A 143,450-nucleotide genomic window follows, 5' to 3' on the forward strand; every position below is an offset into this window, starting at 1 on the left:
ATATCTCCATTCATGATCTTGACAGGGTGATGGTGAGACGGATTTTAAGACTGCCGAAGACGAATACAGATAAGGAGAGCAAAATCCAGCAAGGATTTGAAAAACAACAGCCGCGGTTCTGTTGTTTGAAAATCTGGGATTAGAAGCAACTGATAAACACGCTTATTAAAAACCTCAGCTATAAAAAGTTGATTATAGTGACAAGCCAAGGCCTGAAGATGGCCAAAACTATGTGGACACCCCTTCTGCTTGAGCTGCCCCAATTAACTGTAAGAGCTGTTATAGTGAATTGGAAATGTCTAGGAGCAACAATAACTCAGCCGACCAAGCGGTAGCCCACACAAGCTCACAGAACAGGATCGCCAAGGGCTGAAGCACGTAGCGCGTAAAAATAGTCTGTCCTCGGTTGCAACTGAGTTCCAGGCTGCCTCTGGAAGCAATGTCAGCACAAGAACTGTTCATCAGGAGCTTCATGAAAGGGGTTTCCAGCCACACACAAACTTAAGATCACCATGCGCAATGCCAAGTGTCAGTGGTGCAAAGCACAACGCCATTGGACTCTGGAGCAGTGGAAATGTGTTTCCTGGAGTGATGAATCACGCCTCAGGCCTTATCGCCAAACATCAGTGCCTGGCCTCACTAATGCTCTTGTGGCTGACTAATTCCTGCAGCCATGTTCCAAAATCTAGTGGAAAGCCTTCTCAGAAGAGTGCAGGCTATTACAGCAGCAAAGGTGGTGCCAACTCCATATTAATGCCCATGGATTTAGAATGAGATGTTCAACAAGCACATATGGGTGTGATGTTTGGGTGTCCACATACTTTTGGCCATGTACAGTACATCTGAGATAAAGGGTTTGCTGGGTGGTGTGCCGTGCTAAAGCGTGAGTACTTGATGCAGAGATGTCGTGCTACAGCCAACTCTGCAGTCCCATGAAGTGGCTCACAACCTTCAGCGGCATTGCCCAGGGAGTGGTTCATTTACCAGGGCATCCCCCACCTCATTGCACAAGCTAATGACTTCTCTGGTGAATCAGGCACCTGCAGGGCAACAGCTGAGCAGCTCAGAAAAAACTTTTTTTTTAAACTTGGCAGCATGTCTTTTAAATGATGTATGTGGTAATCTGAGCTCTCTGGATTTGATAAAGGATGTGGCCGCAATGGTGCAGGACAGGCTTACAAATACAACTGGGTTTGCCGGCTACCAGTGATTTATGATTTTTGCTTTGATCTAGCTTGATGGTAAAGTTGAAATTTATTATATCAATCAGTAACCAATGATACGCTCTGTAATCTGGAAAATCTTGTAAACAGAAAACCCTGGAACTTTTGCTCCTTTGGCCAGTTTCCTAGTTAGTACTGCAGACTCTGTCTGCTCATTCAGTCCTAACAATGTCTCTCCTGGTTTGGCTCACCAAATCTGTAAGACTTTTTCCTGCCTACAGAAGCTTAAAACTTTTCAAAAGATTCACCCACAAAACAATTTATTAAAACTGATTAAGTAGTCAGCAAATGTAAGCTAACAATGGCAAGACAACTTGAGAGAAACTGCATTTATGTTGATTACATACAGAATAATACCCCACAATTTACACATGCCATCTTTGCATGAACCTAATGAATCAATATGGTATCACATAGCATTATTATTATTTAGGCCAAATGAGTCTTAGCTGACCATGAGAGCGGCACTCGCAGTCCATGCCAATACCCCAAACGTTATACTGTAATCTACATAAAGGTCAGGTCAGACTACACATTGACCTAAGGATGAGGTGTTTTCTTTAGCTTGCAGAGAGAAGCCAGTAGGTCTGGCTTTAAGTACAACAATGAAAAGACAAACTAATAACATTAAGATACTCTTTGGCCTGATAGAATAACATCAAACAAGTGGACCTTGAAGCAGCCCTGAGACTGCCCAGAAAGCACACCATGAAACTATCAATAAATGTCCTGCCAGAGCTGAACACTCAGTGTGTTCAAAAACCCAGAAATATTTCCAGACCCAGTATATTTATCCACAATCTAATATCTGACAGTAATAATATCCAAATAAAATATTTTATTTGATTAACTCAAATTCTTACATGAATAAGTTTTAAAACATGGCATGGTTGAGTGTTTGTTTTTGAGCAGAAATTGTTTTCATTTCCTTATCAGATGAAGGTTTTTGACCAAAAGCTTAGCTCTCGAATGAGCTCTTGTGAAATTTACAATGGAGAAAATGTTCAGATGTTCTTCTTTTTGAATTGTGCAGTGTACATAAAACAGAGTTCTACTCTGGGTTTTAAGTAAGAATAACTTACTTTAGGATCCAGAGTAAAAAAACTGTAACACCTGCACTACAACAGCCCATGAGTTGTAAAATATGTAGTAATTCCACTTATAAATTTCAGAGATACTGAAATTCAGTGATTGCTGTATTGAATTACGCATACTAATCTAGCACGAGGCATAGGAAATGCAGACTAATGTTACCAGTAATGTGAAAACGTTGAACTGTCTTGTGAAAAGTAACATGCTGGCACTCTTTCCTACTGTATGTTTTAGGGTGAAAGGCCCCAGAAAGCCTCTGTCCAACTCCCCCCGTCCTCTGCTGACATTTGTGGTTCTCCCAGGGCACCTTCTCTCCTTCTCTCTCTCCCAATGTGGAATCCAGGCCTAGAAGGTTCTTTCCTGGCTCTTTTTTGCCCTAGCAGTTTGGAGGTTTCTCCTCACTACCTTGAATATTGTCCTTATCCCAGGGTAGACTAAATCCCTCTCAAGCATGTCCTCAACAGTTAATTGACCTTAGGAATAAGAAATATTGATAAATGAATAGATGTTAAGCAACATTAACAACAATTACTAGCTGCATTTGAACATTTTTTTTTTTTAAATTGTCCTGCAACAGTATTGATCAGAAAGAATGAACACTCCATTAACTCACACTGAAAGAATCGGGGACCTCCGAGAAATATCGTTCCTCCCGTCCAAACATCAGAAAGAATGATTAATACTTTGTGTATGAATGCTCTTTTTAAAATATATTTACATTCTAGGGTTTACATTTTAGGGGACTGAGAGAGAGGGAGAGACATGTGACAAGGGTTGCATGGCCAGATTCAAGCTGCTGATCTCTCAGCTTGTAATGAGCATGTAGACAGTGCTCAACAGGCTATGCCATGACATTCCCTTTTGTATGAAAGTTAAACAGCATCAAGATATGTGTTCCAGATCTCAGGTTTTTCTTCACATAGTTTTGCACGAGCCCTCAGGAAACAGTACAATATGGAGTAAAGTATATTTAAAACAATTGATATGAAAAAACAATCAATACATTTCTGCATATAACATGTAAGAAAATATATTGCATATTGATGAGGCTGACACTGTCAGTTGATAGTGCAGTTTTCTCCAGCAGACCATTTGTGTGGGTGGTATGGCACGCAGAGGCTCCTTTTGATTCCAAAAAAGTCACAAATGCAAAGTTTTAAATAAAAAAAAGGTCAAATATCTGTCAGTTTACACAAAGAAGCGACGAAAAAACATTTTTCTCAAAAGACAAACTGCTAACAATTAATCTTACACTTAGTCAATTCAAGTTTCACAAGTGGAAATGGGTAGTAAAACCTTTAATCCCACAGCTGAACATCTAGACGAGCACTCAAGTGTTTTCTTCATTCTCTGTGTGAGGATTATGAATGCAACTGTGAAATGAAAAACACTTCGAGGCTCAATTGTAGGCAGGAGAGTAAAGCACAATTTCTCTGTAAACTCATCCAATTATATGAAATAAAAACTGGCATTGAAATAAAAACATTCTAGTGCTCTGCTCAAGTAAGTTCTTCTTTAAGTAAGGTAACTTATTTTATTCCATTTACTTAAATAAATTCAGCTGTTCAGCAGAGGACGAGTACATTTATATGCATCAATTATTGCTATAATTATTATTAGTAGTCTGCATCAGGTGCAAAGTTCAGAGTTTAAATACTAAATATATATGAAAATTAGATCTAGCTTTGAAAGTCAAATCACCACTAATGACAGATTCAAGCACAATTTGAAATATAACTGCAAACAACAATACCAGAGTCAAGTCAGCCAGTGCAATGTTCAATTTCTGTTACACGGATATTGTAGAATTACAGTGGAACATGCACTGATGTCTTAAACCTCAGAACAGCTACCTGCAGCCCAATTTCACTATTATTCTTTAATATGAAGAACCGAAGAAATCCAGTGGCCATTTTTTTCATCCAATTACAAACTTTTGCCATTCTTCTGTTTGAAGGTAGTCTTAACGTATCATTTCAAATGTGTTCCTACCCATATCATCATATCAAAATATATACGTGTCTACACAAAAAGGACTGCTGTAATGGTGCTGGTTATAACCTACTAAAAATGCACAACACATTTTTTTGTATTTATCTTAACAGCATGAAAGCGAAAAATGCCCAAAGATCGAGCTCATGCCTTTGCCCGGGACATAATACATTGTCTTTATTTTCAGGGTTTATTAAGGTGTGGTGGCACACACAAGTGTCAGCATGCATTACAGTAGGGGGCACCCAAAGCTCAATCAACAATTTCCTTTACATGATGACATCTTTCATTTATCTTTGATATTTCAACAGTGATACATATCAGCAATTCATATTCAATTGATTTTAATACTAACACTAGCAGTAATACACAAGTGATTCGAATTACCCCACATCCTCATGATCTATGATCTCATTGGCCAATACACCCTCAAATTAACCAAATATCCACCATAAAAATAAAAACAATAAAAACAAAAACAGCAATACAAAATTTAATTTAAATTAAAATGAGTAGAAAATACAAAACTTGTAATGTTTTGTAATGGTTGAGGATCAGACATACATATACTGTGTATATACGAGTATGGATTTTTTTTAGATTGGGTTTGCCTCCAACTTCACATGTGCATAATCTTACAACCTAAATTAAAGGGACAGTTCACTTTCTGGAGTTTTTTGCTATTACTTCAGTTATAGTGTATTTTTGACGGGCCCCAATGTTTTTTTTGTGTTGGGTGAAGGATATTTTAGATACTTACAGAAGTCCCTAATGGCCTGCCAACTTTACAATAGCAAGTACGAGGGCATTTGGTGGTCCGTGGTCTAAAGCAAGAATGTACAATGTACTTTGAGAAGCTCCTAAACAGCTGTACAAGCTACTTTGGATGACTTGTTTCTTGCTTTCCACCACCAGGTATGTACCAAATTTCAAGACCCCTCAATACTGAGATGGTCCGCTTCAAAAAGAGAGACTTTGAAGCCAGGGTGCCTGAAATCCAACAGCACTGCTCCACTGTGTTCAACAAAGGCATCTCACTTTTTAAATATAGGTGACACAAGTATGCAATTTTGAAACAGGATCTACGTAAGGTATTCTTCATTTACCGTTCTCTGCATTCTTATTTTGTTTGTCCCCAGTGCAGGTTCCCTTAAAATATCATCAGACTGTGTTTTATGCACTCAGGGGTGCTCAGAGAGAAAATACAGTATAACAGAATGAAGAAATGCTCCCACATAGTTTCTTCCCAATTGTACTGCTTTCGACGTTTCGGTCCATGACCTTCAGCTGAGCAGACTTGTGCCGTATTTTTGAAATATTCCCAGTTGCTTCAAAATGGCATAGAATAAAAATGTGATGGATATAAGGAGTACAGCCAGGCATGGAACCTGAAGGTTGCAGGTTTGACTCTCATTTAGCATTCAGCCGTTGTACCCTGGACCAAGGTACTCAACCTGAATTTCTTCAGTATATACCAAGCTATATTAAATGGATACTGAGACAAAATGCCAAAGCTGTGTAAATCGCTCTGGATAATAGCATTCGCTAAAAGCCAGTAATATAGAAGCTTGTGAATACACAGAAGAGACATTTGTGAATTTCCTGCATGAGAAACGTTGATCAATGTTGCCTTTCAAGGGATTTCTAAGAGAGATTAAACCCATCAACATTCACATTAGCCATTCTACCTTCCCAGACATTTACAACAGGTCAGATGAAAATTTTGCCCAGTGGACAAATTCAATCAGAGCTGGGTATAGACAGCAGTCTCTGTTTCCAATGATATCTTTGGTTGGAATGGAGGAGAACCTCTGTTATCTGAAATAAATGAAAAAAAGACAAATTGAGAAACAGTGGAGGGGGGTGCCAGGCAACACAAACTTCCTGATGTCAAGCAGGGTTACTACTGCCACATACGTTTACTCTGTTATGCTTCTCTGTGCTGGTTTTAGGAAGATTCCAAGGCCCCTGACTAACAGGTCCCCTTAAACCTCACAAATTGTGCTGTAATTGTGCAGGGATGGGGTGGCCTGGGTTTGTGAAACCCAAAAACTCTGGGTGGGGTCCCTGACCCCCAATCTTAGCAATACCACCAGTTTGACTGAAGTATGCGTCCCAGTTTAAACCAACGTCAATTTTAATGAGGTCTACCCTAAATCTTAACAATACTAGCTTGACTGAGGTCTACACCCCAGCATTACCTGTGTCAGCATGAATGAGGTCTAAGCCTGGTCTTACCTGTGTCATCTTAACTGAGGTCTAAGCCTGGTTTTACCCATGTCAGCTTAAGTGAGGTCTAAGCCCTGGTCTTACCCGGGTCAGCTTAAGTGAGGCCTAAGCCTTGGTCTTACCCATGTCAGCTTAAGTGAGGTCTAAACCCTGGTCTTACCCGGGTCAGCTTAAGTGAGGTCTAAGCCTTGGTCTTACCCATGTCAGCTTAAGTGAGGTCTAAGCCCAGGTCTTACCTGTGGCGGCTTAACTGAGGCCTAAGCCTGGTCTTACCTGTTTCAGCTTAACTGAGTTCTAAGCCTGGTCTTAACCGTGTCAGCTTAAGTGAGGTCTAAGCCCTGGTCTTACCCGGGTCAGTCTGTGCTCGCCCAGCCGGGCTCCTGTGCTGGCCCTCAATGTGGGCGGTCATCTCCTGCCGAGTGGGGGTGGAGTGGCCACACTGTAGGCAGCTGTAGCGCCCTCTGGTGTGCTCCCAGAGAATGCGGCTGCTGAAAGATTGCCCTGAGCAGGGGGGGGAAGGGGAGAACAGACTCAAGAAAGCTTTTTCAGCCCATCAAACCTGAAAGGGTACTCAGTGCAAAAACATTTCCAACCTGGATCATTATATCAAATGAATGCGTCTAATTCACAAAGGAGAAAACATTATGACAACCAAAGCAATGACAAGTTGATTTCATTTACTTGCTCTTTATTGATCTATTATATTAAATTGTTATGAGAGCAGGAAACATCTCTTGCCTGGACGGAGACATAGTAAAGTGATGTTCAGGGATAAACAGGAGATTCATGAAAGCAAAAATTAATTAAGACATAATTATGAAACATCCTTCAACAGCCTTAGAAAGCCTCACATTAAAAGGGTTAGTCTTTGTGAAACAATACTGTTAATACTAACTGCAGCAGCCGGTATTTTCATTAGGAAACGTTTAATCTGTGAAGCAAGCAATGTAAGCAGTCAGATTTCATTACAGGCTGCAATGATGCCTGCAAGACATCCTGCACAAAATCACATCCACACATACAGCCACTCACACAGCACCTTTCACATCCACACACACAACCACTCACACTGCACCTCTCACAAGCACATCCACACACTGCACCTCACATCCACATAAACACACTGCCACACACATACGACCACTCACACAGCACCTCTCACATCCACACATACTGCACCTCTCACATCCATACACACTGCCACACACATACTGCACCTCTCACATCCACACACACTGCCACACACAGCACCTTTCACATCCACACACACAGCACCTCACACATCCACACACACTGCCACACTCACACGCTGCCACACACATAGTGCACCTCTCACATCCACAGTCCTCTCTCTCTCTCTGTCTCTCTTTCTCTCTCACACATGCACACACACGCACATGCACGCACGCACTGCACTGCTCACAGCCAGACAGCCACCGGGGCCAGGGAGGACAGCAGAGGCAGGGGGATGGTGGGACTGCGTGTAGGAAAAGGGAGTTGCTGCTGTTAACACGGGGCAGGAGGAAGCTGTGCAGGACGGCCGGGGGTCAGCATGTACACCGAGCGAGCCAAACAGACCCGTCCCCAGTGAGCAGCTGGCTGGAAGGCAAGCGTAAAGCGCAGCTACAATTAGAGAGTACAGTCAAGGCAGGACAGGGCGAGAGCCACACCCAGGAGGCGGACAGAGAGAAAGCACCAATCAGGTGGCGGGGGTGGGTGGGGTTTCTGTAGCTGTCCCCTGAATGTTAAGCACCATTGGCCAGCCGCCCCCTTGTCTGTGCGTGTGCGGACCGCAGTCTCCGTGCCTCACCTGGACTTCACCTGCACTTATACTCTGACTGCTGGGATGACTGTTCCTTCTGAGCAATAGGGGCCCGGGCGCGTCTGGCAGGACAGTGCACACGACAAAACACACAGTTCACTCAACACCGGAACGGCCCAGGCGCACGCCGTCAAGCTGACTGGCGCCAGCCCCATCTCAACACACTTGTCTCAGAAACAGATAATATCAGAACAAGAATCATCTCCTGACTCTCTGACTCTCCAAAATTTACTGTGGAAAACAGAGTTGATTAAGGCTTGTGGAATTGCGATTTTTGGCCAACACAGAAGAAAGGAACGCGTGAAACTCATTCACCTTGGTTCTTCTTCCAGACAGCGTTCGAGCCCGGCGGGGTGGGTGGAGCTGGGGAGGCGGGGGCGACGGGTCGGCCCGGGCGCTGCCCGGGGGCGGCTGGGGTGGGAGGAGAGGAGGACGCAAGGGGAGAGTAAGGCAGGGGGGAGGGGGGCGTGGCGGAAGGGATGATGGAGCCGGGGGGCGGTCCGGGCTGCAGGGGCTCCGCGGTGAACGCCGCGGTCTCCATGAGAGAGAAGGGGCCGGGGGGCAGGGCAGGAGGTGTGGCAGGGGCCGGGGGGGAGGTAGGGGAGACGGGGGTGGGCGGAGCTAGCGGGGCTTCCTGGGGAAGCCTGTTGACGGTAGCCTGGAGGCTTGCGAGGGGCGGAGCACGGTTGGAAATGCCGGACTCGGCGGCTGTGGGGGCGGGCTCTAACTCCATGGGCTCTTCCTTCATGGGGGTCTGGATGCTGGCGGAAGTACCGGCAGGAGCCGCGGCTTCGTACGCGAGAGCGGTCTCGGCCGTTTCCGTCATCGTCATGGCGCCGGGAGATGTAATTTCCTCCCGGGCAGCCTTGCTCTTGGCCACCTTGGCGCAAGTGTGGAGGTGTTTGAAGAGAGCGCGGTAAGACCGCAGCTTGGCTCTGCAGCTCTCGCACCTGCATCAACAAGGAAACAGCAAGGTGCGTAAGAAGACCACAACAAGACCACAGCTTGGCTATACACATGCAACAAGCTAACAACAAACTCTCATGGCCATACCATGCTTCAACGCACAGCTAACTTTGAACAAAAAAATCATTGCATTTACTTCAGTTTGCAGCTGATCCCATATACCTAGACAATGTGTACAAAAAACTGAAAGTGACTAACAGACCCCGCCTGGAGTACTCCATCTACCTAAAATCATCGCACACTCACAGGAAATAATGGTTAGGCTTGTAGTGGTGCCTCATGTGCTCCATCAGGTGTTGCATGCTGGGAAAAGTACCACTGCAGCCCAGGGCTGAGCAACGAAATGCCTTCCCTTAAAAAATGAGACACAGACAGCAATCCATAAAACAAGGTTTGTAATACATATTACATGGAGTTAAAACTACTTAAAGTTGCCTGAGATAAATCCTACAGTGGATACTATTTTTTTAATGGATTTTTATTCCTCTTTATATTGTCCAGCTAGATACATTACCCACAATCTTAATTTCGCCAGAAAGTGTGGCATTTTAGAATCATGATTCTCAATATCACAGAGAACACTCTCATCCAAAATGGCCACGACTCCCAAAGCTCAGTGCTATGACAATGTACTGGTCATCTTCCTGAATGCTTTCTAAATAGTATATAGATAAGGCAGTCCATCAAAATCTCTAATTAGGGTCTCTTCAGCTGCAGTCCAATTCCTTGACTACCTGCCATGTATGCATGAGCAGATTGTGCTAACCCAAAACCCACTGTTACATTCAGTAACCAACCAAAATATTATCATCTTATGACAAATGTGTACCATCATACTCTTTATGCTCTATTCAGTTGTGGGAAGTAGAAATAGATTTTGGCAGCAATGTTGTGCACCGTGGGACCAGGCCAAAGTGTCCTGACTGTCCTCACCTGGAAGGGACTGCTTGGGGATCTTGTGGCTCTCCACGTGGCTGGACAGCTGCTGCATGTTTGAGAAGGTCTGCTTGCAGCCACGGAATGAACAGGGCAAAATGGTTCCTGTGGGAAAAGAGCAAAAATCTAAACATGTCCTTAAGGAGCAAATATTTGTTAAAAGGCTCTGAACAACATTAGCATTAATGCAAATACCCGAAAAGACAAATCGCGATATACGAACGAATATCCGAATTGTTGCTGCTGTACACGTACCTTGCGTGTTGGTAGATGCTAGCGGTTGTGGGGTCGGATTACATTCGGCGATTCCGGCAGACATCCCTGCCACACTGCTGTCAACAGGCAGGGGAGATCCGGTGGACAGCAGTCTCTGTAGTTCAGACTATCTGGAACACATTGATCATTTTAGCGAAATGATAGAGGGTCGCAACGAGCAAGTATGACAATCGATTTAACTGATTTGACTGAGAAAGCGAAAAAAACCACCGTTTCGTTTTCTGTTCAGTTGTGAATCTATAAGTGTATTGACATTAGTTGGCTAATGTTCTGCATGACATGTTGTGAGGTAACAAAATTTCAAAACATGTGTTGGTCGTAAATGTGAGTGCACTCTATTTTTTCCTTCTTTTTGGACAATACAGGTTTTTTGGACATGTAAACACGAAAAAGCTGTTGGACTGCCACCTAATAGTCGATCTAGTGTGTCTTTATCTGTATAGATATAGGCCTAATGTATCGATAGCTGCAACATTTTATATCAAGCAAGCTAATATTATATTCAAATGCAAGGATCAGCATTTTCCAGAATCACTCACCATAGACTATTTACAACGAGCCTTCACGAAAGATTGGTATATAATTGTACATTAACCAATAAAATATATTGTTTGAAGACAACGAGGAAAGTAGCGTTTGAGACACTGGCACTTCACGAGTTCACCATTTTGGATCTGTATTATCGCGAGAAGAGGACCAAAAAAGGCGTGCTTGTAATGCGGCAAGAAACCAGAAAAGCGCTGTTGTTCTAGTCTTCTAATTTATTAGAAGTTTACATATTACATTTTATATAGTTTAAATATAATATACGTTTCTGGCGTATATTTCATAACGTCTTCACAGCATTTTTGTGCAGTTTTATGAGCGACCGATATTGTACACTGTAAATGCTAGCAATGACGCATCCAAGTGTTCTCCAGAACACATTTATACAGAATAATAATCTGTATTTGCTTGCTGTATTGAGATCTTGAACCTCAGCAGTGTATGACGATAGGTTAGAAACATAACTAAATTAAATTAAGGACTAAATGAAGAGCTGTCTGTACCAGGAATGTCATATAACAATAACAATAATAATAATAATAATAATAATAATAATAATAATAATAATAATAATAATAATAATAATATGTGTGTGTGCAGCTTTTCTGATCTAGCTCAGTACCAAGACAATAGGTCTCAAACTCATTCTGAACATCGCAACTGCACCTGCATGTTGCTTCATTATTCATGTAAATGTCCATATATTAACATTGCCTGGTCTCATTGCATGGTCTGTAAGTTTCCTGATGGCGTACAGTCAGACTACAACTTGCAAATGACATTCTCATTTGACTGTTGCTACATTTCCATCTTCTTCTGCCATCCTTGGTGGCACAATTGTAGCAGAATAACTGTTCATGGAAAATATCCATTTAACCTTGAAATATGTCCATGGTAAACATCCTGAATAAAATAGTAATTAATTAATTTTATTAGTAATTACCTTGTTAACATTATGCTGTCCAATTTCTTTATATAGTTCTGTGGGTACTATCCACATAGGCAGGCGAAAGTTTTAATTGTCAGGTTCAAGGTAAAACCTGATTGCGCTGATGAAAAATTGCACTGTTTTTGTTTGCTGTGTGTAGAATAGTCTTCGATCAAACAACCATAAAATCTTTTAAATTTTATTGTTTACTGATATGAGAAGAGTTACTGAATACCAATAATTGCTTTTAACTCTGGTTTAATGGAGCAATAACATTTTAAAAGCGCAGTGCTGTTTTTGTCAAGTGGTTGCACACTTGCTATTTGTGAATGTGTTATGTTGTGTGTGCATTTTGTGCACGTTTTAATTTAGCATTTAGTTAAAACCATGTAATGTTGTTTTTAATTGCAACAATGTATGTTGCTTTGCCTCTAGCAAATAAACAAGCAAATAAATCAGTCACAAAGGTTCAGCCACACTAATCGCTAACAGGCACAGAAAACCAAGCACACAGCCATGCAATCTCCATAGAAGAAAGTTGGCAGTAGAATGGGTTGTACTGAAGAGCTCAGTGACTTTCAATGTGGCACTGTTATAGGATGCCACCTTTCCAAAATGTCAGTTTGGCAAATTTCTGCCCTGCTAGTGCTGCCCGGGTCAACTGTAAAGTGCTCTTATTGTGAAGTGGAAATGTCTTGGAGCAATAACAGCTCAGCTGTGAAGCGGTAGGCTGCACAAGCTCAGCGAACAGGACCGCCGAGTGCTGAAGCACAGAGCGCAAAAAACGCCTGACCTCCATTGCAACATTCACTACTGAGGTCCTCTTGCTTGGTCAAGCTAAACTATTTTGAAGAGTCACTAAGAATCCATGCCACAAAGGGTTGAGTGTGACATTGTAGCCATATTTAAAGTTTTAGTAAGTGGCAGAACAAAACCAAGCACCATAAGTTTGTGTGAGACATGATCTGGGTGGTGTGTGGGGTCACTCTGTACAAATGATGGACCATGGAGCTTCATAAAAAAGTGCTGGAACACTGTCATTATGAGCTAATAAAAATGTACTCTCCTCTTATTGGTCCAGTTTGGCGCTGTTGACCTGCCATCAGTCTGTCTCTGTGAATCTGTCTCTAGGACATTCTCTTCCTGAATGGTTCCCTCAGTTTATAGGCAGCATTCTGGGGGATGTAGGAGATTTTAAATGTAGCTGTGGGCAGTCATTGGTCAGTAAATTTACACAGGCATGAGTAAGACAATATAAGTGCAGTTAGCTGGTGTGACCCAGATTGATGGAGAGCTCTATGGCTCTGGTTCTGGTTCTGAAATGACCCCAGTTCACTGCTGGGCACTTCCATTTTGACTCTCTGTACCAGCTTTGAGATGGGTGCCATTTGTGAACAGAGTTGAGAAGCCCTGTGTGTGAGTAAGATGTTGCTGTTTCTGGGGGCGACCAACTCCAGGCACTTGCAGTGTTATGACACCTGCCTGAAGCTGTCGATGCCTAGGGTAGGTTGTCCCTGGCAACAGCAGCAACTTACTCACACACAAGGCCATTGTTTCCAGGAGCAACCAACCCTAGGCAACCTGTGGGCACATTTTTGCAGTTTACTGCAGGGACATTAATGTGGTTTATTGTGGGCACATTAATGCGGTTTACTGTGTGCAAATAAAAACGGTTAACTGTGGGCAAGTAAACACGGTTTATTGTGGGCACATTAATGCGGTTTACTGCAGGGACATTAATGTGGTTTATTGTGGGCACATTAATGCGGTTTACTGTGTGCAAATAAAAACGGTTAACTGTGGGCAAGTAAACACGGTTTATTGTGGGCACATTAATGCGGTTTACTGCAGGGACATTAATGTGGTTTATTGTGGGCACATTAATGCGGTTTACTGTGTGCAAATAAAAACGGTTAACTGTGGGCAAGTAAACACGGTTTATTGTGGGCACATTAATGCGGTTTACTGCAGGGACATTGACGTAGTTTACTGTGGTCACATTAATGTGGTTTACTGTGGGCACATTAATATGCTTTAATGTGGATATATTTATGCATTTTACCATGGGCACATTAATGTGGTTTACTGTGGATGTATGAATGCAGTTTACTGGGGGCACATAAATACGGTTTAATGTGGAAACATTAATGTGATTTACTGTGGACATATTAATGTAGTTTACTGGGGGCACATTAATGTAATTTACTGCAGGCACATTAATGCAGTTTACAGCAGGGACATTGATGTAGTTTACTGTGGGCACATTAATGTGGTTTACTGTAGGCACATTAATATGCTTTAATGTGGATATATTTATGCAGTTTACCATGGGCACATTACTTTGGTTTACTGTATGAATGCAGTTTACCTTAGGCACATTAATGCAGTTTACTGCAGGGACATTGAGGTAGTTTACTGTGGGCACATTAATGTAGTTTACTGTGGGCATATTAATGTAGTTTACTAGGGGCACATTAATGTAATTTACTGCAGGCACATTAATGCAGTTTACAGCAGGGACATTGAGGTGGTCTACTGTGGGCACATTAATGTGGTTTACTGTGGGCAAATGAGTATGGTTCACTGTGGGCAAATTAATGTAGTTTACTGTGGATATACTAATGCAGTTTACCGTAGGGATGTTAATGTGGTTTACGATGGGCAAATAGACACATTTCATAAAACTCAGTATAGTTTTTTATGCTGAAAGTTGTTCGGGCATTTTGAACTGCTGCCAGATTGGCTGTGTTAATATTTTTCACTTTTAAACCTGAATGTTAGACCTCAGGTGTGGCAAAAAAAAGTGTTTCATTTATCACAGCTAATTAGAGATCATACTTCATTGGCTGTGTTAAGTATTATACATAATTGGCATGTTAATGCAAACAAACTATGTTACCTACCCCAAAGTAAGCCATGAGCCAGTAAGTATGTCATGAACTCACCAAGCATTAGGAGTAAAACAAAATATATGATTATGTGAATGCTATCAATATTCAAGTACCTGTCAATCAACAAAGAAAAATCCAAACCTCTGAGTTCTCACATTGATGAAGGAGAGGAAAGGATGGGTAAGATGATACGTTGGGAAATTATATTTTTAAACCAAGTATGAATGTGTAATGCACAATAAGATTTGTGAGTAGAACAGCAAAACCAGCCAAATGTTTATTTGTCCACTATCTATATCCAAGCAGATATTCAGGCTGTCCCAATATGCGCACTTGATCACACGTGCACACTTAGGCACTAGGCTTGCGCATTCATGTGCTTAGCATAAATGTGGCAAAATAAGTGGCAGTGGAGTGTGCTTGATGTGCATTTTATCCAGACTTACACTAAGGCCCACAATGTAAGTTTGTGACGTTTCTTGTCACAAAGTTGCCGGCATGTACGTTTACTGGAGGAAAATAGCATCAAAGAAATATCAATTTAAGCAAGATGGTTGCAAAAATGCAAATGTTGTAACTTTACATTTTTTATTCATATGGTAGCATCATGATGGCATTGTTAATGTCAATATAAGGTTAGCAGGCTTGGTTAATTTGTCTGTAGTTAGCAAGCCCACATCAAGCTTTTGCACAGCTATTACTAGCAATTAATAGCAGAATGACTACAACAAATTATTTGGAATAGGTCCCACGGAACAAAAAGTGTGTACCAATGATTTAGAAAATCCCACACACTTGGCCACTTAACACATACTTACACAATTTATGTTCCACATCACAATACGTCACTAAAGTGCATAAGTACCCAAGTGCACTTAGTCAAGTGTGGAAAATTGGACAGCCCAATTGCCATTGTCTTCACCTCTTTGTCTTGAACAGAAAATGAGGGTACAGCCAATTCTTCCCTCTTCTTGACTGATTGACAGCATTGTTGTCCATACACTGTCAATCGATAGCAACAACTTCAGCCTTGGAGTTTACCCTTTTATTGTCATGAAACTTAAAATGTTTCTTTTATGTTTGTAATACAGCTGATTGTGATCTGTCCTTTATGTAAGCATGTACTTATTTGTAGTTTATTTTTGTATTTTTATCTTGTGCAATACTGTATGTTGGCCATCTGTTTTGGGATTACCAATGAAAAGTGGGGCAATTGCATAACATGCCGAGTTCCCAATAAGAAACTACATAAGTTAATCAGCATGATATTTACCTATGTTTGGCCTATTTTTAATCTGCCTGCTGTCTCACTGCATCACCCTCTTACCCAGAATGCATCTGTCACTTTTGTGCATGGTACTTTTTTGTGCATTGTTCTCCAAACAGAGAAGACGCCTAGTAATTATACTCACATTTGCATTTAATTAAAGCCCATTAAGTCGGCGCTGACCTTTGCAAAAATTTCTTTGTGACAAGTGTAAGAGGCTCCAAATTAAATAAGTTATGACGGATATTCAAAGGCAGTTATAATTGCCTTTAATCAGTTCTCTGCATCAAAATTTGCAAACGCTTCTGAGCCTGTGGCATTGTGAGAGGCTAATTTGTTGAGGTGAGCTGTCATAGAGGCTTATTTTAAATGTGTCTCGTCCAACAATTGTAAAGCAGCTGGCAGAAGATAATACGTGTCTGACAACCAGCATTGGTTATAATTGGTATGAAGTTGAATGGAAATGCTTTTGAATGGCTGTCTTTGTAAGTTTAACCATCTAGTGTCATTACTATACCCATAATTTCTGACCACCAATCAGCTGACACTGATCTTACATTTCTGGAGACATGGCTACTGAATGATTTCTTTACTTATTTCAAAGGGTACTGATGCCTGTAATATTATAGTAAAATAACTGCAATCATTCTTTCTGTGCCCCAGTCAGAATTGTTGTTGAGATTCCTCCCAGGCCCACCCCCTTCAGCTGTAGAGAATGTTGTACTTTGAATTTTGACTTGACATTTTTGAGACTTTGCACATCCACCATATGTTTTATTAAACACATTTTAGAAATTTATCCTAAGAGTTTTTTCATCACTAGCCTCCCTTTTAAAGGGGAAGTTCACAGTTTTATTATAATATATGTTTTAGCGCATGTTTTCGACTGACCCAGACAGGTGTGTGAATCACAGGACATTTTAGATATCGGCTCTTCAATGGCTGGAACTGGGGCTTTCAGAGGTTCGTGGTATAAAGCAAGAAAATATGCTTCAAGTGACTCCAAATCAGCTTGTGCGGTGATGTTATGCTTCCAGGGGATGTACTCGGGCATATTACCTGATTCTGTGGGAAAAGTGTTGAATCGACCGTACAAAATAAAACTTGATATCAAAAATAATGCGTTGTATGTGCAGCTTCCGGAAACATAACCTCGCTTTAGAAGCTGCTTTGAAGTTACATGAAGTGTGTTGTCTTGCTTTAGACCACACAAGCCAAAATGCTCCCATCCCATCAAGCTTGTCTCGAAACACTTAGGCAAATATGTAAAATGTCGTTCATTATACATATAATTGAATAAATAAATAACTAACTAAATAAATACATTATTAAATCCCTTTAACGCACACTATTGACGGCAAATAGCTGACCAGCAGATGGCGCTACGCCAGCACGCTCTAATTGATTTAATGTTGACGCATAAATTCGCATGTTACTACAAACGTCTGACATTTGTCTTTTTATAACTGACCTTTAGACAGACGAGAATACCGTAAATAACTGGGGATCATAGTACAAACTTTTAAACCTCAGAGATTGGTAAATTAACCCCCAAGTTCGTACTTTGTCGGGTGTTAATGTCATATAAATTTTGGCCAGATCAAGATACTTAGTCACCGACATGCACCGGTCATCAGTTTTAGAAAAGGTTGTTTGCCCTGAATTTGCTGAACGCCGCATTGCAACTGTCACTTTTTGATAATGTGCCAAATTTAATGATGGAATGGCGGGCCTGACAAACCTGATGTAATGTGGTGCCACAGTTACACAGTATTGCATTGCAATAGTGGTTGTTTAATTTGGCATGTGGCCATGTGTTTTGCTTAAAATTATTTTGAGTGTGCATTTACAGAACTAGGCTATTAGTAATGTTTTGAATATGTGAGTTGTCGGTGTTTTTCAGTTGAAACCGGTTTCTTTGAGTTTTTAATAGAATGATGAAATTTAGCGCCACAGTTGCAGGATACAATACCGAGTCAGAAGATTCCAAAGTTGCGTGTCACACTCAACTCATGACCACAGAAGGAAGCTGTAGACATGTGGCACGGATTAACGTTAAATCGGATGTTCTGCCAAGAGTCTAGCCGCCCCGCCCCTTCCCGCTCCCTGCTGTTTTCGCGTAGTAGCTACGTGTCCAAAGAAGCGTTTTCTACCCAAAACGAAAGTGTTCGCGAACATTCCAGATAAAATACTTGATGTACCGTACAGGTGGACAAAAATGCGTGAAAACGACCTGTTTAGTCCAATAGACGTGTAAAAAAAGCGATGGTTAAAGGCAGGGGCCGAAGAATTTTCCATCTTTTGAGGTGTAATATGAGCACAATTTGTTTAGATTTTTGTGCTGGGAAATACAAATACGCTATGCGTCCTGAGAAAAGTGGCAGCACACACGAAAAGCATAACTTCTCACTTTACATTAATATAGCCTACATTTCGCCTACATGCCGTTTAAATCAAATTTACATTGAAGACCAGAATATATAGCCTACTGCAACACCTCATAAATGAACATAAACCATTTATTGTGTTTTCAGAAATTGTAAAAAAAAAAAAAAAAAATACATTGCTGCGAAGTATAAGCTGTCATTTTTATTTTTTTATTTTTAGCAGCAATAACTTACAATGCGTTCCGTTTCCGTTCTGGTTGTTTCACCTTCATACGTTTCTTTACGGGAAGGATATGATTCTGGAATGCAAAATGATCATTTTGGTAGTCAAACTGTTTTCGCGTCTGGAAATCTAGTGGATTTCCCTTCTTTGTAGCTTCTTTCTACGGTGAATCGGTTGCATATAGTAAAGCAACATTGGATCGTTAATCGACAAGACAAGAATGAAGCCTTTATAGGCTTTGACGGAATCCTCTTTTAATGCTCGAAAGAATTTCATTCTTTATTGTAGGAGAGTTCAGGACACGGCACAGGTACAGTTATGTAACATGCTAAATCAAAACAATATCCGTTTTATGGCGTATAAGAACCCTCCTATAGGCTACACAGTATAACGAGTCTAGACATTAGACCTTAACTATTACTGTCAAGGCGCCACTTAAGTGGGTGCTTTCAATATCAGTCTTTTTTTCTCAGAAGAGGCCTATCAACCAGTTATCCCATTTAATCGTTAAATAACATTTCCATATCGCTCATTTAGATTTTTTTTAAAATCTAGATGATCTCACACGTGACAAAGCACAAAAAAGCAGAATGTGGTCAATGCAGACCTCTTCATTCACTCACTTTAATTTTAAGCCTTTCACATTTTGGATCGTATTAAGTCTTGATCATGCCTGAGGTGGAATAGCTGGTAGCCACACAGTGCGACGCATAATCGGTCATAGTGTTACCCAGGGAAGGAAGGTTTTGCTTGGCAGAGCATCCTATCCTCATTTAGCAAAAGTGTGTCTCAGTTGGTTGGGCACCTGCAGTCTACCTGTGCCAGCTGTGCAACTGGTGCGGTCCTCCAGGGCAATGACTGCGCTGCACAGCCAATGAACTGCACAGTGAAAAGAGGCAGTAGCTGACTGCAGGCATTTCAAAAGTGCTCCTGTTTTTCCCATAAATCAGCAGAGGTTCTCCAAGACTCTGAGAAACAAAATAGAAAATAGGAAAAATAAAGCTCTAAACAAAACCTTTGTAATGGTATTTGTAATGCTTTGGTATGTAGTTATTTCATCAGTTCACTGTTTAGCAGCTGTTATGTTGATCTGTCATTGTCTTTCAGGTTTTCTGTATTTTAATACTCCTATGCTTGTGCATGTTTCTTTGTTATGATTGTTGAAACATGCTTGAATTATTCACAATAAACAATAAAGTTTGTGAGCCAGGTAATGCTGTTTTTTAAAAGTTGTTTCTTTGGCAGTTGGTAAAAGAGAGGTAAGGGGCGGGGTTGAGGGGCACACCTAACTACATTTATTCTGTTTGCTTATCACATGTTTGTCACGAGTGAATAGCTTTGGCAGTCAGAGTCAGCACTGTGTGTCTTGTGCAGATAAACTGACTGAAACCCTGCTACACACTACAAAAACTGTGATATTCCACCAAGGACAGAGATAAGGTGGGCTTTGAAAAGAGGTGTGTTTCCCTTTAAAAAGAGGTGACTCCCTCCCCTGCTCTCTGCTCCCAGGTCTCAGTTCTAGGAAAGCCTGAAGCGGCAGAAACGTTTGCATAAATCACCATGTGTCCTTGTGAGATGACACTAAGCCTCAGTCATTGCTGCATGCTTACATGCACACTCCTGCACAAAGCCTCACTGTTATAACATCCTAAAGTCCGGGGATGCCTCTGAGATTCTTACGTGCAGCAACATGTAAACAAGCGGAGTCACCTCTTGTGGCCCTATAATATTTCTCTGTCACCGTGCGCTTTGGTGACCAGCTATTTAACTCTGCTACTAAAACCAGAGATGAAAACACAGCTTTCAGTGCATTTTAAGTTATCACAGCTTGCACACACATTTGTATGCTTTTGAGTAACCAGAACTCAAGGTGATTTCCAATAGACACATTTCCTTTAAACTGCTGCTCATAGATTTGTCTCCGCCTGATTCTAGTCTGAGAAGCACTTAAAAATAAAAATGGCTGTATTGTTCAAGTGAATATACTGCTGTGTATCTGAATTTTAAAACTGATTTTCTGCAAGAGGTTGCTACAGTCAATCTTTGTTTACCTATATTGCCCATAAAATCACCCAGTTGTGGCAGCTTGACTGGGCATTATTTTTACTTCAATGCAGGAACTGGATCATGTGATGTGGTCTGTAGGCCAATGGTTGTGTAATCTTTGCTGCTGGTTTAAAAGTTCTGTGTATCTGCCAATATACACAAGGGAGGAAAAAAGGAAATCACAAGATGTTCTCCTCTTTGAATTATCATTTATTAAATCATACCACGACTGCTGGCCTGTGAAATTTGGGTCAGGGAAGGGATGCATGTAAAATGCCCAATTTCTTAAAATGGCACCCAGAGATCACCAGTCAAACATAATGGTTTAATCGATATTTAAATGCGCATCAATGTCAGTTCGCTCAGAAGTTTTTCTGTTTTTTAGTGAGTGTGCTTAATGTATTACTGCAAGTAAATAATATCGATGACAAATACAAATGTAATTCATTGGACCCACCGAATGCAGTCCCTTAAAAGTGCAATGTAGGACTCAGTTCAAGAATATAAATGTAGAATATAAATGTTGCATGAACGGTTTTTAATGGTTCCCACTGTAATCACTTCGGCATAAGAAAACATTCACGATAACATTCATTTTCATTGTATAGGCCTAAATACTATAACGTGCAATTATTAGTTCTTGAGATTTTGAATAGGCTACGTGTCACTAAACGATATACAACGTTCCAATGCATGGCAAATTGTGGTCACTCACGCAATCACGGGCGACCTTTGAGGGACGTTTTGTGGGACTCATGCGCAGGTGGTGCTTCGTTTAGTAGGACGCATGTGCAGGTGGTGCCAGCTAAAAAGTGAGTTGCGCCGTGGGTCTGGACGGTTCCGTGCTTCTTTCAACAAGAACGTAACAAACAAACTAAGGGGAATGGGTTTCCTCTATTCTAAATTTGGTACCGTACTGTATTTTGGGATGCACGGTGTTTCTCCATGTCAAATTGTGTCGTAGCCAATAATTTAAGTTGCACATAGGCACACTTTGCAGCCCTTTTCCCGAATAAGGTTAAACGAAGGCATCGTCATGTTTGTGTTTTTCCTGGGAACAAAGCGGTCCGCGTTCAACACGTCATTCCCGTTTCGTCATTCAGCGCTACGTGCTCTGCTACAGTGTTTTGGGGCTGTGTTTACTGGCAAGGGGGCTGGGTTAACTGCAGAGAAGTGGGTGGGAAATGTGACGAGAGATTATATAAAAGCTTTTCAGCTTGGTTGCGGCGCTTCCATAACATTGAATCGTGTTCGTAATCTTCACCATCTGCGGATTCTAAGCAGTGGGTTGAACAAACGGCGTTAAGGCTGGAGCAACAAGGGTAGCGGCGGGGTGAGAAAACAATATTTTCCTTATAGTCGGTAAACGTAGGTAGCTGGCCGATTTAGGCTTTTGTTGCTGATGATGTGGGTTAGGCATATGAAGCAGGGAAACTAACTAGGCTATGGTAGCTAGTTTACCAAGCTGCTAGAATGTTCGACAGTCAGTGCGACAGAGAATGGGACGAAGTACAATAGCTAATTGGCTAACGTTAGCCAGTGTTTACTGGTCGAAGTTAGCACTTATCAGGCTAGCTGACTAACTAGCAAGATAACGAGTGCCATGTCAGGCAACAAAGAAAGCCGCGATAAAGAAGACACTTGTCAATCAACTTTCTTCAGCGATAAAACAGTGTACTTATCGTTAGCTTTTTTTAACGAAGCATTTCGAAGTTTCTGGCTTGCTAGCTAGCTAGCTGACGCATAGCTGACTAGTTAGTCCTGGCTAAATACGCAAATACAGTGGGTATTGCATCAAACCTAGGAGTGGACTAGATAGCACTGTTACACATGTTTTGACAGTAGTCCTTTGCATGATTATTTAGCTTACCGAATAGCTAGTTAAGTTGTTTAGACAGGTATTTGGTTGAAATGGCTGGCTAATGACTTGGGGTAACTTGATTTTATTTGAATGTCTACAGGAATCCCGTTAAACCATCCCAAATATTTATCGTCCAGACGTCGCTGGGAACATTTCTGCAGTCCCTCTGAAATATTTATTTTCGGAGCAAGTGCAGGTTTTGTCACCCACGCTGCAGCTGCCGCCATAAAGAGACCCTGATCTCAATATACAAAATGGTTCAGAATAGAATTACCGAAATCACTGGATTTCACCGCTCCTTTAAGGTGAGTTCTCCCTATGCTTGTTTGTTTGCTATTTGAATTATGCAATGCCTTTCAGTGTACTTCCTTTATTGTACTGGTTAAATGGGTAGGTGATGGATGTTTCTAGATTCGCAAGTGTGTGTTACTCTTCTGGCTCACATACCCTAATTTATTATAGCAGTAACGTTACTCGGGTGTAACTATAGCTAGGATATGTCAAGAGGTGATTGAGAGAAGTGATTTTATCTTGGAAACTTTTGGGCTTAATTTTCTAAGGTGAATCAGGACCCCCAAAGTAATTATTTGTAGGTTTCTTGTGCAGTCAAAAGTGAAATTGCAATCAAAAGTTCTCTGTAGTACCAGTTGTGATATTCTGTGTTCATTGTGCAAGGAGTGATAGCTTTAAAGAGAGTTTTCTTTTTACTTTCTTTTTCTTTAGGGTCAAAACCCTTTCGAGTCTGAGTTCTCCAAAACCGGGTCCCATCTCCTTGAGTCAGCCTTCAATTTTGATTGCCCCACAAGACCTGGTTAGTGTTTCTCTCTGCTTTAGAAGCTGTGTTTTATACATCAGCAACAGCTGAGAAGGTGATCCTACATGTGGCTGAGGCTGGTGCATGTGTCAGGTTTTAAATGTCATGGTTCAAACAGAGTTGAGCATGATCTTCCATTTTTTTAATCATGTGTTTCATAAGAGCATGTAGTGAACAGGTCATGGGCCATTGTTAGGGGCTTTTTAGACCCACTTTGTTTAAACAAACCAACCCAACTCAGGAATTCCACTTAAGACTGCCAGCCAGTGACATTGTGTGTGAGGCATTTGCTTTTTCTTTAAAAATAAACTTTACCCTCCTCTAAGCTTTCTGTCAACATCTCATCCATTGTCTTTTTTTTTTTTTTTTTTTTTTTTTTTTTGCAAAGACATGCCATCCAGCCAGCCTATTGACATCCCAGACGCCAAGAAGAGAAACAAGAAGAAGAAGAGGTGCAGGGCCACCGACAGCTTCTCTGGACGATTCGAAGGCAAGTCCTCCCCCCCTACCCCCCCCCCCCACCAAAAAAAAAAAGCCATTCCCCAAACTGGCACCCACTTCAACCAAGTGGCAGTAGGTTTATAGGTTTATGATCTGTTGTTTGCAGGGAACATGCAACATTAAATGTTGTAATAAAAAAAGCTGTAATCAATTGAGAAGCCTGTTTGCATGCCATATGGAGCGGTCTCGTAACCCTCTGTTAAAACTCTCTGCGTTAATGTGCAGACAATACTTATTCTGTAGGCCATGTCTTCTAAAGCTCAGATGCACTGTAACGTGCAGAGCCTGTTTTCTAATTGTGTTGTTTGTTCTTTCAGATGTGTACAGGCTGCAGGAGGAGGTTCTGGGAGAAGGGGCCTATGCTAGAGTCCAGACCTGCATTAACCTCATCACCAACAAAGAATATGCTGTTAAGGTATGATCCCCTTACCGTTTCCTAGTTAAAATAAAACCGTAGCCGTAGTCTTGAAAAACGTGGCGACCTAATGTCTGATCTCGTGCTTAAATGTGTTTTCAAATCCTGCTGGCGCTAGTTTGTAAGCGTTTAGTTTCGAGCAGTGTAATCTTGAAGGTCATCTGCAAAGTTTTGTACTGACTTCTAAGCTATAGAAGGTCGGGAGTTTTATCTCCCAAGGCCTCTTTGTAAGTGATGTTCTTATCAGCTCCCATGTACATTTCCTGATAGTAGAAGCGGAATGTTACAGTAGATGGCTAGTCACATTGGTCTGCAGGCGAGGGTGTGTTGAAAATTGACCAGGGAGTGGGAGACAACTGTCTTGGCACGTGTTGTACGGCTTTGCCAACTGTATTTAGCATTGAGTCCGGGATATGATGCAATATTTTGTAACACTGCTTATGGGGAACTTGATACTTTCTCCTTAAAGTGAATCTCATGGTGTGGCAAAAGGCCTGAAAGAGTCCACCTTTCTTTATTTTTGGAGGCAACATAATTGTAAATGAGGGTGCAGAAGGACTGACACATGTGGTTATGGTGGCAACAGTGTAAATTTCACTGCTTGTTCCAAACTGGACACTTCCCAGTTTCCTTATTTATAGTTGACGGTGCATGTGCGCGAGCATGCGCTCGTGCACGCACTCCGGGCCTTGTTGTTCTGCAGCAGCGTGTGTGCACGATGCTAGCTCAGCACAGAAACTTCCTTCATAAATATCAGCCGCCCTCGTTTGCGAGCCAATCGTGTTTGAGGGGCGGCGTTCTCCGCCCCCCACCTCATCACTCATTCGATGGGAGGGCCTCCAGTGGCGGGAACAGCGTGTCCTGGTAGCAATTCCAGAAAACAAAGCTCGGCAGAAGAGGGAAAAACAGCTCATGACCGGGGGTGTGTGTGCGGCTTTCCCATTCAAATACTTGGATATTGGATAAGGATTTAAAGAGCGGCCATTTTACATTCTTGGAGTCTGACTGCACATGCCTAAAGCAATTTACCAATTGGGAAATTCCTTTTTGGATTGTTTTTCACCTATGAACAGAATTGAATAAATTGTGCAACCAGTAAAAATAGCATTCTTTTTATTTATTTTTTTTTTAGTTCTTTCCCAAATACTGCCTCTATGTGTAGACCAGTGCAGCACAGCAGTTTTCTGCTGAAGTGGAAACTGATCCTTGCAATTTCTCTGCAGACTGCGGTCTGATCAATTTTCTGCATTAACCGACAGGGTTCTAGCGCATTTCCAGGGAATCGTGCTAGCTATTTTAATGCGATTCTCTACAAATTTGTGCCATGCGTCTTAGAAATGAATATGGCGTATAAATATAGTCAGAGGGCGCTGCAAAAAACTTCAGTCAGTTTGTAAGCAATGTTTCCAGTCTGGCTTTAAATTAGCTTTGATTTACATATGGCCTTGATCTATATATGGGTTGTACAGTGGAACTGAGCAACAATTGTTTACTTCAAGCTTAGGCTGAGCAACTGGGTCAGGGGGATTACAGAGGGCGGGGGGGGGGATACGGAGGGGATTGAGTCAGGCTGGGATGGGGGGCTGAGAAGGGGGGGTTTTGGGGGTGTTTATTTGGGCCAGGGTAGGGGGCAGATGTCCTGATATCCCCCTCCCCTCCCCTGGCGTCAATGGGAACAAAAGCCAGAGTGGCCGAAAACAAAACGGGCCGCAGCGAGGCCTGCCTGCACCCGACAGCCTGCGTTCCAGTGGCCGCTCACCCCCTGCCCCTGTGCTTACACACACACACAGCTGCACTGGGGCGGCAGCACTTAGTTCACTACTCGCAGCTGCTGTTCTTAAGAAATACAGTGCGCACGCAGTAGAGCTACGGCAGCAGCCGTGGCGATAGAATAGCGGTAGAGTAGCAGTAGTGCTAGAATAGCGGTAGCGGTAGAATAGAGGGTAGCGCTGGAACAGCGGTCGCGATAGAATAGCAGCAGCGGTAGAATATTGGCAGTGTTAGAATAGCGGGAGCAGTAGAATAGCGGTAGCGGTAGAATATTGGCAGTGGTAACGGTAGGAGTAGCAATAGTGCTATCTGAGCTCTGAGCTGCACTGCAGACAGAGGCGCGATCCCTGTCTGCCAGTCACAGGGAGCCTTGTGCTGCTTTTTTCTGGGCTGCTTACAATGACAGCGCTGGTCCAGCTAGCAGGCAGGGCTGCCACGCACACTTCAGACAATGGAGGGGTTTACTGAGAGGGAGCCGCTCCAGAGAGCAAGGCTGCGAGTTTGCGATTATTCCAGGTTGGGCGGGCGCCCTTGACTTTGTCAAGGACCACTGGCTCCGCACAGAGCTCCAGACTAGACTGCACTCTGGGCAGTAGTGTTACTGCCTTGAGTTGATGTTACTGGGGCTAGTAACATTCTATTGTCCCTCAGTATTCAAGGGATTTCCCCTTCCTTCTGCAGTAGGGAAATGTTTTTTTTCCACAAAAGCTCATTAAGCCCACAAACTGTTCTGAACCAGAGTCCCGGTTTCCTGTCAGGAAATCCTGCAACTCAAAGTGGGTCAGCCAGAATGGGTGTTCAGCTTGAGTTTGGGGAACTGGCAAACAACTGAGCTTTACTGAAGCCAGCCATAGTTCACCAGTAGAGGATAATCCACGTTATTTGGTGTAGAGCCTTGAGTGAATTCATTCTCAGTGTCTGCCTTGGCCATACCTGCTGCGGAGGCGTGAAGGCCTTCAGATCCCCGGGCCACGCCCTGGTGCCCGAATCTTGCCCGTGGTGCTAAGTCCCAGCTCTTGCTTTTGCAGATAATCGAGAAGAGGCCGGGGCACAGCCGAAGCCGCGTCTTCAGGGAAGTGGAGATGCTCTACCAGTGCCAGGGTCACAGGTACGACGGCTAACGAGCGGCGCTCCGTGCTAAAACGTGCTACGCTAATTAGGAACTCTTTTTTTGGGCGACCTCCACAGTGCTCCGCCGAGGGCTTCTATTGACCGGGTTAGCCATTTCCCTGTTACATAATGCACACCGAATGCCTTTCTTACTTTGAGTATAGCCGCTAAAGGCCTCATAATTGGCGTAGCCCACATACAGTTGGGTCCTTTGTATTGTGTTTGAGTTGCACGAGTGGGAAGAGAGCCAGGGTCGTGCGGGCCAGCCTTGAACGAGGGCTCGAGAAAGGATGTTTGTCATTCGATGCAACGGCGCGTACGTGACTGAAGCGCCGTAGCCGAGGCGATGGAGTGCCAGGTCTTCAGGCGGCCGTGTCTATATAAAGACCCTGGCCAGTGTCTCAAAATAATCTGTGCGTGCAGCTGGCCCTGCAGTCCTGCGCTGCAGGCGTGGAGCACAAGTGTGTCGCACGTGCAACTCCCAGTGTCGGGAGTTTCTCTGCCTGACGTCCCCTCCTCTTCTCCCCTGCCGTAGGAACATCCTGGAACTGGTGGAGTTCTTTGAGGAGGAGGAGAAGTTCTACCTGGTGTTCGAGAAGCTCAGGGGAGGTGAGTGTCCATAACCGATTTAGCAAAAAAAAAAATTTTTCATTTTTTTTTTTTTTCTTTCCTCCAAAAATGTGAAGCCTGGTGGATTAGGCTGGTAAATCGTGCGCTTGTCTGTCCTTCCGGAAGGTTCTGTCCTGACGCACATCCATAAGAGGCGCCATTTCAGCGAGCAGGAGGCCAGCATCGTGGTGCAGGAAATCGCCAGCGCTCTCGACTTTCTGCACAACAAAGGTGAGCTGGTTCCTCTTAGTCTGCTCTCCGTAAGGATCGGTTTCTGTTAGTCTGCTCTCTCTCCGAAGGGATCGGTTTCACTTACGGTTTGCTCGTTTTTGGCAGGCATGGCGCACAGAGACCTCAAGCCCGAGAACATCTTATGCGAGCACGGCGACAGGGTGAGTTTACTGGGCGCCTCTGATGCAGTCGGGGGAGTCCGTCTGAACTCTGGTTTTCTGGCGATTCATCGTTGAGCGCTTGTGCTAGTGGAGGCTTGCAGCGCTCTGACTCTGGCCCCTTCCTCTTTTGCCTCCGCGCAGATCTCGCCTGTGAAGATCTGTGATTTCGACCTGGGGAGCGGCATCAAGCTGAACAGCGACAGCTCGCCCATCTCCACCCCAGAGCTCCTCACTCCGGTAAGTGTCTGTGAGTGTGTGTGTGAGTGTGTGTGCGCGCGTGTATGAGACTGTGTGCACGTGTTTTTGTGTCGTTTGGATGAGCTAGTACTTCAAGTTGCCCAAACATTGTACGTTGCGGCATAAAAATGGCTTTTTTTTTTTTACTATAGTTGATATTGTGGATTTAGTCTTGACACGCCAGCTGCAGTATCGCCCCCTTGACCGATTGTTCAGCCTGTGGGGATTTTTGTGGCCTGCCACAGCATGACAGACCTGCCCACAGAACTGTACTGCGCACACTGTGCCCTTCTGACGTCTAAAAAATCCCAGGAAACCTGGCCCTCGCACCCGAGGAGCGCGGAATGTCACGCGGAATGCGGAGCGTTCCAGAAAGCCTTCGAACCCGCGCCGCGGGTTACGTGCGGTCAGAGGCCCCTCTCCCCCCGGCAGATAAGACAGGCATGTTTACAGGGGCCTCTTATCGGGGGAGAGAGAGCTGGCTGATGCAGTTCAGGGCTGCGCCGCTGTCATCTCGCGGGGGAGCTCTCCCATTGGCCCAGCGCGGCAAACCCGCCAGGGTCGAAGGCGGCGTTTCCGTAGGGGGGGGATCGTTCAGGCTGCCAGAAGCAATCCAACGTTCGCTTTCGCCCCGCGTTTTTTTTTTCTGCCCCGCGCCGATCGAGATTGCGTTGCAGAATAATTCCCTGGGAGAAAGTCTGTGTCTGCCCATCCTATCCAAAGTAACTGACCAAAGCATGCTGAGAGGGTGGGGGGTTGGGGGTAAACACACAGGATATTTCTTATGAGCAGAAGAGATAAGGTATTGCGTAACCCAAACTGGCACAAGCGGCGTTTTTTTGAATGCCGCGGGTTTTATTAGGCAGGTAAAGGGGAAAGCTCACCTGTGTTTCGATCTGGTTTTGCTCAGAGGGTTAGAAGACCCTTCGCTTCGATCTGCTCACAGACGGACCACGCCAGTGACTTTGCTTCCAGGCACAATCGCCACCCGTCTGGCACCTGCCGGGTCACCCCTGGCTTATTTAAACGTTTGTAAGGGAGAAGGCACTGCTGGAAAGTACCAAGTTTCACAATGAGTGTGAGGGGAAAAATAATTCTGCGTAGATTTGCTGAGGTGGTTAATCTCTTTTGTGGAAGTAGGTTATTGAAATTAGCATTTCTCTAAGGTACATTTTGTGATTAAGGCCCACTTTTCTTTGTTTTCGGTTGCTTTGCGAACGGAATTTTTGTTTGTGGCTCGAGAAGATAGTTTTGATTGGACCGCAAACCAACTGATTCCGGAACACAAGCTCGTCCTCCCCGCGGCCTTTCGAGGAACGAACAGGGAGGGCTACAGATTTTCCCCGAAGCAGAGACCGCGACCATGTGTTCCAGCCAAATAACTGCCTGTGGACCCCGGCCCAGCTGCTTTAACCCTTTGAAGAGTCGTTTTTTTTTTTTTTTTTTTTTGGAAATATTTTTTTCTGAAAAAGATTTAGTCGGTGTTCTAGAATCGCTTTCAGTTGCTAGTACTGATTGTTACGTCAGTATTGGAATGTTCTGAACGTTCATATGTTAGTGATGTTCTGCATTACACCTCAAAGGGTTAAGGGAGAAACCATAGCTGGCAGAGGCTGTACTGTAATTTCCTTGTCCTTACGCAAGACGCCGTTACTCTTGAAACTTCACTAACCTCCCCCCCCCCCCCCCCCCTTAAATATGCCAGGACTGAACTGCTTTCCAGTGATTCGTCGCAGGCTAGCGCTTTTATTGGCTGCCTTTCTGCCCACCCACTTTCTCTCCAGATTTGAGAACGTATGCACCCCCCCCCCCACCTCCTTCTTTGTTATGTTACAAAGACCGATCGGCTATTCTACGAGGCCCCTCCCCCACCTAGCAACTGCGCGCTGATTGGCTGGGCCGGCAGGAGGGAGCTGGGGTGGGGTGCTCCTGCTGCTGTTTGTCCAGGGCTTAGTCACACAGTCCATCTTATCACTTTGTCAGATCTTGGCATCTAGTTATGGAGAAGAGGGGAAAAAAAAAAACTAGAGTACCATTTTTGCTGTGTATTTTTAAAAATTAGTATAAAATATTGTATGTATAATATGGTATATGCTAAACTTTTAAAATGTATATACATTTATATACACACATATTTGGTATGATCAGCCTTTGTTTTATTGATGTTTTAAAAAGTAAACTACTTCATCCCTTTACTGTGTGAGATCACGAATTTGACATTAGAACATTCTAAACTGAACATTCTAATGATGATGTAACAGTCACTACTGGTAATAGAAAGCAATGGGGTTCTAGAACACTGGCTTAGAGTTTTGAGAACATTCCAGAAAGCCTGTTCTTCAGGGTTAAATGCGGTAGTGTGATTTATAGGCGGTATCGATAGCACATGCAGACCGTTTCCTCCTGAGCGCGTGTCGGGTAGGGGTGGGGGGGCGGGGGGGCTTGTATGCGGGCGGGGCCGCAGTACGGGAGATGCCGTGGGGGGAAGCGGGGCCCCGCGGCGCGCCCGTCACGTGCGCCAGCCAGGAAAAGCCCCGGGCCGCCGATTCCGCCCGCGTCAGCCGTTTGCGCCCTCCGGGCTGACGCAAGGCCGGGTCCCGTTTCATGGGTTTGCCATCTGGCCCCGCCCCCTTCTGCGTCCTGTACCGCCGCCGGCTTTCTTCCTCATCCAGGTTATGCGTGGATTAACTGATTTTTTTTATTTTTTATTTTAATGTAAGAAAATGGAGACACGGCCTCTCATGTTGTCCCCCCTGCTTTATATGGAGTCTGCTGGCTGGAGGCTGTAAGGTCTTGGTTTTATTTGACAGCTAGCTGTAATCTGTAAGGTCTACAGTAGGTTTTATTTGTAGGCTGGCTGTTATCTGTCAGTCTGTTTTACTTATAGGCTGATTGTAATCTGTATGGTGTAGGTTATATTTGTAGGCTGATTGTAATCTGTATGGTCTATGTTATATTTGTAGGCTGATTGTAATCTGTAAGGTCTATGTTTTATTTGCAGGCTGGCTGTAATCTGTAAGGTTTGTGCTTTATTTGGAGGCAGGCTGTAATCTGTAAGGTTTGTGCTTTATTTGCAGACAGGCTGTAATCTGTAAAGTCTGTTTTATTTGCAGGCAGGCTGTAATCTGTAAGGTCTATGTTTTATTTGTAGGCTGGCTGTTATCTGTAAGGTTTGTGTTTTATTTGCAGGCTGGCTGTAATCTGTAAGGTTTGTGCTTTATTTGCAGGCTGGCTGTAATCTGTAAAGTTTGTGCTTTATTTGTAGGCAGGCTGTAATCTGTAAGGTCTATGTTTTATTTGCAGGCAGGCTGTAATCTGTAAAGTCTATGTTTTATTTGCAGGCTGGCTTTATGTAGTGTGTAGGATGTTGGCTAGCTTCATGCCGTAAGGTACATTGGTGCCTCCGCGTTCATAAGCAGAGCATTCACGAGCCGTCGCGTGGAAGGTGGCGCGGCGCCACCGTCTGCGGGGACCGGGGCCAAGCGACAGTAGGCGCATTGTCTGGCCGTTGGCGCTCGCGGCGTTGCGCAACGCCCGTTACGTAAGGGCGCGGCGGAAGGGAGAGGAACAGGGAGGAGGCGCCCGCGGTGCACCCGAGCACCTTTTCTCAGCCCTGCTTTCACTTCGGAAACCGCTGCGTTTGTTAAAGCCCATTAGAGGGCCAGTTTGCGGTGTCCTTCCACCGTTAGCGCTTAGCCGTTAGCGGCTATCGCGCAGCCATGGTTTTGGGTGTCCCCTCGTACGAGTTAAGGTCCCGTGTAGTGAACGCCGCGGGCGGCGTCTGAATGGCGGCTCTCGCGCCGCGGCTGCGTCTCTGGGAGCGCGCAGCGTTTGCAGCTGAAATCTCCAGACGCAGGATGTGAATGCGCTGGGCCTGATTAGAGCGGCCCCCCTCCCTGAGGAGACCGTTCTGTGGAACAGCGCAGTAAATTAGTAACAGGCTAGTTAAACCCGCTCTGCCCCCCTGAACTGCTGACCCACTTTGGGCCCCCAGTGTTTTTCCACTGCCCTGAGTGTGTGTGTGTGTTTTGTGTGTGTTTCAGTATGTGTAGTTATTCCTGTCTTTCTGTGTGTGTGTTTTCTGTGTGTGTGTGTGAGTGTGTGTCTGTGTGTGTGTGTGTGTGTGTTTTTCTGTGTATGTGTCTGTGTCTGTGTGTGGGTGTGTGTGTTTTTCTGTGTGTGTGTGTGTGTGTGTGTGTGTGTGTGTGTTATGTAATGTCTGCTTGGAGCCCAGGCTCTCTGATTTGTTGCCTTTCAGAGGCAGCCTATCCTCTCTGCAGTCAGACAGGCATGTGGGCCGATTTCCCGCATGACGCAGTTAATGGGAGTTTTTAAGCTGCTGACATGTCAGAGCGGCGGAGCCGGTTCAGTCCTCGCTGTTTAACTGTGTAACGTCTGGGTGCGGGGGTGGGGTGGGGGGACGCCCATCTGTGGGTCTGAGTAGTTCATCCCACTCTGGTCTGTGTTTCTGTGTGCGTGTGAGAGAAGAGTGTGTGTGTGTGTGAGAGAAGTGTGTGTGTGTGAGAGAGGGACTGTGTTACTGTGTGTGTGTGTGTATGTGTTTACTGTATGTGTTCCTGCGTGTGAGCGTAGCTCTGCGGCTCACGGCTCTCTCCCCCCCTCTCTCCCCCTCTCCCCAGTGCGGCTCTGCTGAGTACATGGCCCCCGAGGTGGTGGAGGCCTTCAGCGAGGAGGCCAGCATCTACGACAAGCGCTGCGACCTGTGGAGCCTGGGCGTCATCCTCTACATCATGCTGAGCGGCTACCCGCCGTTCGTGGGCCGCTGCGGCAGCAACTGCGGCTGGGAGTGGGGCGAGCCCTGCACCGCCTGCCAGGTAAACCCTCCACCCCCTTCCCCTTCCCCCTCCACCACCCCCCCCTCCACACCCCCCCCAAAACCGGCTTTCAACCGCCGCAGTCGCAGGTCGCCCTAACCAACCCCCCCCCCCCGCGTCTCTCCCCAGAACATGCTGTTCGAGAGCATCCAGGAGGGCAAGTACGAGTTCCCCGAGAAGGACTGGGCCCACGTCTCCTCCGGCGCCAAAGACCTCATCTCCAAACTGCTGGTGCGGGACGCCAAGAACCGGCTGAGCGCCGCCCAGGTCCTGGAGCACCCGTGGGTGAAGGGGGTGAGCATCTCTTAACGCCTCCTCCTCTCCGGGCCGTTCGGCTCTCTCGCGTCGGTGACGCAAGGGCACTGCGGTTTGACCGACTTCCTGTTAATCGCGTGTTTTCCCTCTCTTTCTTCAGTGTGCTCCCAACACCCTGTCGACGTCCAACTTGCTTCAGAGGTGAGCGCGCGAGCTTCGTCTACGAAGTTTTAAAGACCCGCAATCCGCGTGGCGTAATTCATGCTCCGTTGCACGACCCTGGACACTGGGGTTGCATGAAGATGACACGTTTTCAACTGGGGGGGGAAAAAAGTCACTTTCCCCTCAGTGTTGTGCACCTCTGGAATTTTCTTATGACGCACACACTGTCGTACTTTGTTGCAACAGTGTGATTTTTTTTTGGATTTTTTTTTTTTTTTTAACAAACGTAAGCAATTTGTCAGAAGTTCTCGTTACCATAGAGATGACAGAACCCTCCCCGCCGGCATTCGCCAAAGGGTAAATGACGAACGCAGTGCTGCACCTTCGTTTGTCACTCGACACCGGCTGAAAGTGTTGTGCAACGAAGTATAAATTAGGCTTATTAGGGAAGAGCTCAGCTGGCGGAGGTTTATTGCCTTGGGCTTATGTAATGGACGCTGCTCAGTCTTTAGCGTTCAGGAATGGGTGGACACTGGTGCCATCCTCGCTGACCGCCCCTCTCCCCCTCTCCCTCCCTCTTCCAGGAACAGCAGTGCCAAGGATCTGACGTTCTTCGCGGGGCAGGCGGTGGCCGTGAACCGCCAGCTGGCCGAGCGCGAGACTGAGGAGGAGGAGGAACAGCAGCAGCGCCCCCTGGTGGTGACGGCCAGCTCCTGCTCCATGCGCCTCTCCCCGCCTTCCAACTCCAAGCTGGCCAAGCGCAGGCAGAGGAGCAGCCTCCTGAAGGGGGCGCCGGTCTCCGCCTCCGAGCTGCACCAGCTCCTCGCTCCCCTGGTCGTCGTAGGGGACTGTTCCTGAGAGGCCACCTCCACCTCCGCCTCCATCCCCTCTCCCCTCCCCACCCTCCAGACGAGAGCTCAGTCTGGCGCTCTAACCCCTCCACCAGCCACCAGCAGTCTGCGGTCTTCACCGTTCTTAACGAGCACATCGGCCTGCGCTAAGAAACACTGGAGGGGCGGGGCTCCACGAGGAGGGGTGGGGCTTGGAACTGTGGGCGGGGTTTTCTTTTTCTTTTTTGTGCTGTTGAAGGCAGGGAAAAAAAAATGAATGCGAGCTCAGACACCAAAGGACTACCTGTTGTGCTGCTTCCATGTGTTTATAACTGGATCCACTGTGAATTTAATTTTAAGGGAGAGGAAACGAATCTTGCAAAATCTTCAGGAATGTTCTCTTTGCTTGTATGTACGTGCATGGACTCCCATCCGCAGACACATACACTCTTATGCAATCGTTGGGATGAAGGAGAACCTTTTGGCCTTGACTCAGCAGGGAATTTGGGTGGCTGGCTGACAGCACTGTTGCCTTCCCATGCCATTGTGTTGCTGGGATTTTCTGAGTGCCCAGATTCCTAGGGCTGAATCCATGGCTGTTCACTCTCCGGGGTTTCAATTAAGTTATTGAAATTTTACTATATGTTTTTGAATGGTCCAGACTGTTTTTATGTGCAACGAAGGGTATTTCAGATATTTCTGGAAGTTCCCGTCTAAACTGGCAAGCTGGCTTTACTAAGGGTCTTTTTGTTTTTGTTTTTTTGAAAAATAATTGAGTAATATAGTCTTTATATATTACCCAACTATTTATAGTCCTTTAGAATGACCCCAAAACAAGCTTTTGTAAATTCAACAGGTCAGAAACTTCTAGAAATATCTCCGATATCCCATATGGCCTGGGCCAATCAAAAACAAATACTAAAACTTAAATAATACTACAGTAATAATAAACAAAATAATAATGATAATAATAATAATGATGATAATAATAATAATCCCATAGAGTGAACTGTCTTCTCTCCTGTTTTCGTTGGGGCTGACCCACAATCCAAAGAATGAGAACCTTGCGTAATGCTTTTCTTCCAATGGAGAAAAGCTGTAACGCAAAATGGGACATTAAGTGAATTAAGGATGTACTCGAACCGAGCCTGCTTTCCCGAGTCTTCACAGGCTATCGACAGCTCTGCCCGTCTGTTTACAGAAGACTCGATGCGCAAGCTGGCCGCCTGGTTTGTGCTAACACCTGGGCTCCTCTCAGAACGTCCCAGCATCGCGCGAGCCTCAACGTTAACGTTAGCGCATTCTCACACGAAAACGGCTGATTTTTATTTATTTTTTTTCTGATTGTGAAACTCGAGAGAGTTCTCGGCACGCCGGGTGTACGGATCCGAGGAAAGGTGCGCGAGGAAACCGGCGAGTCTTTCCTGTGATAGAATTTCTACGTTTTCCAGAGTTCCGTTAATTTTCGTTTTGTCGTGGGAACTTCGGCCGGCAGTACAAGACTAGCGAGCCACTTGAACACATCCCAGGGTATTCTAGTGATATACGCTGTATACGTTACGTGCTTCAACCACGATTATGGCTTTCCGTTATCGTTTAAGTCTCATTTCCCCCCCCCCAACACAGTTAATATTCTGAGTAATTATTGGAAATGAGACAAAAGCCAATCACAAGCCATTTGTAAAAAAAAAAAAAAAAAAAAATGTATAAAGCTACTGTACTGCCTTGTATTGCCTATGCAGTCCATGACTGAAGTCAGAGGGGTGGTTTGTAAGAGTCATGGCAATGGTTGTCAACAGCGCACAAAGAAAGACCAGCAATATTCTGCTGAATGTCTTAAAATTTGTCTTAAGTGTTCATGAGCCCCTGATGTAAAACCCAGCCAGGGGAAGAGACTTTCTTTTCACTTAAAGAACGGGCTTGCAAAATCCTTTGCCCTTTTGTATCCATGACGAAAACTTCCCCGATAAGTTTGCCGAAACAAAGCGTTTGAGATGGACCCCACTCCCGTCCATTCTCTATTTAATTCACATCCATCTGCAGCTTGTAAGCAGTGCACTGAACAATGTTAAGGAAAATAAAGCTGATGGAGTAACCTATCAGAGTTCTTGTTTCTAGGGAAGAGCACATATGTATAATTGAGGGGGTGTTTCTTAAGCCCTGTTTGCCTGTTATCCAGGACCAAATCACATTTGGACCAAGTCATGGGCCAATAATTGTTTTTAGTTCTAGATCAGGGCTGATTTGGCTCTGAAACAACCCCCAGTGAACCCCCCCCCCCCCCCTCCCCCAACACGCACAGTTCTACTACAAAGACTAAAAAGGGTCTGATTGGTGGAGTTTTGCCCAGAATGTTCTGGAGTGTTCCTTCATAAAGGAAACTAAATTGCCAGACCTCAATTTCTTCTGACAGTCTTTTTAACTACATAACAGACAACTCAAATGTAGAAACAGAAAAGCAGAGGTATTGGCAGTAAGAAAAATATATAAAAATGCATTCCAGGAAAGACTCCAAGGAAAATAATCTGAATACAAAAGCTTTTTTTTTTTTCTTTTTGTAAGAAAGATGTTTACCTTTATTTTGTCTGTGGTTAACTCCAAGTTAGAATCCATACTGTGCCACACTGCTGTTATTTTTGGTTGTTTATTTAGCTTTTTATTTTGTACTTTTATTCTGAAGCCAATGCTGTTGTGTAATTGTTCGGGTGGAAGACCGGATGTTATTTTCCTTTTTTAAAAAAGTTGTCGGTTTTAAATGGTTCATGTTTTTGAACTGCATTATGGGGCTGTGAAGCATTGCGAGTATGTGAGAAAGGCGGAGAAAGAAATTGAAACGAAAAACAAAACAAACAAACAAAATTTCGATCTAATGCTAAAATCTCCAAGGCAAATCTTTGGTTTTACTATGATTTTAAGTGGAAAATGGGCAGTTATCTTTTGGCAGAACCTAGTTTTCTCCTCGTTTCAATGTATCGCCACAAAACATGCACGTTAGTCATATATTTGGGATACTGCTTAAAGCGCATTTTTAGGTCATCGTGAAATCCTTTATGGTTTAGGCCAAAGTGTCTTTCGGGGTCATCGAGGAGTTAAAATGTTAAAGCTTCCCGAGCAGACTATTCTGGCTAGCGGTGGCATCAGTGTTTTGGTGTGGTACATGAACTAATGATGCTGCCCTTTCTTTTGTTGAAAAGGAGCTGTGATTGATAATGGTAGGACCCCAATTGCTTTCTTTTTTGTAATCTTTATACAGGTGCATCTTTATGGGTCATTTATGTCTTATAGTAAGACTTTTCTGAAGTACGCATGAGCACTTGTTTCCTCGTTTTTTGGAAACTACCTTGTAAGCAAACGAATATCCAAGCAGCCGAAAAATCTGACATAAAAAGCACAAGCTGGTTTAATTGCTTTTTGGTTGTTTTTATTTAAGATTTATTTTTCTTCTTAAAAATTCAATATTTACACCCCCAGACACTCACAAGACGTTTTTTTCTGGTTGTTTTATGATAAAGTATAGAGATGATCCCTCTTGAAGACCCTCCTGTACTTTAATTTATTTTGGTCCAAATAATTTTCTGAAGGAGGGTAGAACTGGTGAGGGCGACTGTATTAATAGGTGACAGACTATATGGTGTTTCCTTATGTAACTGGGCACAGTTAAAGTGAATGCTTTAGCAGAATGTGAAATGCAGGGGAAATTATAAGTGACACAGCCCTCTTGCAGGGCGTAAGTCTGTCACCCCAAATAAAGAACCGTGCCCCTTTGTCTCCTTGTACACAGCAGCCAGGATTTCAACTGAAATATTTCAGAGCTTTTCAAACCTTTCTATGACTATGATCTGGACAGAGAAAAGTTTTTTATTATTATTTAATGTGATACCTGTCTGTATTTCCCATTGTCTGAGGCCTGCCCTTCTTCAAAGATTTAATACCCCTTTTGTGTCTAGCTCTATTGCTATGTCCCCACTACCTCTACACCCCAATTTCCAAAGGCATCCATTGTGCAGAAATTGGAGAAGGAAATGTAACTTATGCCTAACTCACAGCGATTCAACAAGCACTTTACTGTACCGCGTGACTGACGGCAGGTCACTCCAAGATAAATTTCTTAAGACCGCTGTTGCCAGAATTTTGTATTGTATTTTTCTGAGACTTTAAATAAAAAAGGCTTTGAACCACCATTACCCTGGTTTGTTTTCTCTGTTTTCCCTGAGACACACTTGGGAGTTTCACACGCGCGTGCCTTTGGCGATAAGGGCTTCCAAGTTTGGATAAGATCCCGTGCGTTTTCTGCCGCACATGCGCTATTGCTCACACGTTGTTTTCTGGGAAGGTGCCTGCGTGGAAACGTGCCAGCTCGCTCTAGCAATATACGCCAGCCGCTGATTAGTGTGCGCCAATCCGGTAACTGAAGCGGCTCAGGTGATCTGAAGGCTAATCTCCAAGCCTACTGATAATGTGTAAACTACTATTCTTAAAAATATTTTCTCTGATTAAGTGTGACCCAGGAAAGCACGTTGAGCGCATCACGTGAGTAATTTAGAGCAGATACATTGAGGGCAATGTACAATGCACCCCTACACACGCCGAGTCATCGAAACGGGTTTCCACTAAGTTTGCCTATAATTGGATATGTAATTAAAGCGATGATGCGACCGAGTAAATGTATGTTTTGGTTTAAATGGAAAATGACTCGCCACTGTAAAACTGATGCAACCTGCTGCAAGGGCAGTGGCCCTGCCTCCCTGGTGATATCAGAGCAACTGCATTCCTGTCTGGTGTTTAGCTGTGTGTGTGAGAGAGGGAGTGTCACGCGAACGAGGGGGTTTTCCCCCTTGTGATCATATGTACACATGCCCTTATCCACACTCAGTACATGCTGTAATAGTACACTTTTCCCTCCATTCCAGCGCATGTATCACTACAGCTACCCATGATTTATTAGAACCATTCAGCAAGCATACTGCAGGGATAAAATCGAAAATCCAAATACAATCGGCAGTTTCTAAATGAAATTGTGTTTAATGAAACGCAACATTCAAAGCTTTAGTAGTGGTAGTTGAAATAATTTGACGAATACCTTGTACGGCTAAATAGGGTTGTTTAAACGCGTTTTTAATAGTATATCGCCACCCTGTGGTGAAAATTACAGTAATGCAGTGTAGATATTAAGAAAGAGACGTACATCCGGCTGCTTGTAGACGTTGAGCCTCTTTAACGAAACATGTACGATTACATTTGATCGTAAACGGTGTCTAAGAACGTTTCCAAGAACTTTTCGGCATCACAGAAATCACTGAAACATTTTTTACCACAGACGAGCACCAGTGTGTACATTTCACTACTAAATCCAGGGTGGTGGAGGTTTCAACAGTGGAAGGGAAACTGTAACTGCAATGTTACCACATTTCTGAAAAGTCCGGAACCATTAACAAGGTGAAAAGTGCACTTCTGCTAAGTTTATTTTTTGAGTAAAATTCTCTCCAGCCCCCGTCCAGATTAAGTTACTCAAATATATCCACAGTATTCTATTCCTATTTATATTTTAGGCATGTCCAATTTTGAAAACCAAATCTGAATTGTCGTATTTTCATTCTCTTAAATTTTGAAACAAAAGGGCAACAATGACTATCATATTATTATTTTAATACATTACTTGAACTACAATCGATTTTAAAGACTATTTTATGTAATGTTGTATTGCTTATTTTAATCTTAGGGCAATAAGAAAATAAGAATAAAGAAATATGACAACAGTACAATGGAGTACAGACCTCTTAAAATGACAGTTGTTAGGGGTGACAGTGTAGTATAATGGGTAAGGAATTGGTCTGAAGCATTGCTTCACTATATATCCAGCTGTATAAATCGCTCTGGATAAGACCATCGGCTAAAATGCCTGTAATGTAATGTGTCATACCATACTTTTTGTATCCTGTGGTGAAAATTAAAGTAATGCTGAGCAGATATGATGGATGAGAAAGTCATCTGGACCTCATTCATGAAACGTGTACGATCACATTTATCGCAAACTGTGTGTAAGAATATTTCCAAGAATATTTTGTCATTCATCATTTTTTCTTATCTGTGTTTGTTCATGGCCATTTCCTTATGCTAATCACATACAGCAGGATTGCACAAATAGGCAACATTCCTCATCTCATACACCCGGAATATGCACAAATACAAAGGTCTGCACATGTGTCCTAAATCCCATATTTTTTCATTTTTAGAAATTTTTTGTAGGAAGTTTTTTAAGAACAAAGTAAGAATAATTTAAGAAAAGTTTTGTGAATGAGGCCTATTAACTTAGTATCCTCTGATCTCATGTTTACACACTGACTTCATATTCGTGACACACTGCAACAGTAAAAAGATTGACTAAAATATCAGGTTGGTACTAATTCTGGATGTGGAGAAATATGAAATCTGAGTTTTAAAAAAATAAGATCAGCTAGAGTAGAAAGAAACAAGACCAGGTCAAAACCTAGTATATGGCTGGACCGGCGACCAATTGTGTAACTTCATAACTCGGCCGACCAATGGTGTAACTTCATCACTCAGTCACTCAGTCAGTCACAGACATTCACGTTTATAGGGTTTATGTTGCGGTCCAGCCAAAAGGAAACATGAATAAAGATTCTCAAAAGAACCTGACATGAATTCCGAGTATCACATGCATAATGATATATGCTCAGTATCATATATACTACAATTGTCAGACTGAAAAAATGGTTGTATAGACTTCTTGTCAATTAAATTCTAAAGCTGTAATCTCGAATAGTCGAGAATTTATAGAATGTATATGTCTGTACTACATGTATGTTATATTTACACTAGAGGGCAGTGTTCCCTTGTAGTAGGCTAATAGGACGGCATGTTAGGAAATGTATATTTTAGGTTACAAATGCTTCCTCTTCTTAGTTGTATTAATTAAAAATTTTATTTGGATAGTCATGATATGTTATTAGTACTCGCAGTAACACTGCTGTCATTATTTGACTAATCTGATTGTGTTAAATATATGATTTGTTCACAATTAATTGCACAGCAAACTCTGCAATCTGACATTCTGGTGCAATGCTGTTCACTTATGTACAAATGGCATGGCACACCAGGCTGCAGTCATGTTGTCTTCTGATAACTTGGTGCTGCCCTCCATTTTAACTGAGCATTTCCTCTGGAGGTGTAAGCTGGCTTTCTAGTATGCGCTATGAAGAGCTGGGACTGGCTTGGTGATTATATACCAGCACAAAATCACATTTCCGCAGGAGGTGAAAGATGAAGGTTACTATTTTAGGTATACAGTGGGTGTTGAAGTAGGTCATGCTGTACAGCTGTGGGTTGGAGGGTAGTTTTGACTGGTCACAAGATGGGTTATGAACCGTGTGAGGTAACTGGGGCACACCCACTGGTTGTGACGGGGATGAAACAAAAACACACACAAGTACAGAATGCTGCGTTTGGCAAGAAATCATATCCGTTTGAGACTGTTTTCATTCCAATGCTGTGCTCAGATTCTGGTACAGTCTGAGAGTCCTCACTTTTGCCAGTGTAGTTGGGAGACCCACTGAAGCATCCAAATCACCATTTATTATCTCAGAAAAGCTCCAGTGTGTTCATCTCACTACTAATGCCAGGGTGGTGGAGGTTTCAACAGTGAAAGGGAAACTGGAACTGCAATGTAACCACATTACATTGCTGAAAAGTCCAGTACCAGTACCAAGACAAACGGTGTACTACTGCTAAGTTTATTTTTTGAGTAAAATGCCATCCTGCTCCCATGATGATTAAGTAACACAATTATATTCACAGTATTATATTCCTATTTATGCACTAGGCTTGTCCAATTTTGAAAGATAAATCAAAATCTTTGTATTTTCATGCTCTTAAATTTTGAGGGTGGCAATGATTATCATATATATTATTTGATAATTTTCTTGATTATCAAATAATACTTGAACTACAATCTCCTTTAAAGACTATTTTATGTAATGCATATTGCTTGTTTTAATGTAATTAAATAACTTTTTTTTTTTTTAAACCTGACAACAGTACAATGGAGTACAGACCTCTTAAAATGACAGTTCAACCCACAATTTAACATTCACATTTGTTTTCTTTTTTCTTAACTGCTGAATGTACTCATTTGTTGTTTTGTGTCGTACCATACTTGTGCCATGGACCAAGTGTCTCTATTTAATCACAACACTAATTTGCACCATAAATCTAAATGATTTAAGATGCAAATATCAAAGTTTTCAAAGGATATAAACCTCAGAAAGGGAATTTTCCAAACATCTAAGAAATCTTGAGTGCCAACGTGGATCTGATGACAAGGAAGACTAACCCTTTAATAGCAACATTCAGTTTTATAGCACATAAATGCATGTATATTACAAAAACACATGTGAAAATTGTTTAGGTGGCGATTGAAGTGAAGTTTTTCTGCTTCTGCATTGTTGTTATTGGACTGACCGCAGTAGCATAGCTGTTTATCAGTGTGAGTCATATCCTCAGGGCTGTGCACGTTTTATCGCAACCTTCAAGTATCTGGAGCTGTGCAGTAACCTGTCTGTCTATCTGTCTGAATTTCTACTTATCTGGTCTCTGTGTCTGCCTCCGGTCTCTTTACTGGTGACAGTGCATGCGAAAAGGCTCAGCTGTCTGACTTCGAGTTCTTTAGTCAGCAGACCTCTTCTCAATGGTTTAACTGAAAAACAAAGGGAAAGGAAAGTAAAAAAATAATGTAATAATTAAAAGGGCTAAAATGTGGCTTCTGAGGGGCACCTTGGTGGCTGAGGCAGAGCTGAAGCACTTGACCTCAATGCGTTTGTGCGCCTCACGGTTTGGTTCGAAACCTGATCTTGCCAGTGGCATCAGTGGCCGAGAGTCCCAGGGGACTTATTTGGCCATAGCTTTGCCCAGGGAGGGCTTCAGCTGGCAGGGTGCTCCCTGCTGAATCTTGTTGCAGTGACTTCATTGCTTCGTTAAGTCTGTCTGTTTTAATCTCTAGCTGAGGTGACCAACGCTCTCTCTTCAGCCAGCCACACCCAACACTGCTGCCTGTGATAGAGAGCATCTGTTTGTCCTCTTCCTTACTCCTCTGTCATTACATTTTCTTTGTCAAAGCCTTAGACAACAGGCTGTACATAACACACATCTCTCCCATCCAGACTCAACATAACACATCTCTCCCATCCAGACTCAACATAACACACATCTCTCCCATCCAGACTCTACATAACACATCTCTCCCATCCAGACTCTACATAACACACCCCTCTCCCATCCAGTCAACGTAGACAACATGAAAGACAATAATATATTGTCATTTAAAATTTCACAATAGAAGAAGTGTGTAACACTGTGGTGCCAAAACAAAATGTACCACAAGATGTACTCACAGCACAGTCACCTGATCACGTTTTAGAAAATCAGAGATCTGATCAGATAGTACCAATGGCAGAAGGAAGTTTCTAGTCATCCATCTACTGTGTATCTGTTCATCTTGCCCTGGTAAATGCATCTGTTTTCTTTAATTGCCCCCAAGAAATTACCTTTGCTTCATTTCCCTTTTTTTTCTGCTAATCTCCTTTTAAGAATATCTCTGGAATATCATTGGTCAGATTCTGGAAGACAACAATCTTGACACTGCGCATTATCTGTGAATTTATGAATACGGCATTCAGGTTAGGATGCACAGTAAGCATAGTAAGCATGTTTAGACAATGGAAAATAACCTTGTAAGAAAGTATTTTCCCAAGTTCACTTCTCACTGGGTACTAGGGTCATGGACAGTTAACTTCAGAAAAGACCCTGCCTGCGCTGTATGTCAAGTCAGGAAATAATTAACATCATTTTCTGATACCCCTTTCCTGTTCTCTCCAAAACAGGAATGACAAAGGCGCAAGTATCAACACTTTGTTCTTAGTCTCAAGCTAATAAATGAAATGACACATTTTGTAAGATCTTGTTCATTTAGCAAACAAGAGACAGGCAGATGAAGGTGATAGAAATATTGTATCTGGACATGTGTTAGAGGGAAGGCAATGCTTCAGCTGTAGATAAGACTCAAACTGACATTCAAACTGCAAAATTGACTCAAATTACATAACATATGAAATACTTCAATTCAGTATTACAGTATTACAAGTATGTTGTCTCAGTATTGTATGTAACGCTTTACTTAAATCTTGTACATATTATTTTGCTTTAATTTAAACTTGGGGATAGGTATCTGAGATGGCCCAACATTTTATGAATTCTTATGAGAGATAGCATTGCTATTGAACATGGTTAGTTTTTTTCTGTTTAAAACATTTGTGGACATTTCATTGCAGCCTGACATTATTTGGACATTAATAATTTGATGCACAGATGGATTGTTAGGAAATGTTCTTTATTGATGTGCAGTCTATGCTTTGTCTAAATGAATAACTGCTCTTTAAAATTGAAAACATTTTGAGATGCACATTTACTTCATGACACAAATGGTAATACATACAGAATCTAATGGAAGCACAATATCTATATACTTGGATAGTTGTGTTTGTGAATGTTGGTTTGCAAGCCACTTCCTGAACAAACCAATTTTATGCAAGATACCCGTGGGCTCTGGGTTTTCTAGCTTAGGACTGCCCTCTGCAGGCCAAGATAAATACGGCAGCGGAGAAGATGAGGAAAATCCCAGTTTTGCACATCAAATACCACAACACCTGGCACTGCAGGATACCTTGGGGACCTAAACAAGGAAGGAAATAACAGAAGAATGCTGATGTAACCGCGACCCGACAATGCTAAACACAAAGTGATACATTGTGTGAGCCCTTGCGCTTTAACGCAACAGCAGGTTTCCCCCTGACATTCAAGAAAAAATGTCACTTTTGATTAAATGAATTGAAATCACAGATTGAAAGAAAACAAGCATAATAATCGTGGTTGACATTAATGTCGAGGTCTATTCACATCCAAACCAATCGCCATCCACTAAAAACCATGCTTACGGTTTATGTGACGTGATATTATGCTAACTGCTACTCGAAAGTAAGCGAACGATAAGCGCGTTGACTCACGCAGTACTGTGACCTGCACCTTCTTGAACCTGTGGAGCGGGGTGAGGGTGGGAATGGAAGAACAGCAGTAGTAATCTCCGCGGTGCTGGGCGGTAGCGGGGGACAGCCGCAGAGTCCCGCTGCCATTCACCTTCTGGCGGTCGTCGCACCCGCCGCGTCCCCAGAAGAGAGTAGCGTTGAGAGGTGAAACGGCCGTGCAGTTCACCTCGACCGTCTGTCCCTCAAACACCTCCGCTGACGTGCTGGACACGTTCAGAGACAAATCTGCACAGTGAGAGAGATGAAAATAAAGACGAATTGTTAGCGTCACAATAATATCGTGACAGCTCACCCCAAATTATGCGTAAGTGCAATCTTTCCTAATGATGCTGTGATACCTGGCCGAACCTGGATGCGTAGACAAAGCCTCTGTTTTTTTGTGATTAAGCTCTTCCTCTGGCAATACCTCAGTAGGCTATATTATACACAAATCATAGAGAATATTTATTTAAATGATTTTCATACTCGTTTTATTATTCTTACTTTTGTCACAATTGTCGCTTTTCAAACTGGCCTGCACTGTTTCACTGACGTAGACAGCATGCCAAAACATCTTAAGCCTTATTTGGAAACCTTTGAATGAGGATCTTTAAATCTGAGCATACAGTGAAGCCTGATAGTTTTACAAATACTTTTTGATTCAACCTGATGCATTTTTAAAATTTCCACATGGTAGAAAAAGGCTCACTCACTGAATTTCATTCACACTAACTAAATGTTTTGCCATCTTGTTGCAGAGTAGGTTTCATTGCTATAATGAAGATGGTTATTGGCTTACCCACCACCCTGATGAACACAGTGTTGCTAGAGACAACTGGCGGGTGTGTTTCGCAGTAGTATTCTCCACTGTGATTTTCCCCTGCTCTCTCCACATGCAGAGGGAATGTGAAATTGGTTTGGTTGGTGGTCTGATTCAGTACACTGCTGGCACCCCTGTACCAATGGAGAGTGTCGGACGGCGGGATGCAGACAAACTCGCATATCAGAGTGAAGTTGTGGCCCATGCCCACTTGCCATACGTCTCGGACCATGTTGATTTTGGCATCACAGCTGTCTGTATTAAAACATGCATGCATACACACATTTACACATAAGTATTTGCTAAGCCATTTTGATTCTGTGTAGTTATCTTTTAGCTTTACATTTAATGTTACAAATAGAATATGTTTAGCCTTACGTAGACCAGACTACTATCATTTTAAGGTAAGTTACCTTATTCATTCAAGGTTGTTTGTAATTCATTGATTAAAACCGGTACATCATTTTACTAGGTTTGGTAATAGTCAGTCATTAACTGATTGTACAACAATTAAAATGATGTAATAATATCCAAAGAATGACATGAGTTTAATAATAAAAAGGCTGCTCAAGAGATACTGTGGATGTTGTTTTCTTCAGTACTTACCGCTGATTACGAATGAATGTACTGACCATAGGAACCATAGTTGGGTGTAAAAGCTGACACGTATGTTCAGATCTTGCATCTTACCTAATTCAGGACCAACTGTTTCCTTATCTCCTATCACTCAGGTTAAACTTACTCAGGAAATGGCTAAATGAGCTAGCGAGCTACACAAATGACAAAGGCCAGTCCTGGCGGCTGTCGCCACAGATTTTTCTGATTGGTCATTTTTAATGATTACATTTTCATTGGTGCCTTCCTTTCCACATCAGCTTGAGTTGGCTGCATTTCTTATCTTTCTCTGTAGTTCCCCAAAGTAGAGCTAAGTAGTAATGAGCAACCTGTGAATGCAGTGGAACCTATGAAATGCATCCATTATGAAGTTCCTTAGGAACACTGATGCAAAAGGGAAAGGATTAGAGATCCTGCGCAATCAGAACAAATTTAAAATAGTTAATATCCGAAGAAACCAAACAAAATGACCACATCATGATACATGTAATACCCTGCTTTACAAGATAACCTTCAGAAAATTTAGGCAAACCACTCTAGATGACATTCTGTTTAAGACCAGTCTGTGTGCATCAGCATTCTTGGTACCATTCTGAGTTAAGCAGATGTATGCAGAGTACGCACAGCATGTACCTCAGCAGCCTCAAGGTTTTTTTAATTGTTAAATAACAAATAAGGGTTCAGACTGGAAACAGACAAAAATGCAACTGAATGTGAAACAAAACCCCCCAGGTGTCTTTTAGTTGCAAACTCTCCCTGACGATTTCATGTTATCTGTCACATCTGCGCACATCGGCAGAGAGTCCTACATGTGCCACCAACCTCTGCAATCTTTGTGATTTCAAAACCAGACAAACATACATGTGTGTGTACATTTCCTTCTTTTATAGTGCTCCTACTTCATGAAATGTCTTCCTGCCATGGTTGGACAAACAGAAGTGGTCACGATTTTAAATTCACAACTGAAAACCCACATATATATCCTTTACTGTACCTCCACTGACCTCAATCTTTTAATACACCTAGCAATTAATTTTATCTGCTTTTCCCTGTTTTAATTTTTATCAGTATTTGTGTGCTAATGCTCATATTTATCTATTTTCTACCTTTTTGATAGCCTACATGTTTCAAGTTTGAATAATGTATTCTTATTTTTACTCCTTGAGTTATTTGGTGTGTTGAGACCTTGTTGTGAAAATGCACTTTAAACTGAAATAAACTTAAACTTGTCTTGTTATTGTGTAAATATGACATAACATTCATATATTTAAACTTTATCTTGAAGTCAGGGCATACAACCATTTCTGATTCCCTTGTTTCAAGCTACCATAGTATATTGCAGCGTCTCTATCTATGATGTTGATATGTTTATGAGATAATGGAGAAACACTTTATGAGAATTGTGTAACACTGCCATTAGAATTCTAGTTTTGCAGAGCATTACAGAATTAGAATTAAAGCTTGAAACATACTATATATATAAAACAACTATATATGCAAACTATATATGCAAACAATCACTTAAAATGAGGTAACATTTTTTAACAGATCAAATAAAAGACGGGAATTAATTGGCTCCTAATTAGGTTTCTGAACACGTGTTTAAGTGCATAATATTTCCCTTAAACTAATTAGCTAAGTTTGACTTGTTATCATTTTTCTTTGTTTTAGAATTCTTTGTTATCTATCAAATGATTAAATTTGGTGGCCAGGTGTCCACACTTCCCCAATTAGGAACCTGTTGATTTGCCTCAGTCTTTATGTAATTGTCTGCAATATAGCACAATGTGAATATGGGACTTTTATTCTTCATGGCATGCATAGCTATTTCTGACACAAGGTGGTTTAAGTGGGCAAATAATCCCTCTGACATGAAAAGCACCTAATTAAGGAAAAATAATAGCTTGTTACAATTCCGGGATTGCAATTGTGGTTGGAATGAAAACCAGCATACACAGTGAGCCCCCAGGACCGAGGTTGAGAACCACTGCCTTGACTATTATTGCACTTGTTATGGTAGGGTGTAGCTGGGTACTACTGGAGTCATTTTGCAACGTTACAAGCAGCGATCAAAATGATCAAACACAGATAAATTATGGTCAATTTGTCTGTTCATGGCTATTTAAGTATGTTTATATCTTCATTTTTATGCAATATTGATATTCAAATTATAGCAGAATGTTCAATGCATAATTAGGCCTAAGTTTACAAAAACACACGAAGCGGGAGCCATATGGATTTGACGGAAGGTTTATGGATGTTCTTAAAGTGAGTGTTAACTACTTTTTAACTAGGCTACTGTAGCTACCTTGCAAATGGCACATTTTTAAATTAATGTTAGCTAGGCCTGTAGATCATCTACGGACATACAAACAATCAGAAGGTCCATCGTGTATACAATAACCCATTAAAAATACTTACTGTAATCCATTTAAAATGACAAGAAATACATTTATTTGTAATTCATGGTAAAGGAAAATGACTGAATCCATGCCTGTGTTTCTTCGAGCTAGAATGTACGTGTGTTTTCATGTACAGCATGTATGTGTATGCATGCCTCTCTCTCTAGATTTAATTATCTTATGGTTTATAAATTTATATTTATTTTTATTATCAGTTACTCAGACAAACATTTTACAAAAATAAATGATATCTCAGCAAAAAAAAAAATTTACACACAAAAATGCCAAGTGTATAGAATAAATAAATAAATACCAATAAAAATGGCAGCACATACAAATATTTAGGCTTATTAAATACATTTTGATTAAATTCAATATTTAATAAATACTGAAAATATGTTGTTGTTTTTTTTTTTTACAAAATAATGTGAATAATAATAATAAGAAATACAACAACAAAGACCACAACAACAACAATGATGATGCATTTTATTCATGATGTGCTTTTTATACACCTAAAGCACTAGATGCAGATAATTGTTCAAACAAATAGTACCTTTATTTATTTATTTTTATTTATTTATTTATTTTTACCATTTTTAAGTGTAACACAGCTGAATTGCATATTATTTCCACTTAATAATTTGCATTTGACATTCGAATGTGACATAAAGTTGGAATGACCACATTCCTTTAAAATGATAAGATGAAAAAACGCAGGACCAAGCTACATGAAATAATTTAGGTAACATTGTGCATCATTGCTTTGGAATTGGATTGAATTGAATTTTTATAAGCAAATATTCGCCAATATTGGTTGTTGTAACTTGGCCTCATTTTTTTAATCAATACTTTTAACGGCCTAGATTTGGCTAGTTAAAATGAATGGCTTATAGACAGTGCATTGTGAGTAACTTGGCATTTTTTACGTTGAGAGTGTTTTTTGTTGTGATTAACAATACGTTGACTTCAGGAACCACCACCGGAGCTGCGCACGATTTTTTCCGGGGGCGCTCGAATTTTTATGACTACGTATTCTCTATAGCGAATACGTTGGTTTGACAGCGTAGTAGTAGCCACGGGACCGCTGGGCGACGCAGAATGCTTGCTGGCTGATTGGGGAGGCTTAAAGAGACAACAGCAAGAAGGGAAAGAGAAGGAGATGAAATCAAGAAAATATCTATAAAATCCGGAAAAATGGGAATTCACACCGCGTAAAATCGCACCTCGCCAGGTAAAATGATTTGTTCTTCTCGTCAATGCTATGATCAGTTGTATTTATTCGTTAGTAGCTGTTTGAGAGAAAATAAATGTTTTCGGTTGTGAGGATTAAGGAGTTGCCCAGTTGATGTTAGCTTACTAGCTAGCTAGCTTGCTAGCAGTGGATGTTGCTGCAACAAACGTAGACTTATTTAAAAATACAATTTACCCGAGCACGTTCTACCCATTTGCTTAATAATATCTTGATGCCGTTCTGGTTAGCTAGACAATCGGACTAGCTATTCCCTTAATTTATATCATACGACTAATTAAATTGTAATGCCCTATGCCCAGTTTAAACTTGTTCGGCAGCCTAGAATGCAACTACCTAGTTAGCTAGGCCACAAGATAGGAAGTCAGCTAGTCTAACGTAATCTAATATTAGCAAACTAACTACTAATCTTACTAGCTATCGGGTTAGTAGTAAGGTCAGGCATTATGTGAATTTATGGTCTGGTGTGTTAGTCGGATCGTGCAAGTCTAACCGTGATCACACTAACACTAACGTAATGTTAGTGTAGCTACCAATATTTCCGAAGTTCAGTCGTCGCCCCCTTCATTTTATTTGCAATGAATCGACGTGGTGAAATGGGTCCCGCTGGGTTGGTGTAAGTAGGCCCAAACGACTTATTCTAGCCAGCGTCAATATCTGAAAGGGAAAAACACAGATCAAGACAGTAGTTATGTAACTTACATATCTAGTTCGCTCAACAAATTGGCCAACGTTACTTACATCGCAATGCTAGCTAGTTAACTTGCTGAAATGGCCAACTGCAACATTGTATTTCCAGTTTTGTAGCTAGCTACTTAGCTTATGGTTATCTTTCCTTATTGATTTTATTCTGCACACTTTGCTTTAGATAAGTAAAGTTATAGCTAGCTATTAAAGAAAATCTATTTAACTCACAATGTAGACAGCTACATTATTTGGACAGCGGTATACAGCTAGCGCTAGCTAGCTAATTAGCTTTAAAAACAAGCTCTGGGAGTGATACCTTTCCTTTGTAACGTTGCACACAACCTACTTAGCTTAACTGGTAAGTTAGCTGAGGACGTTAATTATCGATACCATATGTTACGCAAGAGTTAGAATTGTAAAAATAAGGCTAGGTGGTTTACCAGTACTAATTGGGACTAAATGGTGTTAACGCCTCTAAGAAATAATCTATACATAATCAATCTCAGTGGCTTAAGCATTTTTAGAGGGTCATGCTCAATTTTGTGGGTTTCAAATAACTTTACCACAAAATGAAATTATTAGCTCGATTAGGAATACAGCCTCATCTAGCTAATAATTTCAGTGTGATTCCATTCATCAACTCAACTATTGTGTTGGGCTAAAATGAATGGAATATTTGCAAAAATAACCTTGAGGAAAGGTTCCACAGTCCAATATCAGTCACCTTAGTAATAATGCATAGGAAAAATATTTTTTCAGTGGATGCCAAAACTCTGATTTATTGTATACTTTGAACAGCCTTTGTTCATGTCCCAATGCAGTTTTGAGTGACACAGCAAAAGAATGTGTATGTCTGATGTCACCATGGAGAGATGTTGGCAGCTGTTGATAAAGATGAAATTCTTCTGGAAATGACTGCAGTTCACATTTGTGACAAATTTTGATAGATACGTTTCCCAGCCGTTGGCGAGACACAGGGCTCTGCCATAGAGCAATATTTAATTTGTACCCCAGTAAAGCTCAGCCCTCCGATCTGCAGTCCAGGTCATTGCTGGAGGATTCACTGAGGTCACGGTAAAAATTGCAATGTCCTCCACCTTCAACTGGAGACACGGCTGGCACCTAGGAGGCTAGGTTAGCGCTGCCACCCATGGGCTAACCACTTCTTGTTTCATTGAAACTGTCCAGCAGAGGTTGAGCTTTTCATTTAATGCCTTTTATCACACTGGCTTGTCATGAATCAAAGAAAATAAAGAATCCGTATAAAAAAATGATAAAAAATTTCGGATTAATCTGTCCTGCACAAATGTTTACATGTTGGTCTATTTTTTATTGGCTGAATTCAACACGCTGATTCTGTTGTCGAGCAGAGGGGTTCAAATAGGGCAATTCCCTTGTTTTGCTTCATGCAATTAAAATGAAGGTTACATCACAGGGAGTATTTATTTTTAGACAACTCACAAAATGGGTTTGTAATTTTGTCTGGGCTGAAAAAGGGTAGTGTTTGAATGTGGTGATGTGTCATAATATGTTGAAGGGAGCCGAGGAATAAAAAGAACCATACAGAAAGAAAACGACTAGGAGGACTATTCCTGTTTCTCTTCATTGGTTTCCATTATTCTTACACATTCAGCCTGTATCGTGAACATGCTTTGGCCATCATCCCATGATAAAAATAAAGGTCTCTCCTGTTCCTCTTGTTTGTGACATGGTGGTAGTTGGTCTGTGCCTGGACTGATTATATCGCTAAACTTGCACACATGGTTGACAGTGAGAGGGAGCTGGGGTGGATAAGTAACTATTTCAGATGCTCATAACTATTGTTATTTTGTCCCCGACTAGAAACCGTGATCCTCTAAACCCTCGTGGACTATTCTTAGTTTTTGGCTGTGGGTGCACGCAGTTTGCAGAAGGAAAAAAGAACTAAAAAATCTGATTAGCACAGCAATCATTTCTATTGGGTGAGCTTTAAATGAAAGTTACTTTCTGGGGTTTTTAAATATTATTTTGTGTATTATTCTGTTTTTGTATATTTGGCCCTGGCTACTTTTGTGTTTATTGAAGGATATTTTAGATAATTCCAGAAGTGTTTGACAACTAGTTGGATTATGGCTGGTATAGGGACATTTTGGGGTTCATGGTCTAAAGGAAGGAAGTCTACATGCTCTTTAGGCAATTCCAAAGCAGCTTGTACAGCGATATGTTTCCAGAGACTGTACATATTAAGACACATTAAGCTTAATTTGATCGCAGTTATTCACAATTATCAACATGAATATCAGTTCTTTCCTTCTCAGTCCTCAAGTGGCACAAGCTCTTAATTCCCAAGGACCAGAAAGGTTTGATTTAGATGTAGCTGGCCTGGCCAGTGCCTGGCCTTCCCCTATGTTTATTCTCTGTTGTTGCATGTTCAAATGCTAACAAAGAGCCACCATTATGTTTGACTATGAAACAGAAGAGAGTTTCAGCTACGTTGCAGCATGGTCTGCCCTCCCTGGGCGAGAGTGAGTGAATTGGGTGAGGGATGGGGTTAGTGTCCGATTCAGGGAAAGTGATTGAATTGCGTGAGAGGGCTGCACTGATCAAGGAGTCCGGGCATGTCTTGAGTTTGGTGAGAGAGGGAGTGTATGAGAGTGAGATCGCCACTGTCCGTGTATGACTGGCCACTTTTGCTCGTAGGCTGTTGGTGAAGCCTTCCTAGTCATGTCATTGGAAGTGCATTGGACTGTAGCCACCTAATTTTAGCCATGCCACAGAAAGGAGGCCAGTTGTTGTCCTGCAGAAAGTGCCAGTATGATTGGCTTTACCTGCTTTCTCCCAGAAGGATATCGTTAAGGAGGAGCCTCCAGTGGTTCAAAGGGATTTCAATTCATGATGTCAGCAGCCATAGATTCAGGCTGCAATCATAAATTCTCTCAATGGAGATGAGGTTCTTGTATAACACACATGAATAGCTGCTGGGAAAGGCTCTTTGCTAATCACAGTTCTGTACAATGTGGCCTACAGAAATTTGTGCAGGCTGAATTCCTCATTCTCCTTGAATTTCAAAGTATTTATTTTGTTCATCTTCGGTGTATTGATGTTCAGTTCGTAATGCGCAAGGCCGGGTTTGCTTTGCGCGCCTGTTGAATTTGCTCTGAATAAGCGTATCTCCTAAATGGCAGTAAAGTAAAGATGTCCAGCCTGGTTACTAAACTGTTGGTTTGGATTCTCACACTGTGAGGCGCGTCTCCGTCCGTGGAACCTCAGCCAGTGTCCAGGGCTGGAGACTATTTTTAGACCCGGCACTCAGGAACGCCAGATAATGCTTCTCGAAAGGAGATGGCTCCTTGTCCTCACCAGCCTCCGGTGCATAATGTTTCCAGCCCGTATCGATTGCCCTGCCGTTTCTCTCCTCCATGGACAGTCTGGAAATGGATTGTTGCTTGCTTTGTACCTGTTTTATTTATTCATTTATCAATTTTTAAAGCCTTCAGAGTTTTCCTTGCACTTTTTCAAGTAGGTTGCATGAGAATCACTGTGCTGAGAATCATGGTCCACTAGCATTTCAACACAACATGTTTAGAACATGTTGTTTCTGCAAGCCTGTATCCTTCTCTATGTAAAGACAATGTGTTGTGTAATTGATGCTTTGTTTTCACGATCAAGATTACGCAACTCAAGGCTTGTATTTTCTGTTGCTTTTTTGTTTCTTATCAATACTTAGCTAATGAACAGGCCTTATAGTCCATTTGGCAGGCTTGCAAGTGGCTCATTAAAGGCACTGGTCATAGTTGCAGAATTTAGTTTTTTTTAAACCAGTTTTCATCAGTAAGAGATTCCTTTCCTCCGATTTTCTCTCCTGTAGTACTGTGACGCCTAGAAGTAATTGCAGAATGCTAGCTAGCCTTGTCCTTGTTTGATATTTCTGCTTTTATTTGTTTGTATTTTATCAGTACAGTTAGAAACACTGTATTCAATCTAGTGTTGTTTCTGTCATACAATAGCCTAATACTTGCTTGTATAATCTTAAATACACTACATCCATTATCTCAGTCTGCCAACAGGGCTGTTGGACTGATGTGCAACAAGGTGGATTTATAATGCCATATTTACCGTTAAAACATTATAATAATTTGGTGGGGGCCAGGTTTCATTTGCTCGTATTAGTTAATGTTAGGTTTTTGATGTCATCACAGCAGTAATGGTGTAAGCCTCTTTAGCTTTGGACAGGTAGAAACCTTGTTAGCCCCATTTCATTTTACTGTGCTTTCCTGGCATTTAGCAGATGCTCTTATCCAAGATCATAGATCTAAGTGCTGTTGTTCCATAGAGGAGATGAGTGTAATCCCAAGTGCATGAAGTGCAGGCTTAATTGAGGAACAGTCAACTACCCTATTGAACATTAAACTAAGTTATACGTACAAGAACAAAACTACCCAGATGAGTCGTAAATGACATTACAGAGACGGCCGTGGTGAACCGCAGGCTCTGAAAACAGAAACTGAATCTGGCGTCAGGCCTAGGCAGAAGCTCTAGAGTGGGTTGGGGTGGAGGAAGCGATGTGCAGTCCGAGGAGGTGGGTGTTCGGTCTGCCTCAGAAGCTCGACAGAGGCCCTGGAACAGAAGTCATGACTGGGAAGTGCAGGTTCGGGGGAGGGGAATGGAGGACTCCCGGTGTGTATGGTGCGTATGGACTGGCAATCTTTTGAAGGGAAAAAGGGACAGCCCCCTTGTTAGCCCGATAGGCTAGTTCCAAGATTTTTCATTTAATGGGAGCAGTCATTGCTATCCAGTGGGAGGCAGTGAGGAGGGGGGTTATGTGGGAGGTTCTAGACCAGGTGGGAGGCAGCATTGTGGATTAACTGCAGAGGGAGGAAAGAAAGTGTGACTGTAGTCAGCTTGGGAGAGGACCAGTGGCCACACTGGAAGCTGGGTTGAGTAGGTTGCTGAGGAGCAGGCAGATTCTCCTGATAACAGAGACTAGAGAGAATCTGCATGCCTGGCTCTCCTCTGTGATGTTTGCACTGTTGTTAAGTTGGCACCACTCTGGGGGTTTAGCACCAAGCTAATACCGTGCTGTCGCCAAGGGTGAGTGGGAGATTTTGTTTCCTCTTGTTGTTTGGGGCTACAGGTATACAAAGATGACATTCAAAACATTATATGCACCAACAAAAGGAAAGGTTCTTCAACTAGCCTATATGAAAAATCCAAATAGTGTCTCTGCTAACTAGCATGGGGCCGTTTCATGCGTGTACCTCTTACTGAAACCTCATCCTCACGCTATGCTATCCAGGCTCTAGCTCTCTGATTGATTGCTCAGTTCTAGTGACATGGATTGGAAATCATTTTGTGTTGTGAGCCAACAGGCCAAAACACAAGCAGGCCAACTGAGGAAGTTAGTCTACATTTGGCACAAAAATGTCAGACACTTTTATTGCCTTTTTTGCAAGCTATAATTGTAGCTGAATGAACAAGAGTATAAATCGGTACTTCGTCCATAAATTTCAATTTAACGGTACTAGCTGCAGGTAGCCTTTTGTTTGTAATTTGTTTGGTCTTAGGCCTGCCATTATTTAACATATAGCCGAAAAACACCGTGCATCCATATGCTGCCTCTGTTCTTCATTTGATAAGATTTATATTTATGTATTTTATATTTTCATATTGAAGTTTGTATGTATCATGGTGTTGGAGTTGTGTCTAAATTAAATCTATAAATGACCTGTCTAACAGTCCGGAATACTGGAGAATGAAAGCATTTTTGCATGTGACTGACTCTGTATGCTTTTCTTTGAGCATGTACTGGACTTTCTGTCTAACTGACTTTTGCTCACTGTAGGCCGAGAGAAAATTGTTAAATTGTGTTTGTTTGTTTTTTAACAGAAATCCACTAAAAGGTACTTTGGCTGTAGTAGCTACCCACCATCGGAGATCTTCGCTGTGCATCCCACCGTGAGTGTGAAAACCCCAGGAATGCCTGCTGCACCACCACAGCCTGGCCAGGGGGAGGCGCTGCGAGGCGCAGGCGGGAGCTGGCCGTCGGGGCTGCGGCTGCACTAACCGGGATCGCTCGCATGCGCACACGCACGCGTGCCGGCGTTTCCACAGTGTGTGCGCTCGCTCACGCTTTCTCCAGGAGGGGGCGATCATGTTGCTCTGACGTCGGCGGAGGAGAAACCCCGGAGAACAGAAGAAGCCAACAGCCGCGGAGAAGGACCGGAGCGAGGACTGGTTTCATTCCGGAACGCTTTTCGTCACCTCCATCTGGGTACAGTTGCTGCAAGCTCTCCGTTTACTTTTTCTAAAAAGACTTTTGGATTGCAGGTCGGGCGTATACGCGCGTACTAAGCCGGATCCCTTCCTCTTTGCCGTGCGGTGCTCCTTCCCTCCCTCCCGCCCGCCCACCTCCCTCGGTAGTTGTTTCTGTGTTTTGCATGGCAGCGGAGTAACCGTGGAGAAGCCGGGGTATCACAAGCTTATGGATTTTGATAAGAGAGGAGGGAAGGGGGAGGCAGAGGAAGGGAAGAGGATGTCCAAGGCCGCCGGGAGCAGGACTGCGCACGGGGGCCGGAGCGCGGGCACCAACTCCGGCGTGCTCATGGTCGGCCCCAACTTCCGCGTCGGGAAGAAGATCGGCTGCGGGAACTTCGGAGAGCTGCGGCTGGGGAAGAACCTGTACACCAACGAGTACGTGGCCATCAAACTGGTAAGGACACCGCCACGACGAGACCTGCACGCCAACCGGCACCTCAGCTAAACCTGCGCACCAAACAACACCTCCTCTTGACTTGCACACCAAACAACACCTCCGCTAAACTTGCACACCAAACAACACCACAGCTAAGCCTGCACACCAACCAACATTACAGCTAAGCCTGCACACCAACCAACGTTACAGCTGAACCTGCTCACAAGCCAAAGCCTCAGCTAAATCTGCACACCGAACAACACCCCAGCTAAATCTACTTGCAAACCAATCCCTCACTTGAACCTGACTGTATTGGTTTGTGAGTAGATCAAACTGTGGACCAAACACCAACCAACATTACAGCTGAACCTGCGCACAAGCCAAAGCCTCAGCTAAATCTGCACACCGAACAACACCCCAGCTAAATCTACTTGCAAACCAATCCCTCAGTTGAACCTGACTGCATTGGTTTGTGAGTAGATCAAACTGTGGACCAAACACCAACCAAACTGTGGCTAAATCTGCGCAGCATTCAACTGTGGATAAATCTACACACAAATTAAAACTGGGGCTAAACCTATACACCCATCAGCGTTGGGGCTAAGCCTATACACCGAGCAACACTGATAATTCTGTTCACCAGACAATTAGGGTTGGCAGATGTATGGTTTTCGACCTGAAAGTCTGCTTTTCAAATTATTTGTGCCTGTCCATTTTGTGGTTCTGACTGGGCCATATATTGTCTGGTCTGAGTAATTGATGGAAGAAATTTACTGGTATTTATTTTGTAGTGAATTCTCATCTCAGTGACCCCCGGTCCGTGATCTGTTCCAAATCCCCCCCCCTCCCCCCGATTGTCTGATTTAGAAAAATTCTAAATGTGGCAACCCTACAAATTTCTGTGGCTAAACCCTTACACCAATCAACTCTGTGGCTATATTCACCAACCAGTGGGTGGCTGTCAGTCTGGTAAAGTCAACACTATAGCTTTACACTGTAGTACAGGGCGTGGGAAGACCAAGTCAGACTTCCTGTTCCATTTTGCACCTTGCCAAATCAGTTTACTATAAGATTAGCAAAATGTCATGCCAGTTAGTGGTAGGTTGATGAATTGGCAAAGCACTCGTGCTCATGGTCGGTCACAGCAATGATATTCACAGTAGAGGTGAGGGAAAACAGTGCTACAGCGTAGTAGTGCGATACTTTTTTTTCATGGATTATCTCATTTAAACCATGAGTGTGAATCATTACAATTGTGAAAAAATGAAACGCATGGCTTCGTTAGATGTTCTGCATTCAAAATGAGAGGTAGTTGGCTAGACAGGTGCCGTTTTACTGGCAACACATGAGAGTCAGAGTAGGCTAATAAGTGGAAAACAACCACTGGCATCCCCTTATAAACATTTGTTTGTAATACAATGGAAAGATAACTTCAAGATTTCTGCAAATACCACAAACTGTGGATGCTACAACCAGACACTCATTTCCTCTCATTCTAGTTTAGTAGTGAGGTTTGCTTTCTTGCATAACTTGGTTTTAAAATTCAGTTTGATCTTGGGTCTCACTATACATATTCTATCATGGATAGCTAGCTAGCCTTCGGCATCATTTGCTTTCAGAATTGCAGCTAATACTGTCGTAGCAAATACATTGCGAAACTCTTTGTTTGAGTGCCGATGTAATGAAACTTGATAAATGGAATAAATACGGCACATATTTTCAAACTGCTTAGGTCGCTCAGTATTGATGTAACAAAGATATTTGACATAAGACAAATGTCATGTGTTACGCATGCACTGTCTGAAACTGAATATGGTCTGCATCTTTATGGATTTTACATGGTAGGCCAATTGGCTGTTTTTCTTTCTCAGTAATGTATTGAACTTTTCTGTTAAAATAATTTCCACAGATTGAAAAGATTTGAATTACTGTGAGGCACGTTTGTGTCGTTCCTTTAGACATTTTAACTCTGGAACTATTCTGCTTTCTGGCAGTTTGGCCTCTCCCAGTTGAACGACTGTTTTGCATTTGATTGATGGCACAGGTGTACATGTTGCAGTCAGTGTGTGTATTAAAACACGTTAAGACACTCTGTGCACCTTGTTCTACACTGTTTCATTTCGGTTGTCTTAAATTCTGTGAACCTGCCACCATGTCGAAATACAGTGAATAAATCCTGTATATGATTCTTGCTTTTTGAAAAATTATTTTGCCTTTGTTGGGTTATTTTTTCTTCAGTTACACAGATATTGCAATGTGTTGTAGTTGATTGTCTTGCAGTATATTGCATATCATAGAACCACCTGTATTGTGATAATATATCCTATTGTGGGCAGGGTATCGTGATAGTACCATATCAAGTTAATCTGCCCTTCCCACCCCTAATTCACTGGCCCCTTCTCTGTGATAAGGAAGCAACTAAATGCTGAAAATGGTGTCATCCTCTGTACTGAAATGTGCTGATGTGTAGCTCTGTGTCGTCTCGTGCTGTGTTAACGAGTAAACGAAACGGTTAATATTAATGAGTGATTGATGACAGGAGGCTTCTTCACTGCCGGGTCAAGTATGTTGCACACAAAACCACCTGTACTTTGTCTGTTCTGTGGAATCTGAATGGAGTCGGGTAATAGCACAGTAGGATCTTAGATAGGTAATGCAGCCGATGGTGCATGCGTTCGTGCATGCCTACGAACTGTAGCTGCCTGTAGGTCAGTCTGTCTGGGGCTGCAGGCTCACGGCTGTTTGTTTGGTGTTTGGTTGTTTGTTTTGTCCTGTCTTGGTTTGTTTGTGGGCGGATGTGAATCAGGTTGTGCTTTTGCAGCATACTAACAGCGTCTCAGTAGCTACGTGAAACAGGCTGTTTGTTTTCTTTGTAGGAAGGCAGTCACAGACTAAATAATAATAAAAATAAAGTTTCTTTTTTTTTCTTCCTCAAATGTTGCTTGAAATGTCAGATACTAATGGAGTACAGCAAATAGAGAGCAAATGTTGTTTGCTTTTGACTGTTGGTGACCCACAGGATGTTTCTCGTGGCAGTGTTTGCAGTTTCCCAGACAGATGTAACAGGGAAGTGGGTTGAGTATATTGTGTGAAATGACAGTTCTTGAACTTCTCTCTCTCTCTCTCTCTCGGGCAGGTCATCATGTGTATATGGGAAAGTGTCTTCTTTAATGAAAGAAAAATTCCAAAAACAATGGTTTAAGGAAACAATTACTTTTTTTACTGACAGTTGAATGACAGCCAAACAAAACTGCATTTCCAGCATTCTTTCTTGTGTGCATCATTTTAATACCTAAGCACGAGAGCCTATAGAAGGAAAGCCATCATCACAGTATACTCTAGCTGGAAAATTACTTTTTCTTGTTCAGTTGGCGATAATTAAGACATTTGAATTGATACTGTTCTTCATATCAAGTGTTCAAATGAAAAATATGAGGAACATTTTACAACTGTTTGTTTGGGTGTTTCATCTTTGGCCACAAATTGGATGTGAGCCACAAAATTCAGTGAGCCAGTAACCCGAAGGTTCAGGAGTGATATGCAGCATACAAAGTGAACGTTGCTAAATGGTAACTGAAATCACAAAACGCTTAATTTGATTATTTAACGAGGCCTGTGAAAGAACAGGGGTGATGAGGTTGAATGTTGAAAGGTGAAAAGAGTTGAGGCCATAATTAGTGAGGCATGGCAGGAGATTAGATGTGTGATCTTGATGATCCTGCAGTCATGTTTCTTTTGACAACCAGATGCAACCAGTCAGAGGACGTCTTTATCGTGTTTTCTCTTCATAACCACAGAAAGGAGGGACAAACTCTTGAGGAGACATTTACACGTGCCGTACGTTGGGCTGTTTGGCAAATGATGATTTGGCTTTACACTGTACTACATAGCCAATGAAAGCAGTACTTTATCATCTGACTATACATGCGTCTAAGAATCAGTCTAGTTTCAAGGTTCAACTTTGAAAGTAGGGTTAAGCAGTGCTGTTACATTTTCCTCCCTGGTCCCCCATCGTTTTCTCCAAATTGTAAATTATAAATTGTTCTGCCGGTGAAAAATCCCATCTGTCAGTATTTTTTTGTCCTCTTGTTCAGTTCTGTCTGGCCCTGGTCTTGTGTCACCACTGTGTGCCCATTGCTCTCTGACACATGAAAATGGACGGCCTGTCAAACAAGAAAAATTCTAGCAGTTCACGTTGTGACAGTAAAGGGAATCTTAATCTTGCCACTCATAGCAAAGATAAGCGTATTTAACATCTTGAATAAACCAGTTCAGTTTTTAGAGCAGGGCTGCCCAACCCTGATACTGGAGATCTACCGCCCTGTATGTTTTCATTCCAACCCTAACAAAACACACCTCATTAAACAGCTAGAGATCTCATTAAGCTGCTAATTAGTGGAATTTAAGGTGTGCCAAATTAGCTTCACAAATGGCTTCACAGGTGTTTCTGATAGTTCAGATGTGTTCAATTGCTTCCTTAGTCCAGGTATAAGAGAGCTTTTCAGTAACTTTTGATTGCCTTTTGCGTCTGTCATTGGCATTGGTCTTCATTAGTCACCGTGGGTAGTTGATTATCTGTTATTCATATCGGGCTGGATTTTTCTCGCTGTTCATCCCTAATTTGAAGCGAGTTATTAAATATGCGTACAGAATGTATCATGTGCTGCAAGCACTCAGTGGTTGAGTCTGATGTGAAGGGCCCATCAGCAGCGTTGGTGGTGCACTTGAGACACCAGCGTAGCCATCAGTGATCAGTATAGCTCATTCTTGTTAACGTCATGCTTCACCAGCAAGCTAGAAAATCAACATCACCTTGTGAATGAGGAAGTCTAGTTATAAGAACTTTATGAGAATACCTTGTCATCTCGGAATGAACACATGATTAGCAGCACAACTTGACTCCTCTTCACCCTAATTTCTTTTAACTTTACTTTGACTTCAGCCCAAGGACTTGAGACTCCCTGAAAACTGGGGCTTGGTATCACCTCTGGGAATTCACCTCAGGCCATTTCAGACGAGAAATAAGGGGAACTTATTTGCATTTCCTTGTACATGTCCAGACACCGCGTGCAAGAGTGTGTGGTAATGTCTCTTCGAAAAGAACGACTGCTCTGACACTCTGACATTTTAACGCACCCAACACCTGGAGCACCCGGTGTCGTCTTGGAGAGGGACAAGGGCTACCCCACTCTGCCTTTGACGAACGGAACGGCCATTTTTAGACGCACTAAGACGTCGCGCGGCCTTCATATCTACGCGTGTAGATCCCGCCTGGAAAGTAACCAGCGTGCGAAGAAAGGTGGCCTTTGTTGCACGGGCCTGTCGATGCACAGTACCCCAGTCTCTGGTTTCAGCTGTTCACTTTCTCACAGTGATGGAGGGGGAGGAACCACCCACCAGAACGCTGCAGTCTGGCTTGCTCGGGGGGAAACCCCGAATTTAAAGAAACATGCCCATCATTTCTGTAGTGTCCCCCTCCCCCATGTTGTGCGGGCAAATTAGGCCGTTTATTTTGCATGCATTCCTTTTGTAAACATCCTTAGTTATTAATGATGTATTTGCATTATGACAAAGCATTATTGGTTATTGAAGTTTGCATATAAACCATTGTAGTATGCTACATTTGGGCTACCTTCCAAGTGTCTTATGGGTCATTTGAAGTGGTAATTATTTGTTTAACCTTCTCTTCTCTCTGAATACACATTCCCTAAGTAATCGGCTCTGCGGTACTTATTGCCAGCCAAGGAAATCGTATACCAGTTTGTTCAAGACCAATTTGTCTAATTTAAGACCTCATTAGAGTGTGACATTTTGTGTGAGCTTAAGCTATTTACGTGCCACGTTTATTTGGTGTGATTTGTCAGTTCTCACATTCAGTTTATACGTACCATTTTCAGCCTGTGAGAGACAGACAAGCAGACACAGGCTGATCGGACTTCCTGCTCGCTTTAACTATGACATCAGTATCGGCCTTGAAACATCAACATAGGTTGACCCCTGCTTCTGATCAGCTCTACTGTCCGATTAGCAGCACAGACTACAGAGTCCTGGCTCGGGGCAGAACACTCTTTTGGTTGAGCATACTTCTCAGTGCATTTATGAGCATACTTTTCAGTGCATACTTTGCCAGCTGTGAAAAAGTAATCCAGCTTAAACAGGGAAATGACATTGCATAAAGCCACTCAAGCAGCATGAGCCCTAATGGGGCACTGAGCAATCCCTCTGAATAGAAGCGCACTTTGTGTGTGTGTACAATTTCATTTTAGCACTTTGAAAAGCGGGGGCCGCAGATATCCTGTTTAATGAGTCGTGTTGGAACAAAGCAAGTTGAAGGCCTGTCACAGACACACACATGTCACACTCACACATGCACATAAACAGGATTGAGTTTGTTCTCTCTCTCTCTCTCTCACGCACACATGCACACACACATGCAGGCTTTGCGGTGCTAATGGGTTGTCTTCTTTAGCCTAATTCCAGTAGCAGTCCTTTTGCTTGTCTACACAGTTCCTTGCTTTGTGTGGACAAGCTGAACAAATTGGTCATACGTGTTTCATTGATAGCAGATTCATTTGACTTGAAAAATCTCTTGCAGTTCCAAGTCAGCGTTTATCATGTGCGGCTGGTCACCTCCGTACAGCGTCCAGGAGCGTCACTGGATCTGTAAGCCTCTCTGGCAGAGATTACCTGAGGGGAAACTGGACCCATAATTACTATTGTTCTATCACAATTTATTTTATGTAACATGTATCTGAACCAGGGTTGTCTGTAGTTTCCTGCAAGCGCTGTTGCTTTGGGCATATGCTCATGAAATGCAGGCTAACATCATCAGGTGTTTTAAATGGTTTAATTTATTCAGCGCTGTTCGTAGAAGGTTCTCGCAAGTGCTTGTCCTCGGTTCTCCGGTTCTTCGGTTCTGTAACGGGCTGGCGGCTGGCTATACCCGTTTCGGAGAACACGCACAACCAAATTAGTGAGGTACAGCCTTGGGCTGGACAGTTCAGATTTGGTTAGAATGTGGATGTACCTTTATCCATCTCAGTATAGCCTACATGTAAATTGTGGCAATTTAGCATATTCTGTAGGTACAGATTGTAGATGGGACTGAAAAAAGGACAACAGAAGTGTATGTCATAAGCCTGATCATTCGTAGCCGTTGATATAGCCAAACGGCTAACCAGTTAACGATGGCGAACGCCGCCGCGCAGCTGCAGGAAGCGCGGTCGAGAACGAGCACAGGAAGCCGCCGTAAGCCGCTTCCTCCGCTGTGAGCCTTTCGGAAAACACTTCGCTTTTGTGCCATCTGTTTTTTGTTTCTGCCTGTCCCTGAACCCGCCAGCCGGCCCCACACCCATTTTCTATTCTATCCAGCAGCCGTTTTTAACGGCTCGCCCTCCATGACGGCTCTGCCGTTTCTGTAGCCCGAAGGGGGAAACACCTGGCTTTGAGCGCGCGTTCGACTGCACGTTTCCTGGCCGCGTTCAGGGGTTGGGGCGCTGCCGATCTGGGACGCTTCTATACCCCCAGCGGGTCATCACCTACCATAGAGTGGAGAGATCTACTAGTCACATGATTAGCAATTATGCCAGAGGTCACAGGGCAGGGGGTCTCTAACATACTGACGTTTACAAACACAACAGTACCTTTTGGTCGTGCTTTTCTGTGCGTTCAGAATCGTGTCCACAGATTTATTTGAACTTTTGGATAAATGTTAAAGTTACACTTTGTTCTCCATGCCCAGATTCTTGGAATTTTGGCAGAGTGGAAGATCTGTTAATCTGAACGGCTCGTTAGGGAGCGCCAGCTTTCGGGAGCTTATTTGCTTGTTTTGAGCGAACTGTCGTGCAGGTAACTGAGGGATTTGGCTCTAGACTTAGCCGTTCTTTGAACTGATTGTCGTCAGTAGTGGGCATTAAAGATTCAGGGGTGCAGCGCTGGTTCAGTCAGCCGCGAGCTTCACGGATGAAGCCCGTCTGAAACCGAGCCCGCTGGACGCGGCTGGCGACTCCGTCACAAGCCGGTAACCGGATATCCCACCTCAGCCGAGACGGGAGGAAACGCTCGCATATTAATGACGCTGATTTGAGCTCGTTAGCGAATCGTTATCGTTTTACATGACGGGAAGGAAGGACGCGACTAAACGAGAGACCGGTTGAGGCTAGCGATCGGTTGCAGTGATCGTTTCTATCGGATGCGCCATTTCACGCGTGCTAGTTGGCCAGTACTCTGGTAGCCACATGCTAATTGTTATATGCCCCCATAATGTGATTGGTCGTTCCTTCAGCGCGTGATTATATCACCAGAAATGTCGCCGTGCTCCATTTGCTGATGGCGTAATGCGATTTTGGCTGAAGGGAGACCTCAGGACTGCCACCTAGCTGCCGTTAGCTCATTAACGTGAACGTCGAACCTGTTGACCTCGCTGGTCTATTACACTCACACCCTAAGCCAGTGGTGTCAAACTCGTTGCCATGGAGGGCCGTGTGTATGCAGGTTTTCATTCCAACCAATTAATGCTGGCTTAATTGAGTCCAATTACTCATTCAGCCATATGCGTTTAACTGCATTGAAGCACAGAATATAAGAAAATTTATATTTAGACAATGCGGGTCACCATAGACGTCGGGTCACCATTGTGCACAAACCTGCATCCCTAATTCAGCAAATAATTTAACTAATTATATAATCAAGATCTGAGGCTGGAATGAAAACCTGCATACACACGGCCCTCCATGGCAACGAGTTTGACACCACTGCCCTAAGCCAACCAAAGGAGGATGGGCTCGCCCTTCAGTCTGGTCCTTCCCAATGTTTCTTTCTCGGCCCCACCCAGGGAGTGTTTCCTCGTTCCTCTGACCCTTTGCATGCCCTTGTGGGAGTTTAGGCCAGGCTCCATTGTATGGCGTATTTTGACACGTTTGTAAAATACGCTATACAAATATATTTGATTTGATTATGTTTCCCACAAGGCAGCTCCGAGCGCATTGCGCTAAAGCAGAGCAGCGGCAGTGTAGCGGCGTTCATTAATGACTTTGGTTCCGGCGTCCGCGGCTCGGGGCGGCCGAGGGGTGTTATTTTTGGCCGCGCGCATTCTTTCAGAGCCTCAGCTGTCCGAGCCGATTCCGGGAGCGCTGAGCGCGCTGGGTTTTCCGCGCTGGGTTTTTCGGAGAAAGAGCGCGCAAGCGTATGCTCCGAACGTTCTGCGTTACGCCGCTCTCCCTTCGCCTGCCTGCAGCCGCAGTTTAACGTCCCGTCAGGACCAGGGCACTGTGTTCCTCGCAGCTCTCGGTTCCAGTTCCAGTTCTTCCTTTCGCTACAAGTTTCAAAATTATTTTTTATTTTTGGTTATTGGTTATGGGTTATGTATCAATTATACAGTTGTGTGCAAAAGTTTGTGCTCCCCTCATGTGTTAACGTAACAGTTAATGTTTTAAGTCTGTGGTGCCCAATCATGTGTCGTGGTGTGCTGAGAAGTATGCAAGTTTTCATTCCCACCAATCACATCTTCTCCTGGTTTCACCACTTGATTGAAGATGTGTTGGATAAATCAGCTGGTGAAGTGATCGGTTCGAATTATTACTCGCATCTGGCTTTTTCGTGGCACGTGAATGGTTCGGTCAGTTTGTTTTTGTGAAAGGAAATTGACCCAACCATTACACTGTACCGACTTGAACATGGCAGGCATCATTTTGCTAAAAGTGAATGCACAGTTACTATTTATTTGCATTTATTAGAACAGTGCCACAGCACAAAGGGCCAGGCCACCTGCACACAGCACCGTGTCTTAACCTCCCACGCACCTCCCTCCCTCCCGAGTCATTTTTCTGCTGTTCTTTTCACTCGTTTCCCTCGTTGTAGTCGGTGACTCGACTGACCGCCCTCTTGTCTCTTCGTCTTTTCAGGAGCCGATAAAGTCCCGGGCGCCCCAGCTGCACTTGGAATACCGATTTTACAAACAGCTGGGAAATTCAGGTAAGGGCAAACCGAGCGGACGAACTGAGCACGTGCGGGCCAGCTTGGCCGGTGGGCTCTCTCTTATTGGTGGCCCATGGCGCACGGATGGGTGTGAAGTCCTGCCTTCCCCCCCCCTGCCCCGCCTTGCTTGTCGCTTGAGGAGGGGGGCGGTGGGGAAGTTTTAGCTCAAGCCCCCATCCCCACCCCCACCCACAACCACGCCCCCCACCCAACAGCCGCCTAGCTCACTGCTGCGTGGGGGCTTTTGTGTCTTCCATGTGTCCGCTCTGTGTTTCTCATTCGGCTCTGTGGCCAAATGAGAAACCCCTTTAAAAGGTGAGTTTTTCCGTACAGCGGAAGCTGGTGATGTAACGGCTGCATTTCCATTTCAGTGCCGATGATCTGTTTTCACCCACCGGGTGTCTGCACTGAAATAAGCACATTTTTTTTTTTTTTTTTTGCCTCTATCGGGTTTTGGGATCTGGCCAGAGGAGGCCGGGTGCTGTGAGAGAATTACGAATGACCAAGAAATACGATTGCCCGGGAGACTGACCCCTTACCGATTTACGCCTGGGAGCGGACGGTTCGTACAGGACCTCTGGTGCAGGAAGGGTGAACGAGCACTGTCCCGTTGGCGTGCCCGTTCAACTCCTGCATGGGATCGGGCGGCCCAAAAACCCGGGGGGGGGGGTGGGGGGGTGGCGAGTCTCGCTGGGCTATTAATAGTTAACCTTATCCACGTGCCATCCGCCACCACACGTCTCTGACTTCTCCTCTCAGCCCTGAGAATGTGACTGGGGGAGGCCCAGGAATGTCTCCCACAATGCAGTGCACTCCGAGGGACTGGCCTCTGCCGGCCGCTTGGGAACGGCGCTCCGAGCTTGCGCGGAAGTTCGCTGCCTCGCCGTTTCCTCGGTAACCGCCTGCACCCACCCTCTCCTGCTGCTAGATTGTTTTCCTTGCTGGTACTGTTCTGAAATGAAATGCCACCAGGGCCAGATTAAGACTGCGTGGGCCGCGGGACTACGACAGCCTTCCCCACCCCCACCCCACCCCAAAAAAAAAAAAAAAAAAATCGATAGAACAGAAAAGCATAAGTGCTAGCTTTTGGCCCGCTGCCTAAGTTACAAATAAAATGTAGTCAGATCAGCAACAACTCATGTTGCTGCTGAGTTATTGCTACGAGGCACTGCCTGAATGGAAAGGCAACAGTCTTAACGTAACCGAATGTGAACGCGTGCTCAATACGCTGGCCGTATGTAAGCCTACGGCTACTCGGCAAACAGCTCACAGATGAAGAACACGTCAGTTACGGCTTCCTGTCAGCTGGTGATCTACAGCATAATCAGTGGCACAGTAACGTTGCATACCATAAGAATGTGTGTAGCCCATTGGGATGAGGGGGCCCAGCCTGCCACCCGTGCTTCGTCAGCAAGCTGGCACTCGGTTCTTATTTGTAAATGCACTGCTTAAATCAGTCATGAGTAGAAAGGACACGAGAGCACTTTGTACAGACAGGAGTGTGGGCCATATCTGGAGTGAGCGCTCACACACACACACACGCACACACACGCTGTACTCCGACCTCTGGCTCTCTGGAGATTGGCGCATGCCAGTATGATCCTGACAGGTGCAGCTGTAGTGCGTGACCGTCACGAGACCTGGTGTGGCTGATGTTCGTACGCTCAGTGCGAAACGTACTTCCATTATAAATCTGCAGTGTCAGTCCTAAAGCATACTCATTATACACCCTCTGTCAGTCCTAAAGCATACTCATTATAAACCCTCTCTCAGCCCTAAAGCATACTCATTATAAACCCTCTCTCAGCCCTAAAGCATACTCATTATAAACCCTCTCTCAGCCCTAAAGCATACTCATTATAAACCCTCTCTCAGCCCTAAAGCATACTCATTATAAACCCTCTGTCAGTCCTAAAGCATACTCATTATAAACCCTCTCTCAGCCCTAAAGCATACTCATTATAAACCCTCTCTCAGCCCTAAAGCATACTCATTATAAACCCTCTCTCAGCCCTAAAGCATACTCATTATAAACCCTCTGTCAGTCCTAAAGCATACTCATTATAAACCCTCTGTCAGTCCTAAAGCATACTCATTATAAACCCTCTCTCAGTCCTAATGTATACTCATTATACACCCTCTGTCAGTCCTAAAGCATACTCATTATAAACCCTCTGTCAGTCCTAAAGCATACTCATTATACACCCTCTGTCAGTCCTAAAGCATACTCATTATAAACCCTCTCTCAGCCCTAAAGCATACTCATTATAAACCCTCTCTCAGCCCTAAAGCATACTCATTATAAACCCTCTCTTAGTCCTAAAGCATACTCATTATAAACCCTCTCTCATCCCTAAAGCATACTCATTATAAACCCTCTCTCAGCCCTAAAGCATACTCATTATACACCCTCTGTCAGTCCTAAAGCATACTCATTATAAACCCTCTCTCAGTCCTAAAGCATACTCATTATAAACCCTCTCTCAGTCCTAAAGCATACTCATTATAAACCCTCTCTCAGCCCTAAAGCATACTCATTATAAACCCTCTGTCAGTCCTAAAGCATACTCATTATACACCCTCTCTCAGCCCTAAAGCATACTCATTATAAACCCTCTCTCAGTCCTAAAGCATACTCATTATAAACCCTCTGTCAGTCCTAAAGCATACTCATTATAAACCCTCTGTCAGCCCTAAAGCATACTCATTATAAACCCTCTGTCAGCCCTAAAGCATACTCATTATACACCCTCTGTCAGCCCTAAGCATACTCATTATAAACCCTCTGTCAGCCCTAAAGCATACTCATTATACACCCTCTGTCAGCCCTAAGCATACTCATTATAAACCCTCTGTCAGCCCTAAAGCATACTCATTATACACCCTCTGTCAGCCCTAAGCATACTCATTATAAACCCTCTCTCAGCCCTAAAGCATACTCATTATAAACCCTCTCTCAGCCCTAAAGCATACTCATTATAAACCCTCTCTCAGCCCTAAAGCATACTCATTATAAACCCTCTCTCAGCCCTAAAGCATACTCATTGTAAACCCTCTCTCAGCCCTAAAGCATACTCATTATACACCCTCTCTCAGCCCTAAAGCATACTCATTATAAACCCTCTCTCAGCCCTAAAGCATACTCATTATACACCCTCTCTCAGCCCTTAAGCATACTCATTATAGACCCTCTGTCAGTCCTAAAGCATACTCATTATAAACCCTCTCTCAGCCCTAAAGCATACTCATTATAAACCCTCTCAGCCCTAAAGCATACTCATTATAAACCCTCTCTCAGCCCTAAAGCATACTCATTATAAACCCTCTCTCAGCCCTAAAGCATACTCATTATAAACCCTCTCTCAGCCCTAAAGCATACTCATTATAAACCCTCTCTCAGTCCTAAAGCATACTCATTATAAACCCTCTCTCAGCCCTAAAGCATACTCATTATAGACCCTCTCTCAGTCCTAAAGCATACTCATTATAGACCCTCTCTCAGCCCTAAAGCATACTCATTATAGACCCTCTCTCAGCCCTAAAGCATACTCATTATAAACCCTCTCTCAGTCCTAAAGCATACTCATTATAGACCCTCTCTCAGTCCTAAAGCATACTCATTATAAACCCTCTGTCAGTCCTAAAGCATACTCATTATAAACCCTCTCTCAGCCCTAAAGCATACTCATTATAAACCCTCTCTCAGCCCTAAAGCATACTCATTATAAACCCTCTGTCAGCCCTAAAGCATACTCATTATAAACCCTCTCTCAGCCCTAAAGCATACTCATTATAGACCCTCTGTCAGTCCTAAAGCATACTCATTATAAACCCTCTCTCAGTCCTAAAGCATACTCATTATAAACCCTCTGTCTGTCCTAAAGTATACTCATTATAAACCCTCTCTCAGCCCTAAAGCATACTCATTATACACCCTCTCTCAGCCCTAAAGCATACTCATTATAAACCCTCTCTCAGTCCTAAAGCATACTCATTATAAACCCTCTCTCAGCCCTAAAGCATACTCATTATAAACCCTCTGTCAGTCCTAAAGCATACTCATTATACACCCTCTCTCAGTCCTAAAGCATACTCATTATAAACCCTCTCTCAGTCCTAAAGCATACTCATTATAAACCCTCTCTCAGTCCTAAAGCATACTCATTATAAACCCTCTCTCTGCCCTAAAGCATACTCATTATAAACCCTCTCTCAGTCCTAAAGCATACTCATTATAAACCCTCTCTCAGCCCTAAAGCATACTCATTATAAACCCTCTCTCAGCCCTAAAGCATACTCATTATAAACCCTCTCTCAGCCCTAAAGCATACTCATTATAAACCCTCTCTCAGTCCTAAAGCATACTCATTATAAACCCTCTCTCAGCCCTAAAGCATACTCATTATAAACCCTCTGTCAGCCCTAAAGCATACTCATTATAAACCCTCTCTCAGCCCTAAAGCATACTCATTATAAACCCTCTCTCAGTCCTAAAGCATACTCATTATACACCCTCTCTCAGCCCTAAAGCATACTCATTATAAACCCTCTGTCAGTCCTAAAGCATACTCATTATAAACCCTCTCTCAGCCCTAAAGCATACTCATTATAAACCCTCTGTCAGCCCTAAAGCATACTCATTATAAACCCTCTCTCAGCCCTAAAGCATACTCATTATAAACCCTCTCTCAGCCCTAAAGCATACTCATTATAAACCCTCTCAGCCCTAAAGCATACTCATTATAAACCCTCTCTCAGCCCTAAAGCATACTCATTATAAACCCTCTCTCAGTCCTAAAGCATACTCATTATAAACCCTCTCTCAGTCCTAAAGCATACTCATTATAAACCCTCTGTCAGCCCTAAAGCATACTCATTATACATCCTCTCTCAGCCCTAAAGCATACTCATTATAAACCCTCTCTCAGTCCTAAAGCATACTCATTATAAACCCTCTGTCTGTCCTAAAGTATACTCATTATAAACCCTCTCTCAGTCCTAAAGCATACTCATTATAAACCCTCTCTCAGCCCTAAAGCATACTCATTATACACCCTCTGTCAGTCCTAAAGCATACTCATTATACACCCTCTCTCAGCCCTAAAGCATACTCATTATAAACCCTCTCTCAGCCCTAAAGCATACTCATTATAAACCCTCTCTCAGCCCTAAAGCATACTCATTATGAAGCCTCTCTCAGCCCTAAAGCATACTCATTATAAACCCTCTCTCAGCCCTAAAGCATACTCATTATGAAGCCTCTCTCAGCCCTAAAGCATACTCATTATACACCCTCTCTCAGCCCTAAAGCATACTCATTATGAAGCCTCTCTCAGCCCTAAAGCATACTCATTATGAAGCCTCTCTCAGTCCTAAAGCATACTCATTATAAACCCTCTCTCTGCCCTAAAGCATACTCATTATAAACCCTCTCTCAGTCCTAAAGCATACTCATTATAAACCCTCTCTCAGCCCTAAAGCATACTCATTATAAACCCTCTCTCACCCCTAAAGCATACTCATTATAAACCCTCTCTCAGTCCTAAAGCATACTCATTATAAACCCTCTGTCTGTCCTAAAGTATACTCATTATAAACCCTCTGTCAGTCCTAAAGTATACCCATTATAAACCATCTCCGTCCTGAAATATACCCTTTATAAACCCTTTCAGTCCTGAAGTATACCCATTATAAACCCTGTCAGTCCTGAAGTATACCCTTTATAAACCCTTTCAGTCCTGAAGTATACCCATTATAAACCCTGTCAGTCCTAAAGTATGCCCATTATAAACCCTTTCAGTCCTGAAGTATACCCATTATAAACCATCTCCGTCCTGAAATATACCCATTATAAACCCTGTCAGTCCTGAAGTATACTCATTATAAATCCTTTCAGTCCTAAAGTATACCGATTATAAATCCTTTCAGTCCTGAAGTGTACCCATTATAAACCCTTTCAGTCCTGAAGTATACCCATTATAAACCCTTTCAGTCCTGAAGTATACCCATTATAGAGTTTATGCACTCTGTCCCCACAATCCTCTCTGTGGTCCAGAGGGCCGCGCGCCCCGAATTCTCTCCTGCCCAAGAGGCACCGTGAGCGGATCGAGATTCCCTCCGTCTGAGTCAGAGCGGCGAATTGGGAGACTGCACCCCTTCCCCCCATCCCCCCCCCGGCTCCTCCCCTGCCTCCGAGCTGGGAGCACATTCAAGACTTCTCTCTCTCTGTGCTGCTGTCAGTTATTTAGCTGGTGGCTTAACCCCCACCTCACTGTGGAGCGTGTCTTTTGTTCCGAGTTGCTAAACCGAAAACACACTCAATTTGAAAATGGTAAAAAAACTTTGTACTTTATTTGTTGGGGGCGACTTTACCTCAGGAGGTAGAGCGGAGAGTCGTCGGTTCGATCCCCCGGTCTTCCGCGCGTGTCGACATGTCCTTGAGCAAAACACCTAAACCCTAATTGCTCCCAGTGAGCTGGCTGGCGCACTTGTCGGGCTACCTTGATCGCCGTTGGTGTGCGAGTGTGTGTGTGTGTGAATGGGTGAATGAGAGGCATTCATTTATAAATCACTGTGCAGTTTTTGCTGGAAAATGCGCTATATAGTCCATTTACCACGTGTACGATTTTTACTCCTCCCCAGCTGCTGGTGGCTTATTCGTTAGCCAGAACGCTTCGACAGCGGCAGTCCTCTCAGGGCCTACGCCTCGTCCGCCTGTAAACTTTTTTTGTTACTGTGGAGGAGTCCGTAGCAACTCGCTCGCAGCTGTTGCCATTCGGAGTACAGCACGCGAGCATTTCTGTCAAGGAGCGCATGTGCCCGAGTTGACAAATTTAGGGGCGCACTAACGCATCCCGATTAGTGGATGTACTCCTAAATTATTGGTCCGGTGAGCACTCATCGATTTTCAGGAGCAGTTGCTGGCCATTACACGCATTACCGACGCCCGTCAGATGCTGCGGGTTCCATTTCTGCCGCGCTCCGTCCGCCCCTGTGCCTGAATCTTTAATGCGCGCGGCTTTCTTCTCCGTTCCCGAGCCTGGGTGCACCGTCTGTGCGGGGCGGGCTTTGTCGCCGCCTGCAATATTCAGGGCCCCCGCGGTTTCCGTGACGCAGACAACTCTGATGGAATCGGGAATTTGTTAATTCAGTAATTGGTATGCAACCTGGCACATCTTGAAAAAAAAAAAAAAAAGAGTGCATTTCAATTGGTTTATAATGGAGATTGTGCTTTTACGGGCCTCTGTTATGCAGTTGGCACAGCACCACGTCTCCACAGCCCTGCGTAAACGGTACACGGTGTGGAAGCCAGCAGCTGCCGCATCTCGAGTCTTGGTTCGGTCGACATCATTTCTTGGCACGTCCCAAGCCTGAAGTGCCAACGGGTCAGGTCTGCGCACCTGCGTTTGCGCGCCATCTGAGCCGCTCGCTGACGCCAGTGGCGTTTGGGATGACAGCGTGCGGGGTGCGACGGGGGAGGTGTCGACTGGCCCGTCCCGCCGCGTTATCGATGACTGGGAAGAAGATGCTGCTTTGCCTTGAGAACCGTTGCCGTGCCGCCTGTCCTTAGAAACAGGAGTCACAGAAAGGGATATGCCATTGTGATGTCACAATCAACTCTTTTTAAAGATTCATCCTTGGGGAGCTGCTCAAGTCCTAGGGCAAAGCTGGCAGTAATGAGAGGAGTAGATGATGTCATTGAGGAGCTAGTTGGAACCCTGCCAATATTCCTCATGTTGACATTTGTTCAGAGGTTAGTTGGCAGTGAACTGGCGTAGTGAGCAAGCGCCGGTTACAGTCTGTCTTTGATCTTAAGATGGATGCCAGAGGCATCGTGTCAGGTTAAAAACAGACTTCAGAATGCTTTTTTTAAGTACAGCTTATTTTCATGTACGGGTAGCGTGAGTTGGAGATAAGCATTCGCTTACCTTTTGTCATAATGTCAGTAAAATCTTTTTGTGTTCTGAGCAATGATATCTGTGTCATCTTATTGGCTTGTTGAATGCTGCTGAGTTGGAATGTAAGCACTGAATAGAAGTCAACATTATATTAACACTGGACAAAAAATTAAGCACGAAATTAATATATCAGTGTAATTCAACTTAAATGGAAAAAAATAAACTGATTTGTTTTGGTCACCTGACAACTCGACAGATCTACTACAAAGGCTGACTGACAGACAGATGTGCTTTCAAACTGCTAGGACTGACAAACTGACTCATGTAGTTGCAGATAAACAGGCTGATAGACTGTACTTTAGATGGAGGATGTTGTCTGAACTTCAAACGATTCCTCCATGCTTTGTATGAAATTTATGTAGAAATGATGTGTTTCAGCTACCTTAGCATCCAGCAGCATCTTAACAACACTACATGGCCAAAAGTATGTGGACATCTGACGTCCAACATCTCATCTAAAATTATGCGCATTAATATGGAGTCGGTTTCCCCTTTGCTGCTATAACAACCTCCATTCTTCTTGGGAAGGCTTTATTCTAGATGTTGGACCATTGCTGCAGGGATTTGCTTCCGTTCATCCAGTAGAGCATTAATTGGGCACTGATTGGGCGATTAGGCCTGGCTCGCAGTTGGCTCTCTAATTGATCCCAAAGGTGTTTGATGGGGTTGAGGTCAGTGCTTTTTGCAGGCCAGTCAAGTTCTTCCTCACCGTTCTTGACAAAACCATTTCTATATGGACCTCACTGTGTGCCTGGGGGAATTGTAATGCTGAAACAGACAAAGGCCTTCCCCAAACTGTTGGAGAAACACAGAATCATCTAGAATGTGAGAGTGTGGTGTAGCATTAAGATTTTCCTTCACTGGAACTAAGGAGCCTAGCCCAAAAAAACAGCCCCAGACCAAGGGGTGTCCAGATACTTTTGGTCAGATAGTGTATTTGTGGTGCGACTTTATAGGTTTTTGTAAGTGAACTGAAATACATTGGCATGGTTCTCTGTGGAGGACAGCGGACATAGGTGTTTAACATAGAGGAATACGTCAGGAAAATTTCCATTTATGTGTTTTCGATTGTTACAATTAGTAGGCTATATTAGTTCTTTTTCTATTTCTCTCAAATTCTGGTGCTATTTCTTGTGCAGTGGAAAATATGTTAGTTTGTATAGTTTAGATGAGTTTAGCTGTGATTCGTTTCTTGCTTTGACAGTTATCTTTGCTTTGCTAGTGACAGCAGTGGATTTTAAAGTTTATGGGCATGCCGCGTGACTGTGTGTTTCTCCCCTTAGAGGGAATTCCTCAGGTGTACTACTTCGGACCATGCGGGAAATACAACGCCATGGTCCTGGAGCTTCTGGGGCCCAGCTTGGAGGACCTGTTCGACCTCTGCGACCGCACCTTCTCCCTCAAGACTGTCCTCATGATAGCCATACAGCTGGTGAGACATTCCAGAACCTTCTTCACTCGCGACCTAAGCCAGAAACGGGAGGGAAATGGAAACCTACGGTTCATTTTCCAAAACCGTTATTCTCAGTTAGTACAGAGACTTGGAACTTGAGAGGAGGAGCAGGTGACGTAAATGAAGTATAGTGTATGCTCTGCAAAAGCAGCATCATTAATGCAGTAATATCATAGCAAGAACAGCTGGAGGCCTGGTTCAAATACAGTACACCTCCCTCGGTGCTTTTAATATAATTTAATTTCTGAGAACGTTAAACGGCATTGTCACTTTATTGACTCGAACCATTAACTGAGCTAAAGTAGGAAACCCATAGAGCCAGAATTTAATATGTTTATATTTTGTTCTAGTTCGATTGACCATGAGTCAAAGCATTTGAATGTAGAGCTGTCCTCTATTATCTGTGATTATTATCCGTCGTTGACATGGTTGCAGTTTGCACCGTGCAGTCCAATCTAATGAAAAGCTGTGGATCGCTAACATTGTGGCAAACCAGGCTAGGCGTGAGCTCCATCTCTTTCCTCCTTTCTTGGGCAGATAACGCGGATGGAGTACGTGCACACCAAAAGCTTGATATACAGGGACGTCAAGCCGGAGAACTTCCTGGTGGGGCGGCCGGGCAGCAAGAGGCAGCACACGATCCACATCATCGACTTCGGGCTGGCCAAAGAGTACATCGACCCTGAGACCAAAAAACACATCCCTTACCGGGAGCACAAGAGCCTGACTGGCACGGCGCGGTACATGAGCATCAACACGCACCTGGGGAAAGGTGAGCCTGACGAGCATCCCGCAATACGTACGCATCAGCACACACCTGGGAAAGGTGACTCTGAAGGACATTACCCAGTACATGAGCATCAGCACACACCTGGGAAAGGTGACTCTGAGGGACACTACCCAGTACATGAGCATCAGCACACCCCTGGGAAAAGTGACTCTGAAGGACACTACCCAGTACATGAGCATCAGCAAACACCTGGGAAAGGTGACTCTGAAGGACACTACCCAGTTCATGAGCATAAACACACACTTGGGCAGACCTGGTCAAATACATACTTCTGTGCTCTATTGATCTTGCCTGATGTAATTGAGTCTGCCAATATGACCAGAAGGCGGTGTTTGCACTTTTTGAGAGTATTTCATTTGTTCCCATACACCAGACAAGATCAGTAAAGCGTAGAAAAGTAAATACATATCTGACCCAGGTCTGACCTGTGCATGATCATCAACACACACCCTGGGAAAACAGGGCTTGAGGTCACTGAGCATAGGGTTGTGCTGGAGATTTTAGACTGATTGTTGTTTTGTGTAGGATGCTTATCATATTGTGAACAGAACAGAAAGTGATGTCTTTAAGGTGGAAGTGGGAAAATGGTTTTCAGTTTTAACACTTAGTTTGTTGGTTGCATTGATTGTTCCAGAAAACTCCAGTTCATTTTTAGCTCATTTTTCTATCCCAAATTGTGGTCATTCATTGTTTTCATTGACCAAGACGCACAGTTGTATTTTTGCTGCAGTTGTATTTATAGACCTTTTTCCTGCCGTTCTCCCACAGAGCAAAGCAGAAGGGATGACCTGGAAGCTTTAGGTCACATGTTCATGTACTTCCTGCGAGGGAGTCTGCCCTGGCAGGGCTTGAAGGTATGAGTGAGCTTTGGTGGCTTTCATGGAAAGAAATAACACAATAGTGCCCTATACTGCTACTGCTGCCGCCTCTTAATTAATGGAAATGATTGATCAAAGTAATAACGTATTGCAATAAAGATCAGGGGTTAACCCTGGTCGTGGAGGCACAAGGTCTTCTAGTTTTTATGTTAACCCGGGTGATATACCACAACAATGATTGTGCGTTAGTAAACATCCAAACTTCAGAGACCGCGTGATATGCTTTCGGGGAAAAAAGGTCACCACCGTCATCTATTGGGTTTTGATAAGACGGCAACAATGCCTTGCAGCGTTTGTGTGATTGACAAAGCATATCACATGATCACCTGGAAGCTGTTCGTCCTTGATGCTGCCTGACAAAACACATCACATGTTCACATGGAAGCGTATGTCCTTGATGCTGATTGACAGAACACATCACATGATCACATGGAAGCTCTATGTCCTTGATTCTGACTGACAGAACACATCACATGATCACATGGAAGATTTACATTCTTGATGGTGACTCACAGAATACATCACAAGATCACATGGAAGATTTACATTCTTGATGGTGACTCACAGAATACATCACAAGATCACATGGAAGCTATACGTTCTTGATGGTGACTCACAGAATACATCACAAGATCACATGGAAGCTATACGTTCTTGATCCTGACTTACAATCTTGTCTTTCTAACATATTTATATAATTGACTCACCTGACTTAATAATGACCGTATGACATATTTTCATTTTAGACAAAACACAATTACAAGATATGCTTGTTTTTCCATCCACAATTCTAAAATGTTTTTATTTCATTGAATAAGTAAAAGAAACAAACAGATAAAAAAATGTGTATTGTGGCATCAATTCGTGCCATCCAATTACGTGAGCTTATGAGTCAAATGTTATTGTTCCAAACAAAAAATCAGCCAGGATCCTCATGTGCATGGATATGAATTGAGCTTTACAACAGGATTGGATGGAAGTCTAGTTTGTCACTGAGACCTAAAGATGATTAACATCCAGACTGCCTCTCTCTTTAAAGGGGTTAAATCATGATCGAATGCTACATGCGAGTTTTGGACATTTTCCTGTGAATCTGAGGCTGGGTTATTAAATTCTCAGCAAAACAAGTCTGACTACTGGAGGCAGGGCCGCATAAAAAGTGTTGAACATAGATCCCCCTGTTGCTTGTGTGTTGAAATGGGATATGGCACCCTTCAAATTTGTCGATTTTTTCAAATCAACACGAGTCTGTATCTGAGAGACACTTAATCTACCACCTGTACAAACCCTCAATCTGGTCAACAAGGACTACGAAAAACTTTAACTGTTTCTGCAATCTCTGAACTGTGGTTCACCCTTGAACTCCCTTTTTAACATTTAGATTTTTTTCACAGTATTTTAACATGAATCGAATTACCTTTTGGTGGAAAAAAGTTTAAAATATGGATTTTAAAACACCATTTTTGTCAGCAGGATTCATACATTGCAGATCTAAACTTTAAATGATTGAGATAACTGCACCCACTTGCACTTTGTGTTTGGACCTACATGTTTCTCTGACATTTACTCGCTCGGTAAGGAGTGCTTTTGTGGTTGTTCACTGTTGGTGACCTTATAAATGGAAATCTCCCATGTGCTGTGCAATCCGCTGTGCATACCCTTTCAAAAACCTGATTTGGAATGCCAGCGTGTAAAAACCAGCAATATATAGAAGCATTTATTATTTATTATTGCTTGTGGGCCTTGGAATGGTCCTGTTTATACGGACTATTTTTGAGGGAAATAGGATCGTATGAAGAAGGGTGTTAAAAAAAACGAAAACAAAACATTTAAAACATTTATCCCGCATTGCTTTTGTTCCGTTTGCAGCCGCTCATTATTCGAGAAGCCGTCTTCAAAGGGCACGTCCTGCTATAAACGGTCACGCCCTCTTAACTATCGCTCCGCGCGGAAGGCCAGACTTCCCCCTCCGGCCCTCTCTCGCCGCGCCCGTCAGCAGTTTCTTCGCGCATCTCGCGCCGATCTGGCGGTTTTTTTTTTTGTCGGCGAGGCGCTCGTCTAGGTGTCTCCCGCCGCGCGTGTGAAAGTCCCCCCCGCGCGCCCGTATCTTCCGGCGAAATCTCGCCGCGGCGGAGGCGCGCGGCTCTCAGCGCGCGGCTGCACGCACCACCGGGGGAGGCGGCCCACGCATGAGAGGCCCGTCTTCGCCCGTCTGAGCGTTTCTCTTTTTCTTTCCTCTTTCAGTATTTTTTTTCTTCTTCTCTTCCTTAGACTGCGTGTTTCATGCCACGTTTTCCAAAAACTGTGGGGGGTGGGGGGGGGGGGGGGGAAGGGGAAGGGGATCTGTGTTCAGGAAAAAAATAGCTTAGTTAGCATATTGGCACGTACACCTGGAACCCTTTTGTTTTCGTAAGGATTCTTTACTCTTTCCCCTGCCCGTCACACCTCGAATGACTTCTAGCTGGTACCTCCGAGACTGGCCAAACTCTGAAGGCTTGTGTAGGTGGGCGAACGTGTGACTGTATGGCCACCTGGTGGTGCTGCAGTGCACTTGAAATAGTTTAGATCCTTTAAGAACCGCCTCAGAGGCCTGAACTAACAGCTTGACTTGGCATTCGCATTGACCGCCACAGCAAGACTCCAGCTCTGAAGCACTGAGCCACTGAAATGCATGGCGGTGTTCTATAAGTTCCAGATATTAAAGTGTATCCAAAAATTTTTTTGACCAAACAGTACGGCCTCCACAAGCCAATCAAAATTCAGCATTTGTCTGAATTATGGAAACTCCCTAACATTGCAGACTGTGCCAGTTCAAAAATGAAACTGAGACTGATTTGCCACACTGTGGCACTGTAGACCAGCAGTGTAATTTTTGGCTTTACCGTAGTTGTGAGTGGGTGCTTATAATTGTTGTTTACAGCTGCAATTCTACATTCTGATTGGACAGTATGAAATCCAGATCATTGAGGCTCTCCCGAATTGCCTGCTTGAATGCACATAGAATGAAATGACAGTAACTTGCAAATTGAGAAGGCTACCTTTGGATTGTAATGTACTTGGAGAAAATAGTATTTTTACTAGTTGCAATTACTAAATTATCAATTACAAGTTATGGAAAAAGCAACTGTGATTTACATGTGCAAAAACAGTAGTTTTGGAGTCAGCAGTTGGTGGAGAGCTGGTGTGTGTGCTGTTTTCTACGTCAGCCCACTATTCTGGCTTGAATTTCAAAATGGTTCAGAACAATGAAACATTTTCACTAAGGAAACGTCTGCAGTCCGCATTTCTGACAGTTTTTTTTCCAAAATGTCCGATTACAAGACTGGGCTGCTGATAATTAATTGTGAGCAAAAGTTGGCATGAAATCCTTAAATGTATTGGCCTTCATCTTGCTCCTCAGGCCTGAGGGTACAGAGAAATTATTTATTGGAAACGGCTGATGAATTTGTTTCCGCGGTTTGAAGGTTGGCTGTGACAGTTAAACACAGCTTTAAAGATAACGCTGCTTCCGTGATGCGATGCTGGTCATCTTTTATTTGTTCCGCTGATCTGCGAGGACATGCACCCATTATCACATTGTAGCATCTTCAAACGCAATAATGTCAGGTGTTTCATTTCTGAGTGGAATCTCTTTCACGCCCGTTTAATAGGCTTTCTCTGCATTTGTGCAACAAGATAAAGGTGTTATTTTGTCTACAGTGCAATGTTCTTTCCGCCATTGTGGCTCATAGAAACTGTGTGGAGCAGAAGCTAGTCCACAGCAGAGCACCGGTTGTTTATTGTGCTGAATGGGTGGGTGGTTGTTCGCTGTAAATATGGGGCTTGTACAGTATGAAGGCTCACATGCTCTGGTGAGGCTTCAGCCAACATTTTCCCTGACAAACACCCAGCCTTACTGATCAGTAGTCTGCAGTAGCCTGTTTTCCTCTTCAAATTCACTGGAAATTATCATTTAAAAAAAAAATGTTCTTTAAAAAATTTCTTCCGGGGTGGCTGGGCATGCCGCCGGACCCCCCTCTACAGGGTTGAACTTTTTGGGGTCTCTGCATTTCAACACCCCCAATAGTCATACTAAAGTTACACCCTTGAGTGGTACCCTGCATCAGAGAGAAAAAAAAAAAAGGATTAGTCTGTAATCGGCCTTTTCGGACAGTAACTATCCTCCGGTCAGAAATGTGTGGCAGGCCTGAGGTCGCGGGAGTCTGACCGTCTCCCCCTCTCACCCCCTCGACCAGGCGGACACGCTGAAGGAGCGCTATCAGAAAATCGGGGACACCAAGCGGGCGACGCCCATCGAAGTGCTGTGCGAGAGCTTCCCAGGTGAGCCCCCCGTCCCCCCGTCCCCGTCCCTCTGCAGGACCGCTCCACCTTTCCAGGTCGCTCGATTCTTTCCCCCCCCCCGCTGATTTCTCTCCTCTTCCTCCAACCCCCCCCCCCCCCCCCCCCCACGCTTTCCGTCCTCAGAGGAGATGGCCACGTACCTGCGCTACGTGCGGCGGCTCGACTTCTTCGAGAAGCCCGACTACGACTACCTGAGGAAGCTCTTCACCGACCTCTTCGACCGCAACGGCTACGTCTTCGACTACGAGTACGACTGGGTCGGCAAGCCGCTCGTAAGTGCGCCGCGACGGGGAGCCGCGCCGGCGGTGAACTCCCCCCGCCTCGGGAAAATCCCCGGCCGAAAAGGGTTTTTGTGTATTAGCGCTTCGCTTAAGACGCCGAAAGAGAAACGAGAAAGAACAGGCCGTTTTATATGTGTTTGTGAATATAGTGGATTGAGACCAGGTTCGCAGGTGAGAAGTATCGCGCGGTAAACGTGACCCGCTTCTCCGTTCTCCCCCCGCCCACAGCCCACTCCGATTGGCCCCATCCCCAGTGACACGCCCGTGCAGCCCAGCAGCAGAGACAAAGCACACCAGCAGACCAAAAACCAGGTAAGGCTGTACACGCGCACTCGTACACGCATGCATGCACTATACAACACACCACACTGTTCACACTATACACACACAATGTACTATACATGCACTTTACTCAATATTCAGTACACACTGTACACATGCATAAACTCACTACACACACACACACATACCATATACTTTACGTGCACACTCAACTTACTTTAGGGATGTGCAGATTTTCTTTTACTTTGTAGGATCTGTTCTTATCATTCAGCTATTAAAATAATAGCATTTGATCATTAAATCAGTCCACATGCAAAGTCAACGAAATAGCTTTTTGAATAATATAGCCGGTGTATGGATCTTGAAGGATAACTTGGGTTTTTTTTTTTTTTTTTTTTTTTGTGTGTGACTTGGACCTGTTTTCCAAACGAATTCCGCCATGCTGATCGTTATTGATAATAATTATGCGTGGCCCCATTAGACTGCATTGTGAAGCATAGTGGAGGAGCTCTCCGAAGCTCCACAAAATAAGACGTAACAAAGTTATTAAGTTCAAGTTCATAAAAGGCAAAGTTACCCTTTGGGGAGGGTCAGTGAGCACGAGTGAAAATGGGTGTCCTCGGTAAGTTAGCTTCGCTGGCGGCTTTTCGTTTGAATTCGGCTGCATGGGGAATCTCTGAAGGCAGCCCTGTCTTTGTTGGACTTTGCTGCTTGTTTCTTGTGAGTGCTTGTTGAGCTCAGCTCCTGTGCTGCCATATGACTGTGCTCACTCCGTTACAGTTATTATTTAACTTGCTGTCTCCTGCCGACTCATTAAAAAAAAAAAACTCTCAAAGAAATTCTGTAAAAGCATTTGGTCCGATTTCAAGTAACGTCTACTTCACCTAACAACTTTTTTTTTTTTGTTCACAAAGAAAGCATTGTTTTAATTGCATTCATTTTTTTCCTATTTTATAATCTTTCCATTAACTGATAAGGACTCTCAGTACATGCTCACGACACTACATAGAATACCCAGAAGCACACACACAAACACTCGCCGGATCTGGCGCGTGCGTCGGCACGGGACCCGGCGGCTTGGCGCGACGCGTACGCCGCTGCCCCATCACCCCACCGTGCTCCTTTACCTCCGGCTCTTGTCCGTGGCTTCAGTCTGCATGTATATAAGGAGGGAGAGCCAGTGTGTGTGTGTGGCGCTGCTGTCCAAAGCAGCAGGGGACCCTTAAACACCCTTTTCTCATGTTTTCTGCTCCGTACGTTATCTGTGCTTTGCTGTTTTTTTCCCCTTCGCTAAGCAGGAACTGCAGGCCGTGTCACAGGATATGGCCAAACCCAATGTCTTTGATGATGAGGGATAACGTGGCATGAATGACCTGAGAGTACAAATGTCAGCTGTAATCCACACATCTCAGGATTAAGCACTTTTATCACGCTATATGATTTATGTTCTTGCCTTTTAATTATTGATGTTACGTAAAATGATGTATTATCGGAGTTACTGTTCTCAGTGAAAATGCTTATTAGCGTTGCTGTTTTTGGAATAATCATTTAAGCGGTTTCCCAGGTACTTTTATTAATGTGTAAGAGTCTACAGGGATGTCCGGTCTTATCTGAAAAGGGCCAGTGTGGGTGCGGGTTTTTCCATTGGCTCAGCACTGCAACACCCGATTCTCCTGATCAAGGTCTCGATCGGAGACCCCGATTGGTTAATTCCTCGAATTGCGGATAAGATTGGACACCCCCCCTGGTCCGCGTCATCCTTTTATCTCACCGTTTGCGCTCGAGTACCTGCTCTGCGGACGCGTCCCGCCGCACCCCCGGTCCTGCCTCGCGTGTGGCTGACGCAGTGTGTGCGGCGGTGAGGGTTTTTAATTAAAAGCAGCCCCGTTTGCTTCCCTCCTCCGTGTCGGAGAAGGTGAAAATTAATGGCCGTCTGTTCTGTTTACAGCTGCACACAGTGTGTCCCCTAACTCTGAACCGGCACCTCGCGTGTAAAGACTGGAAGGTGCTTTTTTTTTTCGTGGGGAGAACCTCCCTGTGTGTGTGTGTGTGTGCACTGTGCGCCTGTCACCCCGTCACGCTCCCGCTCTGTGTGTGGAACGCCGCCCCCGCTCTGCGCAGCGCAGACGCCGCTGCCGCCGCCTCCCTGGGCCGGTCTGCGGGGAGGCGCTGTTTCAGACCCGCCGCTACAGTCTGCATGCCTGTCTGTGTGTGTGTGTGTGTGTGTGTGTGTGTGTGTGTGTGTGTGTGTCTGTCTGTGTCTGTCTGTGTCTGTCTGTGTCTGTGTGTGCGTGTGTCTGTCTGTCTGTCTGTGTGTGTTTGTGTGTCTCTGTCTGTCTGTCTGTGTGTGTGTGTGTGTGTCTGTCTGTCTGTCTGTCTGTGTGTGTGCGTGTGTCTGTGTCTCTGTGTGTGTGTGTTTGTGTGTGTCTGTCTGTCTGTGTGTGTGTCTGTCTGTCTGTCTGTCTGTCTGTCTGTCTGTCTGTCTGTGTGTGTGCGTGTGTCTGTGTGTGTCTGTCTGTCTGTGTCTGTCTGTGTGTGTGTGTGCGCGTGCGTGTGTGTGTCTGTATGTGTCTGTGTCTGTGTCCGTGTGTGTGTGCGTGCGTGCGTGTCTGTGTGCCTGTCTGTCTGTGTGTGTGTCTGTCTGTCTGTCCGTGTCTGTGTGTGTGTCTGAAAGAGTGTGTGTGTCTGTGTGTGTGTGTGTGTACGTGTCTGTCTGTGTGTGTGTGAAAGAGAGTGTGTGTGTGCGCGAGTGTGTGTTTATGCATGTGTGTGTGTGCATGCGTGTATAGAAAGAGAGTTTGTATGCGTACATGCTTGTGTGCATGCATATGTGTGTTTGTGAGAGTGTGTGCGGGGTCGTCTTTTTCCATGCTTTCCATGACCCCCCCCCCCCCTTTTCTATTAACATATTCTTTATTAATATGCCTGCCTCTGCATGTCTGTAATCTCTTATAATTTATTTCTGTTTCTTTATTCCTCCCCCACCGCCCATCACAAAACTGCCTCTTGCCTTTCCGCCCCCTCTTATTAACCCCTCCTCCCTCCCCCCCCCCACTTTCGCGCCAGTCGCCCGAGCCCAAAGGAGGCGAGTCCCAACCCAACCCAGTGACCAATAGGGAGCTCCAGGGGTCGCATCTCACAGCTGATAGGCTGGGGGGCTCTGTCCAGGTACTGCTTGTGCACTGCGATGCATGGCCTCGGCTTCTCTCTCTCTCTCTCTCTCGCTCTCTCCCACTCCCTCACTCTTTGCACGGCCTGTTTTTAACGCATGACGCACTCTCACACTGACGGGCAGCAGAGCAGGGCTGTGCGAGGAAGAGGTGTTCCTAAATCTCACACTGACGGGCAGCAGAGCAGGGCTGTGCGAGGAAGAGGTGTTCCTTAATCTCACACTGACGGGCAGCAGAGCAGGGCTGTGCGAGGAAGAGGTGTTCCTAAATCCCACACTGATTTCAGTAGGGTCCTAATGATGAAGAGGTGTTCCTTAACCCCACACTGATTTGAGTAGGATCCTGAGGATGAAGAGGTGTTCCTTAATCCCACACTGATTTGAGTAGGTTCCTGATGATGAAGAGATGTGCCTTAATCCCACACTGATGGGGAGTTGAGTAGGGTACTGATGATGAAGAGGTGTTCCTTAATCCCACACTGATTTGAGTAGGATCCTGAAGGATGAAGAGGTGTTCCTTAATCCCACACTGATTTGAGTAGGTTCCTGATGATGAAGAGGTGTTCCTTAATCTCACACTGACGGGCAGCAGAGCAGGGCTGTGAAAGGAAGAGGTGTTCCTTAATCCCACACTGATTTGAGTAGGGTCCTAATGATGAAGAGGTGTTCCTTAATCCCACACTGATTTGAGTATTCGCACACTGCAGGGTTGCCACTGCAGGGCAGCACAGCAGGGTTGTGATGAAGACGTGTCGTTCAGCCTTCTGCCATTTTGTTTTATGCTTTTTTCTTTTAAAGTCCCCCCTGTAATGTTATTCAGGCAGTGGTAGAAGCCAATTACAGCAGACTCTTTTGCACAAATGTGATTTCTTGAGTTGGTTTTATTAGAGGTGACGTTGACACTCTGTAATGTGACTCTGGTTTGTTAGCTTTTTACCTTCGATAAGATATGGCCCTCCATTCAAATCAGAAATTGACTCATGTTTGCTGAATGAACAAGCTAACAACCTAGCTTGTTCCAAGGTGGCTGCGCCCTAGTGTTAGTTACTGTAAACGTGTTACTTTTTAAAAGAAACCTCGCAACTTTTCTAGCAAATATGAGTCGATTAAAGATTTGAACGCGGGGCCATTATCTTATCTAAGGTAAAAAGCAAACAAACTTGAGTCACATTATTGAGTGCTTCACATCCCCTTTGAGTGAGGTGACACAGTATCTCCCTGTACAGACTGATCCACTGAAGGGACAACAGACAACAGCTGTGCTTCTTGTCTGTTTTTAATCCAAGCAATTCATTTTGAAATAGTGTTTTGTTTTTTTGTTTTTGTTTTTTGTGGGGCGGCGGGGGGGGGGGGGCTGGTGATTATTTGCACAAGTCGAGGATGGCACTAGTGGATGCTGACATCTAAAAGGGATCTCATGCCATCTAACGTTTGCTGTAGAAATTGTGTCACAAATGCTGTACTGCTGTAAGGTCAGGTTACCCAGCTGGGGTTCAGTGATCAGGTGCCTTCAACTCTGCAAAATCTGACTTTTTACATCTTAAAAATGTGACAAAATCTTCAGTTACCGCTTAAAGCTATGAAGTCCCAGAAGGAAGTTTTTAGGATTTGGTTGGACCCTCAGTCTGGGGTCTGCTCACCCTGTACCCCAAAATCCCACCACCCTCCTGACTAATCCCCCCCCCCCCCCCCCCCCCACTCTGTTTCTTCCCCCATGTTTGTGCAGATTATGAACTCCACGAACGGAGAGCTGAACACTGACGACCCAACCGCAGGACACTCCAACGCACCAATCACTGCACCGGCCGAGGTGGAGGTGGCGGATGATACCAAGTAAGGGGGGGAGGGGGAGTTTAAGCATTTTTCAACTTTTTATGAGTATGCATTGAGTAAGTGTTAAGGCACCCACTCTTTAACCAGTATTACAAAATAGAATTTGGTTGTCGACTTGAGAATCAGGCCGAGGTCACTTTAAATAAGTGCAATGCTAGTGGCCCGGTAATGAAGTGGACAGCATGTCCGTTCAACATATGTTCTTTGTAGAAAAGTTAAAAGCCATTAATACTTCTGGAAAAGAACACAAAAAATTAACTTGAACTACGCTTTGCGGCTTGGGCAGCCTTTATCTGGCTCTGACAGACATCGTTTTCGTTTACCGACGCTTGCCCGCCATTTACTTCTCATTTTTGCGGCCATGAAAATGAGTGAGCAATAATAAATACAAAATGGCAGCTGCTTTGCCACCACTCACGCCCCCAGAATCTGCCACAGTATAGACACCCTGCAGCGCGGTGTTGCATATTATAGTGAATTCAGGGAGAGAATGAATACAGAGCATAAACTAAAACTATAATTGAATGTGTGTACAGAATCTATGATTGCAGTTTAACAAAATGGAGGTAGCTTCTTTAGCCATATGAGCTTAGTTTACTGGCTTTCAGTCAAACTCGTATGCGCAAGTGTATGCACAACAAATGCACAAAACCGCTAGTGTAGCTTTGGTAAAGTTGTATCTTTAAAACAAGCAAACAGACCTCCATCTGACTTTGTGGTGCGTAGTTAAATTTTTTTGTAATGGCCTGTCTTTATATCAGTACACCATTACAGTATCTTTAAACCTGTCACCTCATACGATTACTCCAGCTCTGCACTACAGTATCATATCTGCAGACAGTTATGATTCAAAGCATAAAGAAAGTGTTCTAAGTTCTATGGAGGGAAGATTGAAGGCTGTGCAGCGGTTGTTGCATCAAGCGCTGCTAAGTGTTCTCCTAAGAGGCGGAAGACAGTCACCTGGGGAGCAATTTTAACTTCTCTCATTAAGCGAAGCAGCCAATCCTTCCTGTGCACGTCGTCTTTTTACATGTTACATCTCTCCCGCTGTAAAATGGTCTGCAGCTTTCAAGACAAGGTTTTATAGATACGATAAGGACGTCTTACCTTCTTGCATGTGAGAAGGATCATAACGGTCCAACTGGATGGAGAAAGCTCACTTTCACTTTGTGACGATGATGATCGTTAATTATTTTATAGAATGACTCTCCTTAACCCTCGTTATTGTTTGCGCACACAGCTGCAGAAACAGATCACATTTCTTACACAGTCTGTTTGTACAGGTGGACATTTTAATGTAGCGGTGCAGGTTAAGTACCTCGCTCCAAGGCGCAATGGGCGCAAATTCTCCCTGGGAATCGAACCCACGTCCTTTTGAGCTCCCTAACCCATCACCCCCAACCGGCTCCAGCCGTTCGCTAATGAACCGTCTGCACGAGAGGATTTTATCATGCTGTGATTGGTGTGGGGTTTACACGCATTGCATTCGTCTCCCTTTGTCTTGCAGTTGCTGCTGTTTCTTCAAGAAGAGAAAGAGGAAAGCGCTGCAGCGGCACAAGTGAAACGGGGGAGAGACGCGAAAAGAACATTCTGGTCACTGGCTAATTTTAAACGGAAGCTGAAACGCGAAAAAAAAACGCCCGCCCCTCGGTCTTACGTCAGCGCGCCACTTCTCCTGGGCGCGCGGAGGAACGCTTTTTAACTCGCCAACGGGGTGGAACGTACAGCGGACCGGCGCGGTTCCTTTTCTACAAAAAAAAAAAAACTGTACGCGAGCGTACGCAGGGATAACGGAAAATAAATAAATAAATGGTGACCGTGACAGCGATGCACAAAATGTGTGATGTGACTAAAAAAAAAAAAGAAAAGAAAAAAGACTTTCGAACAGTTGTATCCTAGACTCCACGCAGAACATTATCTGTACAACAAGCCTTCGCTGAGGGGAGGAAATTACAGCAGCCGGTCGAGAGAAAGACGAGCCTTCCCATGCTGAGGATCCTATTTGCAGAAGCTAGGTAAAAATCGAGAAGGACACATACTGATGATGCCCCTTGAAACACTGGGTGGAACAGGAAAGATTTCACCTCTTCAGCAGAATTTGAAGATTTTTATGTAAATCCTTTTTTTTTTGTCATTTAAATCGGAAGTGGTTTCCATGGTCCCCTCACCCAGAATTGAAAACGAAACTGTTTACTTTCACGTTGTAGTGTTCCGGAATTCTATTTTTTTCATTTCTTTTTTTGTTTTATCTCAGTTCCTTTTTTTCTGTTAATGTGGACTTTGTAGCACAGTCACTGGCCCTCAGGTACTGTGGAAGATGGAGAAACTGATATTAAGCTCTCTTCTTTAAATTGCACTTTTGGGGAAAAACAGTATGGAATTCTGGGCTTGAAAATAACAAGAAAATAAAAAAAATAAAGACTGACCTAGGAAGACTGCTGTACAAGGCTGATATTTGTACAAGTGCTGAAATGTTGTCCATTTAAATTAGTGTTTGTTTTAGTTCTTACATCGGAATCATTTACCAGGAGTTTTGTGCCTTTCCAAGTAAAATGTTTAAAGCTAAACTGTGACGTTATGAAATTTTATCACATTTTTGACGGTTGAAACCAAAGTCGGTCAGCTGTTGTGTGCCGATCAGCCTCTCTGCTGTGTCCACATTGGTAAACAGCCCTGTTCCTGGATCTACCATCCTGTAGGTTTGCATTCCAAACTTAACAAAACATACCTCATTCAGCAGCTAGATCTTGTTGAGCTGGTAATCAGTAGGGTTAGGTGCGCTAAATTAGGGTTGAAACAAAAACCCCCCAGGATGGCAGATCTCTACTGCCCTAACAGTGATTCTCTTGTGCTATCAGCACATGAACCTTTTCAAGGGCGCACTCAAAGACATGTTTTCTTGATTTGGCTCAGTTCTCCACAATTCAAGATTTGTAATTCAAATGTGGTTAAAATGCACATTCTCTGCATTTAATGTCATGTAAATGAAAGTCATCATTTTCAGTACTTTGTCATATATCCTTTGAATGCAATGACTGCTTTAAGTCATAGACATCAGCAAGTGCTGAGTATCTTATCTGGTGATGCTCTGCCAGGGCTGTACTGCAGCCATCTTCAGCTTCTGCTTATTTTGGAGACTAGTTGCCTTAAGCTTTCTCTTCAGCATATAAAATGCATGTTCAATTGGATTCTGATTGTGTGAGTGGCCCGGCCAGTCAAGAAATTTCCAGTTTTTGGCTTTAAAAAACGAATTTGTTGCTTTAGCAGTATGTTTAGGATCATTGTCTGCCTGCAGCATGAAATGCCATCTAATGGGTTTGGAGGCATTTGCTTGAACCTGAGCAGATAAGATGCTTCTTGACACATCAGAATTAATTCTGCTGCTGCTTATCAGCAGTTACATAATAAATAAAGACAGTAACTGTGGCAGCTATAAATGCCCAAACCAAACACCCCCACTACCATGTTTCACAGATGAGGGGTGCTTTGGTTCTTGGGCAGTTCCTCCACACTTTTCCCCTGCCCTCACTGATACTAGTAAATCTTGATCCCATCTATCTGCAAGACCTTTTTCCAGAACTCTTCAGGCTCTATTAGGTACTTTTTAGCAAACTGTAACATGGCCACTGTGTTTTTGTGGCTGACTAGTGGTTTGCATCTTTCAGTGTATCCTCTGTAGTTCTGTTTTTAAAGTCTTCTGTGGGCAGTAGTCACTGACAGATGCACAGCTGCCCCCCGAAGAGTGTTTCTGATTCGTGGAACAGCTGTTTAGAGGTTTTTCTTCATTTTGGTAGGAATTCTTCGGCCTACCAGGCCCTTTGCGATTACTGTGCTCAGTAGTGCTCTTTCTTCTTAATGATTTTCTGAACAGTTGATTTTGGTAAGCATAAGGTTGACCTATGTTGCTGACTTTTTTTCTTTCTTGTTTCTCAGCCTCTTAGTGGCTTCCCTGACATTCATTGACATAATTCTTGTCCCCATGTTAACGAACACCAGTAACGTACTCCAAAGGCAATTAAAAGCCTAGAATCACCTCTAGATACTGAAAGCCATTTTATACTTGCCCTAAGGAAGCAATTGAACACACCTGACTAATCCGAAACACCTGAAGCCATTTGTCCCAACCATTATGGTGCCCTGAAATGGTTGGACTATGTATAAAAAGTGCTGTTACTTCTACATGGTGAAACCAAAATGTATTACAAAATGTCTTTGACAAAACTCCGATAATCTGAACTTTAATCACGTGAATTGTTTGATTACAAATCTGAAATTGTGTAGTACGGCGCCAAATCAAGGAAAAACATAGTCTTGAAAGCTACAAATGTTATGGTGCTCACTGTGTGTGCGTGCCTGCATATGTATGTATTTACACACACACACACGTTAATTTTTATTTTTACACAAAATGCAGTTTCATTGTTAGTCATTGTAGGACACTTCTAGGAATCACCATTCCGTGTTGATGGGGAATTTGGGTTTCTGTGGCCTTCTCTTGGTAATCAGTGACAGCATGCTGAGCTGGCACAAAGTCAGGTTTGTTGGGATTGCTTGGTACTTTCACCAGTCGTGAGTCTGGGCCTCGGTTCTGACCTTGTTATCAGGCTTTTCCATTCCAGTGAACACGTTTAGAGAAGAATGCGACCACTTTCAAAGTGAATTTATTGTGATAATTACATTACATTACATTACAGGCATTTAGCAGACACTCTTATCCAGAGCGACTTACACAATTTTACATACCATTTTTACATTGTATCCATTTATACAGCTGGATATATACTGAAGCTAGGTTAAGTACCTTGCTCAAGGGTACAACGGCAGTGTCCTTACCTGGGAATCGAACCTGCGACCTTTCGGTTACAAGCCCAGTTCCTTACCCACTGTGCTACACTCCGTCCTAATTGCTTACTGATTTATATTTTTATCAGTTGTACAAGTCTTCGTATGTTTTCTTTTACCTGCCTGAGCCAAGAGAACATTCTCGTTCCCGGAGGGCCAAACAGGTGAGGGTTGCACTGTAAACTGACCATGGACAGCTGGTTGTCAGTATCCCCAGTTTTTCCATTATATAATCGGATTGGTTTCAGTTGCAATGTTAATGCATTCAGTTAAATACTGGGTTTTATCAGAAGATGGCAGCAACTGGAAAAAATAGAGGTGAAATTCAGGTAATAGGGTAAAGTTTAGCTACTGCAAGCTGTTAGTTAAACTTGCCATAAGAAAAAATGGCCATATATTTTATTGCTATAATTTTCTTATGAGGAAGTGATTGACCTGTGAGCTAAAGGTTATCTTGTGGCTTTCTGGCAGTGCATGAACTTTAGCTTTTTTCTGAGGGGACACAAAGCAAGTAGATTGTTGAGGATTTAAACTAACCAGCCTTGTAATTTCCCTTCTGGAGAAAAAAGTCAATAGGTTGAAGAAAAAGCAGCATTTTTGTCTTTTTTTATGGGAAGTCATATGGCACATGTTACTAGATAGGATGCTCAAACAATATCCCAAAGTTCCCAAGTTGTATTTGTAAGTAACTATATTACTAGAGGATCTACATGCAGTGTCCTCACTTGGCCAAATGGCAGTTTGTGACTTGGTAAATAGAGTTTAAGATCACAGTGGATGCTTTCACATATACACTGTAGCGCTGCTTCCAAGGAATGGTGTATTGATGTGTGTTTATAAACGCTGCCCTGTAGTTTGTGTCACAAGAGAACTAGCATTGTGTCATTTAGCCAACATTTTTCCTGCACTTTTATTGCATTTGGGTCTGGTCAGCGATATCAGGTGAACATATTGTGATGACTTGTGACTGCTTTATTTAGCTTCTGAAGTCTATCCCCTGACTGTGGAATTGTTTTGTTTAGGCAGCTTTTTAATATGGCAATACAAAGCACCACAAGCCAAGCATGAAGATGTAATACAGGGCCACAAAATGTATTGGTGGGTTACATCCTGTTAAAATGTAAGGTGACTTGGAATGGCTTCCCAATTACATTTTCCAAAATATGCCAGTCTGGCACAATCCACGGTGCAAACCACATTCGTGCATGAGAAATTTTGATGGCAATTTAATTTAAATAGTGAAATCAGTCAAAAACTTGCTGGGAAGACACTTTTTGTCGCAGTATTTACTGAGCTGTGAATGTTTATTGTTTTAAAGCTCAATATAACAATACATACTATGATGTATACATCAGAATACATCATAGTATATGAAAAAGACCCAAAGGGAAATCTCTAGAAAGAAACTGATCTTTAGGGGTGCTATGGATGATACAAACACTGCGACAACCAATGGCAAACTATAGGAATGGCCTTGAAGCTGATTTTTGTATGGTGTCCAGCAAGAAAGGTGTCATTACTTAGATATCTTAAATATTCTTTGGAAATATTTTGTTTCAAATAAAAGGCTGTCTAGAACCAAATAGCCTATATGGACCTACACAAAATATATTTATGTGTTTCACATCAGAAATGTCAACTGTTTGGTGTTTTGTCATCAGTAATAACTTCTCCGGTGCCAGTGGGCGCGACCTGGAACACGTGGTTAGTACGAAACAGGAACTCTGAGGGCGCTCAGTGATGTGTCCGTCAGCTGACTGACTAGCGCTGCTATGAGAACAGACATGGGGGGACCAGGTAGTTGTCTTATCGCTACAATCTGTAGTAAAATTTTTATCATACATGGATGTATGCTAGCGTTTTGCTTTAAAAAAAATTTTTGTACTTTTTAAAAATGTATTTACTTTTTTGTCATTTCTGCAATTCCTGTTTTTAAGGCTTTCCCTGATTTTTTGGCAGGTCTGGATGGTAACTGTCACCCTTAACATAGCCGATGGTGTTAATGGCATAAGCCTACGCGTTTTTACAACAGCCTATGGCCAAATGCTGGTAGAAGAGAGTCCCTTCCTTATCAGCAGTTGCAATCAGATGTTTGATAGCCCCTGTCAAAGGTATTGATGCCCAATGTTCCTTCCCCCGTCATGGTAACAGGTGCTCATCAAATACTCAAACCTACGACATATTATACAAAACAAACTTTAACTAAATAAAAACGAACACACAGTGATTGTTTTATTTTACTAATGCCGTTTGAGCAAGTTCTACTTCCAACAAAGTTTTGTTAAATTAAAGAAAAAAAGAATATTCTTTCTTTCAGTGAATTAAGCAATTGAATGATCCAGCCTTTCAATATACACTACGTGGCCAAAAGTATAGGGACACCTGACATCAAACATCTCATCCAAAATTATGGGCATTAATATGGAGTTGGTCCACCCTTTGCTGCTATAACAACCTCCACTCTTTGAGGACGGCTTTTTACTAGATGTTCTAGGGCAGTGGTGTCAAACTCGTGCCATGGAGGGCCGTGTGTATGCAGGTTTTCATTCCAGCCTCAGATCTTGATTATATAATTAGTTAAATTATTTGCTGAATTAGGGATGCAGGTTTGTGCACAATGGTGACCCGACGTCTATGGTGACCCGCATTGTCTAAATAAAAATTTTCTTATATTCTGTGCTTCAATGCAGTTAAACGCATATGGCTGAATGAGTAATTGGACTCAATTAAGGCAGCATTAATTGGTTGGAATGAAAACCTGCATACACACGGCCCTCCATGGCACGAGTTTGACACCACTGTTCTAGGGCATTGCTGCAGGAATTTGCTTCCATTCAGCCAAAAGAGTGAGGTTGGGCACTGATTGGGCGATTAGGCCTGGCTCAAACTTGGATGGAGTTGAGGTCAGGGCTCTGCACAGGCCAGTCAAGTTCTTCTGCACCATTGTCAACAAAACCATTCCTGTATGGACCTTGCTGTGTGCAGGGTGCACTGTCATGCTGAAACAGGAAAGGGTCTTCCCCAAACATTTGAGGAAGCACAGACTTGTGATTGTATGCTGTAGTATTAAGATTTGCCTTCACTGGAACTAAGGGGCCAAGCCCAAACCATGAAATACAGCCTCAGATCAAGAGGTCTCCAGATACACTATACGACCAAAAGTATTTCACTAGGCTGTTCCTACCAGCCGGCAACTGCCCGTTTATTTTATGTTTTTAAGCAAGCACTTGTTACTACTCAAACTAAAGTTACGCCCATGAAACATCCAAGCAAATCGGCTATCGCCAAATGGATGAAGCGCCAGTCCTCCAGTCTGGACGCTTAAACGACGTCACTGATTCAGAGTTAGGCACGGAAAGTATAATAGTAGCCTAATGTACAACAGCAACACAAGTGTTTGTTAACATATAGTGCATAAAATACGTTATTGCTGAAAGTTTATTTTGTTAGAAATATTTATGCAGCAAACAAGTAGCCTACCTATTCATTTTTGCGCTTACTACACTATTTGTTTAGTGATCACACAATGCAGGACGCCTAAATTACGAAAAACATTCCCGTGGAGTTGTTCAAGGATGTAAATTGGCCACATACGCTGCAAATTCTGGTTCAGTTCATACCCGTTTCGTTAAAATGCTCACAGACCGTTTTTATTTTCGGTTTTTCGCGTTGATTGGTGAACGTCCCGCCTACTTTTTGTAACAACCATTCATTGGTGTTTCACGTCATCAATTATAACCCCTCGGTGCCAGTGGGTGCGAGCTGGAACACGTGGTTAGTGCGAAACAGGAACTCTGAGGGTGCTCAATGATGTGTCCGTCAGCTGACTGTTACGAGAACAGAGATGAGGGGACCAGGTAGTCGTTTTATCGCTACAATCTAGTAAAATTTCATCATACATGGATATATGCTAGCCTTTTACTTTAACGAGCAATACTGAGTGGCAGTTTGCGTGCTAAAGATTAAACGACAGTACTAAATCATCTATACCCTAACAACTGTTCGCAGGTTGTTAGCTATTGTTTTAGTTTTTACAGTCGATCATCTGATCGGGAACAGAGTCTAAGTCAAACGTTACTGTGATGCATTTTCCATGCAGTTCGCAGGGTCGAGCTGTCGGGATTCGCTTGGCATCGCTGGGACTGTCTCTACCTCAAACGCTGGCACCATGTTTTTGGATGTCTGTATAAAAAATGACACATTGGCTAGCTAATGCTTATTACGAGCTCAGTTTGTTACTAGCTACGTAGCTAGCCGCATAAGTAGCCAGTAAACATTAAGTGGTAGAAAGAGATAGACGGCTAATAAGGGATATTTATTGTGATGCTCGTAAGGAGAAAGTATAACGCCAGCTAACTGCAAGGATATTTGAAGGGATTCCAAAGAAATGGAAGACGCGCAGCAGAATTTGCCTTTAATCAGGCTGTTGAGTTATGCCGTGGGACACTTTTTGAACGACTTATGTGCCTCTATGTGGTTCACCTACCTGTTGGTATATTACCACTCAGTACTCGGGTTCCAGAACGCTTATGCAGGGGTGTTACTGCTCGTTGGGCAAATTGCGGACGGTATTTGCACTCCTCTCATCGGCTACGAATCGGACCGGACCCCAGGCTGCGGGAAATACGGCAAAAGGAAAACATGGCATCTAGTGGGTGAGTACGAAAGCAGTGACCATTCAGTGGGTGAGTGAAAGCCAGTGTCTTCAGTCGAATGCACATGGGTGTTCTATGAATACAGACTGTATTCATAAAATAAATGAATACAGTATTATGCCGTATAGGGTATAAATAGTGTGTACGTTTTTCGTGAAGTTTGACGTGCAATACTGTTCCAGAATGTAAAAACGAAAGTTATTAAATGAACATTAAAACATTGTCCAGATGGTGTTAGTCTAGTGTTCCTCGTGACAGCATTAGTCAGAAAACACAGGATTGTTATGTGATGAACAGCTTGGTCCAGAATTAGGTGGAAAATGCACCAGAACGGGAAGTGCAGGAGTGAGTCCACTGCTTTAATGAACTAGTGAAACTGAGGGGGAAAAACTGTTTTTCAGTTAATATTTAAAAATAGCATTAAAAACATTGGATTGATATAAATCATTCTGAATTACACGGTTTCATTCAAAGTAACTTTTTTGGTAAATCTAGTACTGTATACGATCAATAAGCTTAAGGAAAGGAGATGGAAAAGGTTTTTATGTTTCATGTTTTAGAAAATAAGAAAGTCGCACACTCGGATTCCTCCTTGCTGTGCTTATTCACCCGGACGAATGCATTTTCTGCTGAAACGTTGGTTTAATAAACACAGCAAATAGGAATCTGAGTGTGCGACTTTCTTATTTTCTATTATTTACGTTCCGTCAATCTGCACTTCTTTCATTTTTGGCTGTGCGCCGTTTTTGTATACGATAGCCTATATGTTTCATGTTTTACGAAACTTGAAAAAGATTTTTGTGATCCAGAGATTATTTAAGCTATTAGTTAATGGCCCTGGCCCTAAGCTATAATATGGCACATACAATTAGAAAATTGTATGGTCTCCTAGTTTGGCTGTTCCCTATGTACTCATGGCGTATATTTGTGATCTCTACTAATACAAATATTTGTAGAATAGCACAGTTCTATATAGTCTCCAGGTTTGTTGTGGCGAATTGGCCCTGCAAATCCTATCACTCGTATAAAAGTTTGCGGCCTGTAAAGTGAACCATAGCTTCATGTAAAGTGCTTTCAATGCACCTAGTGAGGTGAAACATTTTTCATGTAGACATTTTGAAATAGACAAGTGCTAAATACAGAAACAGACAAATTCTTCTTCTTCTTTAAAAGTGGATTTTTCATAGTTTTAATTGGTTTCATAGTTTTTTCTGGCGTTAATAAGTAACATAATTCACATCGTAAGTAACATAATTCACTTAGTCAGCTATTCACCCTCAAGTGCACTTCACTGCCATTGCATCACTGACATCCCACACCGTTAAACAATTGGTGGCAACTGAACTTGGTAGTGGTGTAAAGAGTAGTGTTTAGATATATGTATGCTTTCAGATATATTTTCTGATGTATTCTGTTTTGCAACATAATAAACAAGAGACCTACTTCTTTCTTCACAGATCTATTTACTGTATTTTTGGACAAAATCCATATGCCCTAGTTCATAAATTTGAGGTACAGTTGAGTGCTAATACTTGGTATTACTGATTTAGTGTGTTGAGAATACATGCTTTTAACTCCCATTTGACACCAAATTTGATTTAATACCTTGACTTTTCAAATCTGGGTAATCAGGATCAATTTGCATGGAATTGGCCAGTAGTAAAATGGTTGCACTTCTGGTTTGTTCAATGAGGGTGTTTGGCTTTGTCTTTTATGTTCTAAGGGCAGCTTCATCATTCCTAGTCTAAAGCATTCTTTTAAAACGTAAGGGGTAATCATTTTCCACAAATTATTCATTTTTGTTCCTGTATGTTTTTAATTCACTACAAAATGATGAAATTAAAAATGTGCATGATGGCTAGGTTGTTTTATTATAGTACTGTAGCTGGAAAATACAGCAAATACATCCTCCACTGTTATGGTCTTGCCAACAGGAACTGAAACGGCACATGACTCAGATCAGTGGTGTCAACATAGCAGGTGCACATGGGTGCTCTCTACCTTACTTCCTGTCTCTTTCTCTTGTTTGCTCTAGTTGTGTTTTTTTTCCAACACTGCAAAATGCATACAATAACACTTGCTACAGTATCAGTTGCAAACTTGAGAATGTTAAACACACCAGTCAGTTGACTGGTAGCATATCTCAAGAGGTTCTGAACTCTGGCTTTGTTTATGTATGGTTATTTCAGGGCTTTGAGGCTTAATTAGCACAATAATGAATTAGCAATTAGATAATAGCCTAAATTGTTGTCCAAAATTTGCAATCAACTTTGGCGACGCCGCACACGACTAACTATGGTGAGCTGTTGGGTGGCTCAAAATGTATGTGGTCTGCAGGTTCCAGCATGCCAGTGTTGTCTGTTGTGTGCTATCAAATGCTGACAATGCTAGTGCCAAAGGCAGTCTGTTGCATTTTCCAGTGATGGAACAGTTGACTCCTGGGTAACAGAAAGCGTTGGTGTCCCACGTCTCTTTCAGGAACGGTCAGCGTCCTGATCTCCTTCCCCTTCATCTTCAGCCCATGCCTGGGCTGCGATGAGTACACCCCGCAGTGGGTGGGGCTCACCTACTTCATCCCCTTCATCATCATCTTCCAGTTCGGCTGGGCGGCTACTCAGATCTCGCACCTGTCGCTCATCCCAGAGCTGGTCTCCTGCCAGCACGCCAAGGTGGAGCTCACTGCGTACAGGTATAGCCGTTCTGCCTGACACTGAGAATGCTGCTCTCCTGGTTCCACTAGACCCCAGATTTTTTGAGACTTAGCCAGTGAACCCCATTCACTGTTAATGTACTTGCACTTCTACCAACTGCAGCTGTTGTTGGTGCTCATCACAAGTTGAGAAATGATTGCCTGACTTGCTTGCATAGTATTTCTTTCTGCACCATGCACTGTACACTGAATCTGACCAGCAGGAGTGCAGTTGGCTTATTTGTAAAGTGTTCAGGTTCTGTGCTGAACTCCCATTTTTCACAAGGTTCCTTTCCCTCCTTGATCCTGCGCAGGTATGCGTTCACAGTGGTGGCCAACGTCACGGTGTACGCGGTGGCCTGGCTGCTTTTTCACTTTCAGACGGGGGGGAGTGAGGACCCCTCCATCAGTGACAACCTGGGCCGCTTCGACATCCCTGTGTTCAGGGTGAGAACTGCACTGTGGAGGCTGAGACTGGGGGGGGGGGAGGTGGGTGTTGTGGTTGACGGTGTGGAGAGTCTGTGAGTCAGGATCAAGTTTGTCATTCAGGAAGGATAGAGTTTAGAGTTAGAGTTAGGGTTAGGGTTAGGGTTAGGGTTAGGATCAAGTTTGCCAGTCAGGAAGGATCGAGTTTAGAGTTAGGAGGATCAAGTTTGCCAGTCAGGAAGGATCAAGTTTGGAGTTAGTATCAAGTTTGGGTGTCAGAATCAACTTCAGAGTGAAGCTCAGCTGATTTGTCGTGAGCGTTCCGGTGCAAATGGCTCCCATGCATCACAGGTGGGTGCTACAGATCGGTGGTGGTTGGAGAAAGTTTCTCCCTTATTACTGTAAAGTGTGCTGAGTGTGAGAAAAGCGCTATATAAATGCTATGAATTATTATTCATTTTTTATTATTCATTTTTATTATTTCAAAACCATGAGTGGGGATTGAGTTATGTGTTAGGATTCTGAAAATGGCTGCATAAACACTGTCCATTTGGTAATGGATCAAAGGCTGAGAGAGATAATAGATTGAAAAAAGCTTCTCATAAGGACTATTGTGAAGATGTAAATGTGAAATGGGATTTAGTGAATGTGGAATATGCGTGCGTACCTGCGTGTGTGTGTTTCCTGGTCCTCCCCCTCATTAGAACCTGTTTTCTGGTCCTCGTTAGGACCTGGCTCTGATTGCGCTCGGCATTGGGGTTGTGTTCTCCCTGCTGTTCCACCTGGGCACCAGAGAGAAGGGGCGACGCTCGGAGGAGGCGGACTCTGAGCCCGGGGAGCGCCAGCCCCTGATCATACGGCCCGAGACTGCCCTGCCCACACGACTTCTGGAGTGGAAACACTGGCTGAAGGAGCCAGCCTTCTACCAGGTCAGACCACCTTGTGATGTCACAGCACTGCTGTATCAGGTGTTACAAAACCTGCACTTGTCTTTATACATGTCGTTACATATATTATGTCCAGTGGTGGAAAAGTGAGTGTTAGTGAACTGCATAATGGGCGGGACTACAATATGCTCTCCATTGTAAGTGTGTTACCATGCGATTCTAATGAATATAAATCATGGTGACTTTGTTCCAAATTGCCCCCAAAGTAGTGTTACAGCCGTTGTGGTGTGTGTCCCGTATCTTTACGAAATAAAAAGGCGTCCATGTGTGCTTGAAATGGAGCCACACATGTAGTCTGTACATACACTATCTTGGTAGAGCATCCTTAAACAATGTCCTCAGTTAACCACGCAAGTAAATGATAAATATGTGAATATAACTTTCCCTACACATGATTAATTCAAAATTAGAAAGCAACTAGTGGTTACTGTATATGTCATATTTACATTAGTTGGCTAATGCTGACATCATGGTCAATTAAATATTTTAATGCATGTTTCACAACTTGAGTGGTGACAGTTTATTTAGCTTTTGGTGTCTAGCATGATTAAATATTTGCTAGTGGAAAGAGGGGAAATGTGTGGAGTGGTTTGTGTGGAGGGTTTTCTGTCTGTGACTTGGACTGTTGATACTGAAGTGCACTCCAGAGAGAAGGTTTTCCATGGAACCAATGTATGATGTCATGCATCTGATTTCACTTCCTGTTCACAAGTTTTTTCTAAGTCAGCACATTTGCCACAGTCTCTGGTGGAGGCCAGGAACCTTTTCTTTTCATTCAGCCAAACATGCCTATTATGGGATTCATTTTGAAATACTGACCTTTTTCCATAAAACTTCTAATCAGAATGACTTTAAGTTCAAGCTCCAATTGGATATTTTGTTAAGTGATAATTGTACATCAATCTATTGAATGTATTTATTCAGAATATCATCCATGATGCACTTTAAAGCATTTGTTATCTTTGTTTTTCTTTGGTGTCCAGGTGGCTTTCCTGTACATGTCCACTAGGTTGATTGTCAACATGTCCCAGACCTACATCTCCATGTATCTCACCAACTCTCTGATGCTTCCCAAGGTACAGTAGGAGAGAGGGGGAGAAAGCAGGAGAGATAGCGAGAGCGAAAGTGTTGGAGAAAGTGAAACAAAGCTTTAGAGAAAGTGGGAGAGAAAATGAAACAAAGCAAAAGAGAAAGAGAAAAGGGGGGAAAGGGGGGTCGAAGGAAGGGAGGGAGAGAGGGAAGAACAGTCCTGTGACTGGATTGGTGCTAGACAGACAGTTTTCACGCATTTGAGAGTGTGTTTGTTTGAGTGGACAAGCAAGTTGGGGACAGCATGTATGCGACAGTGGCATCTGGTTTGACAAGGTTGTGTTGTGGTGTAGAGCAGATGTCTTCCCCCTTTGCAGAAATTCATCGCCACCATCCCCTTGGTGATGTATCTGAGCGGATTCCTCTCCTCCCTGGTCATGAAACCCTTCAGCAAGCTGATTGGTCGAAGCGTGAGTGTCTGTATCTCATCAACAGAATGCTGTGGACTTCCCTACTATATTTTCCATAGATAGGGATAGTAGGCATATTTGCAATAAATTAAGTTCTGGTATTATAAGTCACATTAATGGAAAAATGTTTTCACTTGGGATTGACAAATGCTTTCTTGAAGTTATTCATATGAATACTTATGTAGATATGTTAATTTGCTTTCCTTTTTATCTTTCCTCACATAGATGACCTACTTTGTAGGCCTCTTGCTAATCATGGGCTTTTCCTACTGGGTGTTGGTGGACACAGCGATGGGGCAGCGGGTTTATGGGGCCGCAGTGCTGCTGGGTGCTGGGTCAGCCACGATCCTGGTCATGTCCCTGTCCATGACGGCTGACCTCATCGGGGAGCATTCGGTAGGAATTTACAGTCTGTGCTGATGTGCCTGTGCCAGTGCTAAAAATGAAATACAGCATAAAATGGCTTCCAAGACTCAATCAAATCAAAGACATTGTCTCTTCGCCTATCCAAAAGTGGATTTTTGATCATTCTGAGGAATGTTCTAGAAAAAAAACACTAAAGGAGCTGACAGTAATTAATCTCTGCCTATTGCAAAACAGCAGTGCTTAAAGTGGGACCCAAATTGTGGGGGATGGGTTGGAAAATGTTACAAAGTGTTAACACACATTATTTACTACTTATAGTACAGTTAATTGACTGAACTGCAGTGATTAAAAATGATGTTAATGTATGTGTTGTAATGAATTTAATGACAAACTGAATTGGGACAGATTTGTTCTTTATTAGCCATGAATCATCATTGACTGAGTCTTTCTTTCTCCTGTCTTGTATTTGGCAGCAAAGCGGGGCCTTTGTATATGGGGCCATGAGCTTCACAGACAAGGTGGCCAATGGCGTTGGAGTGATGATTATCCAGCTGCTACACCCCTGCCAGTGAGTCCCTCCCTTTTACCCTGTTTACACCTCCTGTCTCAGTCTCTCACTTCCTGTCTCCAAACTTCCTGGTCGAATCCCCCATTCCTATGTCCTCTCTCGTTTCTCATAGCTTAGCTTGTTTTTGTTACAAATCTTTTAAGGAAGCTTGGGTCCAGCAGTGCTGTGGAGCATTTATGTAAATAACTGCATATATTCTTTTCTTTTTAAACACAAGGCTTCCCAACCTTGCTCCTTGAGCTCTATCGTCCTGTAGGTTTTCATTTCAACTCTAACATGGCAGACCTGATTCAACTCATTAGCAGCTAGAGATCTGTTGTATCTGTTGAATGAGGAGTGCTTTGTTAGGGTTGGAGTGAAAACCCACAGAATAGTAGATCTCCAGGAACCAGCTTGGGCAGATCTGCCTTAGAGGAAACCGGACGTAACCACAGCCAGCTTTTTTTATTTTTTTTATTTTTAAAAGAGGAACAATGCAACATTGTCTTTTGAAGCCAAACAACAGCTCTAGGTTGTGTATTTCTCATCGACTATACCTAGCTTAAGTGAAATTGAAAAGTCCATGTGTTTTAGACAACTATTTACTATTGTATGATTGCTGTAAACAAGATATTATTACTGTGTCATAGGCAAATTTTGTTTAAACATTTTCTACACTTTTCTGCTTTCCATCCAGTCATTTAATTAATATAAACGGCAACCAACATTTCAGAATGAAATGTACCTTTTACCCAAAAGCATCTTCAACTCAAACCAAAACGATCACCAATTATCTATCAGCAGTCATTAATCTGTTTTACCATTTTTAAATGGATCAGTGAAATGGTACGCAAAATACTCATAACAAAAAAGAGGAAAGTTGCAACAATTTTGCTCTTGGTTATTTAGGTGACTTTCGCTGCTTGGCTCATATGCCTTTTATGGCATAACATGTCAGAGGTGGTTCATTTCATACTGGACTGGTCTTCCCCATGACTACCACTGGTGAGATAGCCAAGTCACTGAAAATCACTCCTTTGTAGCAGTTCCGAGCTGCCCTGAAATATGTTTTATTTTTAATTCATAACCGTTTTGACTAGGGAGAAGTGGCTAATAGGTTGTGGTCAGGTTTCATTTTCTTTTGTTACGCCGTTGGTTGTCAAGGACATCAGTGTTTGCGTGCATACTTGCGTGAGCGCTACAGAAGCAGCTAACTAACTGAGGGGAGCCGTGTGTAGCTAAAAGATAGTTATTTGAAAGCAGTCATAATGATAACAAAATCATCTATGTACATGAATTTAACATGTAAATATGTAAATGTAGCAGGACCCTAACTTGATCTTGGTGGTCTAATCTCAGACTCTTTGAATGAGAGTTGAAAGGTCATGTGTCTGTTCCCAGTACACAGCTGTGTTGCCCAGCCTGCGTGTGGTACTACCGTAACGTCATGGTGATTGTCACTGGGGGCGTGGCCTTTGCAGCCGCACTCGCCCTGTGTACCATCCTCATCTGGCCTATCAGGATCCGGCAAAGTAAGTGTAATGAGCAAGGCAATTTATTCAGAAAGAAATGACAATCAGAATTTCGCTCTCAGTCTCTCTTTTGGACACACACACATACACACACACGCACACAGATACATACACACATACACGCACACACAGGCACACACGCACACAGATACATACACACATACACGTGCACACACTCACGCTCACAGGCGCGCACACACACATACACACACACACACACACAAACACACAGATACATACACACACACATGCACACACAAACGCACGTGAACACACGTGCTTTAAATACAAATGCTCATCCCAATGACCTGTGATCCTAATGAGCTTCGAGCAGCAGAGAATGAGACTGAGAGTGAGCGTGTGACTGCATGCTGGTGAGTTGAGGCAAGCGTTTGTTTGTACGTATGCGGGGATGGGGGTGTGAGCTTGGGCCTGCATGTGGGGGCAAGCCTGTGAGTGCGTGCACACGTTACAGAGGGAACGTGAGAGTTTGGGAACATTTGCGAGTTTGTGTGAATGTGTGAATTTTACGAGGCTGTGTGAATGTATGAGTGAGCAGTGGGAGCAGTGACTGTGAGGCTTGGGTCTGAAGCACAGCTGCCTTACGTTTCAGACTCTCCACAGAAGCTGATAAACAGTCCTGTCATCAGACAGGTAGAGGGTGAGCACTCCCAGCCTGACTCAAACAGCTCTAATCCCCAATGTTACTGTAGTAGGGAATGTCATTAATCCTATGGCACTAATTGCAATTAGGGATTGTGATGGCACTAATTCCACTGCATAAGAGATTGTGATGAGACTAATTCCCCTGCCTTAGAGATTGTGATGACACTAATTCCACTGCATTAGAGATTGTGATGACACTAATTCCACTGTAATAGGGATTGTGATGACACTAATTCCACTGCATTAGAGATTGTGATGGCACTAATTCCACTGCATTAGGGATTGTGATGGCACTAATTCCACTGTAATAGGGATTGAGATGGCACTAATTCCACTGCATTAGGGATTGTGATGGCACTAATTCCACTGTAATAGGGATTGTGATGGCACTAATTCCACTGCATTAGGGATTGTGATGACACTAATTCCACTGCATTAGGGATTGTGATGGCACTAATTCCACTGTAATAGGGATTGAGATGGCACTAATTCCACTGCATTAGGGATTGTGATGGCACTAATTCCACTGTAATAGGGATTGTGATGGCACTAATTCCACTGCATTAGGGATTGTGATGACACTAACTCAACTGCATTAGGGATTGTGATGGCACTAATTCCACTGTAATAGGGATTGTGATGACACTAGTCCTATTGCAATAGGGATTGTGATACCATTGGTGTCACAATCCAATTGTGTTTATGGCAACCCTCACCACAAATTATCACATTGCTTTCACATTTAAAACCACAAAAATGTTTTGATTACGTAGTGTTATCAGTCAGTTATGTTGCTTCTTGTTAAACAGCCCAGAAATACAAAATTAGATAGTAAATTTACTATGTATTGTACCTTCTCCATATTCATCTGAATTTAAAAAATATGGATATGTAATAGCTATGTATATTTCAAAGATCTGCATTCTTTGTATACATGTACAACACATTGTGTCCATTCTTTGCTTTATGCATGGTTCATGGAAACTGGATGTAAAATTTTGTAAAACAAATCTGGCCCCCGGAAGAAATCGTTAAAGAACCTGTTAGTACAAGTAGTTAATAAATCTTGTACAGCTGATCCCACACATTTCTGTATTGCATTGCCTACAGCACTGCAACACAGATTATATCTCTACCAATTGGGATAGCACTGAACTGCAATACATCTATCACCACCTACTGGGCCAATGCTGAACTACATCCAAACTGTATTTTCACCTATATGCAGTGTACTTCTGGAGCAGTACACTCTTTTTTTTTTTAGCGTATCTGGTATGAATTCTCCCTTTCCCACTCTCCCAATCGCTCTCTTCACAGCTCCGTCCGGTGTTGGCGGCCTGCTGGGAACAGATGAGCCAGACTCTGAGGAAAGCGAGGACTGAGGGACCATCAAATGAGGATCAGAGCAGCGCCTCAGGGCAGCCATGCTGAGGCCGAGTGGGAACCACTGCTGAGCCTGATGGTGCCCCTGTGGACCTGCTCCTCATCCTCCGGACTCGTGGCTGCAGCTCTTTAGACAATGTGATTGGCTGTTGTCATTGTGACACAGTCTGCCTCAGTCACTTTCGATGTTTAACTATAAACTACCTTATATGTTAAACACTGAATTTATGAAGGCTATATTTTAACATATGTCAGTATATTTCTCTCTCTCTCTCTCCCTCTCTCGCTCTGTCTATATATAAAACATGAAAATGTGCATATATACAGTATATGCATATATGCACATTTTCATTTGGGCCAAATATATGGTATATATAGTGAGAGTTGTCAATATGTGGCACAGCTTGCTTGTAGGAGCAAAAAAACATTGAAACCCTAAGTCCAGGTTTTATGCAGTGTGGGAAAAGTCATAAATGGACTATTACTTTATTCCATTATTCCTTTCACTACCTTAGACTATCCTTAGAGAAACCTCATCCTAAGAAAACGGAATAAAAGAAGCTAATTTGGGTGTTTCAAAGGGAATTGAGAGGACGTGTGTTCACTGATTACAGTGGCCACATTATTGGACAGGTAATGCCACTAAGATACGCACAAAAGACTAGAGTTCAGTTCAGGGAATGTTGTATATCAGTGCAAGCTGCATTTTTTAAGGTCTCATAGCCAAAAGATGAAGAGGACCAAGTTAATGTAAGCCAGTCAGGAGATTGAATGTCTGACTAACACTAAAATATGCTGTCTATCCCATGCATCATTCTTGGGATGGAGGAAATATGGGCTTATAACTTTCGCCTTCTGTGCAATGCTTAATCTCCAGAAATGAATTTTTGAATAATTTCATTTACTACGTAAATAGTGTGTGGTGACAGTGATCATAGCTTTGCATTGCGCATTCTAATGAAAGGGAATCAAAATGTACAGTAAAAAGCAAACGCGGAAATGTACTGTGTCTATTTCTGTAGTGAAAATGATATAGGCTACACAGCAAAAAATCACCACTAATATGTCCCTTCTGTCTGTTTTGTGGAAGCACTTTTGTTTTTTTCGTTACAATCCGGGCAATCAGTTTATAATGCACTGAAGCATTCACTTTTTCAGGTCGGTGTAACCTAGAAAAAGTTTACTTTTCTAAAAAGTTATTTTTAGTTAGTCATAATTTGTCATCTCTATGCTCCTGTGCAGTAGTACTGAGTACAGTAACTACATTTCTAAATGAAAGGTTTACCATTTTTATTTTTGTATCTCATTGAATTAATTGCGAATGTTGTAGGTGCCTTCGATTAACTTGAATGATCATGTAAGTTGTGATCTGCATCCCCCGCTTATGAAAGGGGAGTATATCTATGGAGTATATGTGATGAGAGGACCGGAATCTTCTTTTGCATATATTGATTGCTATTGTTCTGTGATTTAATTTAGGTTTTTGGACAATGAATAAACAATTACTCTGTCACATGTATTTCTGTGCAAACCAATTATATTCTATTTTGTACCATGTTTCCTGATTTTACTATGTATTTTAGTATGGATCTAAAACACCAAAACAATGTTTTTTTGTTTTTTTTAACGTTTTTCTATCATGATGAAAATTATATAAAGTTGATGCAATCCAGACATACGTTTGTACTGTGTTCATGTTCCATTTTGTGGAGACGTCCTTGTGACCTTAACTGCACTGCTTCAGGGTCATGCTTCAAGGCCACTTGGTGTCTAATTCAGACTCTTCCACAGACCACTGAAACAATTAGTAAGGACTTGGTGGTACATGACCTAAACATGAACATTTAAACAAACCAAGCCTGCCGCTCATTTTGTTCTTAGCCAGATTTACAGTATGCATTTTTCCTGAGAGTCACCTGAACACTGTGTTGTGAATTAAGTTGTGAAAATAGGCATACTAAGTGTGATAAAAGGAAAACAAATTAATTCAATGAATGTTCTGGAAGTACAGCCTGCAGCTGCCGTGGTGATGTGAAGAAAGGTTTATGGACAGTTGGAGGAGAGTAGTTCATCCCTGCTCATTAATGGATTCCGTAATAAAAGTGGGTTGTATTTGCTGTCGATTGGGTGGGGTTTCTGTTTGTGACGATGCCAGGGTGGGGGACAGTGGACACCCCCCCCCTCCTCTTCCCAGATGGAGAATTGTATTCCCTTTGAATACAACTGCCCGCCGTAGAAGTTCATGTCCTACCACCAGCCAGACATTGGGAAATGTGTTGTGCTTCTTGGAAGAAGATTACAAGGTTTTCAAGAACAAAAATATATGTGTGTGCAAGTTGCCTGTCGCTGTTTATTTAATTATTCTGGGATCTGGGCAAGAAGGGGGAAATGAGTTTAAGTATGTTCCCCTGTCCTGATATTGCTGGAAACTGTGATATTGAAAGGAGAGAAAAGCTTGTTCTCAAACAGAATAACGTGTCAGTCAGCTATTCGGTAAAGGCATCCTGATGTATGACTTAATATGCCATTGTTCCGTTGGTTAGAGGAGAGGACCTTTATAAATCTTAGAATATTTCATTATGAATCTTGAAATATTGAACTCTAAAAAAGATTTATTGCATCTCGCTGACTTTTTTAAAGAATGCATTTTTACACATGAAAATTGTGAGCATTAATATTATTCTACAGTGGAGGGACTATCCTAAATTGTATCATCTCTTATGAGCAGTTCCCCCACTTACATCTTTTCCAGAGTGAACTGCACTGTAACTGAATTCATCAATTTGCATCATAGTACAAAAATCATAAAACACATACAACTCAAGCAGCCATTTTGTCAGTAAGATAAACAACATGTGTTTGTTGAATATAGGCCCTAATGTTATTGGTTAAAATGTAGTAAGTTTACAGGTCAACAGAACTTGACTGAAAACAATTAGGTTTTTATCACCCCCCCCCCCCCCCCCCCCCCCCCCCCCCCCCCTCTGATGGTGTTTTTCCAGTTGCAAGTAAACATACTCCCACTCTTCAGGAGACATACCGTCATTTATCTGTCAAGAGTGCCTTTGTGCCAGATGAGTTATCCCATGCGTAGTCTTTGAAATGGTGTTTGATCAGATGCATAGACTCCTCTCAGAATGACTATCAGAACAATTGTTATCGCTGTTGTGAGATGCAACACAACTAAAATATCTAATCTTTTCAAGCAGAAGACGTACTGTAAGTGGCAGCCAATACAGTGAGAGGAAGGTTGAGAGAAAAGTAACAATGAAATGTAGAGCAATGGAAGGACACTAGTCTTTAATGTATCATGAACCGCCCACCATGCTATTATATCTGTTTATACACAGGATACACACAATGGTCCCTCTTCCACTTCAATGGCTCCGATGATCATGTCCCATATCATCACTGAAAGATGATTTACGTCTCCAGCAGTTACTACGAAATTCAGTTACACATTACTGTTGTATTGAAACTCCTACTGAGTGTTTCACTTACATCCAACGTCTTGAAGTTGTGAGCAAAATGTATCACATCGTCTGTGTGATACAGAATATCAGGGCTGGGATCGGTCGCATTACCATTCCGCCTATTCTCATAGCTGTCACGTGAAAGGTTATTGAGTGCTTTGAGTTGGGCAGGATAAAGGGAATGTATGAGCTGACTTAGTATAGTAGAAATCTAGAATTTAGATTATTAAATATTTAGCGTTTAGAAATATATGTGTATGGAAATTTGCATCAGAAAGTTTTTATGTGATCTCATTTAAATGGCCAAGATGGGTTATATTACTACTTTCACCCTAACAGCAAGAAGTAAGAAAAAAGTTAACCAAATTTGACCTGAATCTTTTATAAAAATCTTTTTTTCATGGTAATAAGCATGATGCACTTTCCTCTTTTTTTGTAAATGTTTGTTTAAACAGTTGCCCTTACATACAAATTGTCTTAGAAATTATGAAATCTTATAAGCTCATTCAAGCAGTTGTACATTTACCAGAAATTCTTTATTGCAGTTTTATTATTGACAGTTTTACATTTTACATAGCTTTATCACGTACCAAACATTTTAAATATTTGCCAGGATCTTCTTTTATATTTCCAAGAAATTTTTTGTAACACTTTTTTAAATCTCATTTTTCATATTTCATTTGCTGGCAATCTTAATTTTTACAGTTGTTCACATACTGAGCTGCTCATGCACAGTGCTGAAGAACTGCACATCTTTCACTACTTCTCAATGCAGACTGAAGCTGCCAATCAACCAGAGTAGATTTTAATGCAAGATGAGGTGGGGAACCCCCTGATGACTCATCCTTTACCCCAGGCGACATTATGGCCGACTGTTTCGCCCAGCTACATTGAAAGCTGGCATTAGTCACTTTGCAAGCTTTCACTGCATCAAGAACAGGTGCTTTACCTGGTGCCAAAAGCATTATTCTTCTGCTAAGAAAATTCATTTAAAAACATTTTTGATGTGAGTATAGCAATATTAGAGTGTATATTTCCAATGCACAAACACGTATTTCTATATTGTTTTCTAGCTAGTGATAATATTGAACTCATTTACTATACTGTCATATAGTAAATTAGTTACATATTGTGTACCAATGGCATACAAACATAGTACTGGTGTAACATCTTTTGCTCACTAAAAGACGATAAGCTCATAATTGCGACTCTTAAGTGCTTCTAGGTAGTGATAGTGATCCAGATAGTGATTTAAACCTTCAAAAAATTCCAATTAGTCTTTGTGTAGCTGTATGGTATTATACCATACATTGTAACTAACAAAAGCGATTTCAGTGGATCAGTATTGTTTGATGCATTTCTGTTTATTTCTGTCTGCAATTTATCAAATTGTCACATTGTACAAATTTGTTATACCTTTCACTTATTAAATAACACTAATAATACTGTACTGTATCCCTTATCACTGCACCCAGAGTGTGCAGTCTTAATAATAATAATAATAATAATAATAATAATAATAATAATAAAGTTCTCACAAACTGGTTTAGCACCATGCTTGGTGATATCATGTTGTGGTGAATTAATGGCTAAATATTTATTTTTGAGAACTGCAGCCATCAGGGTGTTAATTTAGCTTACTTGTGTTAAATAATTAATGATGTAACTTTAAAGGAAATCTCTGTTGGTGCATTTAAAATATTAATGATTTTAGCTTTAAAAGGGAACTACTTATAGCTAACCTACTTTAAATGTTTTTATTTGGGCCACGAACTGTACTAAATTGATGCACTTTCTATAAAACTTATTTAGACAATCAAAATGATTGCCCAATGTTTTCATCCTATGAAGGACACAAATATTAAGTTCTTGTTATAATATTAGGTTTGTGGATGGTAGCCCTGAATGAAAAGTTTACTTGGGGGCTACTACAAAATGTTACATGGAATCACTCAATTATCGATGTATTTAACTTCTATTAAATTGTATCCAGTAAATCATTACCATTACATGGTGTGAAATAGTGTGCGTTTATTATGCGGTGCGCACAATAAGGTAGTTGTTATTATCAGGTGAGAGACGTAGTTTCTTGAAGAGAGGAAATCCTTTGCTTCGTCTGCAAAAACAGCAACAATTAATGAATGAATTTTTGTCACTCTTAAAATGATTTAGGGCTGTTTTGTAGTTATATATATTATAAAATATAATGCTTAAAGATTGTGACAGCTTGATCAAAAATGAGAAATTTCTGCATTTCTCTTGTTAACTCATCCCAATATCTAAAACTAAGCAAGAAATGTTTTGTTCGTAACAAGTATGCATAATAAAAACCCTTGTGTGAATATCATATTCAAAACCATAATTAATATGTGACAATGATTGGACAATAACAGGTATGATTACACAAATCCATCTGAATTTGCAGGACTATTGTACCAGTGTCTGAGCAGGAACCTGAAAACTTCCAGAACATCACATAATATGCTCCATCACAGAGACAGGGGTAATCAAAGGAAAGATGATAAAATAAAAGTCCTGTGAAGATCATTCAACCTTTATGTGGGCAAGAGCTGGGTAATTCAAGGCTGGAGGTGGGAGGGATGTTTTAATTTCCACTGACTTGACTGAAAAATAAACAGCCTTTTCAAAAAAAAAAAAAAAAAAAAAAAAAACCTGAGCTTTAGGCCCATTAAGAGGATGTAGCGTAATGAGTCCATGTCTTCTTCATGAACAGGAAGTCCTGGCCATAGGCTTCCTTAACAGACTCCAGCTGTAGGGCGATATTGATGAGCTCCCAGAGCCGTTGCTCTACCTGTGTGTTCCCGGAGCACCAGGGGTGGGGTGGGGTGGGGGGGGTGGCTGTAGGCGTAGTGCCGGTGGTGGCGGGAAGTGCTCGGAGCGCGTGCGCTTCAAGTCAGAAGTCATGAGTCCCTGTCTTGATCCAGCCCGGTCTGTGAGACCGCACACATGAAAGGTCCGTCTCCTCCCGGGATGTCTCTCCCAGTGTTTAGTTCTGTCAAAATGGGGTTGAGAGTGTGGGTGGCTGGAAGTTCTCTTTTTTTGTTCAACACGTTTTTTTCTATTCTGTGCAATATTCTATCCAAGCCAGAAAATAGCCACCACTTGAATGAGTGTTTGGTTAATCCAGAAACCCTGCTTCCTCTATCAACATGCACTGTAATGTCAGAGCTTGATAAACCAATAGTGTGTGTCTGTGTGTTTGTGCCTGTGCGTGCTTGTTGTGTGTGTGGTGTGTGTGTGTGTGTGTGTGTGTGTGAGTGTGTGCGCGTGTGTATGTATGCGTGTATATGCGCTGGTGTGCATGTGTGTATGTGTGTGTGTGAGTGTGTGCTCGTGCCTTTGTGTGCGTGTGTATGTGCGTATGCCTGTGCGTGTCTGTATGTGCATATGTGTATAGGTGCGCATGTGTCTATGTGTGTGTCTGTGTGAGTGAGGTTCTTGTGTATGTGATCTGGGCTCGTCTAACAGCCTGTGGCAGTGGAGCGTGCTGCTGGAGGAGCTGCGTTTCTACAGAGGGAGCTGCCGCCGCTGCTCCCAGTCCTCCCTGTGTGACCCTGTGTGTCTGCGCTGCCCAATCCTGAGGTGAGGATGACAGGGAGGGAGATGCCAGGCAGGGCAGCAGGAGGGACGAGCAGGGCAGCAGTGTGACTCCGGCGCGTGGCTCTGCAGAGCTGTTCTCCGTGGCCGTCTCCCCCTGCGCTTCCCCTCGCTCTGCCCGTCACACCCGGTTCCCCATGGCGCACCCCAGCCTCACGCACATGGGCGGCAAGCCGGCGGACAGCGCCGTCAAATGGCAGCTCTGCTACGACACGACCGCCAAGACCTGGTGGATGGTGAGTACGACTCGGAACGTTCCGAAAGCTGCGCTCTGTTTCACGTCAGTACATTCTGGAAGCTGGTGCTTCATTTTTACAGCCAGGCTGATAATGCCTTGAAGGATATCTGATTTTGAAACTCTTTAATGACTTTTAATGAGTGTCATTAACAATGTATATCGCAGCATTATTTTGATGTTTTAGCTATCCCTATGCCTTAAGAGGTGAATTATTAGTTAAAAAAAAATGAATGAACAACAAAAATATTATACATATAAATACATTATAGGTGTTTATATGTGTTATATTATGTCTCCTGCCGGTTTTAATGTATATCACATATTGTGTATCTAATGTGTGACATGTGCATCACAAGAAACATGCATATTTTGTTAATCTAAATATGAGATCAAATTTTTTAAGACAGCATTTTTATTGGATTTCTAAATTTGTGAAACATAATAATGAATGAAAATAATAAATTAAACATTATCTTAGCATTTTGATACTTCTAGTTTTTTTTTTTGTTTGCTTGATTGTTTGTTTAAACTTTCCAAAGCCTTAGCACAGCAAAGTATATTTGAATAATGAACATTAAGGCACATTAATGATTGACAGTGACTATTTATCTTTCATATGTTATTTCCAAACTTTTCCTCCTGTGTGACCACTGTTGGAAAGTTTTCCCTCTCGGAGATATCCTTCCCAGGAAAAAGGATGGGGTCTCACAAGGACACAGGCTTCTAGCGTTTAGGCTGTCAAGAGAGCATCATACGCACTCAACTCAAGTATTTGGAAAAGATATAATGTCATACATTCATTGATACAGTATGTTCACATCTGGTTCTACAAAATTCACTTTAGACTCTAACTTGAGCAGTTACCTTAATGTGTAGCTTTCTCCTAACTCCCAGTAGTAAAGTTGGCATAAACATGTTCTGGAACCTGCAAGAAACATAGAATCCAGTATAAAATAACAAGGAACTGTCTCTATCCTGACTTAAAGGTTTGTATTTTATGTGGCTAAAATCAGTTGTTTGAAGCTGCTTTTCAGTTAAATGGATTAGCGTTTAGCTTAAGGCTGCTTGTTCCGCAGTGTTAGGCAAGATATCATAACTCATCTGTTTTTCTATTTCTCTTCCTTCATTTTTTCTCACTGCATTTTTATGATTGAAAAAAGAGAGAGCATGAGGAAACCAATTCATTTTTTCAGCGCGTTCAGTGTCTTGGTTAGGTGTGGCCACCAGAGTTAACATATGAACTCATTTCAGTACCAAGATTAATCAGTGTACTTATTAGTGGTTGTATTGTGCAGCTTTGTTCATTCTGAGTATTGTTATATTGCCTGGAAAACAAACACAGCTGATAAACAAACACAACTGCTTTAGCCAGTATGCAGTGAGCTCCATAATGTTTGGGACAAACACATATTTTTCTTTGGGTCTGTACAATTTTAGATTTGTTATGAAACCATTCACATGTGGTCACAGTGCACATTCTCAGTTTTTATTTAATGGTATTTTTATACATTTTGGTTTCATCGTGTAGAAATTACTGCACATTTTAAACTTTTTAAGGAATTATAATGTTCGGGACATACAGTATTAATATTATGTAAATGAAAGTGGTTATGTTTAGTATTTTGTCATACAGTGCCTTCGGAAAGTATTCAGACCCCTTCACTTTTTCCACATTTTGTTATGTTACAGCCTTATTCTAAAATTTATTAAATTAATTGTTATTCTCATCAATCTACACACAATACCCCATGATGACAAAACGAAAACAGGTTTTTAGACACTTTAGCAAATTTATTAAAAATAAAAAACTGAAATATCACATTTACATAAGTATTCAGACCCTTTGCACTGACACTCAAAATTGAGCTCAGGTGCATCCTGTTTCCATTGATCATACTTGTTTCTACAAATTGATTGGAGTCCACCTGTGGTAAATTCAGTTGATTGGACATGATTTGTAAAGGCACACACCTGTCTATATAAGGTCCCACAGTTGGCAGCGCATGTCAGAGAAAAAACCAAGCCATGAAGTCGAAGGAATTGTCCGTAGACCTCTGAGACAGGATTGCGTTGAATTACAGATCTGGGGAAGGGTACAAAAACTTGCTGCAGCATTGAAGGTCCAGAAGAACACAGTGGCCTTCATAATTCTTAAATGGAAGAAGTTTGGAACCACCAGGACTCTTCCTAGAGCTGGCCGCCTGGCTAAACTGAGCAATCGGGGGAGAAGGGCCTTGGTCAGGGAGGTGACCTAGAACCTGATGGCCACTCTGACAGAGCTCCAGAGTTCCTCTGTGGAGATGGGAGAACCTTCCAGAAGGTCAACCATGTACATTACATTGCATTACATTACAGGCAATTAGCAGACGCTCTTATCCAGAGCGACTTACACAACTTTTTTTACATAGCATTTTACATTGTATCCATTTATACAGCTGGATATATACTGAAGCAATTTCCTTGCTCAAGGTTACAACGGCAGTGCTTGCTCAAGGGTACAATGGCAGTGTCCTACCCGGGAATCGAACATGCGACCTTTCGTTTACAAGTCTAGTTCCTTACCCACTGTGCTACACTCCGTGCTCCATCTCTGCAGCACTCCACCAATCAGGCCTTTATGGTAGAGTGTCCAGACAGAAGTCAGTCCTCAGTAAAATGCACATGACAGCCCGCTTGGAGTATGCCAAAAGGCACCTAAAGGACTCGAGAAACAGGATTCTATGCACTGATGAAACCAAGATTGAACTCTTTGGCCACAATGCCAAGAGTCACGTCTGGAGGAAACCAGGCACCACTCATCACCTGGCCAATACCATCCCTACAGTGAAGCATGGTGGTGGCAGCATCATGCTGTGAAAACTAGTCAGGATCGAGGGAAAGATGAACGGAGCAAAGTGCAGAGAGATCCTTGATAAAAACCTGCACCAGAGTGCTCAGGACCTCAGACTGGGGCAACGGTTCACCTTCCAACAGGACAACGACTCTAAGCACACAGGCAAGACAAAGCAGTGGTTTCGGGACAAGTCTGTGAATGTCTTTGAGAGGCTCAGCCAGAGCCCGGACCTGAACCCGATCTAACATCTCTGGGGAAACCTGAAGATAGCTGTGCAGCAATGCTCCCCATCCAACCTGACAGAGCTTGAGAGGATCTGCAGAGAAGGATGGGAGAAATTCCCCAAATACAGGTGTGCCAATTTTGTAGCGTCATACCCAAGAAGACTCGAGGCTGTAATCGCTGCCAAAGGTGCCTCAACAAAGTATTGAGTAAAAGGTCTGAATACTTATGTAAATGTGATATTTCAGTTTTAAAAAAATAAAAAATAATTAGCAAAAAATTCTAAAGCTGTTTTTGCTTTGTCATTATGGGGTATTGTGTGTAGATTGATGAGAATAAAAAATAATTTAATCCATTTTATAATAAGGCTGTACAAAATGTGGAAAAAAGTAAAGGGGTCTGAATACCTTCTTTAGGCACTGTATATTCTTTGCACGCAATGGCTGCTTGAAGTCCGTGACCCATAGATATCACCAGGTGCTGAGTATCTTCTCCATCTTCAACTTGTTTTGTGGGCTAGTGAGTGGTCTTCAGTTTTCACATAAGTATATGGAACACCTTTGGATTCATATTGGGTAAATGACTTATCAAGAATTTACTTTGAAAAGCTCCTCTTTTGCTTTAGCAGTATGTTTGGGATCATTGTCTTACTGTAGGATGAAGCATCTGATGAATTTGGAGGCATTTGGTTGAACTTGAGCGGATAAGATGCTTCTGAACACTTCAGAGTTCATTCTGCTGTGGCTATCAGCAGTTACATCATCAATGAAGACAAGTAAGCAAGTATCTGTGGAATCTATACATACCCAAGCAATAACACCCCACCACCACCATGTTTCACACATGACTCTTTCCATCTCTTCGATACAAGTGAATCATGGACTCATCTGTTCGCAGAACCTTTTTCCAGAACTCTGCAGACTCTTTTAGGTGCTTCTTAGACAGTTTTAACCCGGCCACCCTGTTTTTGTGGCTAACTAGTGGTTTGAATCTTGCAGTGTAACATTTGTAGTTCCTGAAGTATTCTGTGAACAATAGGCACTGACATATCCATGACTGCCTTCTGAAGAGTGTTTCTGATCTGTCAAACAGGTGTTTGTGGTTTTTTCTTTATTATGGTGAGAATTCTTTGGTAGAGGTCTTCCTTGGCCCGCCAGGTCTTTTTAATAATGTTCCAAACAATTGATTTTGGTAAGCCCAAGGTTAGGCCTATGACTCATTGTGTTGTTTTCTTATTACTTAGCCTCATAATGGCTTCCTTGACTTTCACTGGCACAACTCTAGTCCTCATGTTCACAAATACTAATAACGGACTCCAAAGGCAATCAAAAGACTAGAATCAAAACTAGATACTGAAAGCTCTCTTATACCTTCACCAAGAATGCAACTGAACACGCCTGACTAATCAGAAACATCTGTGACACCATTTGTCCCAAACATTACGATGCCCTGAAATGGGAGGGACTACGTATAAAAAGTGCTGTAATTTCTTCTTGGTGAAACCAACATGTATGAAAATACCATTAAATAAAACCTAAGAACGTGCACTTTAAGTTTAATTGTTTCCTTACAAATCTAAAATTGCGGAGCACAGAGCCAAATGAAGAAAAATGTCTTTGTCCCAAATATTATGGAGCTCACTGTGTGTATGTAGTATACTGTATATTAATATATAGCAAAATTGTGTTGATTGAAAATTCAACAAAATATCCTGAATCAGCTGTGATTACATTGATATATTTAGGGGAAGATATTTCCTTCTCTTGTTTTGAGTCACAAGCTTTAAAAAAGTTAGACAGTGTAGACAATCTGTCTCGCAGGGTATATTTGTGCCATTGGCAGTTTTTCAGCAGCTTTAACTTATTTGATGTGTCAGGTGGGGCTGATTGGTAAATACCTTTTGACATAAAATCCTAGCATGCTGTTCTGGGTTTGAATATTTTAGCGGCCATTTTGGTCTTTGGGAGCTGCTAACTATACTGTGGAAGTCAGTCATGTCAGTCAATAATTCCATCAGACGGTGAGTCAGTCATTTATGCGGGAGTCTCTGGATGTGAATGGAAGTGGTTATAGTCCAGGTGTGCTTCTTCCAACTGAAACCAAAAATAAGCCAACAAAAAAACTTCAAAATAAATGCAGGCTGTGCTTTATTGCACAATGTATGGACAATTCTCTGTGCACTGTGCATGGCTGTTGTCTACTCGATACTGCTGTGCAGGATTCTCTGTGCGCTGTGCACAGCTGTTCTCTACGCGATACTGCTGTGCAGGATTCTCTGTGCACAGCTGTTCTGTACTCTATACTGTAGTGCAAGATTATCTGTGCACTCCACACAGCTGTTCACATCATGGAACAGTGATTTACAGTTCCAGATACCCCCCACGTACACACATGTATTTAAGCATCATTTACTCCAGAGGCACTGCAAATAAATGAATTTGTCTTGTATATTTTAAGTGCCCGCTACAGTATTTTGGTGTGCAATACTGAGGGAATAAGTAACGTCTTCCATGCGTTGCTAAGCGAGGTTCCCTGGCAGAAAGAGGTGTGGTCCTTTGACCGTGAACACGTGGCAAACACGACCGGAGGCTGGCAAGGAAGGAAAGGCCTGGCTGTTTATACTGAGACAAATGAGGTTAAACAGGAGTCAAAGCTAATACAGTACCTATCAATGCCTTTTTTCTGTTTCACAGCTTAGAGTGGTTTAAAAACGTGCCATTCTACCTTTACCATTAAGGTCAGCCCAGCAACAATGTATGCTTTGCTTGAAAATGAATAATAATGAGTAAAATAAATAATAATAATAAAATGACTGTGTCTGAGCCATGTGCATTGTTCTTTGGCTGTCATTCATAACATTGACTTGTCTTATAAGACTCCGTAATGGGAGGGCAGGTCTGCTGCTGCTGAAGCTGAACAGGGTGGTTTGTTCCCTCTCACTGTCACCCACACACCACTGTGCACACTCCAAGGGCCCCACTGCCATGTGGGAGCAAAGTGCGTCATAGAATTAGACCTCCAATGCTCGATTATACAGTTGGGCATAATTGAGAAATCTGGTTAGGGAATGGCAGTGAGTGGGCGTTGTTTGGTTTAGCCTTGGTGGGAACAGTAGTTACTCTGTCTCCTTGTGTACATCAAAATATGTCAAGCAAAGCATCTCCACCTCTCTCTCTTTCTCTCTCTTGCTGTGTGTGTATGTGTACATGCTCACAGGTTTAATTGATTGCAGCCCCCGTTGTTTCCTAACTACACAGTAAGTGATTTCGAAGAACTGAGAGAAAAGACCTGAAAAGTCTGAAGTAATGTAGTAGTGAATCCCTTCAGGCATGTTATAGCAATGGCACCACACTGTGGCCGAGAGGTACCTCCTGCAGCCAGGACATATGTTCTGGTTGAGTCTGTACTCACAGGTCAGATGGTGTTGTCTTGCCTGTGAGTGTGTTTGGATGTGTGTGAGTGTGTCTGTGTGACTGTGTGATATGACTTACTGTAACAAATTTCTTGTTTTCATGTCTAGTGATCGAGCTTGGGGCTTGGAACTTGCCTATGGTTCTTTGACCATTTGAACTGTATAGATTCCCTTAAAGAAAAAGTATTCTGGTTCCTGTTACTGTTTACTGTTGATCAGTAGTTCTGAAGCATCACAGCAGGGGTCCTCAATCTAATCCAGAAAGGGCTGGTGTGGGTGCAGGCTTTTGTTCCAACTGGGCAGTTACACACCTGATTCTACTAATCAAGGTGCCTAGCAAAGATTCCAAGGGTTTGATTAGTAGAATCAGGTGTGTTACTGCTTGGCTGGAACAAAAGCCTGCACCCACACTGGCCCTTTCTGGATAAGATTGAGGACCCCTGCATTACAGTGTAGAGGAGAGAGAATCTTCATCCGTTTTCAGATCTCCGTCTGTCACATGTAGTGAATGTAGCTTCCACTGCTTATTTAGACACAGTGGGTATGGAAATTGATAATGCATTTATTCACATATGGTGCATAAGTTCATTTATTCCGATACAAAGGGTATTATGCATTTAGTCAGATATAGTATGGTTATGAGTTTTTAACAAGTAAGAAAAAGGTGGGTTGTTTTTTTAGAATTATTTTGAGGCATTACTTTCTAATTAGCATTAGTTTCTCGTTATCAATTTTCCTAGTTTCTAATTATTATGAAAAGGAGTTGAATTGCCTAGTGAGGGCTTCTTGTTTGATGTGCACAAATATCAGCTTAATATTTGTAAAAACATAATAGTACGAAAAGACAAAATATCAGATATCATGAGAAAATATCAAGGGGAAGTTACAGAGTATTACATTTTTATTTCTATAGTTTTTTTTATTATTATTTTGTGTGCGTATATGGACATTCTATGTGGAGGGTGGGCAGGTGGACAGTCTAACCATATTACAAAATGTTCAACCAATAATAAAGATGTACTCCAGCAAGGAGTGGCAGTCATGGTTCAAGCAGTTTAGGGATGTTGTATTAACCCTGCATCTGTGTAGAGTTGAACTTTTGTGGTGAGAGCAGTTTCTGTTTCTTATTAAATCACTTGCTATAGGCATGTATGAAAGGTGACCCTTGTTCAAATCCTCTCATTTCCTTGCTGCAGGAAATAAATCTTTAAAAAAAGAACTGAAGAAAGTTCACTTCGAGACTGAGGATTTACTTCAAGACTGAGTGCGGACCACATGGTGTCCAGAGGGGATTATAGTTGGCTTGAAGCATCAGCTGTTGGCCTTTTGACTAGAAATAAAATAGTCTGAGTGACTAAAACTACAGGGCCTTCAGTCTCAATTCTCCCAATGCATAATCAGACAGGTTATTAATGCAGGCAGATAGTTGATTTCTCAATAGAGCAGCAACATTAAAATTGGAATTCTCAACATTCAAAAATGTGCCTTAACAATGGAGAAACTTTCAATGCAAAATACGTAGTTTTAATTCAAGCCCAGGATATTTATTTGAACTGGCAGGGCTGCATTAACTGGTCATTTTGATGTGTGCAGAGGCTGACAGTGGGCTGAATGTTAAAGGAAGTGCCAGTGACGCAGTCGTTTGAAGAAGCTCATGTGTGTCCTGTGGTTCCCACCACTATAATATGAGGTCAATGAATCGTGTCAGGATCTCTGTCTCAGATCCTGGCTGGAAAAAAACGATGAAAGGAAAATAGTACCAAAAAACCAACATCCAAATGATTTTCTCTGTTTGTTTTAACAAAGGTTTTCTTGCAGTTAACTCAACTTAAAGGGCCAAAGTTTCTCTGGTTACCTCACTATTACGACCTCCAAATGATGTGCCAGGCAGCAGGCTACCAACGGTCATTAGCAAGAAATACACCTTCCCTCCAACAAGCAGTAGCTCTGTAGCAGGACTGTGTGATGTAGAGTGTAAATTAGCAACTATCCGATTGGTGAGTGCATTGGAGGAGTATGCGCGTTTCAGCTGCAGTGCTCCTGGTACAGGTGTGAAAGAAACAGTAGTGATTTGAGATGCCCAACTATTGCACTATTACAAACAGGCTGAGGCTGGCAAAAAAGCCTCAAAATTACCCACTGAATCCCCACTAGAACCTGATTCAGGGATCGTTTCTTCCATTAAAACCTTTAACTTCAAAAATCAACAGAAAGTGTGGCAACATTTCCCTGTCAGCGAAGAGCCACCGTGACTGAATCATGGGTAATTGTGATGGAGGTGATACCAATGACTGTACCTTACATTTCACCGCCATTCTTTTAGCGCATCGTAGATGATTCCCTTCACCCCAGAAGCTGTGAAATTCAGCCTGTGGTCTCCTTCCTCAGTGTTCCCCTTTGGTTCTGGTGCAGAGGGAGGCCCTCCCCAGCTGTTCTAATGCAGCACGGTGTAGCCTCTGTTCTAGTGCAACATGATTTAGCCTCTGCAGGGCTGGCCCTAGGATTTTGGTGGCCCTAAACAACAAGGGAGGGGGGGCTGTAGGATTCTGTTGGGGGGGGGGGGGGGGGGGGGGGGGGGGGGGGGGTCTCTTGGTAAAATCCTTCTTACATTACATTGTTATACAATATTCTGTTGCCATTCCATTTTAAATTTATACCGCTAATTCCACGATAGGGAATGAATAACGTAATTACGAAAATAACGTTATTTACCTTAGATAAACACTGGATCGTGTGGCCCCCCCTCGTGGTCATGTGGCCCCCCCAGCGGTTGTGGCCCTAAACAACCGCATAGAGCGTTTATGCCACGGGCCGGCCCTGAGCCTCTGTTCTAGTACAGCACAGTGTAGCCTCTGTTCTAGTACAGCACAGTGTAGCCTCTGTTCTAGTACAGCACAGTGTAGCCTCTGTTCTAGTACAGCACGGTGTAGCCTCTGTTCTAGTGTAGCACGATGTAGCCTCTGTTCTATTGCAGCATGGTGTAGCCTCTGTTCTAGTGTAGCACGATGTAGCCTCTGTTCTATTGCAGCACGGTGTAGCCTCTGTTCTAGTGCAGCACGGTGTAGCCTCTGTTCTAGTACAGCACGATGTAGCCTCTGTTCTAGTGCAGCACGATGTAGCCTCTGTTCTAGTGCAGCACGATGTAGCCTCTGTTCTAGTGCAGCACGATGTAGCCTCTGTTCTATTGCAGCATGGTGTAGCCTCTGTTCTGGTGTAGCACGGCGTTGCTGCTGTTCTGGCGTAGCATGGTTTTTTGCTCAGGGCCTGTGGTGGCTCGTCCACATCTGGAAACTGAGGTGAATCATTTCAGAAACCAGAAGGCTGTAAATGGGCTAAAATTAGGACATGTGAATGTCCAGTTATTATTATAAGTCTTTAGATGCTCATATGCACTGTGTTAGAAGCCCCCTTTCATTTCGGTTACTTGGACTTTGCCATTTTTTCTCTTATTATGTAGACCACCTGCAGTGTATCTATTCACAGAGTAAACTTTGAGCAGAAGGGTTGTGGATGAAAGGGCATAAAGGGATGAAGATTCATTTAAATTTAAATAAAGTCTTGGTGTTCGTAGGTCCTCACTGTACAAGGAAAGGTGAAAGAAAATTCAAACTCCATATTCGCTGCTGCTTAAAAAAGTAAAACTCCTGACATCCTTTCATTATATTCATCATAGGCTGTGTAATTAACTTGTAATTAATGCAACACTTGGTAAGCGCCCAAAAGCCAATCTACAGATCACAGATTATCACTAACACACTCTAGTTAAGGAGAATGTTTCTCCTCATTTCCCTGTACAACTTTAATTTGTGCTCCATCTGTACCTAACCCCTTGTTCACACAGCAAGCGATTTGTCGACCAGTTGTTGGAAGTCCATTCATTTTCTATGAAGCTGAGCGACGGGCAGAGACCCAAGAAATCTGGGCAAAGAACAAAAGTTTCCCGAAAAATGTTGCCCATGGTTTATCTTTTCGGGGCATCATCAGTCAACCAGAGTTTTGGCTTCCTATTTTTTCAACAGATATGACACTATTTCATGAATAATTGTTCCACCCAGCTTCACTCATTGCATGGAGGAGCAGCTAAAAACCTAAAGAATAGGCAGCAGACTATATGGCAAATATGTGGCTTGTTCTACCAAACTCAGTCACATTGACAAAGCGTTTTTTATACACCACTAGACAGCTGGCTATTGCTAGAGCAATCTGTCTATCTCTCTCACTGGCTAGATAACGTTAGCTATTGAACGATAGAGAGAATGCGAGATATATAGAAAGATATATAGAGACCACTAGCTCGGTAGCTAACTAGTAAGAGGCATATATAGAGAGATTGCTAGATAGGTATCTTACTAGTGAGAGACATATAAAGAGATCACTAGTGAGCTAGTGAGGGAGAGAGAGATCGAAAGGTAGCAAGGTAGCAAACAGAAAGAGAGCTATATAGCTAGCTAGTGAGCTAGCTGTTACAAATAATAAATAATTAAAATAATTGTGTCATGACAAAACCATAGAAACTAAAAGATAGGCTAAATGACAAATATAGGTCTTTGATACACTGTATAATGCCATTATTTCCACACAAGGGGAAACTCTCGCCCCTCCCTCAGTCTTGTACACTTGAGTGACCCATCAACCGAATCACCCGCTGAGTGAACGTCTATGTGGTGCATGCAATATTGGGCACACCTCTTTCCAAAGTGATCCCTCTTTCTGTCCTCATCAGGCAAATGGGCTGTTCAGTCCAATACCTTTTTCCATTATTTAAATAATATTTTCTCATATGACTGATAGTGTGTAAATTGCAACAACAAAAAAAAAAAGAACTTGCTTTAATCCTTTTGTCAGAGGGGTGGGGTTCAAGCTCCATGTGAAGCCTTGAATTTTCATTTTATTTGCAAATTAAACAGATACTGTACTGCAGTTTATACATTCCTGCTAAAATGTAGTTAATTGACAGAATGACAACCACTTCCAAGCTATATCAGGAAAGTAAAAGAAAACCTTTTTTTGTTAAAATCATCATTCCTGAGGTGGTGGCAATGTGAAGTAATGTTTCTTCTGTCTCAAGTGCAACATCGAATTGCCGTTTTCTGCTGTTTTGTCACTGTGAAAAAGAGAACTTCAGCAATGTTACGTGCAATTATTTATTCTCTTATTGTTTTGCATTGCTCAGCTCTGCTGGGAAGACTGCACTACATAGCTAGCTACCATTAGAGGTTTGCTACTACGTCACTACGTCATGTCTGGAAAATAAACAGCCATGAGGGAAATAGTTAACTGTGACTGAAGAACAGATCAGGATTATTACAGTGGCTTTTACAAACATGTTTCAGTCAGATCCAAAGATCACTGTTTTTATTATGTTCATCGAAGGAGGAGATAATTTACTGATTGATTAAATCTTATGACTGAAAGGAAGTGGTGCAGGGCTAAAAAACCCACCCAGTTGGTGGTGATTTATTCAATGTGTAATGCCCATGTTCCATATACTGTATATGCTGGTCATAGCATCCTGGCCTTTGGATGATGCAATGGTTTTTGTGACTTCCCTGTGCAATCTGGGTCTTGTGGAGCTTCGCTTAGCCAGTGGTGTCAGTCATGTATGGAATGGAGGCCTGAATGGAATGGAGACCTGACATAATTACCCAGTTCTGAAAGGGTCTAAGACAGAGGGGACTACTCATACAGCGGATGTCATGAAACCCATGACAATATCTCAAGTGTTAATACCATGCTCCCACTAAAAATGATCATTAACTGTGTTCTGATACAAAGCTACCTGTGATAACCCTGCCCTTTATCATGGCCACACCCCTCCATCCCAAATGACCCAATAAGGACCAAGCATATTAGAAGGGCCAAAAGTCAGGACTTGAGCTGGGCTTCCGTCACCCCCATCAAATCGCAGCCGTGGAAATGATAATCCCAAGCAAGCAGTAGCTCACCAGGTACAGGCATGGTTGTGGAAATAAGGCTAAAATGGCTCCTCATTTGAGCATTCACTCATTTCATTTAACTTATTTTTCAGTTCACACTTGCTTTCCAAAAAGATTTGGGTTTGCTATTTAAATGGTGGCAAATTATTGGGCTTAATTTATTTGGGAATAATCATCAGTAAAATGTAAATAAAAATTTTTAAGCTAACATTTAGGCTATTCTAAAAATGGTTTTAACTGTAAACCATAATATTATAAATTTGGATACACATTTAAGCAAGGAATCATCAACAATGTAGACTACTTACAATTTAATGATGCATCATTTATTGGTGATTTGTGATACAACAATACTATAGTTGCCTAAAACCAGGGACTAGTAGATGGTAATTATTTTTTAATAATGCTCTTGTTTTCTGATTAATCTTAATTACATAAGATAAAATAGCGAGTCACCTTCAGTAAAAACAAAAAAGAAATGTTTTTAAAAAATGCATGGTAACCCATGTTTATGAATTGGAGAATGCAGCTCTATGTTGGTATGAGCTGTGAAAAAGCTTCTGCTAACAATAACCCCTAATGTGGCTTCTTTGTCAATACAATAATTCTCTGTTATTTCTTTACTGCCTTTCATTAAGATCATACTCACTTGTCCAATTTAATTAAGATGGCATGAAGGTTGCAACGCATTGCTCATCCTTCCTAAGAGTCCAAATGCCGAATGTATTTTTCTTTCTCTGATGCTGATTAATTGAACTGGGCCTTAGTGTAAGTTTCTCTTTTCTGGAAATATTTTTTGCTCTGATTAAGTTTCTGGATTAGCGCAGGGATTTGCAGACCTCCACTTGGTACTCAAGAGAATGTTTAGCATAGAACAGAGGCAGTATGAAGAGATGGAGGGATTTGAGGATTGGGGATTCAGGGTTGACTTGTGTTAGGACAGTGATACACGGTGTGACCTAAAATTAAAAGTAGAGTGAGAGAAAACTAGGTTGTTTATTTCCCTTTGAGTTCCTCTCTTGGATAAGTCTCCAATTTAATACATTCTGACTGAAAATATGAATTGATATTAAGGCTAAAGTATTGGAGCCTTGACAACAGAGTGACCTGAAACAGACTCACTGTTTTGTCACTCACAGTGACAAAACTTGTCCTACGTGATTTTTTACTGAAATTTATTATTGTTATTATTATTATTATTGTTGTTGTTGTTGTTGCTATAATAATACTAATACTACCACTGTAACAGTTAGTATTAATAATAATAGAATAAGAACAATTTGAATCATTTTGCAAAACATTCACCCAGAGCAACTCACAAGGCCAACATAGCTAAATGCATATAATGACTATCACAAAAGCACAGCTGGAGAACATCAGTAATAAAGCATAAACCTAAAAAAGATAATAATGTAAACATACAACTTATCAGATAAATCATATACATAGTACTAATCATTAGAAAAACCTTACATAGACTAATATCATGCCTTCCACTTAAGTTCAGTCAGGACAACTGAAGATTATTCAGATTAAAATATTGAATGTGTATATATGAAAATGTAAGTACGATCTGCTTCAGGTACTACCGTGCATGAACCAGCGTGCACTACCCTATCTTACAGGGAGCATGATACATCTCCCCTACTGAAGAGGAAGAATAATAGAAACCCCCCTAGTACCTAAAAGTCGATCCAAACAACAAGTGGTACCATGCAAAACAGCACAGGCAATAACCAGCATTGGAGAGATCTGACTGTTGGTTTAAAACGGCCCTCCATTGGTTGGGTGTGCATATGATTGCATGGATATGAGAAAACGTGCTGTCTGCAGTTGGTTGATAATGGAAACGTGTGAGTCTGTGATTGCTGAGGCCGAACATATGCACCCTGCTCCTGCCGAATGGCTGCAGCTAAGCAAGTGTGGGCTTGGTTAGTACTTGAATGGGAGACCACCTGGGAAAACCAAGTTGCTGCTGGAAGTGGTGTTGGTGAGCCAACAGGGGAACCGTCTTCTCTCTGGTCAAATAAACCCCATTGCTCCACTGCAGTGACGGGGACACTGTGTTGTTGGAGATGCTGTCTTTCGAATGAGACCTTAAACCAAGGTCCTGACTCATTGTAGTCATTAAAGACCCCATGACACTCGTTGCAAAAAGTAGGGGGTTCCCCGGTGTCCTGGCTAAATTCCCAGTCTGGCTCTCTCAAACTTCTCCCTCTCCACCTTAGCTAATGTGTGGAGAGCGTTCTGGCGCAAAATGGCTGCTGTGCATCACCCAGGTCGGTGCTACACATTGGTAGTGGGTGAGGTGAGTTCCCACTCATCACTGTAAAGCACTTTGAGCATTTGGAAAAGTGATATATAAATACAATGATTTATTCATTCATTCAACATTGGTCAGCGCAGCAAGAGTTTCCTGACAAAACTTGCTCTGCTTTTGTCTCCATGGTCATCACAAATTTGTCATTTTATGGAATCTTTCAGTGGCTGTTAGCACACACCTGCTGTACAATGCTTTTTGGTCCTGTGTGCATCCAAACCAAAGATTTCCGAAGTGAATCCAGATAGAAATAAATTTCAGGATATATAATGATTTGCTCCTCCCTTCCCAAAGTTTTTTATGATGACTGCATTTTAGATTATTTAAATCACAAAATGGTTTTAGTCATTGGGTATAACTGATTTGCTTTTGTGTTCATGGTTTATGATGCAGTATATTCTGCTGTAACCAAATCATACTATATAAGGGATAGATACAATAGTTTCATAGTGTTGCCTCAGGGCCCGTTCCCTGCATGAAAATCCTTTGTAGATGAAAGGGAAATTGTGGCTTTTACTTCTGATTTTACTCCGTGTATGAAACAGGCCACAGGTCCTATCTCTGCTCCTGCTCCTAACACTACACCCATTTCACCTTCTCCTGCTGCTCCCACTTCTCCTGCTCCTACCACTGCTTCTCCTGCTCGTTGTTTGTGCTCTGACTACGGTTCTGTTGTGGCTGATCGATTGCATTCTTACTCATCCCACTCATCTATATTCAACTGAAAATCCTCCTGTGTGTGGTGTTGCTGTACCCTGAAACTCTGTAGTTGTTTCACTTACCAACCGTAGGCCAGAGGCTATTCTCAAGGCAATGTTTTAAGTGTTGCTTGCTTTTGTTTCCGACTCACGTATTACAGGACCTATTAATCTTAGTCAGGAGCCTTTTGACCCAGCTGTCAGGTGACAAAGTGTTGCAGTAGACTTACCCTAAAGCCGCAAAAGCATGAATAAGCTTTTCTGAGGAAATTTTGGTTTAAAAAGCTTTAAACTATCAAAGTGTCTAAGATAGAAGAAGGCAGCCTTTAACATACTTTAAATTTGACGTTCAAGGGAAAGATTTGGGTCAAGTATTTCTCTGAGATTAATGATCCCTAGTTTTGGACTAAGGAATATTTAGCGCAGTCTTAAACCAAGCGAAGAGGGATCAAGCACAATCTCAGTTTTATCAGAGTTCAGGATAAAGGAAGCACAGTCATCCATTGTTTTATATCATGGACACATGGTGTGAATTTACTCCCTTTTTCCCTTAGGAGGAGCATGTGTAATGAAACAAATTCTGGGCCAAGAACTGTCTTGAAAAACCTTCGTACTTATCCCAGAATCCGCACACTGTGATATCAGTTCAATAAATATGATTTAAACCAGGTGAATACAGTCTCTGTTACACTGATTGCATTGAATATAAACTGAGTACATTTTCAAGCCAGTATAGGAGGACTTTGGTAATCGGTGGCAGAAGCAGGAATAAGACATAAAAAATAAATATATCTTAGATATCTTAAAGTTTAGTAATTTTTGATAATGCTTAAAAGTCGTATTAGCTTTTTTTAAAACCAGCTATGGCTTCATATCATCAAAAAACAAAAGACGAAAAATTGGCTTCTGGAGAGAATGGGGCAACTCCTTTAGCACAATGATATAACAATGAACATTAATATGTAAGAATGGAAAAGATCTGCTGCCTATATTGACATTTTGTGTCAAAGATATGCCTGGTCAACAGAGACCTAGACTCTGACAGACAAAGGCTTAAAAAAAAGCAAAGTTGTTGTGCCCATCTCTGCACTTAGAAAGGGTTAATAGCTCAGTGTGGATTTCAGAGCTGTAAATAATATCCTGGAGTTATTTTCTGTTAATTATAATGATAATCATCATTATAAATGAGGATTTAGGTTGAAAATCACTCTCAGTACTTATTGTGAAGTACTGTTTTGCTTCCACAAGGGGGCAGAGTTACACCATTTTGCATGTAATGCCCACAAATGGTTTTTTTGGCTTTGGGTTTTTGAGTATCTAGGAAAGTGATGCCCTGGCTTTAGCTGAGACTCTGTTGCTGTCTGTATTACCATTATGAGTAAGCCTGTGCAATGTTGTATCACTATGTAACCTATCATATTTCACAAACATGAAAGCTTTTTTCCAGGATTATTTTGGGGAGCAATCTGCTCGACAGCATGCTGTTGCTCCAAATGTCACCAACCCAGCTGGCTACATGCACAAGAGTTGCACACAGTTGCAGATGTAATGCAACTGCAACTGTTTTCAGGATTGAAATTGATTGCTGTTAGCTGAATATTTGTTATATCTTCACCCACCAGTGCTGGGGTCAATTTCATTTTAAATTCATTCATTTTAAAATCAGTTCACAAATTATTATTGAACTTTCAACATACTGGTAGTTTTACTGTTTTTGTCCCAAATCGGTTCATACTAATACTGTTGAGTAGGGGGATGCTAAGGGTTGATATCCTAAGCTTAAGACTTGGCAATTCATTTTTGTCCCATGTAGGGGACATGAGTCTCTGGTCTTTATCTCAAGAATAATATTTTCTACTATGTTCAAACATACACTATAAGGGACATTCACTAAAAATAAAATATACAGGGTGTCTCGTGGCGTAGCCTGTAGAGCACTGTCCACATGCTCATTATGAGCTCCATTTTGTATTTACTGTAGAGAAATTCTAGATTTAGATGTTATATGGAAAATATTTATTTCAAAAACTACATACAACCTAGTTCACTTGGTAATACATTTTGAATTTGCACAAATTATCTGTCTTCTAATCTAATCTAAATTATAAATCTTTGTAATCCCTTTAAAATGAAAATCTCTGATGATATATTTTGTTGTCGATTTGTTCTTGATGTGCTCAGCACCTCCATGAACACGTATGAGAAATTTGCTGTCTCATTCTTTGTGGATGGATACGCCCATGATACTTAACATTTCCCTGACTTGGTTAGCTATACAAGAGAAATACTTTTACTAGCTGGTTTGACGAGTTGGAGGCCACTTTTAATTTTACATTACAGTGTTTGTGCAGAGTGCTTGATATTTTCAATTAGGAGAGGCAGCACTGGCCTTGGTGGTGCTCTTAGAGGTGCTGTATTCTTGATTGGCTCATTGTCCTTATTGGTTTGGTCTGGGTGTGTCACTATTAGGTAAGTCTGGGTGTGTCATTGTTATTTGCTATGATTTCTTTTGGGTTTTTTTGTATGAGTGGCCTTGCACGCTTGTGGTTGCTCCTGCCGTTTAATAAAAAATAAAAGATGTTCACAAATACAAAAACACCCACGGCACTCTCTTAGATAATAGTTTTATTTTTCAAACCAAACAACCTCAAAACAACAGGCATGCAACAAAAAACAACCAATGTCGCAGTTTATTCTTGCTGGAACAAAATGGGAGTCTTGTATTTTTCCCAGTGATAGGCCAACATAAATCATTTGGGTGGTTGCATAGTTTCCTGGCCCAATTTTGGGTACAGTTCTCAAATAACAGGTCTGCTTTGTATTAACTTCCAGTGAGATGTAGCACTGATGCTGTCTTTGCTATAGAATGTTTCACAGTTGTATACTTTTAAATTATTGACTTTGAAAGGGATTTTGAGCTCTGTAAGTGTATGTGTTGTAAGGGTGCTGTTACTTTCAATGTCTTGAATTTTAGCTATGCCATGCTCCTCTCATATATACAATATTTTTAAAATGTTGGATTATTCCATAATGGGTGATTCAGATCATTTTTGGGGTCAATAATATTTTAAACTTAAATTCAGAAGTCTCTATGTGTGTATGTGATATTTGTTGATATTGCTAGCTATGTCAGAAAAATACAACCTTCCCAGTTAAACATGAAGTTGTTTTTGGAATTTGTCCTTCTGCCTGAGCCCAAATTTTGTACTGTTTTGCTAAACTTCTTTTGTGTTTGCAAATTCTGTGGCCAGAAAATAGTGATAAAACTTAGGTGGGTTTAGACCACCTTCACTGACAGACCTATCAAAATCATGCTCCCAGTTGAAAAAAAATGTTTTTCTCCCAGTTGAATTTTGAAATCAGGCTATTATGGTTGGGCCATATTTGTTTTTTCATGCTGTCACACCTTCCTAAATTATACAGGGAAATAATTACACAGGGATACCACCAAAAAAAAAAAAATAAGAAAAACCTGGCAGGGTTTGCAAGGGGCTGGCAAGAGCCATCTTGGCTTCATACTGTAGCAAATACTTTATTGATCTGAACCGAAATTTAAAGACAATAGACTTGGGGAATAGCAAGGCAATTGATATTGACAAATGAATCTTGGCCTCAGTGGCAATATTAAAGAGGGTTTGTCTATAAGCAGCTTCACTATCTGTAGCAACATAGCCTAAAGCTGCATTAATCAATGTTTTTTTGCCAGAAGAACCAGCATATTCATTTACTCTGGCTTGAGAAGCAAGCTAACTGGGGTGACTACATTCCCAGCCGTTCTGAAAACGCATTCTGACGGTGAACTTGGCGGCCCAGGCACACTAGTATTTGCTGGTCACTTATAGCCGTCAATGGAAAACAGGGTCCGTTGTATTTCCACCAGAGACGTCTTCTTCTCAGTTACAGCCTCATGCAAATATGCAGCAGACTCAGATTCTAATTTGTCCTCTATGCTAATGGAAAGCCTGGCTGTAGCAGAGGCTTTTTTCCCCCAGGATGAAAAAAAGGGCTGCACACTCCCCTACTCTCCCTCTGAAACTCTGTCCTATGCCATGATGGCCACCTGATTTGCAGCTGGTGCCCTTCCCGGTGCGATCATTTCTGCCTGTATGTTACTCAGTTTTATCCAAAGAGCTGTTGCGGTTGCGGTGGTGCCGAGGGCGGAGGAGAGAGGGATTGCACATCAACTCTTACACTGAATCATTGTTATGTTTCGCACCTGGTCAGTATTCAAGCTTTTAAGTCCTTCATAAGCTCACTATCCTCCTCAGACTTGGCAAAAATAAGATCTTTGATCAGCTGGAGAATGGGGAGGAGGAAGGAGCCGGTCGTGCAGCTCTCCCCTGACAGGACATCTGTAAAGTCACTGACCGATTTCAATTTGTTGTTTTTTCATTTCAAGACCTCGATGTCCCGCCGTGACAAGTCAAACCCCCCTGTTCGCCTGTCGTGTAAGAGGACACGCTGGATAACTTGGGCCTGTTCCAGTATTTTTTTCTGTCATTTTTTTATAGTCAAACAGTCCTGTAAACATGAACCTGAAACAATCATTTAACTTTAAATCAGCATCAGAGTTTGAAAGGCACATTAAATCAGTAACAGCATGATGATATAATATAGACATGTCACACGCTCACTTTAGCTAATTTGAGACGTGTGGCTTTGTTAATGTAATATCACAGGCCTCTCACAATTATATAGGTTAGTCAGGTGTGTCATTAGCATTTAGCCTAAAAGCCTTTATTGATTTAGTTAGCATTATGAGGTTACGCTCTGGGAGCTCGAGTCCCCCTCCTTGAGCTCTCTCTCTTCAAGCCCAGCTGTGAGAGAGCGCACTGATGACATCACGGCGGACTCTGAGCACGCTCTGTCCGTCGCTTCTTTTACTGCGCCGGGTTTGTAACTGCCAGGTTGAGGTTGCGGTCGAAACGGCTCAACCGTGGCCATTTCAGTGTCCTGACGGAAGCTGCGATGCTGGCAGCGCTGTTGGTTGTCATAGCAGACAGCTTATTTTGATCTAAATATCGGTCTACGGCCTCGCGGAGTGCGTCTGCCGCATTCTCGGCAGTGCGGTTTTCTGGGAAACATCCTCATCTGTAAACACTTTGAATATAGCTTCCAGTTCTGAGCAATAAAACGCACGGTTAGTGGCATGCGTGGTGTCGTGTCGACGGCTGACCTCATGTCTGTAGTAAAGGAAAGGCTTTCTGCCCCAGACACACGTGCTCGCCCCTGTTGTCCTTGTTGCACGAATCTGGTACGGCCATTTTGGGAGAATTTTTTTTCTCTTGGGTACCTCATACGGAGGATTGAATGTTTGAATCATGTCTTTGATGTGGAAGGAGATAATTTCCTTTGCTATGTATCTCAGTACCGCACAGATTTTCCTTTTTAGATTGTCCCTATTATATTTGATGTTTCTAGGCCCTCATGATAGTTGGGTGTGTCCGGGGCAAGGGAGAAGACAATGACGAAGGTGCTACTGATGCAGATGGCTCTGTGGTACAGATTCCCCATCCCTGCTGCTGCGAAAGAGTGAACTTTCAGGTGTTTCCGTCACCTGTCGTTGCCTTCTTTAAAGAAATCTTGCAGATTACCTTGTCTACATTTGCTGGCTCCCCCTTGTCATTTGGTCTAAACCCAAAATGTTGCCAAGTTGCCATTGGCAAGAGCCAAGGCAAAGGTTGTCACGTATAGGAACATCCCAAAAGTTAGGCTCAGAAGGTGAAGTGTAATTTTATCTGTGGCCACACTTGCTGGCAGTGGTGCTATAACACATTTTGATTGGACAAACAGTTTTACAGGTTGGTAATGTAAATCAGCAATGGAGCAGACAGTTTATGGTGGTATTCAAAAGCACACCTTATGGAATTCTTAAAAATCCTGCAAGGTACCATATTACCCAGATACCGCCCAACCCTACAGGTTATGCAGGTTGTTAAACCAGTTTTATTTGACATGTTACAAAGGAGCTTTCTTAAGATGTTTCTTCTAGGTAGTGATGCCATCTTAATTGTATTTATGTTTCCCCAAATCAAAATAGGTAAATTTGACCATCTTGTTAGGTTACTCCATAGTGCTGGATATAGTCTTAGTGGTAAGTATTAGGTCCAAGAAGGTAATGTGTGATTTATTTTATATTTTATTTAACTTTATTTTACTTCAGTGCAACTGGCTTTACATAAATAATTTGAAAGCACAAGTTCTTATTTACTTATTTTTCTTTTTCTTAAGTTTACCTTATAGCCTCAATGCTCAAAAAAAAAAACCAACTCAGTGATTGGACTGCTGATTTATCCTCAGCTAGGTACATTAAAATATCACCTACATATAAAATATTTAAAATGTTCAATCCTTAAATGATAATAAAGTCTTTCATTTGCAGCATTGGTCTTATTTCATGAGCCAATGATCCTATTGCTAAGTGGAATAAAACAGAGTTTTATTCTGTTTTTATTTATTTTTTATTAACCCTTGTTCTATTTCATGGTACAGTATGAAAGACTAGGATCTAAGGCTCTTGGTTGTTATACATGCTTGTGGAAGCATATATAGCATTCTAATCCAATGTTCAAATGTATCTCAAAGACCATACTCTAGATTTATTTGATTATTTCAGTGTTTCTCTGAATAGGTCAGCTCAAATAAATAGTGGTTGGAACAAAGCTCTTGATATAAATCTATGCCTACATCTCTAATGAGATTCTTTGGACCTGCTCTACACAGAAGGTGCATTAAGCGAGCTGAATACTGCTTGGTAATAATTTAGTCATTAGTTCTAAGGGGATATGACTTATGATATATTTGTCCTGATTTTATGCTGATCCCTTTGCTACAATCCTTGAAGAATAAGCTGACTAGTGGATGTGCTGCACAGCATCTTGTAGAATTTTTATTTACCATGGCTCCCTTTGTGTATTTCTGTAGGTTTACTTTTGTTAAATCATTTTTTCCTTCACTTTTGCTGAGCTACAAACAATTACTGTTGGTCTCCAAACTCATGTATACACTTCAGTATTGTGTTGTGTAGCGCCAAGACAACCGCTCGGTTGGGACGATTGCTGTAATAGCTATTTCTTTGATCAACAAATGAAGCTTTTGAACCTTGAACCAAAGTGAAATGACATCAACTTCTATTTGCACTATCCCATTATATTTGGAGTGAGGCTGATGAACAATGTTGTAACCTTTGGTCACAACAGCATGGCCAGCCATAAAGACTTTCAAAGCCCAGTCTATTGGTGGGTGTGAGGCTAACCATAGGGAGCATAGGGGTATATGTGTGGTTGTGTTTGAATATATGTGCATGTGCACATGTGTCTATGTAAGTGCATATCTTATTATATGGTTAGGTGGTGGTTATGAAAAAGGAAAAAGGAGTGTGTGTGTTTGTGTGTGCATATGAATATGTGTAAGCATGTGTATGTATGTATGTATGTAACACTAGTTGGGGGGTCAGGAGCTTGGGTTATGCATAAATTGATATTTTGCAATATTTTGAAGAACTATCCTTAATTGATTATCAGGCAGGTTAAGCAGATCCTGCAGCAATTTGCATGAAAGTTACCTGCTTTTGTCACCATTGTCAGAAAATCAGATGGATTGTATTTCACTTCGGCCATTTCATGCTGTGGACGTAGAAATTTAATCTCTGTCGAGCTTTGTTACCAAATGAATACCTCCATGATTAAGACAGTATCTTCATCATCCAATAACAATAGAATGTCTCTTCTTTCAGTAGACTAAACGCAGGTATTGCACCCACTCTGGAAATTCTTCAGCGACCTTGCAATGGCCTGAGTCAATAGCTAATGAAACTTTTAAACACTATTTATGCATAGCTCTCATTCTTATGTCTTGGAGTGGGACTTTAATTCTTAGGATTTTTGCTCACTTAAATAAATGTTCACTCTGAGAAGCTTTAAGCTTATGGCCCCAGACCTGCAAGTGTTTGTTAGACATTTTCAAGAACTGGATTGCATATTCTGTAAGTTTGACAGAGCTTGGGAAAGGCATGAAAATTCCAAAGAGCACGTCAGTGCAATGCATGATTAAGTCTGCTTGGAAGAACACGGAATAAGTGTGCAATAGACAAAGGTACTCACCTCCATGAGGTAAAGTATAACAAAATGGAGTGAAAAACTGAGGTTGTTCTGAAATGTCTAATTGATGCAACCTCCCTGCTGGGGTGACAGGAATTTGCTTTTCGAGGGCATGATGAGATTCTGGCAAGAAGAGCCAATTATAATTAATTCATTAAAGATTATAGGGTAGTAATTTTACATGCCATGAGCTGCCACTGGTGTCGTGTGTGTGTGTGTGTGTGTGTGTGTGTGTGTGTGTGTGTGTGTGTGTGAATGACCGAGATCACTTTCAAATACTGCCCAGCTCTTTGTAGTATGTCTATATCAGGTTAAAACAGGAAAGAGCATCCTGGTCCACATAGCCCTGCTTCATAGACACAGATCCAGCTCTTACTAAATAAGGAAGTCATTTCATTAATGAAACTTCCAGAGGATAGGTTCTGCTTGTCCCCTGTACCCAGTCTGAGCTGACTGCCAGATAGGCAGCTGCCAGATAGGTGGCTAAAAGATGACTCTCTGGGGGTGCTAGGTAGCTCACTGGGTCCACAGTCTCGGACCTAATCCAACCTGTGCCAGTGCCGACTGTGGCCAGCAGGGATATATCGACTGTATTCATTGCTTGAATGACCCGTTGGTCATAAGGGCACTCAGGGCTTGCTCTCTGTTCATGCGTATGATTGGGTCTCCTTCGCCCCCGCCCTGCGTGTGCACGCCTTGTGGCTGTGTTATGCATAGCTTTTCACAATCAATTCGGCATATTTCGACAACTTGGGTCCATGCTGCCAAAGCAGTTAGCACAGCCATCTAGACCTTCTCTTTGCGAAAAGGCCAATTCCACTGCTAAACAGCACTGTTTTTATTTCATTTTATCCAAACAGGAGTACTATACAACTCTTATTGATAGTGTTTACTGTATCAGAATGTTCAGCAATCCCTTGAACTGGTGATGAAATTGTTTGATTTCCTTTATGCAGACACATACTGTATATACATATGCAGTCATAGTTAACATTTTCCATGTATGTTTCAAAAACATTAAGTACAGGTATTACTGTGATGTACAGTATTGATGATTTGCACGTGCAATTACAATTTCCATCTGTGTGCCAGATCCAACCCTGGCATGCGTCTGCACAGGCATCTGCACAGGCATAGTTGGAGAGCTATGGTTTGTGATCATACACCTCAAGGACAAAAATACCTCCTCAGATTGATTTAGAATGGGAAGCAAGGTGGAATGAAAGGCATTGCTGTGATACTGCCTGGGGTCCTTCACTATTGCAGCTCCTGCCTACCTTCCTCCTCCCCTTTTGGAAAACAATCAAACCCCTGAGTGAATCTCCTTACCTCCAAGCTTGGTAAAAAGGGAAGCAGAAGAGAAGCAGAAGGGTTTTCCTCTTGAGCCAAGGTGTGCAGTGACCGGGATATTCTACACTGTGCCTGGACCAGGTACCAGGAAGTTCTGCCAGCCCTGCTGCATACACAGAGCACGGCTTAACCAGTACTGCAGCTCTAACTGTCTCTGGGATGTTTCCACTGGTGGAAAGGGACCAAAAGAAATGCCACTCCGTGTTTAGTCTACGTGGCCCCCAATACGACATCATCCATAATGCTGGACAGGACAGCACCACCACAAAACGCAGATGAATTTCGAGCTGCTCGCAGTGGTACATTGTGGCAACCACGTACATCATCTGTTCTGGTCCGTCTAGGTCTTGTTCTTGTCTGTGTATGAGGGTCTCATTGAGGGAATATTTTATACATAAAGTGCTGATTGGTGACTGAACAATTTGATCAGTTAGCATTTTCTGTGGTGTGTCCCTTACGTAAAAAACCTGAAATTGATATGATGGAAACAGATCTGATAAAATCACAGCAAATTGACATGAAATTTAATTTTATGTTTAGATGTGTTTGGCAAAACTGCACTTGGTTTTGTAATTGGTGCAAAACAGTGAAATCCTACTTAGTTTCACCAAATAATCAAGAGTTTAAATGGGAGTTATCTCTTTTCAGAACATGGAAAACTTGAAGTTTAATTACCTAAAATCTATTTTAAAGTGCTATTTTATAGAGTATAATACAATTTTATCTTACCCTGAAAATGTACCACGCATATGAAAAAAAGATAAACATCACACGGTTTACACAAAAAAGGTTAAGAAATATTATCCATTTAAAAAGAGGTCTGTTGTTCCAGACTCAAAAATATGCATATGTGAGTTTCTTTTGGCAGCAACAATTTTGGCTCCCATACACCAATCTTTGTAACTTTTTTCTGTTTTAAAGCCCAAACCCTTCTAAAACCATTTCTCATTCACCTTTTTGTAAATATACTGTTTTAAGTCACAGAAGTGGACGATTGATATATTTTCTTACTACAGTATTGTGGTGTTCCTGCTACCATGACTGCAGCAGCATTTTCATGATCCCAGGGGTTCTGTTCTTCTATTCTCATTCCTGTTCTGTTTGAAATGTTCTCCATTGGATTTCTGTTGGGTGATTGTGACAGCAAGCCCATCACCGTAACTTCTGCTGCCAAAAACTGTGCCTCCACAATTTCGCCAGAGAGGCAAGTGCAGTTGTTGCGTTAATCTTTGCCTCCAATAAGCATATTTAATCATTTAGAAATATTTTCATGTTGAAATATTTCCAAGCAGTGTGCACTTCAAGTAAAAAAAAAAAAGGAACAGTGTAGTTGTAGTGTTACCATAAAAAACTTGGAAACTGAACTGTCACCAATTTAGGGGATTTAAAACACCTTGTTCAATACATGCCCAGGTAGATCACACCCTATAGATTGAAAAAATTTAAGTGGCGATTTCAGAATCAATGAAATTTTGTCATCCGAGCATGATAAAATGTATCACAATTTGCCAATTCATAGACAATATTTTCCCCATTTCTTCTCTGTACACTTACATTAGCGTGTTATCCAGCATGCAGTGTTCATTAAAACACTAATGAGGTTTCCTGCTCTTCTGAGCAAATTAACTCAATGCTTCTTCAGTATATTGCCATTCAGTATCCCTAAAATGGCTTGCAATGTCTTAAAATGTGCATGCGCCTTTATATTATTACGAGTTGAAATGTATTATTCTGATTTGCATATTTTCTGTCTTAAAAGAGTTATCGGTTACTGTTTTTTCTGTCTGTACAACAAACAACCGGCTGCCATTCGATGCTATCCCAAATATTAACACAAATACACACATACTGGCATTTTATTATGCGTAAAGCATAGTAAAGAGATTTATAAACTTTATTAAGTCTATTAAGAATTAAGTTTAGATCACAGTTAACAGCATCTGCAATGTCATTTTATTTGTGTTGATCGGGGGACATCGAGGTTTACACATGAGCCCTAGAAACGTTGAAACTTTTTCATAAAAGCAATTTATTACGCAAGACGCTCACAACTGCGGTCAGTATAGTTGTTCATTATTTTGATTTTAGCCATTCGCTGTGATTTTTAGTCACAGCGAATGCCTAATTTACGGAAATAAGACCAATATAAATGTGCAGTGATATTAGGACTGAGGAAACTGAAAAGACATGTAATTCCGAACGGCTCACGGTTGAATCTGAAACCGACCTCCTAGATTTGGCACAGAATTAAAAATTAATGCAGAATAAAATATATTATGCATGTCATAATCATTAAAATTACCCGTTTAGAATTAATTCTTTTATTTCAAAAATTAAACTTTAAATCCGTTGACAAGGTGGAAAGGGTTAAAGCAAATAGCTACATGTTATCTGAATGATAAATACAATACATTCTGGTTAAAATTCAAATACGACAAGTTATGAAAGAAAATATATTTAATCATATATTTTTTTGTTATATAATTATTATTACATTTAAATTGCAAGCCACAATACTGCAGATACCCTAACTACAAGTAACCTAAACCTATCCGTGACTGCGCTAAAAAACATCTTCAGTTGCC

The 143,450-nt window shown here is 42.4% G+C and overlaps 5 protein-coding genes and 3 long non-coding RNA genes across 14 annotated transcripts; 4 read left to right on the forward strand and 4 right to left on the reverse strand.

The window, feature by feature from the left end:
- Positions 1-3,273: 3,273 nt before the first annotated feature.
- On the reverse strand, positions 3,274-11,233 carry znf414 (zinc finger protein 414). Of its 3 annotated transcripts, XR_004765719.1 has the most exons (8): positions 11,076-11,225; positions 10,516-10,642; positions 10,258-10,365; positions 9,571-9,676; positions 8,674-9,308; positions 8,347-8,420; positions 6,885-7,037; positions 3,274-6,125 (listed from the first exon to the last, which is right to left on the reverse strand). XR_004765719.1 is itself a non-coding variant. In XM_035422049.1 (7 exons), the coding sequence occupies exons 2-7, from the start codon at positions 10,577-10,579 to the stop codon at positions 6,052-6,054; spliced, it is 1,140 nt and encodes a 379-aa protein (XP_035277940.1). In that variant the 5' UTR covers positions 10,580-10,646; positions 11,076-11,233; the 3' UTR covers positions 3,274-6,051. The 3 variants fall into 3 exon arrangements, 2 of the variants coding, with proteins under 2 accessions (XP_035277940.1, XP_035277939.1); XM_035422049.1 differs by lacking the exon at positions 8,347-8,420 and having other exon boundaries at positions 10,516-10,646; positions 11,076-11,233; XM_035422048.1 differs by lacking the exon at positions 8,347-8,420.
- Positions 11,234-19,010: 7,777 nt separating this feature from the next.
- On the reverse strand, positions 19,011-21,963 carry LOC118229743. 2 transcript variants are annotated; one of them, XR_004765721.1, is made up of 3 exons: positions 21,540-21,963; positions 20,830-20,970; positions 19,011-19,746 (listed from the first exon to the last, which is right to left on the reverse strand). It is a non-coding gene; the product is annotated as an uncharacterized LOC118229743 (long non-coding RNA). The 2 variants fall into 2 exon arrangements; XR_004765720.1 differs by lacking the exon at positions 20,830-20,970.
- Positions 21,964-22,010: 47 nt separating this feature from the next.
- LOC118229741 (MAP kinase-interacting serine/threonine-protein kinase 2-like) lies at positions 22,011-38,796 on the forward strand. The gene is made up of 14 exons (XM_035422046.1): positions 22,011-22,157; positions 22,786-22,990; positions 23,409-23,496; positions 23,888-23,989; positions 24,318-24,415; positions 27,214-27,293; positions 27,831-27,904; positions 28,031-28,135; positions 28,241-28,296; positions 28,438-28,533; positions 33,174-33,368; positions 33,498-33,662; positions 33,784-33,824; positions 34,370-38,796. The coding sequence occupies exons 2-14, from the start codon at positions 22,940-22,942 to the stop codon at positions 34,641-34,643; spliced, it is 1,425 nt and encodes a 474-aa protein (XP_035277937.1). The 5' UTR covers positions 22,011-22,157; positions 22,786-22,939; the 3' UTR covers positions 34,644-38,796.
- A 6,224-nt stretch (positions 38,797-45,020) lies between these two features.
- Positions 45,021-47,253, reverse strand: LOC118230039 (peroxidasin homolog). 2 transcript variants are annotated; one of them, XM_035422740.1, is made up of 4 exons: positions 47,135-47,253; positions 46,508-46,783; positions 45,691-45,954; positions 45,021-45,359 (listed from the first exon to the last, which is right to left on the reverse strand). In XM_035422740.1, the coding sequence occupies exons 1-4, from the start codon at positions 47,211-47,213 to the stop codon at positions 45,247-45,249; spliced, it is 732 nt and encodes a 243-aa protein (XP_035278631.1). In that variant the 5' UTR covers positions 47,214-47,253; the 3' UTR covers positions 45,021-45,246. The 2 variants fall into 2 exon arrangements, 1 of the variants encoding a protein (XP_035278631.1); XR_004765784.1 differs by lacking the exons at positions 46,508-46,783; positions 47,135-47,253 and adding an exon at positions 46,068-46,103.
- A 3,280-nt stretch (positions 47,254-50,533) lies between these two features.
- On the reverse strand, positions 50,534-51,821 carry LOC118230041. Its single transcript, XR_004765786.1, has 3 exons — positions 51,713-51,821; positions 51,331-51,454; positions 50,534-50,670 (listed from the first exon to the last, which is right to left on the reverse strand). It is a non-coding gene; the product is annotated as an uncharacterized LOC118230041 (long non-coding RNA).
- On the forward strand, positions 50,626-91,037 carry LOC118230038 (casein kinase I). Of its 2 annotated transcripts, XM_035422737.1 has the most exons (13): positions 50,626-50,779; positions 57,350-58,172; positions 68,057-68,126; positions 77,371-77,519; positions 78,078-78,312; positions 79,099-79,184; positions 83,444-83,528; positions 83,673-83,821; positions 84,059-84,142; positions 86,061-86,117; positions 87,179-87,280; positions 89,008-89,114; positions 90,622-91,037. In XM_035422737.1, exons 2-13 carry the CDS (start codon positions 57,945-57,947, stop codon positions 90,674-90,676), a joined length of 1,407 nt encoding a protein of 468 aa, XP_035278628.1. In that variant the 5' UTR covers positions 50,626-50,779; positions 57,350-57,944; the 3' UTR covers positions 90,677-91,037. The 2 variants fall into 2 exon arrangements, with proteins under 2 accessions (XP_035278628.1, XP_035278629.1); XM_035422738.1 differs by lacking the exons at positions 86,061-86,117; positions 87,179-87,280 and having other exon boundaries at positions 50,627-50,779.
- Positions 87,452-88,335, forward strand: LOC118230040. The gene is made up of 2 exons (XR_004765785.1): positions 87,452-87,841; positions 87,896-88,335. It is a non-coding gene; the product is annotated as an uncharacterized LOC118230040 (long non-coding RNA).
- Positions 91,038-97,729: 6,692 nt separating the features above from the next.
- mfsd12a (major facilitator superfamily domain containing 12a) lies at positions 97,730-110,342 on the forward strand. 2 transcript variants are annotated; one of them, XM_035423553.1, is made up of 11 exons: positions 97,730-98,611; positions 101,090-101,300; positions 101,615-101,747; positions 102,455-102,655; positions 103,657-103,749; positions 104,080-104,172; positions 104,398-104,568; positions 105,012-105,106; positions 106,487-106,617; positions 107,231-107,278; positions 108,601-110,342. In XM_035423553.1, exons 1-11 carry the CDS (start codon positions 98,344-98,346, stop codon positions 108,663-108,665), a joined length of 1,509 nt encoding a protein of 502 aa, XP_035279444.1. In that variant the 5' UTR covers positions 97,730-98,343; the 3' UTR covers positions 108,666-110,342. The 2 variants fall into 2 exon arrangements, with proteins under 2 accessions (XP_035279444.1, XP_035279445.1); XM_035423554.1 differs by lacking the exon at positions 107,231-107,278 and having other exon boundaries at positions 98,344-98,611.
- The last annotated feature ends 33,108 nt before the right edge of the window (positions 110,343-143,450 follow it).

This window comes from Anguilla anguilla, chromosome 6 (genome assembly GCF_013347855.1).
Source record: "Anguilla anguilla isolate fAngAng1 chromosome 6, fAngAng1.pri, whole genome shotgun sequence".
NCBI lineage: Eukaryota > Metazoa > Chordata > Actinopteri > Anguilliformes > Anguillidae > Anguilla > Anguilla anguilla.

What these genes read in the sequence shown, in the direction of transcription:
- mfsd12a (XM_035423553.1), top strand. Translation starts at nt 98,344, where the DNA reads ATGGAAGACGCGCAGCAGAATTTGCCTTTAATCAGGCTGTTGAGTTAT. An exon ending in GAAAACATGGCATCTAGTGG is followed by an intron (nt 98,612 to 101,089) that starts GTGAGTACGAAA and finishes CGTCTCTTTCAG; the next exon opens with GAACGGTCAGCGTCCTGATC. An exon ending in GCCTATCAGGATCCGGCAAA is followed by an intron (nt 106,618 to 107,230) that starts GTAAGTGTAATG and finishes CTTACGTTTCAG; the next exon opens with ACTCTCCACAGAAGCTGATA.
- LOC118230039 (XM_035422740.1), bottom strand. Translation starts at nt 47,213, where the DNA reads ATGCAAGATCTGAACATACGTGTCAGCTTTTACACCCAACTATGGTTC. An exon ending in TGTGTTCATCAGGGTGGTGG is followed by an intron (nt 45,955 to 46,507) that starts GTAAGCCAATAA and finishes CTCACTGTGCAG; the next exon opens with ATTTGTCTCTGAACGTGTCC. An exon ending in GGTGCAGGTCACAGTACTGC is followed by an intron (nt 45,360 to 45,690) that starts GTGAGTCAACGC and finishes TTCCTTGTTTAG; the next exon opens with GTCCCCAAGGTATCCTGCAG.
- LOC118229741 (XM_035422046.1), top strand. Translation starts at nt 22,940, where the DNA reads ATGGTTCAGAATAGAATTACCGAAATCACTGGATTTCACCGCTCCTTT. An exon ending in CCCCAGAGCTCCTCACTCCG is followed by an intron (nt 28,534 to 33,173) that starts GTAAGTGTCTGT and finishes CCCTCTCCCCAG; the next exon opens with TGCGGCTCTGCTGAGTACAT. An exon ending in AGCCCTGCACCGCCTGCCAG is followed by an intron (nt 33,369 to 33,497) that starts GTAAACCCTCCA and finishes GTCTCTCCCCAG; the next exon opens with AACATGCTGTTCGAGAGCAT.
- znf414 (XM_035422048.1), bottom strand. An exon ending in AGCATCTACCAACACGCAAG is followed by an intron (nt 10,366 to 10,515) that starts GTACGTGTACAG and finishes CTTTTCCCACAG; the next exon opens with GAACCATTTTGCCCTGTTCA. An exon ending in AAGCCTAACCATTATTTCCT is followed by an intron (nt 9,309 to 9,570) that starts GTGAGTGTGCGA and finishes TTGTTGATGCAG; the next exon opens with GTGCGAGAGCTGCAGAGCCA.
- LOC118230038 (XM_035422737.1), top strand. Translation starts at nt 57,945, where the DNA reads ATGGATTTTGATAAGAGAGGAGGGAAGGGGGAGGCAGAGGAAGGGAAG. An exon ending in ACTGGGTCGGCAAGCCGCTC is followed by an intron (nt 83,822 to 84,058) that starts GTAAGTGCGCCG and finishes CCCCGCCCACAG; the next exon opens with CCCACTCCGATTGGCCCCAT. An exon ending in GGCTGGGGGGCTCTGTCCAG is followed by an intron (nt 87,281 to 89,007) that starts GTACTGCTTGTG and finishes ATGTTTGTGCAG; the next exon opens with ATTATGAACTCCACGAACGG.